Here is a 144,179-nt window from a genome sequence, read left to right on the forward strand (position 1 = left end):
TTTCAATTTTTCGACTACTTCGTTTTAAATTGCTCAATTTTTCGATTTTTCAACTTATGAATTTTTTTATTTTTCGATTTTTTAAATTCCAATTGTTCCTTTTTAAAATTCTTTGTTGCTGCAATTATACGAATATTTAGGTTTTCGGTTTTTTAATTTTTCACTTTTGAAACTTTTTGAATTTTCAATTGTTACATATACCTATTTTAAATTTTGGTTTTATTAATTCTTCGATTTTTGAATTTTTTTTATTTTTAACTTTTAAATATTTTATTTTTCGGTTTTACAATGTTTCGTTTCTTCAGTTTCTCGGCTTGCAATTTTTCGGCTTTTCAGTTCAAAATTTTCCAAAGTTTCGATATTTTAGCTCTGCATTTTTTCAATTTTTCGATATTATTTTGGTATTTTGTAAGTTCTAGATTAGAATTTTGCAATTTTCCAGGTTTTTAATCTAAAAAATTTTGGGATATTATTTTACATTTTTTCGACCATACAATGTTTCCATATTTTAATTTTCCTTTTCTCCAACTTGTGAATTTTTCAATTATTTGATGTTGAAATTTTCAAATTTTAATTTTTCGTTTTTACAATTTTTCTTGTTTTATTTGAAAATTGTTTAGTTTTTCAATTTTAATTTTCTCATTTTTTTTTAATCTTTCGAGTTTTCAATTTTTCGTTTCTTCAGTTTTTCAAGTTCTCGATTTCCAATTTTCAGGTTTCTCAAAATTTTCATTTTATCTTTTTTTTTATTTGTTAAAAAATCGAAAAACTGAAATAACGAAAAATAGTAAAATCGTAAAAGTGTAAAATTGAAAAATTATAAATCAAAGAGCTGAAGAAACGAAAAATCGACACATTGAAAAACTAAAAATCGGAAAATATTAATGAATTGAAAAATTGGAAAGAAGAAAAAAATGGAAAATTGTAAAATTGAAGTGAATAATTTAAAAAATTGTAATTATAATTTGTTACAACATTTAAAATGAAAAATAGACACATTGAAAATCAAAATTTGAAGAAACGAAAAATTGAAAAATCCAAAATTGAAAAAACAAAAATTGAAAAATCTAAAGATGAAAACTCGAAAAATTGAAAACCGAAAAACTGAAAAATCCAAAAATTGAAAAATTTAGAAGTTAAAACAATCAAATTGGGAAATCAGTAAACTGAAAAATTTTAAAATGAAAATTCGAAGGGATGCATATCGTAAAATTTAAAAAACAAAAGAAGTGAAAAACTTCAAATCGAAAATTTGGAGTAACAAACAACTAAAAAAATTAAAATTGAAAAAATAAAATATAATAAGATCGGAACACTAAAAAATCGAAAAATTTAATAAACGAAAGATTAAAGAATCGAAAAATCGAAAAATTGTGAAAACGAAAAAATCAAAATCCTTGTCAATTTACCGTTTGTTCAATTTTTCGGGTTTTCAGTTTTAAATTTCTCTTTTAGATTTTTTGACTTTTGAATTTTTCAATTTTTTGTTTCTTCAATTATTCGATTTTAATTTTTCGATTTTTCAGTTTCTCTATTTATTTTTTTAATTTGAAACTTTTTCGATTTCAATTTCTCGAGTTGTATTTTTTTAATTTTAAAGTTCTTCAATGTTTCGATTTGGCAATTTTTCGAATTATCAATTTCAAATCTTTTGAATTACGTATTCAACTTTTGATTTTTCAGTTTTTCGTTTCTTCAGAATTAGAAATTGAAAAATCAAAAAACCGAATAACTTAAAATCGAAAAAAAGAAGAAACAACTTGGAAAAATAAAATAAAATATTATAAGATCGGAACATTGAAAAATCGAAAAATTGTAATAATGGAGAAAATAAAAACCGAAATGAAACATTGCAAATCGAAAATTTGAATGAACGAAAGATTAAAAAATCGAAAAATTGAAAAAGTTTTAAAATCCAATGATTGAAAAATAGAAAAATCTAAAATTGAAAAAATTTCCAACTGAAAATTGAAAAAAAACAACAAAATTTTAAATTCAAAAACTGAAGAGATGAAAAATTGAAAAATTTAGAAGTTGAAACAATCAAAATTGGGAAATCAGTAAAGTGAAGAATTTTAAATAAAAAAAAAAAATTGAAATTGGAAAAATAAAATACATATAATAAGATTGGAACACTAAAAAGTCGAAAAATTTAATAAACGAAAGATTAAAGACGAAAAATCGAAAAACTGTAAAAACGAAGAAAATCAAAATTCTTGACTTCTCAATTTTTCGTTTGTTCAACTTTTCGGGTTTTCAGTTTTAAATTTCTCTTTTCGATTTTTTGACTTTTCGAATTATTCGATTTTAATTTTTCGATTTTCCAGTTTCTCTATTTTTTATTTGAAACTTATTCGATATCAATTTTTCGGGTTTTCAACTTTTGCATGTTTTAATTTTAAAATTTTTCATTTCTTCTGTTTTGTGATTTGTAATTTTCGAATTTTCTATTTTCGGATTTTTAAATTTTAAAATATGAAAGTTTCGATTTTTCAGTTTATCGTTTTTTAATTTTTTAATTTGTCGCTTTTTGAATTTTTACAAAGTTTGAATTTTTTTTGGATTTTTTTGTTTCTTCAGTCGTTCAAATGGGTTTTGTTTATTTTTAAAAATTGAATTTCTCGGTTTCTCAGTGCTGCAGTTTTACGACTTTGCAATTTACGAATTTTTAATTTTTGTATTGTAAAATTTTGCAATTTCAACTTTTTGATTTTTCATTTTTTCGATTTTTTTTTAATTTTTCAATTTTACACTTGTCTCATTTTTTAATTTTACAGTTTTTCTGTTTCAAATTTTGCAATTTTTCTACATTTGATTTTTCAATTTTTCATTTCTTCAGTTCTGTGAGTTTTCAATTTTCGAATTTTCAGTTTTTGGTTTTAAAAATTTTCAATTTTAAATTTTTATTTTTTTTAAATTTTACATTTCTTCAATTTTTGAATTCAACTTTTGATTTTTCAGTTTTTCGTTTCTTCAGTTTTAAAGAGCTAGAAATTGAAAAATCAAAAACCGAATAACTTAAAATCGAAAAAATAGAAAAAACAATTTGGAAAAATAAAATAAAATATTATAAGATCGAAACATTGAAAAATCGAAAAATCGAATAATTATAAAAGCAAAGGAAATAAAACCACAAGAAAAATTGCAAATCGAAAAACTGAAGAAATGAACAATTGAAAAACCTAAAACTTGAAAAATTCAACATTGAAAATTCGTGAAATTTCAAAATAGAAAAATTACAAAATCTAAAAAATGTATCGAAAAGTTGAATAAACGCAACATTGAAAAAATTGAAATAGGAAAAACAAAAAATTATAAAATCGGAACATTGAAAAATCGAAAAATTGTAAAAATATAGAAAATAAAAATTGGAGAAACGGAAAATTGACAAAAAAAGACAACATTTTATTTTTCCAGTTTTCCCTTTTCCAAATTTGACTGTTTCAACTTTTCGGTTTATTCGATTTTTCATTTCTTCAGTTTTTGGATTTGTAATTCCTGTTTTTTATTTTCTTTGTTTTATCACTCTCTTGGTTTTTCAATGTTCTGATTTAAACACTTTTTTTTTCGGTTTTCAATTTATCGAGTTTTCAACTTTCAGATTTTTCAATTTTTTATTTCTTTAAATTTTGATTTGCAGTGATAATTATGGTTTCTAAAATTTTTCGGTTTTACGAATTTAGAATTTTTCTATTTTTCAATAATTGGATTTTAAAACTTCATTTGTTCGATTTTTCAATTTTTGAATTTTTAATTTTCCAATTTTTCGACTTCACAATTTTGACGGTTCTATAATTTTTCGATTTTAAAGTTTTTGGGTTTTTCGATTTTTCGATTCTTTAATTCAGTTTTCGAAAAATTGAAAAATCAAAAACTTGATACATTCATAAATTTATTTGATTTGTTGGGATGCACTACAGGGGTGGAGGAAGTTTGATTCTGGGGAAATAATAACCTTCGACCAATTTTTTAATGTTACAAGTTTAGTGGGCCACCCGGTATAGTAATAATAATAACAAATAAAAAATGATAAGTCTTACGTTACGTAACTGATGCAAACCATGTGTCGACAACCGAAATCCTCGTCTGAGTTACCCTTACAATGTAAATATAATACAAAAATATTACAATTAGCGTGCTTTCCTAAAATTCCCTAAAAATAAACCTCTAGATTTGTCCTATGTACAATTTTGTTATTGTATTTTATAGCAGTATACCATTTTACATTATACACACTGATAAATGTTTTTATGTAATTTTGATTTTCTGAACACATACTTAGTCTTACACCTAGTACAGCTGCCTGTTTAACCGAAAATTTTCGAAACTGATATGTTTTAAGAGCTTTCAATCCGGAAGGCAAAACAACGCTAAAAGAAGATTAAGGCCAGAATGGACGTGGTCCATTTACAAACCTACCCATAAATGTATGTACAACACGTAGACAACTAACACGCACACGACTTCTTACGATTCGGTCGTAGGTCGCTTCCCCACCCATGCGCTTATACTAGGAATATTGTAGACTTTTATTTTTAGAGCTTTCAGAGCCGGATACTGATCCAGCGCAGCTTTGCCGAAGATGTGCTCGAAGTTCTCGAGAGAGACCGCGAACACGAAGTCGCACCAGGTGATCTGAAAAGAAGAAGTGTGAGATCCGTTCTGCTGAAATATTTAACGGGGGTTCATGTTTGAGCTGAAATTTATATCGATGTCGGCTGAACAAATTCGTTCTTGGGGGGTTTAGTGCGAAAGACAGCTTTCAGAGGAGGCCACCAGTCAATCAATCATTTCTTTTATTCGCTGAGTGCGAAGGGGAATTCGGCGTGTCATTTCTACGACCGCAAATTCCGTTACGGTATGTTTACAATCCGGAAAATGCGGCTGAACTGCTTAGGGGCGAGAGGATACAACAAAAGTGCAATTGGGTTAAATGTGGCGTTTGGGGTAAATGCGGGATTCGTTTCCGAAAGAACATTTCAAACTGGCGCTAATTCGAATATTATTGCTTTTACGGAGTTTATTTATACTGCTGGTCTGAGATTTTTTTTACGTGCGTCGGTTTTCGATTTCGAAAAATATTATATTTATTTATTGTTTTTTCAATATTTCCCTTCTTCAGTTTTTTGAGTTTTGAATTTACGATTTTTCAATTTTTAGTTCCTTCAACTTTTTTTTAACTGATTTCAAGATTTAATTATTCGTTTCCACGATTTTTCATTTTCAACTATGTGTTTTGTAATTAGGTGTTCGTTTTTTAAATTTCCGGTTTTACGAGTTTTTGATTTTATAAAATTTCGAAATTTTTCGGTTTTTGTGTTTTTATTTTTTCACTTCATCGATTTTTCAGTTGTTCGTTTTTTCAATTTAACCACAAGTTTTAAAACCTTAATTTTTTAATTTTAAAGTTTTCGCTTCTCTCAGTTGTGCGATTTCTAGTCACAAAAATAACGATTTGAAATTTTTCACGATCTCAATTGAAAACTTCTGATTCCTTCGGTTATTCAAACCTGAATTAAACATTTTTCGATTATTAAATTTTAGAATTTTTTCATTTTTGAAGTTTCAAGATTTTTTCGATTCTGCAATTTTTCTATTTGCAATTTTAGGGATTTTCAATTTTACAATTTCTCGACTTTACAATAATTGTACATTTTTCGTATTTTCAATTTTTAGAAATTGTAATTTTTCGTTTCTTCAGTATTCCGGATTTTCAATTTTTTATTTTTTTGATTTTTCAAATTTCAGATTTTTCAATTTCTGGATTTAAAATTTTGTTATTTTTCAGTTTCCCCCTTTTTTTTTCAATTTTTCATTTCTTCAATTTTTCGATTTCAATTTTTCGAGTTTTTCGTTTAAATTTCACATATTTGCGTTTTTTAAAACTTTGAATGTTTAATTTTTCTAATTTTTCACATTGAATTTTTTAATTTTTTGTTCCTTCAATTTTTAGATTTTTCAGTTTTCCGCCTTTTATATGTTTTGTCAATTTTTCGTTTCTCGTTTTCAGTTAAAATCTCATTTTTCGATATTTCAATTTCTGAATTTTTCAATTTTTTGATTTTTAGTCTCTTCAATTTTTCGATTTTTCAGATTCCCGATTTTTATTTTTTTTGTTAATTTTTCGTTTCTTCAATTTTTCGGTTTTTCAACTTTAGAATTTTTTTGATTTTTTGTTTCCTCAAATTTAAAACTTTGCAGGTGTTTGAATTTTTAGTTATTCAGTTTTAAAATTTTCAACTTATGGATTATTGAAGCTTTTTATTTTTAGCTTTCAAAGTTTTCATTTTCAAGTTTACAACTTCTCGTTTTTTCACATGTAATTTTTCAGTATTTTAATTTCAATATTTTGAATTTTCCGATTTTACAATTGTTGGACATTTCAATTTTCCGTTTTTTCAACCTATCGTTTTTTCATTTTCTCGATTTTGAAATTTTCAAGTTTTAATTTTTCAATTTTACAACGTGACAATTTTTCAAAAGTTTTACAATTTTTAATTTTTTTGGCAATTTTTCGGTTTTTTCAATTTGTCGATATCAATTTTTTTGAGTTTTCGGTTTTCGATTTCACATTTTTCGTTCTTTCAAATTTTGAATATTTAATTTTTCTAATTTTCCACATTGAATTTTTCAGTTGTTGCTTTAATTTTTCGATTTTTCAGGTTTTCGCTTTTTATATTTTTTGCCAATTTTTCATTTTTCATTTTCGATTTTTCGAGTTTTCAGCTTTAAAATCTCAATTTTTCGATTTTTCAATTTTTGAATTTTTCAATGTTTTGATTTTTGTGTCTTCAAATTTACCGACTTACAAGCTTTCGAATTTTTAATTATGCAATTTTGAAGTTTTTTGATTTTTCAATTTTTGTTGTTTCTTCAATTTTTCGACTTTTTAGTTTTTCGGTTTTTAATTTTCGGATTTAAATTTTTCGAGTTCTCAATTTTAAACTTCCCAAATTTTCGAATTTTTTAATTTTTGAATTTTTGAATTTTTTAGTTATTCAACTTTTGGATTTTTCACTTGTTCAGTTTTTTAATTTTTTGTTTCTGCAATTATACATTTTTTCATAGTAACTATTTTTGGGGTTTTCAATTTAAAATTTTTCATTTTGGTTTTTCAACTTTTGAATGCTTCAATTTTCCGGTTCTTCAGTTCTCTGATTTTACTAGCTATCGATTTTTTAATTTAGAATTTTGTAATTTTTCGGTTTTTTAATTTTTAAAATTTGAATTTCCCAATTTTCCAATATTTAAATTTTTGGATATTTTAATTTTTCGTTTTTTCAAGTTATCAACTTTTCAGTTTCTCGATTCTGAAGTTTTCAAGTTTTCATTTTTCGATTTTACGATTTTTTGACAAATTTTCGCTTTTCTTTCAAATTTTTTAATTTTTCGATTTCTCAAGGTTGAATTTTTCATTTTGTCGACTTAAAATTTTTCGAGCTCTAAGTTTCTCCATTTTTTATTTTTGTCAACTTTTTCTTTCTTCAAAAAAACTGTTATTATTATTTCTATTATTTTCAAATTTTCCGATTTTCCAGCTTTTGAATTTTTCAATTTTTGGATTTTTAAATTTTTTCTTTCTTCAAATGTACGATTTTGCAAGTTTTCTATTTTCCAATTGCTCTGTTTTCAATTTTTTTTAATTTTGAACTTTTGGATATTTTAATTTTTCGTTTTTTCAATTTATCGATTGATGAATATTTATATTAACTTTTATTTTAAAGTGTTAATTTTTTAGTATTACAATTTTTTATTTCTTCAGTTTTTTTTTTATTTTTCAATTCCCCGACTTCGAAATTTTATTTTTCAGTTTTTTGTTATTTAAATTTTTCGAGTTTTCAGTTTTAAATTTCTCAATTTTTGGATTTTTCAAATTTAACGGTTTTTCAAGTTTTCGAATTTTTATTATTCAATTTTGAAGTTTTTTGATTTTCCAATGTTTACATATTTTAAATTTTCGTTTTTCACTTCATCTATTTACAGTTTTCGGGTTTTCGATTTAAATTTTTTGGGTTTTCAGTTTTAAATTTCACACGTTCGTGTTTTCAAATTTTGAATATTTAATTTTTCAAAATTTTTCAGATTCAATTTTTCAATTTTTTGTGGCTTTAATTTTCCGATTGTTATATTTTTTATTAGTTTTTCATTTCTTCAATTTTTCATTTTCTATTTTACGAGCTTTTAGTTGTAAAATCTCAATTTTTCGATTTTTCAACTTTTGGAATTTTTAATTTTTTGATTTTTTGTATCCACAAATTTACGATTTTGCAAGTTTCCGAATTTTTGATTATTCAAATTTAAAACTTTTTGATTTATCGATTATTGTTTTTTTATTTTTAACTTTAAAGTTTTAATTTTCAATTTTACATCTTGTTTCTTCAATTTTTGGATTTTTCAACTTTCAATGCTTCAAATTTTGGGTTCTTCAATCTCCTGATTTTTTAATTTCAGAATTTTGTAATTTTCCGGTTTTTAAGTTTAAAATTTTGCAATTTTTCGATATTTCAAATTTCCAATTTTTGAACTTATCGATTTTTCAGTTTCTCGAATTTGAAGTTTTCAAATTTTAATTTTTCGATTTTACAATTTTTCGGCTTACAACTTTTCGATTTTCGTTTTAAATATTTTAATTTTTCGATTTTCCACTTTTTCAGTTTTTAGTTTCTTCAGTTTTACGATTTCACAATTTTTCAAAATTTCGTATTTTAGATTTTCCAATTTTCCGATTTTTCAACTTTGGGATTTTTCGATTTTTGGATTTAAAATTTTTTTGTTTCTTTAATTTTAAAGTTTGCAAGTTTTCTATTTTCTAATTGCTCAGTTTTGAAACTTTTGGGTTTTGCGCTTTTAGATATTTTAATTTTAACTGTTAAAGTTTTGATTTTTCGGTGTTACAATTTGTTGCTTCTTGAACTTTTTGAGTTTCCATTTTAAATGTTTTAATTTTTTGACTTTCAAGCTTGCATTTCTAAATTTTTTGTTTCTTCAATTTTTCGATTTAAATTTTTTTTCAACTTTGAATTTTTCAATTTTTCGTTTCTTCAGTTTAACGATTTGCTAATATTGGAGTTTTTAATTTTTGTTTCAAAAATTTTCGGTTTTAAATTTTTGATTTCCCAGTTTCTCGATTTTTAATTTTTTGATTTTTCAACTTTGCATTTGTCCAATTTTTTTATTTTACAATTTTTGGGTTTCAATTTTTCGAATTTTCATTTTAAAATCTTTGTTTCATTTTTTTTTAATTTTTTTTTTCAGTTTCAACTTTTTGGTTTTTAAATTTTTCAATAAAAAATTTCAGTTTCTCGACTTTTAATATTTGGGTTTATCAATTTTACGTTTCTTCAATTTTTCGAATTATCAATTTCAAGTTTTTAAATTTTTTAAATCTTTAATGTCATGATTTCGATCTTTTTATTTTATAATTTTGCAATATTTATTTTTCCTTTCTCAATTTATCGATTTTTGAATTTTTTGAATCTTAACTTTTAAAGTTAAGTAATTTTTTGTTTCTTGAATTTTACAATTTGCAAATTTTGGAGTTTTCAATATTCAGATTTTAAAATTTTTCAGTTTCAAATTTTTTTTAAACTTTTGATTTTTCAGTAATTTCTTCAGTTCTACGATTTTGTAATTTTCGAATTTTCAACTTTTAAATTTTTAAATTTTTCAGTTTCAAATTTTTGATATTTCAGTTTTTTGATTTTTGGACTTTTGGTTTTTCAATTTTTCGTTCCTTCAGTTTTCAAGAATTATAAATTGAAAAATAAAAAAACTGACTGATTTAAAATCGAAAAATTGCAAAATTAAATCGAAAAACTGACAAAATCTTAAAATCGAAAAACCAAAGTACATACATATTTCTAAAAATTCAAATTTGCGCCAGTTCAAATTTGTTGTGATAGCGATCCGTGCTATGAGTGCATTATTTGTGCCGCCTCTCAAAAAAACCCACCATACTACCGAAAAATAAAAACAAAACCATATAACCAAGAAAAGCCGAAACGAAAAGAAAGAACTAAAAATTAATTAGAGATCTAGAGGAATACAGAGGCACGCTAACATGCTCAGATGATAAAAGCCCACAATTACTTACGTCTGATCCCACGGAGAAGCCATTATTTTCTGACAGCATTTTCTCAAATTTAGATAAATAAAATGGAATGGTCTCTCTCATTAGCCGAGCTTTTTTCTCCTCTTTTTTAATAGGGTCTTGTTCCATTCGGAACTGAGCAAGGACTGAAAAGAGAAAACTGCGATTTAGGATCGGTTTTGTATGAAAGTATTATAATTAAAATTATTAAATCGTGAAAGTTCAGAAACCGCGTGTTATTGTTGGAGGAAATTGTTTCAGCAGAAACGATATTGCTTTTATTGATTCGTGAGCTTGTATAGAATAGTTTGACAAGCTTTTAATGTAACAATAACAACTAATGAATGGAAATTAAGTCTACCGGAGGAATTTCAAGAGCTGTGTGACGTTAACAAAATGCTGCCGTGTTATTGTAGTTTCGACTAATCATAAAGTGGCTACTTTAAGGTAACGGTATGGTAACAAATTAGATAACTATGTCTTTTTTTTGAAAACAATGATACCTTTCTAGTTAATTCGTTAAAAAAGCAATTTTGAAAATATTGTGGTAAAAAATTCAAAGAAAAATGATTTATAGTTGTTTCGATTTCTTACTATTATTAATGATGATTTGTGATTTGTATACACTGATGACTCACAATGAAATGAATGCCAGTGCCTGTGAAAAATCGTTCTGATTCTTTCTTGGTAATCTTGCTTCTGTATTATTCTTGATAATGTTACTTATCGCGGCAGGAAATTGGAAAAATTCCATCAAGAGTTGGTACAGAGATAACATAAAGGAATGGTTTCTGATGATCTTTGCTTAAAATAGAATTACTTTAAAATGTAAATCAGAAAATGTGTTAATATACCTAGTAAAAGAGGGCGAAAAATAATATAGTGATATTCAGTTTTAAGGTGTACTCTATATCACTATGATATTAACATGAACACAGATTGAATAAAATATCATACGTCTGTACTCGTGGTTTATGAATCTGCCTTGAGGTTTTCCGTTAGATTATTTTTCAATTTTTGGGTATTTACATATTTTCTTTTTTCAGTTTGTCGAATTTTAGTTTTTAAAGCTTGAATTTTTTCATTTGACAACTTTTCGTTTGTTCAATTTTACGATTTTTTAATTTTTAGATCTTCCAGATTCTCGAGTTTGAATTTTTTGACTTTACAATTTTTCGAATTTTCAATTATTTATCGATTTTTGTGTTTCTCGATTTGCAGTTTTTCTGTTTCACCATTTTCAATTTTTGAAAATTTCGTTTCTGGCAATTTTTCGATTTTTCAACTTTATGATTTTGAAATTTTTATACTTTCCAGTTTTTAGATATATTAATTTTTCGGGTTTTTTTTTCAATTTACGATTTTCCTTTTTCTGAATTTTTAATAAGAATTTTTTGAATTTTTCAAAATTTGGTTTCTTAGTTTTTACGATTATGCAATTCGTTTTTTTTTTCAATTTCATATTTTTCAAAATTTTTTGTTTTCCCGTTTTCAATTTTTCATTCCTTTACGATTTCGTAATTTTTTGTTTTTACAGTTTATTTATTTCTCCAATTTTAAGATTTGTCGATTTTTGGAATTCAATTTTTGGAGATTTCAGTTTTAAATTTCTCAATTTTTCGATTTTTTGACTTTTGAGTTTTTCTTTTTTCTGTTTCAATTTTCGATTTTTCAGTTTCTCGGTTTAAATTTTTTAAATTTGTCAATTTATTCAGTTTTCAGTTTTAAATCTCTTAATTTTTCGATGTTTACAACTTTTGAATATTCTAATTATTCGAATTTTCCAATTTTTCGAGTTTTCAGTATTAATTTCTCAATTTTTCTATTTTTTGACTTCTGAATTTTTCAATATTTTGTTTCTTCCATTTTCTGATTTTCAATTTTTTTGATTTTTTAGTTTCTCGAATTTTAATGTTTTAATTTTCCACTTCTTCGGTTTTTCGGGTTTTCAGTTTCAAACTTCTCTTTTCAACTTTTTGACTTTTGAATTTTTCAATTTTTCGATTTTTGAAATTTTATTTTTTTCACAATTTTTTGTTTCTTCAATTCCTCAAGAGTGTTTTTTTTTTTTTCAAATTTGAATTTTTCAGTTTTTCGTTCCTTCAGTTTTACGAGTTTGGAATTTATGAATTATAGAATTTTCAACTTCTCTATTTTAAAATTTTTCAATTTTACGTTTGTTCTATTATTTGATTTTACAGTTTGTTTCAGTTCAAAATTTTTCGATTTTTCAACATTATTTTGTTTTTTCACTTTTTTATTTCTTCAGTTCAGAGAATTTACAATTTTCTAATTTTCAATTTTTGGGGTTTTTAAAATTTTCAATTTAATTTTTTGATTTTTGAAATTTTCAACTTGTACTTTTTGATTTTTCAATTTTTTTCAAGATTTGGTTTCTTGGTTTTTACGATTTTACATTTAAAAAAATTTTTTTGTTTTCGTATTTTCAATTTTTCTTTTTTCAAATTTTTGATTTCGCAATTTTTCTAATTTTCAATTTGCAGTTTTTTTATTTTCTCGAATTTAAATTTTTTGTTTCCACAACTTATTTGTTTTAGATTTAACAGTTGTCGTTATTAAATTTTTTCGAATTAAATTTTTCATGTTTTCAATTTTTATTTCCTCGATTTTACGATTTTACATATTTTTGATTTTCAGTTTTACGATTTTGTGATTTCTTGATTTTCCAATTTTTAGGTCTTTTAATGATTCGTTTTCTTTAGTTTATAATTTTTAAATTTCAAATTTTTCGTTCTTCCATTTTACAATTTTTCATTTCTTCGATCTTACGATTTTTAATTTTTTTTTTTATTTCTCTATTTTACAATCTTTAATTTCTCTAATTTTTCTCGTTTCCAATTGAAAATTTTTCAACTCTTCCTTTTTTGATTTTTGAAGATTTAAATTTTTCGTTTCTTCAGATTTACGATTTCCCAATTTTTCGAAATTTTCGGTTTTTACATCTTACAATGCTTCGATTTAAAATTTTAATTGTCCAATTCTTCGGTTAGCAATTTTTTGATTTTACAATATTTCACATTTTCATTGTAAAATTTTCAATTTGAGCTTTTGGAATTTTTAATTATTGACTTTTCACGTTTTAGTAATTTTAGATTTTTCGATCTGAGAAATTTTAATTTCCTCAGTTTCTTGAATTATTCGAGTTTTGAATTTAGAATTTTAAAATTTCGTTTTTTCAGTATTACGATTTTCCAATTTTTAGACATTTTTCGTTTTTAAATTTATCGATTTTAAAGTTTTAATTTTTCAGTTAAAATTTTTCATTAATTTCTGATTGATTTTAAAGTGAACATTTTCAGTTTTTGGATTTTTCACTTTGTCGATTTTTAATTTTTAGATTGTCCAATTTTGTGTTTTTCCAATTTTACGATTTTTATTTAAATTTTTTTTATTTCTTTATTTTACAATCTTTAATTTCTTTAATTTTTCTCGTTTCCAATTGAAAATTTTTCAACTCTTCCATTTTTGATTTTTGAAGATTTCAATTTTCTGTGTCTTAAGGTTAACGATTTTCCAATTTTTCGAAATTTTCAGTATTTACATCTTACAATGCCTCGGTTTTTCAGGTTTCTCGATTTTCAAAAAATTTTAATTTTCCAATTTTTCGATTAGCAATTTTTTGATTTTACAATGTTTCACATTTTCTTTTTAAAATTTTCAATTTGAGTTTTTGGAATTTTTAATATAAAAATTTAAAAATGCAAAAATCGAAAAATTTAAAATTTAAAAATCCGAAAACTGAAATTTCGAAAACTGCAGAAATGAAAAATCGAACGTTAAAACATTCAAAAACCGAAATCTCGAAAAAATGAAATCCAAAGGTTTTCAATTTAAAAAATTAAAAATTTAGGAACTGAAAAAAGATAAATTAAAATTTCTTAAACTAAAAAATCAATAATTAAAAATTCCAAAAACTCAAATTGAAAAATTTTAAAATGAAAACTTGAAAAATTGCAAAATCAAAAAATTACTAATCGAAACTTTAGAAAATTAAAATTTTTAAAAATCGAGAAACCTGAAAAACCGAAAAATTTTAAGTCGAAAGATTGTAAGATGTAAAAACACAAAATTCTAAAAATTTCAATTTTCAAAAATCGAAGTTTTCAATTAGAAATGAGAAAAATTGTGAATCAAAAAAATTAAAGAAACGAAAAATTGTAAAATAGAAACCTACAAAAATTTAAACTTAAAAATCGTAAAATTGAAGAAATGAAAAATTGAAAAATTTTGAATTGGAAACTCGAATAAAACTCGGGAATTTGAAAAAACGAAAATTAAAAATTCTAAAAATTGGAAAAACGAAAAATTGTACAATTGTAAAATTGAAGAAACGAAAACTTGTAAAATGGAAGAATAAAAAATTTTAAACTTAAAAATCTACAAACTTAAAAAAACAAAATTGTAAAATCGAAAAGTCAAAAATATCTAAAATCGTAAAAGTGAAGTAATCGAAGCATTGAAAAATCGAAAAATTGTTAAACTGAAAACCCGAATAATTGATGAAATTGAAGAAACGAAAAATTTTAATTTTCAAAAATAAAAAATGTAGGAGTTGAAAAATTTTCATTTAGAAACGAAAAAAATGCCGAATAAAAAAAATAAATTAAAGCAATTAAAGATTGTAAAATAAAAAAAATAAAAAAATCGTTAAATTGAAGAAATGAAAAATTGAAAAATTTTAAATTGGAAACTCGAATAAACGTGAAGAAATTGAAGAAACAAAAATTTTTAAATATTGACAAATCAACAAATTGCTTTATTGTAAAATTGAAAAAACGAAAAATTGTAAAATAGAAGCATAAAAAATTTTAAACTTAAAAATTAATAAACCGAAGAAAACGAATTATTAAAAGACCTAAAATTTGGAAAATCGAGAAATTGCAAAATCGTAAAACTGAAAAATCAAAAATATGTAAAATCATAAAATTGAGGAAACAAAGAATTGAAAAAGCGAAAAATTTTAAACTGAAAACTCGAATAATTATTGATGAAATTGAAAAGACGAATAATTAAATTTCTAAATTTTCAAAAATCGAAAAATTGCAAAAGTTGCGACATTGAAGACACGAAAAATTGAAAAATATAAAATTGACCATTCATAAAATGCCAAATTGAGAAATTGAAGACACGAAATGCTGAAAATTCAAAAAATGAACAATTTGAAAAACGTAGAAGTGAAAAATTTTAAACTGAAGGTCCGAAAAATTGAATTAAAAAAAATGTAAAAACGACAAATGTTAAATCTAAAAATTATTTTATATATATTATTTTAAAATATTTAATTTCTTTAATTTCTCTTATTTCCAATTGAAAAATTTTCAACTCTTCCTTTTTTGATTTTTGAAGATTTGAATTTTTGGTTTCCTCAGATTTACGATTTCCCAATTTTTCGAAATTTTCAGTTTTACATCTTACTTCGATTTCAAATTTTTCGGTTTTTCAAATTCCTGGATTTTTAAAAATTTTAATTTTCCAATTTTTCGATTGGCAATTTTTTGATTTAACAATAGTTCACATTTTCATTTTAAAATTATCAATTTGAGTTTTGGAATTTTTAGTTATTGACTTTTTCGATTTTAGAAATTTTAATTTTTTCAGTTTCTTCATTTATTCGAGTTTCGAATTTAGAATTTTAAAATTGTTCCTTTTTTTGAAAATTTCGTTTTTTCGATTTTGCAGTTGTATGAATCTTTAATTTTATATTTTTCAGTTTTTCGTGTCTTCAATTCTACGATTTTGCAATTTCTCGATTTTCAATTTTTAGAAATTTTAATTTTAATTTTTTCCGTTTTTTCTGTTTCTTCAGTTTTATTCAAGTATCCATTTTAAAATTTTTCTATTTTTCAATGTTTCATTTTTTCAATTTTACGATTTTTAAGTTTATATACTTTTTTCTTTATTTTACAATTTTTCGTTTCTTTAATTATTTGCTTCGCAATTTTTCTTATTTCCAACTGAATATTTTTCAACTGTTCTAATTTTGATATTTGAAAATAAAAATTTTTTTTCGATTTAAATTTTTTTGGTTTTTCAGGGTTCTCGATTTTTAAAAATATTCATTTTGCAACTTTTCAAATTAATTTTTTTATTTCTCTATTTGACAATCTTTGATTGCTTTAAATTTTTGATTCGCAATTTTTCTCGTTTCTGATTGAAAATTCTTCAACTCTTGCATTTTTGATTTTTGAAAATTTCAATTTTTCGTTTCTTCAGACTTGCGATTACGCAATTTTATATTTTTCAGTTTTTCGATTTTCCAATTTTTAGATCTTTTAATAATTCGGTTTTTTTTGTTTATAGATTATTAAGTTTTAAATTTTTTATTCTTCCATTTTACAATTTCTCGTTTCTTCAATTTTACAATTCTACAATTTTTCGAATTGCCAATTTAAAATTTTTCCATGTTTCATTTCTCAAATTTTTTTATTTCTCTATTTTACAATTTGTCGTTTCTTTAATTTTTGGTTTCGCAGTCTTTTTCATTTCCAATTGAAAATTTTTCAGCTGTTTCAAATTTCATTTTGGAAAATTTAAATTTTTCGATATTTCAGGTTTTACATCTTACAGTCTTTCGATTTAACATTTTTCCGTTTTTCAGGTTCGATTTAAAAATTTTAATTCATCTTTTTTTTAGTTTCTTCGATAGTTTTGAATTTCGTACAATTTTACAATTTTTCAGTTATAATTTTCAATGATACCATTTTTCAGTTTCAACATTTTCAGTTTAACTTTATAATTTTTCAAAATTTCGATTTTACAATTTTGAAGATTCTTCTTTCACACACAATCTGAATAAAGTGATTTAAACAGAATTTACTTTTTTATTTTGTACATGAATTATTAGTATTTCAGAAGCTATTCTGAAATTATAGGGAAGGGTGTTGTAAAATTTTATGCTGCAATGATTTGGACCATTCAGTGATTTTTATAGCCTATAATAGTCGGGATGAATATCGTTAGTTTTTAATGGATAATTACGTTGACCATTTGCATAGTTAAAACAACCATGTCCTATTTAAAAAACTTGCAATTAATGAAATTCGTAAATCTTGATTTATTAATATAGTTGGAGGAATAATTAACATGTTTTATTTTTAACTGTTTCGCTTTAGGAATTTATTATTTACATGAATTTCTGGAGGAGCCACCACAATACTCCCCACTAAAAAGAAAAAATGTAGCCGTTTTTGTATGACAATAAAATTTTAATAAAGAAAATTAGAATCTGAACAGCAACAGATGCTGAAGCAGAGACAACACGCTGAAGCTTCTCATATAAAATGCATTTTTAATGGGTTTTCTACACAAATTGACGACCACTAGGATATTTATTGTTTAAAGAAATTGTTTACCAGCTCAGTTCAACGGTCTCATTACTCCACTCCTGCCTGCATAGGCAATAAATAATATAATAAAGAATTTCGAACATCATAAAACACATCCGACATTTCCTCCTCTGTGGAATATGAGAACGCCTTTGCCTTTTAATGCCATTACCTGCATTTCATTCCCTAATAACATTTCGCGTTATTCTCCAGTCGTGCCATCCGAATCTGAATTTTCCAAGTTTCATTACGCCCTCCTATTGAACCCATGTTCAATACCCCAGCCTTCCACAATCAACCAATTTAAAAATTCAGCTCAGAAACCCAAATGCCCTCTAAAAACTTTAAATTAACCGAGCCGGAGTGCTGCATTCGAACAGCCATCTGCATTTATGAAGTCGGAAATTTTTACGGTTCTCCGGAGAAGAATCGCGAAACTTGAAATCACCGATTAACTTTTTAGATCTTTCTTTATGACGTTGCGAGTTAGAAGGGCGTGATTAATGCCGGCCTTCGTGATAAATTTGGGTTACCTTGCTTAAGGTCTCCTAGAGTGTCAACTAAAACGTCGCATTGCAAAGCTTCCCATTCATTTCGTCCTGCTAAGCCGTATTGTCTTGCCAGATATCTCGCCACGGCGTTGCTTTGAGCTACGGCTTTTCCGTCTATTTCGAGGACGGGGAGCATGCCGAAAGGCATTCCTGAAACAAATAAAGTGCATTTTAGGCGAATTAATTCCTGGGGCGAATTCTGCGGAGGATCGTCGCGGACCGTCTCGCAGGTATTTCAATAAGGAGTAAATTGCTCCGTGGGGGCTGGGGGAATTACGGCTGTAACAATGGAGAAAAAGGTAGGCCGGAAAGGGAGTTGGAGTGGGTGAATTTGTTTGGGTTGTGGCTAAATTATAGCCGTTGTGAAGAAATAGCACATATTATTTGATATTTACATTTGATATGGTTACGTTTATGGAATTCAGAAATATATATTTCATTTATAGATTTTTAGTTTCAGGCAGACTGCTTAACGATTAGATTTAATTTATTGCTTATTTTTGAATGTAGACTTTCCTTTCGTTGTCTGAATTTAGCTTTTACTTCAAACTCCTAGAATTTTCTTTCCTAAATCTGCCTACATTGTGTCAAACATTGGGACTTCTTATTATGATTAGACATTGAAGAAGTGGTTCGACAAACAAGTATGTTAAAAAATTTCATACACAAATTCAAAAAGTTCTTTCATAGATTTTTATTTTCGGGCAGACCGTTTATGTAGATTTCTTCTTTAAATGATTGAAACCTAAACTGAAATTTAGGCATTGTCCCTGTTCAGTAGACTTCTATTGCTTTAATTTAGACTTTTCATCGCCTGAGAACTTGTTTGATCTACAGACCATTTGACAACTATTTTTTGTTTGGTACTAATAAAAAAAAATTGACAATACTCTTGGAATCGTTATCATGCAATAGCTTTTTTCGGAAAAGTGAAGTTATTTTTATCTTTTAGAAACAAAACAAATTATTCAGTTATATACGTGCATTTTAAAATAAAATATAATATCAATTTTTCGAAATTTTACTTTTGGGATTTTTCAGTTTATTTATTAATCAATTTTTCGATTTTATAATTTCTCAACTTTTCAATTTCTCGATTTCAGTTTCCATTTCTCAAGTCTCCGATGTTTCAGTTTTACGTTTTTTCAATTTTTTTCCTCTTCAATTTTATGCTTTTTCAATTTTTCAATTTTTGACTTTTCTAAATACCTACTCAAGTTTACAATTTTCTAATTTGTCGGTTTTTGGATTTCTCAGTTTTTCTTTCATTTCTCAATTTTTCGAAATTTCAGTCTATTTATTATTCAGTTTTTCGATTTTACAATTTCTCAATTTTTCAATTTCGCGATCTTCAATTTTTCGATTTTTCAATTAATCGATGTTTTGATTTTCCTTTTTCTTGACTTTTGATTTTTCATTTCTTCAATTCTTCAATTTATCGATTTTTCAGGTTTCTGATTTTTCAATTTTTGGATTATTTTCAAGGTTTCGATTTTTCGACTTCAATATTTGATTTTTCGATTTCTCAATTTTTCAATTTTTGATTCTAATTTTTGGGATATTTCAGTTTTGGCATTTTTCAATATTTCGATTCTTCGACTTTTCGATTTTTGATTTCTGGATTTTTCGATGTGTCGATTTCTCAATTTTTCGATTTATAGATTTAAAATTTTTCAATCTTTCGATATTTTATCTTGTATTGTACCGCCCTGTCACTAATAACCCTTCGTGGTTAATGTGACTATAAACATTTACATAAAAAAAATCTTTTGATATTTTAATTTTTCATTTTTCAAAATTTTCAATTTTTCGATTTCTCGATGTTTCATTTCATTTCTTAGATATTTCAATTTTTCATGTTTTTGAATTTCTCAAATGTTTCCACTTTTCAATTAATCGATGTTTAGATTTTCCCTTATCTTAACTTTTGATTTTCCACTTCTTGAATTCTTCAATTTATCGATTTTTCAAGTTTCTGATTTTTTTAAGGTTTCGATTTTTCGACTTAATTTTTTTAATTTTTCTATTTTTCAATTTTTCAATTTTTTAGATTCTCAGTTTTTGGATATTTCAGTTTTTCAATATTTCAGTTTTGGGATTTTTCAATATTTCGATTCTTCGACTTTTCGATTTTTGAGTTCTGGATTTTTCGATGTGTCGATTTTTCAATTTTTCGATTTATAGGTTTTAGATTTTTCAATTTTTTGATATTTTAATTTTTCAATTTTTAAAATTTTCGAATTTTCGATTTCTCGATGTTTCATTTCAGTTCTTAGATATTTCAGTTTTTCGTGTTTTCGAATTTTTCAAATATCTCTATTTCTTAATCTTTCGATTTTTCGATTTCCTAGTTTTAAATTTTCTGTTTCTCAATTTTTTGTTTTTTCAAATTTTTGATTTTTTAGTTTTTATTTTTAAAATTTTTCAATTTTTCAACGTTTTGATTTCTCGATTTATTGTTTCAATATTGTTTTAATATTTCAACATTTTGATTGTTCATTTTCTCGATTTACCAGTTTTTCAATTTATGAACTTCGATTTTTTATTTTGACCTATTTGGTTTCCCAGTTTTTCCATTTTTGCGTTTTTGAATTTTTCCGCTTTTAGATTTTTCGGTGTTTCCATTTTTCAATTATCCGATCTTTCATTCAATTTTGCGATTTTTAAAATTTTGAAGTTTGGATTTTTCGTTTTTTGATTTCTAAATTTTACATTTTTTAAGTTTTCATTTTTTCGGTTTTTCGATTTTTAGTTCTTGCATATTTCTATTTTTCAATTTTTCTCCTCTTCAAGTTTACGCTTTTTAATCGACTTTTCTATTTTTAAATTTTTCTACTTTTCTAAATTCTCAATTTTTTGATTTTTCAATTAATCGATGTTTTGATTTTCCCTTTTCTTGACTTTTGATTTTCCGCTTCTTCAATTTTTCAGATTTCTGATTTTTCAATTTTTTAGATTCTCAGTTTTGGGATTTTTCAGTTTTTCCATTCTTCAGTTTTTCTTTCATTTTTTAGTTTTTCAATATTTCAGTTTTGGGATTTTTCAATATTTCGATGTGTCGATTTTTCAATTTTTCGATTTATAGATTTTAGATTTTTAAATTTTTTGATATTTTAATTTTTCAATTTTTAAAATTTTCGATTTTTCGATTTCTCGATGTTTCATTTCAGTGTTTTGATATTTCATTTTTTCATGTTTTCGGATTTCTCAAATGTTTTTATTTCTTAATCTTTCGATTTTTCGACTTCTTAGTTTTAGATTTTCTGTTTTTCAATTTTTCGTTTTGATTTCCCGATTTACAAGTTTTTCAATTTATAACGTTTCGATTTTTTATTTTGGCCTAAACGGTTTACCAGTTTTTTTTTTATTTTTCCGCTTTTAGATTTTTCGATTTTCCAAATTTTCAACTTTTCGACTTTACGATTTCTCGATCTTTTGATTTTTCGATTTTTCGGTTATTCGATTTTCCAGTTTTTCCAAGTTTCTATTTTTCAATTATCCGATTTTTCAATTTTTTAAATTTTGAAGTTTCGATTTTTCGTTTTTCGGCTTTTAAATTTTATATTTTTTGAGTTTTCATTTTTTCGATATTTTGAAGTTTCGGTTTTTCCATTTTTAGTTCTTCGATATTTCTATTTTTCAATTTTTCGGTTTTACGATTTTTTTGTTTAAATTTCTTGATATCTTGGTCTTTAGATTTTTAAAATTTTTCGATTTTGTGATTTCTCGATTTTTCAGGTTTTTGATTTTTTAATTTTTCTATGTTTGAAGGTTTCGATTTTTCAGTTTTGGGATTTCTCAGTTTTTCTTTCATTTTTCAAATTTTCGAAATTTCAGTTTTGGGATTTTTCAGTTTATTTATTATTCAATTTTCCCATTTTACAATTTCTAAATTCTTGAATTCCACGATTTTCAATTTTCCGATGTTTCAGTTTTACGTTTTTAAAATTTTTCTCCTCTTCAATTTTACGATTTTTGAATATTTCGATTTTTTGGTTTTTCAAGTTTGACTTTTATAAACTCCCAGTTTTTCGATTTTTCACTTCTTCAATTTTTCAATTTTTTAGGTTTTAAATTTTTCAATTTCGTCAGTTTTTCTTTCATTTTTCAATTTTTCGAAATTTCAGTTTTGGAATTTTTCGAAACTTCAGTTTCTGAATTTGTCAGATTATTTACTATTCGATTTTACAACTTCTCCATTTTTCAGTTTCTCGATTTTCAGTTTTTCGATTTCTCAATTTTACGATGTTTCAGTTTTACGTTTTTTCTTATTTTTCTCCCCTTCAATTTTACGCTTTTTAAATATTTGGATTTTTCAATTTTTCAATTTTTGACTTTTCTAAATTCTCAATTTTTCGATTTTGCGATGAATCGATGTTTTGATGTTCTCTTTTCTTGACTTTGGACTGTTTCAATTTTCCAGTTCTTCAATTCTTCAATTTTTCGACTTTTCAGGTTTCTGATTTTTCAATTTTGGATTTTTTAAGGTTTCTATTTTTCGACTTCGCTTTTTTGATTTTTCCATTTCTCAATTTTTCGATTCTTTAATTCTCAGTTTTGGGATTTTTCAGTTTTTCCGTTCTTCACTTTTTCTTTCAGTTTTCAGTTTTTCGATATTTCAATTTTGGGATTTTTCATAATTTCGATTCTTCAACTTTCCGATTTTTGAGTTCTGGATTTTTCATTTCAGTTCTTCGATATTTCAGTTTTTCATGTTTTCGATTTTTCGCCTTCCTAGTTTTAGACTTTCTGTTTTCCAATTTTTCTTTTTTTCAAATTTTCGATTTTTTAATTTGTAATTATTAAAATTTTTCTGTTTTTCAATGTTTTGATTTCCCGATTTATCGAGATTGCACGTTTCGATATTTTGATTGCTCATTTTTTCTATTTAACAGTTTTTCAATTTATATTTTTTCGATTTTTTATTTTGGCCTATTTCGGTTCCTCAGTTTTTACATTTTTCCGTTTTTTCGTTTTTTATTTTTCGGTTTTTAGATTTTTAGATTTTCCAATTTTTTCAACTTTTAACTTTTCGGTTTTTCGATTTCTCGATCTTTTGATCTTTCGATTTCTCAATATTTCAATTTTTTAATTTTTTTAATTTTTAAATTTTTAACTTTTTCGTTTTTCGTTTTTCGGTCTTTAAATTTTAGATGTTCAAATTTTTTGAAGCCGAAAAGTAATCGAAAAATCGAAACATCAAAAAATTGAAAAACTGAAACGTCGAGGAGTCAAAAAATATCGAAAAACAGAAATACCCCAAAATCGAAAAACCGAAAAGTTGAAGGTTGAAAAATTGAAAAACTGAAAAATCAAAATTTCTAAAAAGTAAAAAATCTGACATTTAAAAATTAGAAAAATTGAGACAAATTGAAAACTGAAAATCGAAAAATCAATAAATTGAAATATCAAAAATTCGAAAAAGCAGAAAATCCAGGAATCAAAAAAGTCAAGCAAAAATTGAGAAATCGAAAAATTACAAATTTAAAAAATCGAAAATTTGAAAAATTGGAAAATTGAGGAGTCAAAAAACGAAAAGATGGATAAATTGAAAAGTTCCAAAACTGAAATCTCAAAAAGTTGGGAAATCGAAAAAATGAAGAACTGAAAAATCGAAAAATCTAATAATGAAAAAGCCCAAAAATGTCGAAAAATTGAAAAAGCGAGAAATCAAAAATCAAAAAACTGAAAAATCAAAGATTTTAAAAATCGAAAAATTGAAAAACCGAAAATCAAAAACCGAGAAGAATCGGAAGATGGGGAAATCGAAACATCAAAAGACTGAAAAATCTAACATTTAAAAATTAGTAAAATTGAGACAGAAATATTAAAGAAATCAAAAATCAGAAAATCGAGAAATCTAAAAATCAAAAAACTGAAAATTAAAATATAGAAAATTGAAGCCTTGAAAAATTGAAAAATCGAAAAATTGAAATATTAAAAAAATCGAAAAAGCAGAAAATCCATAAATCGAAAAAGTGAAAAATTGTAAAAACGAGAAAAATTGAAGAACCTAAAATCTGAAAACTCCTAAAACTAAAACATGAACAAATTGAGAAATCTAAAAATTGGAAAATTAAAAACGGGAAACTCGAGCAATTTTAAATTGAAAAATTCCAAAATCTAATAAGTGAAGAAAAAAATATATAAATTGAAAAACTGTAAATCGAAAATTTGGAAAAACGAAAAATTGAATAAATTGAAATTGAGAATACAAAAATTATAAAATCGGAACACTGAAATTTCGAAAAATTGTAAAAATCAAGAAAATAAAAAATCAAAACTAAAAAATACAGATCGAAAATTTGAAGGAATGAAAAATTAAGGAGTCAAAAACTGAGAAATTAAACATTGAAAGCTAGAGAAATATTAAATCGAAAAATTGCAAAATCTAAAAATTGAAGAAACAAAAAAAATAAAAACTAAAAAATTGCACACCGAAAAATTGAAGCAATGAAAAATTGAAAAATTAAAAACTGAAAAGTCGAGAGTCAATTCGAAAACTTTCAGTTCAAAAAAGCTCCTGGAGTGTCTTTGGCGCCACTAATATTTACTCAATAGAGGTTATCAGAAAATAAAAATCGCAAGTTCTGTCAAAATAACCTTCGACCATTTTTTTTTAATCTAGCTAATCTCATTCCCTGTACGCATCAACTGGTAAAACAAGCACAAAACAATTCCAAATCTAAGCTCATCAATTTCCCTTCCTTCCACTATTTCATAAACAAAATAAATTTTCTGCCAATACCCCGAAAGCAAAAGTAATACGAGCCAATTCCACCTCAAAAACTACCAACAAAAAGCTCAGACATGCCAAATGAAAAACAAACACGGCGACCTCCACGATATAAATAATACCTGGAACAACCCAATCTCCTGACAGAAAAAATAAATCGAATGCTTCATATCGCCGCAAGATTGAAATTTATTATTAACTTGTCAAAGCAGGAAATTACAGACGAGGTCATAAGCTCGATATTAAACCGGCCTTTATGAAAATCGCGTTTAAAATAAAATCCAAGTGCAGTTCGCCCTCAGACAAAACGTGAGACTTCATGATAAAAAGCTCAAGAGAGACGCAGTTGGAAATAAAATAAAATATCAGAAGAGTATTCATTTCAATTTCTAGCATGTCAAGAGGGCTTGGCGTGGGCATGTAATTTAATTTTAGTTCCAAAGTGTCACTGGATATATGCATGGCATAGAACAAAGCTAGATAAGGCGGGTTTATAATGAACTTGTGTGGATGCGGGTTAGTAATTCCGCAGAAAAACACACATTTGTGTTGTTGAATTCGGTCCTGATTATGTGGAATTTTCGAGCTTTGTAATCGATTACTTTGTAGGTTGATATTCATTATTAAGTGTTTGAAGCGAAATGCCAAGTGAAAGGGTAACGAATTCTACGTTGCCGACCACTAGATTATTTATAATAAACACGAAGATAGAAGAGGACCAGCATCTGCGCTGACCAGTCTATCTCCGTTTTAAAAAATTAAAACTGCACTTTTCTTGTTATAAATCGATCAAAAACCCGCCAGATATTCAAATTCGTCGTCCCAAACCTTTATTAATCCTACAAAGCTATTGAGATTTAGGCGACACAAACTTCAATTGTCTGAATTGGATCAGCAAACAAATTAGAAAGTTCTATTTGCATAATCTTACCTTTCCTCATTACTAAAATCGATTCTACCTCCGGAAAAGCGAATTAAAAACCTCAGCGTCAACACAAATAAAAATTCCTCGACGGGAATTCGAGATCCATTTTATAAACACGGCGCCGAGTATTATTAAAAAGCGGCTCGTTTATGACGTACGAGTCATAAAAAAAAGGCGATCGGAGATGAGGGAATTTTATATAGATATGAATGAATCGAGAGACAAAAATTGTCGGGGAGGAAACGAATTAATTAGGTTTTAGATGATTGACGGTTTCGAGAGCGGAGAAGACTTTTTTGACAGGCGTTATTTATTTTTTTGCTTGGGACTTGTCTGTTTTCTAAATTAATCATTTTGATGAGAAGGATGATACTCAGGCAGGGAGAATTTTTTTGTTGAAATTAGTTTTTCGTTCATTTTTTTGTTTTTTTAATTTTAATTTTTTCAATTTTGCGTTTTTTTAATTTTTGATTTGCCATTTTCATTTTTTCATTTTTTATTTCTTCAATTTCAGATTTTGCAATTTTTCGGTTTTTTAGTATTCTGATTTTCTGATTTTTCTCTTTTCAATGTGAAATTCTTCAATTTTTGGATTTTTCAAATTTCAGACTTTTTAATATTTCGAATCTTCAATTTTCTAGTTTTCATTTTAAATATGTATCCAATAATAACTATAATTTGTTTCTTCAGTTTTAGATTTTGCAATTTTTCGATTTAAAGTTTTCCGTTTTTAATTTTCCAGTTTTAGATTTTGCAATTTTTCGATTTAAAGTTTTCCGTTTTTAATTTTCCAGTTTTTACATTCTTAACATTTTTTTTCTTCAAATATTCTATTTGCAATTTTTGGTATTGATTTTTTATTTTCTTTATTTTTACAATTTTTCGATATTTCAAATTTTCTTCCGATGATAATGATAATTTTTGGTATTTTCAATTTCCATTTTTTTAATTTTTCGATTTCAATTTTTCAATTTTTCATTTTTTTTCTTCAGTTTTACGATATGGATCTATGCTAGCTTTCATTTCTAAATTTTCAGTTTTCCAATTTTCCAACTTTTGGATCTTTTAATTTTTAGATTTTGATTTCAGTTTTTCGATTTTTCAGTATTCTGATTTTCTAATTTTTCTCTTTTCAATGTGAAATTCTTCAATTATTGGATTTTTCAACATTTAGACTTTTTAATAATTCCATTCTTCAATTTAAGATTTTTCGATTTTTCGCTTTTTCTATTTCTTGGTATTCCAACTTTCGAATTCTCAATTTTTCGAAATTTTAGTTTTGGAATTTTTCAGTTTATTTATTATTCAATTTTTGGATTTTGCCATTTCTCAATTTTTCAATTTATCGATTTTCAATGTTTCGATTTCTCAATTTTCCGATGTTTCAGTTTTACGTTTTTTCAAATTTTCTTTTCTTCAATTTTACGATTTTTCAATATTTCGATTTTTCAATTTTTGAGTTTTATAAACTCTCAATTTTCCGATTTTTCAATTAATCGATATTTTGATTTTCCGATTTCTTGATTTTCGACTGTTTCGATTTTTCAGGTTTTTGATTTTTCGATTTCTCAGTTTTTCAATTTTTTATTTTTTTTTAATTTCCTAATTTTTACATTCCTAACGTTTTTTTTTTCTTGAAATATGCTATATTTCTTTATTTTTTCAATTTTTCAATTTTTCATTTTTTTTGTTTCTTCAGTTTTCCAATTTTCCAACTTTTGGATGTTTTAATTTTTCGATTTTGATTTGAGTTTTTCGAATTTTTATTTTTAATTTTTCAGTTTTTCGATTTTTCAGTATTCTGATTTTCTAATTTTTCTCTTTTCAATTATTGGATTTTTCAACATTTAGACTTTTTAATAATTCCATTCTTCAATTTTCTAGTTTTAATTTTAAATATATATCCAATAATAACTATAGCTTTTAAAATTTTTCATTTTTAAAATTTTTCAATTTTTCAATCTTTTAACGTTACAGTTTTTCAACTTCACAATTTTAACGATTCTATAATTTTTCGTTTTCACAGCTGGGTTTTCAAAATTTTCGATTCATTAATTTTTCTTTCAATAATCGAAGAATGCCAAAATTGAAAAATCAAGAAATGTGGAAGGAAACAAGGCAAATTCGAATAACGAAAAATCGAAAATCCGAAATATAGAAAAAACGAAATATCGAAGGTCGAAAAATCGGAAATTCTAAAATCCAAAAATCGAAATTAAAAAATTGAAAAATCGAAAACCTGAAAACTGGAAAAATTGAAAATTTATAAATTAAAAAAAATGATTAAATTCAAATGCCGTTAAATTGAAACACAAAAATATCGACTAGTCTAAAATAACAAGTCTAATAATGGAAAAATTAAAATTGGAGAAATCGAAAATCGAAAATTCGAAAAATTGAAGTACTGAAAACTTGAAAAATCGAGAAATCGAGTAGGAAACAATCTGAAAAGTCAAATATCGATCAAATTGAAAATTCGATTATTCAAATGTTGGAAAAAACAAAAATAAAAATCGAAAATCGATAAACTGAAAAATCAAAAATTCGAAAAATGAAAAAATTGTAAACTCGAAATCTTCATTTTGCGAACCGAAAAATCGAGTAATCAAAATTAAAAAATCTAAAGTAGAAAAATTGAAAATTTAATGGATCAAAAATTCGCAGAATCAAAAATTGAAAAACAAAATTCGAAAAATCGGAGCTCAAAAAATCCAAAAATCGGAGAACTGGAAAAGCAAAAAGTAAACATCGAAAATTCCAAAAATAGCTAAAGGAAACTCCCGAAATCGAAAATCCAATGATCCAAAATTGAAAAAGTCGAAATATCGAAAATCGAAAAAATCAAGTTAAGTTGTAAAATGTTATACAATTTTGATTTTTTTTCCCAAAAATCTGAACATCTAGGATAAAAACGCAAATTTTATTAACAAATTACTTACGATTCGATTTTTAATAATAATAATAGTAATAATAATAATAAGTAAATTTATTTCCAGCAGACAATTATGTCTCTAGTGGATACAACGACATTACAACACAGCAACTACAATTTTCAGTATCTTATTCCTAATCCCAACGTTACAAAAATTATTAAAGAAAATGTCAATATTTTGATCTCTGCTAATAATATAATTATACAAACGAATACAAGCTATTAGAGGACTATTGAAGTGGTGAAGTGTGTTTGGAATGTTATATGAAAAACTTATCTGGATGCGGCTGCCTAATCTGGGTACATTAAATTTAATTTCATTGAGAAGAGTTTGACTATACATTTGTCCCGTTACAATTTTTTGTAAAAATATCAAACATGACATATTCCTGATTTTTTGATTTTTGATTTTGCAGTTTCAATGTTAAACTAGAAAATATTGTCATACAATTTTGATTTTTCAACACGGATTCATAAACCACAAGAGTTTCTTATATTTTATAAAATTTAAGCAACATTAAGATGTAAATTTTTCAGTATTCTGCTTTTTTCTTTTTTCGATGTGAACTTCTTCAATTTTTGGATTTTTCAATTTTTTTCAGACTTTTTAATATTTCGATTCTTCAATTTTCTGGTTTTCATTTTAAATATATATCCAATAATAATTATAATTTTTAAAATTATTCACTTTTTAAATTTTTCAATTATAATTACGTTTATGGGTTTTCCAAATTTTCGATTTAAATTTTTAAGTTTCTCGATTTTTAAATAATTTTTTAGTGTTCCAATTTTTGGTTTCTTCAGTTCTTCGGTTTGCAATTTTTCAATTTTTCATTCTTTTTTCTTTAATTTTGCATTATCCACGTCTTCGAGTTTTCGTTTTTAAATTTTTAAGTGTTCAGATTTTTCTTTTGGGAACTTTTGGATGTTTCGATTTTCAGATTTGCAGTTTTACGAGTTCTCGATTTTTCAATTTTTCGTTTTACAATTTTTCGTTTCGGTCTTTTATTTTCTTTGTTTTTTTAATTTTCAGTTTTTCACTGTTCTGATTTTTTAATTTTTATTTTTTTCAATGTGAAATCCTTCAGTGCTTGGATTTTTCGATTTGCAATTTTTCAATTTTTGAACTTTCAGATTTTTTAATTTTTCGATTTTTCAATTTTTTATTTCTAGTTTTAATTTTAAATATGTATCTAATAACGATTACAAGTTTTAAATTTTTTGACTTTTTCAATTTTTCGATTTTTATTTTTTCCATTTCTCGATACTTAACTTTACAGTTTTTCAACTTTACAATTTTGACGATTTTTAATTTTCAGTATTCGTTTCTTCAGTTCTTCGATTTAGAATTTTTCGATTTTCTTCTTTCACTTTGGCATTTTGTTTTGTTTCAGTTTTTTGAGTTTTCAATTTTTCGAATCAAAAAAATGCAAAAATTGCAAAATTGTAAAATTGAAAAATCAAAAATGAATAAACGAAAAATCTATAATGAAAAATTTGAAAAATCAAAATTGGACGTCAACAATAATAAGGAAACGAAAAAATGAAATATTAAAAACTGAGAAACTTAAAATTCAAAAAAGTGCAAAACCCAATTGAAAATGAAAGAATTCGGAAAATCGGATAATTGAGGAAGCCAAAAATTGCAATATTACAAAAAAAAAAACGAAAAATTGTAAAATAAAATCGAGAAAATGAAAATAAAAAAATAAAAAATAAAAATGAAGAAGTTGAAAAATTTAGAAAACGAAAAATTGAAAAATCTAAAAAATGAAAAACTGACAAACTTCAAATCGAAAAATTGAAGACACGATAAATCGAGAAATTATGAAACCAATACACTGAAAAATGTAAAAATTGAAAATCTAAAGAAGATAAAAAAAAACGCAAACTTGTAAAAATGTCATAATATGTTACATATTTCAGAAAGGATTTATTCGGTAAAATTTTTGAGATGACGTCATCAATTTGGTGGTGGGAATGATTAACCAATTTTTGGTGGCGTTTCACTATTGACATGCTAGTCCTAATACAAAATTTCACAACAATCGGTCCAGTAGTTTCGAAAATTATCTGTCCGCACAGATTTCAGACAGACAGGCACAGACAGATAGACGAAAAAAGGGGACCTATTTTTTCGTACTCTAGTGGTCATGAAATGTCGAGAAAACGCAAGACTAGGGAGATATTAATGCAAACGGCCATTTAATTGCGCATAATGTGAAATAGTCGCTGTTTGATATTAAAATTTTATTCCATTGTTGATTTAATCCGAGCTAACGCTGCGCAAAGTACACACAAATTTTCTCTCGTTCCATAATTATGAAAGGAAGCTCTATCTATTAGCCGTCCCAAATTAACAACCCATATTTTCTCAATTACATTTACATTTCGACTTTATTTTTCAATCGGACTTTCCAAACCTGAATATTACATTTGTGTGACAAAGCCCACTCAAAATGATCTCCGCATACTAAAAATTGAACAGTCCGCTTAACCCTAATCCCCCGAAAATTGAAAATTGTATCGAACCAGCACACAGGCAAAATACTTAACCGATTCCGTATTTTTATTCCCCGTCCGTTCATTCCTCCTCGACTCTTTTATGGTTTGATGAAACGTAAAACTTCACCTGCAAATTTAATTTGCTCTCCGCATGCCAAATCGATGGCAGACACTAAATTCGTTAGGCAAAAATTTGATTTTTCGGCCGTAGCCAACTGCAAAGCGTGTGAACGTGATTAAACAAGGACTTACTTTTTTTCACTTCGGGCCATTTTTCTCTCGAGATCCTTTCGTCCTCGTATTCCACGCCGGCATAGGCGAATATAAAACGGATATGCTCGGCGCGCCCTCTAGCGTTGAAGTAAATCAGTTTATAGTGTGGCGACATGCCGCTAAACCTGGAAAAAGAAAAGGCGGTTAGGTGGGATTTTGGCGGAATTTAAATGAATTTTGGGAAATTGGGGGCGGCGTCAAAGGGCTGGTGCGCCCTTTGTGGTGCAAAAATCGGGATAAAAGTGACGGCCTCTAGGCGGGTTAGAGTTATATGTAAATTAGCCGAGATTAAAGGGTGGAATGGCATCATTAAAAAATGTATTTTACACAGTTTCAACGGATTGGGTTTTATTTGTAGCCTTTGGGTTTTAAATGGGGTTCGCCCCTTCTTGTATACATAGTGCACTCATGCAAAATTTATTTTCTCTCTCTTATTCACGCATCTAAATCCAAATTTACAACTTCTGAAGATTTGGACGCTCACTTCGTAAAGCGCACGTGATCACTCCATCTGTTCGGTAAACAGACTATAGACCAGATGATTAGCCTAAGAGATTTGAACGCTTCCCTGGGAATAAAAAAATGTTGCCATATTCCTAAGATAATCCACTCTTTGAGACGAAATTCGAGTTAAAAATGTAACTGAAACTTCACTTTTTTCCCTCTCTGCATACTAATTTTTTTTAATAGCACCCATTTTCGAATTTTTAAAAATTATTCAGTTTTTTGGTTTTACGATTTCTCAGTTTTAATTTGTAATTTTTCGACTTTAAAGTTTTCCGATTTTAGGTTTTCTAGTTTTCAATCTTTAATTTTTCAATTTTATAACTTTTGGAATTTTTTATTTTGGATTTTGTAATTTTTCGGTCTCTAAGATTTTTGATTGTCAATTTTTCGTTATTTCAATTTTGCGCTTTATTAAAACTGAAATTTTCACGATTTTGCAATTTGTGGATTTTTCATTTCTTATATTTAAATTTTTCTTAATTAATTAATTTGTAATTGCTTTCACCGTGTTTATTTATATTGTGTTGACTGAGCACCTAGAGTACGAAAAAATAGGTCTCTCGTTTCCGTCTGTCTGTCTATCTGTCTGCGGTCTGTCTAGATTTTTATTAGATAGATAATCGCCAAAACCACTGGACCGATTGTTGTCAATTTTTATATGTATGCTGTGAATCTTCTGTAGATTGTATATTCCGATTTTCCATTTAACAATTTTTCCATTTTGACTTCAATATTACGATTTTTCTGTTTCTCAATTTTTTTAATTTTTTGAATAATCAATTTTTTAATCTTTTGATTTTCCAATTTTCGATTTCTCAGTTATCTATTCGAATTTTCAATTTGTTAAATTTTTCAGTTGACTGATTTTTCAATTTTTAAATATTTTAATTTTTCAATTGTTCTGTTTTACAATAGTCTAATTTCTGATTTTTCAATTTCTCGGTTGTTAATTTTTTGATTTCAGAATTTTTAAATTTGCAATTTTTCCAATTTTCAGGATTAGAATTTTTACATTTTACAGTTTTTCGTTTTTAAATATTTTTTTAGTTTATTCATTTTGGATTTTTCAATTATCCGATTTCACAATTTTTTAATTTTTCAATTATGTGAATTACCAATGTTTCGATTTTTTAATTACTTGCGATATTTCGACTTTTTAATTTTTTCATTTTGATTTTTTAACTTTTCAATATTCTGATTTTTCAATTTCCCGAGTTTTTTAATTTTATCATTAATCAATTCTTGAATTTTTGATTTTCCAATTTTCAATGTTACAGTTTTTACATTTTGCAGTTTTTCGTTTTTTCAGTTTTTTTATTTTTGATTTTTCAATTATCCGATTTCACAATTTCTTAATTTTTTTCAATTACTTAGGTATATGAATGTAATAATGTTTCGATTTTTTAATTACCAGCGACATGAATTTTAATTTTTTGTCTTTTTAATTTTTCCAATTTGATTTTTTAATTCTCCGATTTTCAATTTTTCGAGTTTTTAAATTTTTTGATTACTCAGTTCTTGCATTTTTTGATTTCTCAATTGTGTATTCGAATTTTCAGTTGTTCAATTTTTCAGATGACTGATTTTTCAATTTTAAAATATTTTCATTTTCCGATTTTTCAATTCTTACATTTTTCGATTTTCAATTGTTTCGATTTTTCACTTCTACAATTTTGTAATTTTTTAGTTTCTCGGTTGTTAATTTTTTAATTTCAGGATTTTTAATTTTGTAATTTTTCCAATTTTTAATGTTAGTTTCTCCATTTTACAATTTTTCTTTTATCAATGTTCTGGTTTTTTTTATTTTCAATTTATTGATTTTTGATTTTTCAATTAACCGATTTCACAATTTCTTAATTTTATTTGATTAAATTTGACAGTTTTATTTATATTCATTGGGATTTCAGGTGTTTGAATCTTCAATTTTTGAGTTTTGGAATTTTTCTGTTTTTAAGTTTCTAGATATTTTAATTCTCCAATTTTGATTTTCTCATTATCCGATTTTTCACTTTCTCGTGTTCCTTAATTTTTAGATTTTTCAATTCTTGCATTTCTAGATTTTCCAATGTTTCGATTAAATTCGCTTAGTATTTTCTCTTCCATCTTTTCCCACCTTTTTACTTCAATCCTTGTTTCTACTAAATTTGTCAAATTTTCAATCTATGATTTTTCAATCGCTGAGTTTTCCCATTTTAAAATTGTTCAATTTTGCAATTGTTGATTTTCCGATTTCTTTAATTTTTAATATTTCGATTTTACAATATTTCGATTTTGCAATTTTTCGATTTTTAAGTTCCTCAATTTTTTAATCTTTTGATTTTCCAATTTTCCTTCTTTCTGATTTTTCGATATTTCAGATTCTCAATTTTGAATTTTTCCTTGCCTCAATTTTTCAAGTTCTGGATTTTTATTTTTTATTTTCCCGATTTTTTAATTTTCAGTTTCTCGATTTTTATCACTATTTTTCGTTTTTAATGCCCTTTATTTTTTGAATGTTTCTTTCGATTGTAGCTATAATTTTTCGATTATTCCACTTTTCAAATTTTCAGTCTTTCATTTTCAAGTCCTGGCTTTTTCTATTTTTAAATTTTTCAATTTTGCAGTTTTTGTATTTTTCAATATATCCGATTTTCCGATTTCTTTCATTTTCAATATTTCGTTTTTTCTATTTTTCAAATTTTTGTGTTTTCAATTTTCAGTTCTTGATTTTTAGTTTTTAAAATTTCCAAAGTTTTCACTAGGTATGTACTTTTTCGTTTCTTCATTTTTGATTTTTAAACTTTACAATTTTTTTATTCGATAAGTTGAAAAATCGAAAGCTGAAAAATGTAGGAAATTGAAAAATTGCACATCGAGGTATTGAAGAAACAAAACATTGAAACATTGAAAAACTAAAAATCGAAAAAAAATTGGAAAGAAGAAAAAACGATTAGAAGCAAACAATTGGAAAACCCAAAAATTGGAACACTAAAAATCGAAAAAATATGTATTTAATCATATAATTGAAAAAAATTAAAAAATTGAAAAATATCACATTGAAAAAAGAAACATTTCAAAATCAGATTGGTCAAAAACCAAAACACTGAAAAAAGTAAGAAAATCTAAAACAGAAACGAAAAATTGAAGACATGAAAAATGAAAAATTGGAACATCCAAAAGTTGGAAAATTGAAAAACTGAAAATTAAAAAAAAACTCGAAAGATTGCGTGTCGTAGGTATAAAATTGAAGGAGCAAAAAGAAAAGAAAAATCGAAAATAATTGAAATTGGAAAACAAAAAATTATATTCTTCTTCTGCTGTTGTTCAGTCTGGCTACTTTCCATGTTTGCTCGACATTTCAAGGTCCCTAGAGTACGAAAACTTAGGTCTCCCGTTTCCGTCTGTCTGTCTGTCCTCCGTCTGTCTGGATTTTTATTAGACAGATAATGTTTTTTTGATTAATCAATTCTTGAATTCTTTGATTGTCTAATGTTCGATCTTTTAGTTTTACAATTTTCGATTTCTCAATCGTGTATTCGAATTTTCAGTTTGTTCAATTTTTCATTTGACTGATTTTTCAGTTTTTAAATTCTTAATTTTTTCGACCTTCTATTGTTTCGATTTTTCAGTTCTACAATTTTGTAATTTCTGATTTTTCAGTTTTTCGGTTGTTCATTTTTTAATTTCAGGATTTTTAAATTTCTAATTTTTCCAATTCTTAATGTTATAGTTTCTCCATTTTACAATTTTTCGTTTTTCAACATTCTGATTTTTTATTTTTAGATACTTATTTCAATTTTGCGTTTTTTTCAGTTTATTGATTTGTGATTTTTCAATTATCCGATTTTACAATTTCTTAATTTTTTTCAATTATATGATTAAATTTGACAGTTTTATATTTGTTACGATTTGAGGTGTTTGAATCTTCAATTTTTGATTTTTCAATTTCTCGATTGGATTTTTCCATTTTACAGTTTTGGAATTTTTCGATTTTACAGTTTCTAGATATTTTAATTCTCCAATTTCGATTTTCCGATTATCCGATTTTTCAATTCTTGCATTTCTAGATTTTCCAATGTTTCGATTTGTCGATTTCCCCTTGACATGTCCAATTAAATTCGCTTAGTATTTTCTATATTACAATTTTTTGTTTTTGATATTTCAGATTTTTAAATTTTAATTTTCCTTGCCTCAATTTTTCAAGTCCTGGATTTTTATTTTTTATTTTCCCGATTTTGTAATTTTCAGTTTCCCAATTTTTAATTTTCATTTTCCCAATTTTTTATTTTCAGTTCCTCGATTTTATATCACAATTTTTCGTTTTCAATGCCCTTTATTTTTTCAATGTTTGTTTCAATTGTATCTATAATTTTTCAAATTTTCAGTATTTCACTTTCAAGTCTTGGCTTTTCCTATTTTTAAATTTTTCAATTTTGCAATTTTTGGATTTTTCAAAATATCCGATTTTTCGATTTCTTTCATTTTCAATATTTCAACTTCACGTTTTGTTGATTCGATTTTACAATTTTTCGATTTTTTTTTTGCTTTTTCAATTTTTCAAGTTCTTGATTTCCAGTTTTTAGAATTTCCAAAGTTTTCACTAATACTTTTTCGTTTTTTCATTTTTTTTCTTCAACTTTACAATATTGCAGTTTTTCTATTTTTTTTTTATTCGATAAGTTGAAAAATCGAAAACTGATAAAAGTCGGAAATCGAAAAATTGCACATGGAAGTATTGAAGAAACAAAAGATTGAAACATTGAAAAACTAAAAATCGAAAAAAATTTTCGGTTTTTCCATTTTTTCGTTTTTCACTTTTCCGAATTTTAAATTTCTAGCTATTTTAATTTTTAAAATTTTCTAATTTTGACTCTTGAATTGTCGGATTTTTCATTGTCTCTAAGTTTTTTTTATTTTTTGATCTTTCAATTCTTACATTTTTCGACCAACCAATGTTCCATTTTTCAATGTTACAATTTTGCATTTTTCAAATTCTTAATTCGAGATTTCAGGTGTTTGAATCTTAAATTTTTCAATTTCTCGATTGGATTTTTCAATTTTGCAATTTTGTAAATTTTCGATTTTTCAATTTCTAGATATTTTCATTTTCCAATTTTGATTTTTAAATTATCTGATTACCTTATAATTTCTAGCGTGCTTAATTTTTAGATTTTTCAATTCTTGGATTTCTAGATTTCCCAATGTTTCGATTTGTCGATTTTCCCTTGACATATCCAACTAAACTTCCTTAGTATTTTCGTCTTAATTTTTTACCACTCTTTTACTTCTATCCATGTTTCTGCTAGACCTACGATATCAAAATTACTAACTCTAACTCCTTCTTTATTCTTCAGTTTGGCAACATTCTAAAAAAAGATTTTCATTTTCTGTCCTTGAAGCCGTTTAGTCTGGCTAATTTCCATGTTTTCTCGACATTTCAAGATCCCCAGAGTATGTAAAACTAGGTCTTCCGTTTCCGTCTTTCTGTCTGTCTGCCGTCTGTCTGGATTTTTATTAGACAGATAATCTCCAAAACTACTTGACCGATTGTTGTCAATTTTTATACCTATGTTGTGAATATTCGGTATTTTGTAGATAATTTCACGATTATCAATATTTTCCATATTTCAATGTTGGAATTTTTCGTCTTTACAGTTCTTCGTTTTTTCAAAATTCCGATTTTTTAATGATTTCTTGAATTTTTTGATTTTTCACGGTTCCATCTTTCAATTTTACAATTTTCGATTTCTCAATCATGTATTCGAATTTTCAGTTTGTTCAATTTTTCATTTAACTGATTCTTAAATTTTTCAATTTTTCAGTTCTACAATTTTGATATTTCTAATTTTTCAGGATGTTGATTGTTAATTTTTTAATTTCAGCATTTCTAAATTTACAGTGTTTACACGGATTTTTCAATGTCTCGAAGTTCTTTATATTTTTCGATTTTTCAATTGTTACATTTTTCGACTATCCAATGTTCCATTTTTCAATGTTACAATTTTGCAATTTTTTGATTTCTTAATTCAACATTTCAGGTGTTTGAATCTTGAATTTTTGATTTTTCAATTTCTCTATTGGATTTTTCGATTTTACAATTTTGCAATTTTTCGATTTTTCAATTCTTGCATTTCTAAATTTTCCAATGTCATCAAAATTGAATGGCAACATTTTATCGATTAATTTTGAAATTACAAAACCCAATTCTTTGGAATCTAGCAAACGTTCTAAGGTTTAAGAAACATTTATTCTCCTCCATTTGTGATTCATGAATCCGTGTTGAGTTTTCATTCTATACATCCATATTTTTTGAAAAAAATCGAAATTATATAACAACATTTTACAATTTAGTTTTTGGAAGAGGAAAAGGAATGTTTTTTTTCAAAATCATGCAGCAAACTGCCAGATTTCAGTTATTGACGATTCTGGAAAAACTGGGAGTCGAATTCATAAATTATGTGGTGTTTGTCTACTCTTATTTCCATTAGTTTCTTTAATTCCTCACATTTAGTAGATACTTTGCTGCAGTTGTGAGTTTTTCTTTCTTGTAATTTAGTTCATTCTAGACTTTAGTTTTTCAATTAAATTAAAGAACGTTGCTGCGTTTTACAACTTATAATGACCCACCCAAGCGCCGTAACAAAAGTCCCTGTAATTATTTCCCTGGAACTTCCTTCATCAAAACTGAGATAACTAATGGCAAGCTCAAGGGGTTTTATCTAAACTGATCAACCGAATTACGTTAACAAATGGCGTGCTGGTTGAAAACATCGACGTGATCGCCATGACAAAACCAATATAATAAATCTGGCGCTTTCAGATAAAATCGGCAAAAATAAATGTTGCTTTTTTGTGTAAAAAGAATATAACCGCTGCATCATCCCACTGTTACCTATAAAAATACAAAAGCGGAAAAATCGCCCGCAATTTGTTATAGACCTGCAGCAATTCCGTTCCACTGATGTCACATAAATTTTGTGCTGCCCCTAATAGTCGGCTCTTTATCAGCGCCTATTTCTTACTTTCATCAAATATAATTGGATGGACCCTACAGGCTCGAGTTTCTGATTTTGTGATTTTAAAGCCACGAATATGGAGATGAGTTAAATCAATTACGAACTTACGAACATGTGAGACAATAAGTTTATTAACCGGAATTGGACTAGGCTTTTGGGAGTGTCGGATTTAATGGAGACGGAATAGATGAGTTCTTAACCGAATTAGATCCTCGGCAACTGTGTCTTTTTCAAAGTTGGAAAAATTAATGACGAATTAACGATCCTCGTTTCCCCCACGAATCACAATATTGGAAATGTTTCCGCCGTTACTCCATGAATCATGATAGGCAACACCGATACATTATTCATCTCGAGCGAAAAATCGGAAAAAGAAATTGCAGGATGAGCCGAATCCTTCAGATCTAACAACGAAATAATTGCGCTCCGACCTAAAAGGATAAAAGTATCCTTACGAACTCAAACATGAACAAAAAATCGAAAGTATTAAAACGTGGAAGAAATACATCAAGTTGTTGACCACGTCCCCTTTTCCGATAAAAAGAAAATAACTTGGTCGGACGCGAGTTGATGAAAGACTTTCTGTTTCGTGTTTGCCGACGAGAAAACGAATAATTATTTACAGGGAGCACAATGAGTGTCGTCTATGTGTAGGCTTCACAAGAAACTCATTAAAATGTTACAAAACAGATCGATGGCTGCGAGTTGGGTGTGTTGATTTCAGCGTTGCTGATAGTCTAAATGCGAAGTTTTGTTCGGGATGAATGGAGTCGTTTGGAAGTTCAGCTATACTTCCGGTGATGATGCTTTAAGCGGAAATAAAGGTGGTATTTAAGTCGGGGAACAAGGGAGGGTTTAAAGGACAACCGGTGGCATGTAATTCTTTTTTTTGATATTTTTACATTTTTTTTCCATTTTCTGTATTATCTGTGCGAATATAGGTTGTACGGTTTTCTTGAATTTTGATTTTAAAATGTTTTCATTTTTGATTTTTCAACTACCCAATCTTTCAATTTCTCAACTTAATTTTTCAATTTGAGGAATTTGTATTTTTCAGTTTATTCATGTTTAATATTATTTTTTGTTTTCCCAATATTCCCATTTTTTCATTTTTAGATATATGAGTTTTTCTATTTATCAGTTTTTACCTTTTTCAATATTCCGATTTTTCAGTTTCCTGAGTTTCCAATGTTCCATCTTTCAATTTTACAATTTTCGATTTCTCAACTATGTGCTCGAATTTTCAATTTTTAATTTTTCATTTGACTGGTTTTTCAATTTTTAAATATTTTAATTTTTCTATTTTTCAATTCTTAAATTTTTCAATTTTCCAATATTCCGATCTTTTCAATTTTTAGATATATTCGTTTTTCCATTTAAAAATTTTCCCATTTTTGACTTTTCAATATTCCAATTTTTCAATTTCGCGATTTCTTTTAAATTTTCCTCGAATTTTTTGATTTTCCATTGTTCCATCTTTCAGTTTTTCAATTTTGCAATTTTTCGATTTTACAGCTGACCGGTCTTTCAACTTTTGAATTTTTTAATTTTCCAATCCGATTTTACATTTTTTCGTGTCTAGATATGAGTTTTTCCGTTTAAAATTTTTTCATTTTTGACTTTTCAGTATTCCAATTTTTCAATTTCTCGATTTTTTATTAATTTTTCAATTATTAATCAAAGCTTAAATTCTTCTTTTTTCCAATGTTCCTTTTTTCAATTTTGCAATTTTTCGGTTTTTATATTATGGTATCGGAATTTTCAGTTTTTAAATATTTTAATATTCCGATTTTTCAATTCTTAAAATTTTCAATTTTCCAGTTTTACAATTTTGTAACTTCTGATTTTCAGTTTCTCGGTTGCTAATTTTTTAATTTCCGGATTTTTAATTATGCAATTTTTTCATGTTACAAAGTTAGAATTTTCCGATTTTTCAATTTCTCGATTTTTTTTTATTTTTCGATTAATCATTCGTTGAATTCTTCGATTTTCCAATGTTCTATTTTTCAATTTTTCGATTTCTCCGTTATAGTATATTCGAATTTTAAATTATTGTTTTTGCTATTGACTGATTTTTCAATTTTTGAATATTCTAATTTTTCGATTTTAAAATATTCTCATTTTTGATTCTTCAATTTCATGGTTTATTGAATTCTTCGATTTTTCAGTTTTACAATTTTGTAATTTCTGATTTTTCAGTTTCTGGGATATTAAATTTGTGATCTCGGGATATTTAAGTTTTCAATTTTTCCATTTTTAATGTTACAGTATTTCCACTTTAAAATTTTTCGTTTTTCAATATTCCAATTTGTTCATTTCTAGACACATTAATTTTTCAATTTTAGAATTTCTAATATTTCAATTTTTTTGAATTATTCAATTTTTCAATGCTTCGATTTTTTATTACTTAGATATTTTAATTTTTGATTTTTCTCTACACATTCCCATTTTTCAATTTCTCAATTTTTTTAAATTTTCCGATTAACTGTATTCCAATTTCCAATTTTTAATTTTTCAGTTGACCGATTTTCCAATTTTTAATTATTCAAATTTTTCGATTTTTTAATTCTTAATTTCTCGATTTTCCAATGTTGCGATTTTTCAGTTTTACAATTTTGTAATTTCTCTTTTTTCAATTTCTCGGTTGTTAGTTTTTTAATTTCAGGATTTTTAATTTTGCTATTTTTCCATTTTTCGTGTGTTACAGTTTTTCAATATTCTGATTTTTGAATTTTTAGATACTTGTTTTAAATTTTCGATTTTTCCGTTTTTGGATTTTCAGTTTTCCGAATTTTTAATGTTCAGATATTTTATTTTTCGATCTTTTGTAATTTTGACCTTTCAATTACCGGATTTTTTATTTACTCGAGTTTTTATTTATTTATCGATTTTTCATTTCTTAAATTTTTCGATTATCCAATGTTCCATTTTTCGATGTTACAATTCTGCAATTTTTCGATTTCTTAATTATTCGATTTTTAAATTTTACCACTGTTTGAGTCATCGATTTTTGATTTTTCAATTTCTCGATTGGATTTTTCGATTTTACAATTTTGCAATTTTTCGATTTTGCAATTTCTAGATATTTTTTCATTTTTCAATTTTGATTTTTCCATTGTCGGAGTTTTCTATTTCTCGGGTTTTCTAATTTTTGTATTTTCACTTCTTGAATTTCTAGATTTTCCAGTTGGACTATTTTTAATTTTTCGTTTATTAATTTTTCGAAATTTCAATTCCTTCATTTTTGAATATTCAGTTGTCTGATTTTTCAAGTTAGTTTTTTTTTTGTTTTTAGATTTTTCTATTCTCAGTTTTTTTCAATTTTCCAATCTTCCAATTTTGAATTTTATAATTTTTCAATTTTTTAATCTCAATTATTCCAATTTTCGATTTTTGACTTTTCAATCTCACGATCTTTCGTTTTGTTTTAATTTTACAGCCCTGTAATTGCAATTTCTAGATATTTTAATTTTTCCATTTTTGAATTTTCATTTTTCTAAATGTTTTTATTTTTCGATTTTTCAATTTTTCGAATTTTGACTTTTTACTACATATTCAGATTTTTCAGTTTCACAATGTTGTTTTATTTTTCGGTTAATTAGTTCCTAAAATTTTCGATTTTCCAATATTGCATGTTTCAGTTTTACAATTTTCGATTTCTCAATTGTGTATTCCAATTTTTAATTTTTCAGTTGACCGATTTTCCAGTTTTTAATTATTTTAATTTTTCGATTTTTCAGTTCTTAAATTTCTCGATTTTCCATTGGTGTGATTTTTCAGTTTTACAATTTTGTATTTTCTGTTTTTTCAATTTCTCGGTTGTTAGTTTTTTTATTTGAGAATTTTTATTTTTTAATTTTAGGTACTTATTTTAAATTTTCGATTTTTTCATGTTTGGATTTTCAATTTTCCGAATTTTTAATGTCTAGATATTTTATTTTTCGATTGTTTGTAATTTTGACTTTTCAATTCCCCGATTTTTCATTACTCGAGTTTTTTTTATTCATCGATTTTTCAGTTCTTAAATTTTTCGATTACTCAATGTTTCATTTTTCAATGTTACAATTTAGAAATTTTTCGATTACTTAATTATTCGATTTTTAAATTTTACAACTGTGTGAGTCTTCGATTTTTGATTTTTCAATTTCTCGATTGGATTTTTCGATTTTACAATTTCTAGATGTTTTCATTTTTCAATTTTGATTTTTCCATTATCGGAGTTTTCAATTTCTCGGGTTTTTTAATTTTTGTATTGTCACTTCTTGAATTTCTAGATTTTCCAATGTGTGTCGATTTCTCGGCTGTGAATTTTCCAGTTGAACTATTTTTAATTTTTCGTTTATTAATTTTTCGAAATTTCAATTCTTTTATTTTTGATTTTTCAGTTGTCTGATTTTTCAAGTTATTTTTTTTTGTTTTTCGATTTTTCCATTTTCAATTTTTTTTAAATTTTCCAGTATTCCAATTTTGAATTTTATGATTTTTCAATTTTTTAATCTCGATTATTGGAATTTTCGATTTTTGACTTTTTAATCTCACGATCTTTTGTTTTGTTTTAATTTTACAGCTCTGTAATTGCAATTTCTAGATATTTTAATCTTTCCATTTTTGAATTTTCATTTTTCTGAATTTTGACTTTTTACTACATATTCAAATTTTTCAGTTTCACCATTTTTTTTAATTTTTCGGTTAATTAATTCTTAAAATTTTCGATTTTCCAATGTTTCAACATTCTATTTTACAGTCTTTGCTTTTTCAGTTATGTGTTTGAATTTTCACATTTTCAATTTTTAAATATTTTAATTTTTAGATTTTTCAATTCTTAAATCTTTCGAATTTTTCGATGTTTCGATTTTCCAGTTTTACAGTTTTGTAATTTCTGGTTTTTCAGTTTCTCGGTTGTTAATTTTTTAATATAGGGTTTTTAATTTTTTCGCTTTTCCGATATTCCTATTTTTTTAAATTTCTATATATATTATTATTTATCCATTAAGAAATTTTTCGATTTCTTCATTATTCGTTTTTAAATTCTATAGTCTTGCGTTTTTTCGAGTTCTCAGTTGTTTCAATAATCGATTTTTGATTTTGCAATTTCTCGATTGGATTTTTCGATTTTACAATTTTGCAATTTTTCGATTTTGCAATTTCTAGATTTTCATTTTTCCATTACCCGATTTTTCAATTTCCCAGATTTTTCATTTCTATATTTTTCACTTCTTAAATGTCTAGATTTTCCAATGTGTGTCGATTTTTTGATTGTGAATTTTTCAACTGGAACATTTTTAATTATTCATTTTTTAATTTTTCGAAATCTCAATTCCTTCATTTTTGATTTTTCAGTAGTCTGAAAGCTAGTTTTTTTTTTGTTTTTCGATTTTTCTACTCTTACAGTTTTGTACATCCTGATTCTTCAATTTCGCTTTCTTCATTTTTTCAATTTTCCTGTTTTAGAATTTTCGAGATTTCTGTTCGAATAAATCTGTTCTTGTTGAAAAATTTACCAATTAAAAATGGAGAAGTTAAAAAATAAAAAGTAAAAAAATTGCAAATTCGAAAAATAGTAAAATTGAAAAATTCCCAAATTGTAAAACTAAAAAATCGAAATTTACAGATTTAGTACAAAAATTAACATGGTATTGTTACCAATATTGCTCTTATTGTGTTACTCATAAAAAGTGGCATCAAAATGGCACCAATGTGAGAATTGCCACACTACGTACTTACTGAAGCGTCGGGAACTGAAGTCCATCAAAGACCTGTTTTCGGTACTGCTTATACTTTTAAAAAAAATTTATTTGCATTCGCAGAAACAAATACTAATAGTGGAATAGGTCTAGTGAAGTGATGAGAATCTAAATCTTGTCAGTTTTTTGTATTGATTCATATATAAAATGACAGATTAATAAACAATATTGGAATAATTGTTTGAAACAAAATATTTTAGAACAATGTATAAAATATTAAAACGGATCCTTTGTAAATAGGGTTGCCTAGTTTCACGTTATTTTCATGATTCAATATTTTTTTAAAAAGCAAATATTTTGATAACTATAAATTTTAAACAAAAATGATCGGTTCTTCCCCACAGAGCTCAATATTGTCTTTGTACTGATATAAAAGTTGAAGCGAAACATGCTCTCTCCTCGTCTCAGTGAACTTCGCTCATTTTCGGTCTGCTACTGGGCACCCTTAAGGGAAGAAGACAGTGGTGCCAAATGTCAATGGCAATATCTTTGACATATCCTAAATCTCGATCAGATTTTATGTTCAGTTTTTAAAAGTCCAAGTCAATCCATTACAAGCAGGTATGCAACCAACTTAACATTAATTATCCTATGTTCAAAGAAAAAAAACCTCACGGTATATATATATATATATATGTGGATATCTACATGTTTGATGATGACTCAAATTTTTCTAGTGAAATAATCGAAATGTAATAAAATACTCCTACTACATTTGTTATGATGATCTGGACGGTCCATTCAGCAGCGTTCAGCAAACTCAGTCGTCATTGAATGCACCTTCAGAAGATAATTGAACAAAAAAATAAAACTAACTCTCTTTAAGGCAATAACATTTTCTACGTCAGCTGCGTTTGACGGCAAAATGTACGCTTTGGTGCTTTATATGATTTATCTCAGAAAAGTAGACCTGTTGAACTGATTGTGCCCACGAGCCAGAGAATTTCTGCCTAAATAACTGTACCTTTTTTGTTTTTTTTTTCTTACAAACCCAGAGTATTTCCCACGACGCCCGCTTTTCCCCGAAAAAATCCCCAATCAATCATCCCTGCATTAAGTGTGCAAATAACGTCGGTAACAATGTTTGATGAATTGCGGTACATCCCGTGTTATTTAAGTTTCCCGACAGGTGCTCTCATGAAAAATGAACGCCAAAGCTCCATGTAATACACAGCCCCCTCTTTGTTTCCATTTTCGTGTCGTCGATGGACGTCATATTTCAGCGAGCGGTCATTGCTGCGCCCTAATAAAAATTCAATAAGGTTCGGCTCTGTATAGGCCGTGCAATATCCGTTGACAGATTCGATATGAACCTATATAAATTCTACCCGTACATACATAAATGATAAATGCAAGAGCGCCTAATGCGACACGTTTTCTCTTCCATAATCGCAAAGTTCATCTCGCATGACCTCCGTCAGGGGATGTTAAAATCAATGATTTGCCCACGTGTCGCACTAAAAATAGATCGAGGAAGGATTTAACTTTTGGATTTGACAAATAGGCTTTGCTGTTTGCCATGAGACGCTACAGAATTCGGCGCTGAAAATTTTATTTGGCGAGTTAAAGTGGTTCGAGTTAGTTAGGGAGAGCACTTGGGAGAAAATTATGTTTTTCGGAGAAAAATGGGCTCGAAGTGACATGGCGTGCGTTACTTAATGGTCCTAATGATTTTCCAGGATCGCTGCTGCCGAATTTCGGGCTTTAAACTTTGATTAGGCACAATGGACGGTCTCGGCTGCAATATTTGTACAAGAAACAGATGGGGTTATAATTATCTCGAATAGAAACAGCATTGGTTTTGCAGTGACGTAAGTTTAATTAAAATGGGGAAGCTGCTTTTATATACTTGGAAGTGCACACGAGATTTTTAGGTTTTGTTGAAGATAATATTCATCGTTTCATCGTGTTAAGTCGGCATTAATGATCAAAATGCCATTTTTGTATTTTCATGCAATAAAGCTATAATAACAGGTTATGGGCCCAGGTTGAATGGAAGAGGGCATCTATTTTAGTTCTCTGTTTTTGTCTATCAAATTTTCAGTGCAATGAAAATGGTTGGGTATAAGAAAATTAAGAGTTAGACAATTTTTTAGAAAAATTGCTTGTAGACAATTAACACAACGTACTTCAAAAATAAAACACAAAACATCCCAGGGATTCTTTCAAATCACTTCAAAAATAAAATACAGAAATATCCTCGAGACTCTGAAATTTGTTTGAAAATGCCTCAAAATCAAGATACATTGAGCCCTCAAGATTCTTTTAAATAACTTGAAATACCAGATACAAGGGATCCCTGAGATTCCTCCAATTTCTTTCTAAAACAATACACAGAAAGATCCCCCGGGATTTTTTTCAAATTCCTTCAAAAAGAAGACGTTATTGATCATGGGACACCGAGATTTGTTTCAAGTCACTTTAAAAATCAAGATACGTGGAGCTTTCAAAATTCTTTCAAATTACTTCAAAAGCAATGCAAGGACTCCTCGAGAGTTTTGCAAATTACTTCAAAGGCACGATGCCATTGATCACGGAACTCTGAGATTTGTTTCAAATTACTTCAAAACCAAGACAAGAGATCCCAATGATCCTTGGAAATTACTTAAAAAAAACACAAAGGGTTCCCGAGATTCTTTCAAAATACTTCAAAAACAAGACACAATGAGCCTTCAAGATGCTTTCAAACTAGGTACTTTAAAAGCAAGACAAGGAATACCCGAGATTCTTTTAAACAAGATACTTCAAAAATAAAACACAGAGCATCCCGTGGATTTTTTCAATGTACTTCAAAAACAAAACAGAAATATTCCCGAAATTCTTTCAAATTACTTTAAAAGCGAGATGTTATTGATTGCGGAACTCTGAGATTTGTTTCAAATCACTCCAAAATCAAGAGATATAGAGCCTTTAAGATACTTTCAAATTACTTCAAAAACTATACAGAGAATTCCCGAGATTCTTTTAAATTATTTCAAAAACAAAACACAAGGAGTCCCTGAGATTCTTTCAAATTACTTCAAAAACAAGATAAGATCCCCAAAGATCCTTGCAAATTACTTAAAAAAAAACACAAAGGGTTCCCGAGATTCTTGCAAGTTCCTTCAAAAACAATACACAGAAAGATCCCTGAGATTCTTTCAAAATACTTCAAAAACAAGATAAGATCTCGAAGATTCTTTCAAATTACTTTAAAAAAACACAAGGGGTTTCCGAGATTCTTTAAAATTCGTTCAAAAACACTACGCGAAAAGATCCCTGCGATTTTTTCAAATTAGTTCAAAAACAAGACATCGTAAATCACGGGACTCCGAAATTTGTTTCGAAACACTTCAAAATCAAGACACGGTGAGCCTTCAAGATTCGTTCAAATTACTTCAAAAACAATACAACGAATGCCTGAGATTCTTTTAAACAAGATACTTCAAACATAAAACACAGAGCATCCCGGGGATTTTTTCAATCTACTTCAAAAACAAAACATAGAAATATTCCTGGAATTCTTGCAAATTACTTTAAAAGCGAGATGTCATTGATTGCGGAACTCTGAGATTTGTTTCAAGTCACTCCAAAAACAAGATAAGTGATCCCCAAGATTCTTTCAAATTACTTTAAAAAAACACAAGGGATTTCCGAGATTCTTTCAAATTCTTTCAAAAACAGTACTCAAAAAGATCCCTCAGATTTTTTCAAATTAGTTTAAAAACAAGACGTCATAAATCACGGGACTCCGAGATTTGTTTCAAATCACTTTAAAATCAAGACTCAATGAACCTTCAAGATTATTTCAAATTACTTCAAAAACAATACAATTACTTCAAAAACAATACAACGAATTGCCGAGATTTTTTTAAACAAGATACTTCAAAAACAAAACACAGATCATCCCGGTGATTCTTTCAAGCTACTTCAAAAGCAAAATATAGAAATATTCCCGAAATTCTTTTAAATTACTTCAAAGGCAAGATATCATTAATGACGGATCTCTGAGATTTGTGTCAAATCACTCCAAAATCAAGAGATATAGATCCTTTCAAATTACTTCAAAAACTATACAGAGAATTACCGAGATTCTTTTAAATTATTTCAAAAACAAAACACAAGGGGTCCCTGAGATTCTTTCAAAATACTTCAAAAACAAGACACAATGAGCCTTCAAGATGCTTTCAAACTACGTACTTTAAAAAAAGACAAGGAATCCCCGAGATTCTTTTAAACAAGATACTTCAAATAATAAAACACAGAGCATCCGGGGGATTTTTTCAATCTACTTCAAAAACAAAACATAGAAATATTCCAGGAATTCTTTCAAATTACTTTAAAAGCGAGATGTCATTGATTGCGGAACTCTGAGATTTGTTTCAAGTCATTCCAAATTCAAGAGATATAGAGCCTTTAAGATATTTTCAAATTACTTCAAAAACTATACAGAGAATTCTCGAGATTCTTTTAAATTATTTCAAAAACAAAACACAAGGGGTCCCTGAGATTCTTTCAAAATACTTCAAAAACAAGACATTTAAGAGCCTTCAAGATGCTTTCAAATTACTTCAAAAACAAGACAAGCGATCCCAATGATCCTTGGAAATTACTTAAAAAAAACACAAAGAGTTCCCGAGATTCTTTCAAAATACTTCAAAAACAAGACACTTAGACCCTTCAAGATGCTTTCAAATTACTTTAGAAAAACACAAGAGACTTATGAAATTCTTTCAAATTCCTTCAAAAACAGTACGCAAAAAGATCCCTCAAATTTTTTCAAATTAGTTCAAAAACAAGACGTCATAAATCACGGGACTCCGACATTTGTTTCAAATCACTTTAAAATCAAGATACAATGAGCCTTCAAGATTATTTCAAATTACTTCAAAAACAATACAACGAATTGCCGAGATTTTTTTAAACAGGATACTTCAAAAATAAAACACAGAGCATCCCGGGGATTTTTTCAATCTACTTCAAAAACAAAACATAGAAATATTCTAGGAATTCTTTCAAATTACTTTAAAAGCGAGATGTCATTGATTGCGGAACTCTGAGATTTGTTTCAAGTCACTCCAAATTCAAAAGATATAGAGTCTTTATGATACTTTCAAATTACTTCAAAAACTATACAGTGAATTCCCGAGATTCTTTTAAACTGTTTCAAAAACAAAACGCAATGGGGTCCCTGAGATTCTTTCAAATTCCTTCAAAAACAGTACGCAAATAGGTCCCTCAGATTTTTTCAAATTAGTTCAAAAACAAGACGTCATAAATCACGACACTCCGAGATTTGTTTCAAATCACTTTAAAATCAAGAGTCAATGAGCCTTCAAAAATTATTTCAAATTACTTCAAAAACAATACAACGAATTGCCGAGTTTTTTTAAACAAGATACTCCAAAAACAAAACACAGATCATCTCGGTGATTCTTTCAAGCTACTTCAAAAACAAAATATAGAAATATTCCCGAAATTCTTTTAAATTACTTCAAAGGCAAGATATCATTGATGACGGATCTCTGAGATTTGTGTCAAATCACTCCAAAATCAAGAGATATAGAGCCTTTAAGATACTTTCAAATTACTTCAAAAACTATACAGAGAATTCCCGAGATTCTTTCAAAATACTTCAAAAACAAGACAAGAGATCCCAATGATCCTTGGAAATTACTTAAAAAAAACACAAAGGGTTCCCGAGATTCTTTCAAATTCATTCAAAAACAATACGCAAAAAGATCCCTGAGATACTTTCAAAATACTTCAAAAACAAGACACTTAGAGCCTTCAAGATGCTTTCAAATTACTTCAAAAACAAGATAAGAGATCCCCAAGATTCTTCCAAATTACTGTAAAAAAAACACAAGAGACTTCCGAGATTCTTTCAAATTCCTTCAAAAACAGTACGCAAATAGATCCTTCAGATTTTTTCAAATTAGTTCAAAAACAAGACGTCATAAATCACGGGACTCCGAAATTTGTTTCAAATCACTTCAAAAACAAGACACTTAGAGCATTCAAGTTGCTTTCAAATTACTTCAAAAACAAGACAAGAGATCTCCAAGATTCTTTCAAATTATATAAAAAAACACAAACGGCTAACGGGATTCTTTCAAGTTCCTTCAAAAACAATACACAGAAAGATCCCTGAGATTTTTTCAAAATAAATACTTCGAAAATAAGACACTTAGACCCTTCAAGGTGCTTTCAACTTACTTTAAGAAAACACAAGGGGTTTCCGAGATTCTTTCAAATTCCTTCAAAAATAATACGCAAAAAGATCCCTGAGCTTTTTTCAAATTACTTCAAAAACAAGACGTCATAAATCACGGGACTCCGAAATTTGTTTCAAATCACTTCAAAAACAAGACACTTAGAGCATTCAAGTTGCTTTCAAATTACTTCAAAAACAAGACAAGAGATCTCCAAGATTCTTTCAAATTATATAAAAAAACACAAACGGCTAACGGGATTCTTTCAAGTTCCTTCAAAAACAATACACAGAAAGATCCCTGAGATTTTTTCAAAATAAATACTTCGAAAATAAGACACTTAGAGCCTTCAAGGTGCTTTCAACTTACTTTAAGAAAACACAAGGGGTTTCCGAGATTCTTTCAAATTCCTTCAAAAATAATACGCAAAAAGATCCCTGAGCTTTTTTCAAATTACTTCAAAAACAAGACGTCATAAATCACGGGACTCCGAAATTTGTTTCAAATCACTTCAAAAATAAGATACTTAGGGCATTCAAGCTGCTTTCAAATTACTTCAAAAACAAGACAAGAGGTCTCCAAGATTCTTTCAAATTACATAAAAAACACAAACGGTTAACGGGATTCTTTGAAGTTCCTTCAAAAACAATACGCAAAAAGATCCCTGAGATTTTTTCAAAATACTTCAAAAACAAGACACTTAGAGCCATCAAGATGCTTTCAAATTACTTTAAAAAAACACAAGGGGTTGCCGAGATTCTTTCAAATTCCTTCAAAAATAATACGTAAAAAGATCCCTGAGCTTTCTTCAAATTACTTCAAAAACAAGACGTCATAAATCACGGGACTCCGAAGTTTCTTTCAAATCACTTCAAAAACAAGATACTTAGAGCATTCAAGCTGCTTTCAAATTACTTCAAAAACAAGACAAGAGATCTCCAAGATTCTTTCAAATTACATAAAAAACACAAACGGTTAACGGGATTCTTTCAAGTTCCTTCAAAAACAATACGCAAAAAGATCCCTGAGATTTTTTTCAAAATATTTCAAAAACAAGACACTTAGAGTCTTCAAGGTGCTTTCAACTTACTTTAAAATACACAAGGGGTTTCCGAGATTCTTTCAAATTTCTTCAAAAATAATATGCAAAAGGATCCCTGAGCTTTTTTCAAATTACTTCAAAAACAAGACGTCATAAATCACGGGACTCCGAAATTTGTTTCAAATCACTTCAAAAACAAGACACCTAGAGCATTCAAGTTGCTTTCACATTACTTCAAAAACAAGACAAAAAATCTCCAAGATTCTTTCAAATTACATAAAAAAACACAAACGGTTAACGGGATTCTTTCAAGTTCCTTCAAAAACAATACACAGAAAGATCCCTGCGCTTTTTTCAAATTACTTCAAAAACAATACAACGAATCCCCGAGATTCTGTTCAAGCTACTTCAAAAACAAAACACAGACATATTCCCGAAATTCTTTCAAATTACTTGAAAGGCAAGATATCATTGATGGCAGACGTCTGAGATTTATGTCAAATCTGTTCAAAATCAAGAGATACAGAACCTTCAAAGCGCTTTCAAATTACTTCAAAAATTATATAAAAAACTCCCGAAATTCTTTCAAAATAAATACTTCAAAAACAAGACACTTAGAGCGTTCAAGACGACTTCAAATTACTTCAAAAACAAGACAAGGGACCGCCAAGATTCTTTCAAATTACTTCAAAAACAATACAACGAATCTCCGAGATTCTTTTAAACTACTTCAAAAACAAAATACTAGTGTTCCTCGAGATTCTTTCAATTTACTTTAAAAACAAAACAAGGGATCCCCGAGATTAATATTAGTGAGCCAACCTATTTTATTGATCAAATCAAGCAAGCCCTTCCGATTTTCTTGAAAATTTGATAATGTTAGACTAATTTGTTAATAGAACCTGAACGTGCTCGCTCCGCTCGCATTCTGAGCGTAAGCCAAGTCCATCGGACGACTTGCCACTTTCACGTTTTCTCCACGTTTCATGACCACTAGATTACGAAAAAAGTGGTCTCCCGTTTCCGTCTGTCTGTCTGTCTGTATCAATTTTTATTAGACAGATAATTTCCGAAACCACTGGACGGATTACTGCCAAAAGTGTCTACATTAAAATAAACAAAATCGTTCTTAATAATTTAGCTTCTCAGGGACATCAATAAATATTTTTTTAAATTACACCTGAACGTGCTCGTTGCGCTCGCATTTTAAACTTTCTTTTCGAAAAATCCACAAAAAATTCTGAGATGTAGATCTCAACGTGCTAAGGTTTTCAAAATATTCGGTTTGAACGTCGAATTTTTTGAAAATCGTAAAATTTCCACATTTCAGTTGGCAATTCTGGAAAGTGGTAGGATTTTTCGAAACGGGAGAACTACTTTTTCATGTTCTAAAAAGCGTTATTCGTTAAATATGAGATTATTTTCAAGGTATGAGTTTGTTTGCTAGTTCTCAGTATAGTTTTAGAAGTAATCGATCAATAACTTCAGCAATAAATCACTTGGGTAAAAAAATTACAGGGGGATTTGACAGAAATGAAATATTAGATGCACACTTTTATGACTTGACAAATAGGTAAAACATTAGTCATGGAGTCGCTCAGGGATCAGTGCTATTTCCTATCTCATTTGTGGTATATATCAAAGAACTTCCAAACCTTAAATTTAAAAATGTCTCTAAAATTCTTAGACAGAACTTCCCTCGGCGTCGAAACACACAGCTCCTTGAAACCGTCAGGTCGCAGGAACGCTGGTTCCATATTTCGAAGCGAAAAGCAACAACTACGCAGTACTACTATGTGTAAATTTCATACCGACACCTCCATTCGACACTTTACGTGATCGATGGGAAACCAGTTTCAATTAACAATCGTTTATTAAACCCTCCCCGAGCCCTAATTCAATATTAGCATCTGCAAACATTTCATCGATTTCCGGCAAAGACAAGCAATTTAATTCAGTTCTAAATTAGTGGCATGAGTGGAAAGTTTCATTGTAGTATGGTCAATAACAGGTCGAGAGGAAGTGAGGAGATTTAATCGACGTGGTAATGGCCGACCGGTCTGGAAACTTTCTACTTGCCAAAGTACGTTTCTAAAACATTGCACGATAAACGCCGCTAAAAACAAAACTTCGGCCACTCGGAAAATCCCGCTAAGCTTTCTTAGAAACACTTTTCCAATCTGGGGGGAGCGAACAACGAGCTTGATATTTATTTTAAACGAAGGCAGTTCGAGACAAGTTTCGTGCGAAGTGACTGCAGATCGTCGGCTAACGACTGGGTTCTTTCTAGTTTTTCGGGCTAACGAGCGAGAAATGGATATTTTGTAAATAACTTTTAGCAGTTCTCTTCATTATCTGGGCATCGTTAAAATGTTTGCCTCGTAACTCAAATTTAAACTTGATTTTAAAGTACAATAAAGTTTTAATTTTATGGAAGCGTTGATCCTCGGAGAAAATTAATCCGCCAGGTTAGGGGAATTTGCATTTTCAGTCAAATTTCTAAAGAAATATGACAACATTGTGTGGATTAATTGCGTGATTGGGTTTCGGCTTCAATCAACTTAAATTATTATATATTTACGTAGTGTGGCAATCCTCACATTCGTGCCATTTTGATGCCGCTTTTTACCTGTGACACAATAACTTATCAATTTTTTTTATAAATCTGTAAATGAATACTTCGATTTTTTAGTTTTTCAGTTTGGGAACTTTTCTATTTCACTCTTTTTCGAATTTGCAATTTTTTTCATTTTTAATTGGTCAATTTTTCAACAAAAATAGATTTATTCTTACTGAAATCTTGAAAAATTCTAAAACAGGAAAATTGAATAAAAAAATAAAGCGAAATTGACGAATCAGGAAGTACAAAACTGTAAAAATGAAAAATCTAAAAATTAAAATGTATAGAAATCGCAAATGCAAAGCTGTAAAATAAAAAAAACGAAAAATCGAGAGACTGAAAAGTCAAAAATCGAAAATTCGAATAATTGAGATTGAAAAATTGAAAAATTGTAAAATTCAAAACTAGACATTGGAAAATTGAAAACAATTAAGAATAGAAAAACAGACAACTGAAAAATCAAAAATGAATAAATCAAAATATTCTAGTTGAAAAATTCGCAGTCGAGAAATCGACACACATTCGAAAATCTAGAAATTCAAGAAATGAAAAATATAAAAATTTAAAAATCCGGGAAATTGAAAATTCGAATAATGAAAAAATTAAAATTTGAAAAATGAAAATATCTAGAAATCGCAAAATCGAAAAACTGCAAAATTGTAAAATCTAAAACTTTGAGCAATTGGAAAATCCTGCAAAATCCAAAATTCGAATAAGTGAGAAATTAGAAAATAGCAAAATTGTGAAATTGGACAGTTGAAAAACTTAAGAATCAAAAAATGGAAAAACAAAAAACCGAACTTCGAAATATCAAAATGGAAAAATTGAAAAACAAAATTAAAAAATCGAAATGTTAAAAAAATGAAAATTTTTAAAATATAAAAATTCCATCACTGAAACATGGAAAAATTAAAAAGTTAAAAATTGCGAAATTGAAGAATTAAAAATAGTAAAATCGAAAAATTTCAAAGTTGTAAAATCGAAATATTCAATCGGGGAATTGAAAAAACAAAAATCGATGATTGAACAATTGAGAACTCGAAAAAATGCAAGGCTGTAAAATTTAATAATCAAATAATTAAGAAATTGTAACACTGAAAAATGATAAATGATAATCGAAAAATTTAAGACCTGAAAAGTCAAAATTACAAAAATTGAAAAATCGAAAAATGAAAAAAACTAGAAATTGCAATTGCAAAACTGTAAAACTTAAAAAAAAAAATGGAAGATCGAGAGATTGAAAAGTTAAAAATCGAAAATTCGGATAATTGAGATAAAAAATTAAAAAAAAAAATGGAAAATTGAAAAAACTTGAGAATCGACAAATTGAAGAACAAAAAAAAATTGCTTGAAAAATCAGATAACTGAAAAGTCAAAAATGAAGTAATTGAAAAGTCGAAAAATTAAAACTAGTTCCACTGGAAAATTCACAATCGAGAAAATCGACACACGCTGGAAAATCTAGAAATTGAAGAAGTGAAAAATATAAAAATTAAAAAAGTCGAGAAATTGCAAAATCCGATAATGGAAAAGTTAAAACTGAAAAATTAAAATATCTAGAAATTGCAAAACTGAAAAATTGGAAAACTGTAAAATCCAAAACCCGAAAAAATGCAAAACTATAAAATTTAAAAATTAATAATTAAGAAATCGAAAAATTTAAGAATTGAAAAATCGAAAAAAAAAAAAATGAGTAATTGGAGAATCCCGCAAAATCCAAAATTCGAATAAATGAGAAATTAGGAAATTGCAAAACTGTGAAATTCAAAATTGCAACATTGGACAGTTGAAAAATTTAATAATCAAAAATGTAAAAACAAAAAATCGAACTTGAAATATCAAAGTGGAACAAGTGAAAAATAGAAAATTAAAATATCTAGAAATGAAAAAAATCGGAATGTTGAAAAACGAAAAATTGTAAAATATAAAAATTCCATCAATGAAACCTGGAAAAATTGAAAAATTAAAAATTGCGAAATTGAAAAATTAAAAATAGTCCAATTGAAAAATTTGGATGATTGAGAAGTCTAAATTGGAAAATTTTACTGTCTATAAATTGAAAAATCGAAAAATTGCAAAGTCGTAAAATCGAAATATTCAATCGGGAAATTGAAAAATCAAAAATCGTTGATTGAAACAATTGAGAACTCGAAGAAATGCAAGGTTGTAAAATTTAAAAAACAAATAATTAAGAAATCGAAAAATTGTAAAATTGTAACATTGAAAAATAGTAACATTGGATAATTGGTAAATAAGATAATCGAAAAATGTAAGAACTGAAATATCGAAAAATAAATAGAATTCGAGTAATTGAAAAATCCGTCAATTGAATAGGCAAAATTAGAAAAATGGAAAAATAAAAATATATTTAGAAATTTAAAATAAAAAAAAATCGAGAGATTGAAAAATCAATCGAAAATTCTATTTATTGAGATGATAAAATTAAAAAATGAATAATTAAAAATATTCCAGTTGAAAAACTTCGGCATATTGAAAACTCGGATAATGGAGAAATTAAAATTTGAAAAATGAAATATCTAGAAATTGCAAACTCGAACAACTGCAAAATTGTAAAATTCAAAACTTTGAGTAATTAGAAAATCCCGCAAAATCCAAAATTCGAATAAGTGAGAAATTAGAAAATTGCAATTTTGTAATTTTTTTATTTTTTTTTTAATAATAATTTATTTTATAAAATTCAAAATTGGAACATTGGACAGTTGAAAAAATTAAAAATCAAAAAATGGAAAAATAAGAAAAAACCGAACTTGAAAAATTGCAAAATCAAAATGGAAAAATTGAAAAATATAATATTAAAATATCTAGAAATTAAAAAAATGTTGAAAAAATGAAAAATTGTAAAATATAAAAATTCCATCTATCACCAAAATTGAAAAACTAAAAATAGTCCAATTGAAAAATTCAGAAACAAGAAATCGACAAATCCTAGCATTGGAGAAAATGTAACAATTAAAGAAAACAAAAAATTGAAAAATTAGACGATCGAAAAATCTAAATCGAAAAATTATACTGCCTAGAAATTCAAAAATCGAAAAATCCAATCGAGAACTTGAAAAATCAAAAATCAATGATTCAAGGGAGAACTCCAAAAAATGCAAGACTGTAAAAATTAAAAATCGAATAATTGAGAAATCGAAAAATTGCAAAATTGTAACACTGAAAAATGAAACATTGGAAATTTCAAGAACTGAAAAATCGAAACATCAAAAAAATCCAGTACCTAATTGAAAAATCCGGCAATTGAAAAGTCAAAATTAGAAAAATTTAAAATTCGGAAAATAAAAGTATCTGCAAATTAAAAAATTGAAAAATGAAAGTATCTAGAAATTAAAAATTTGGGAAACTGAAAATTCAAAAATGAAAAAATCGAAAATTTAAAATATCTAGAAATTGAAAAATCGGAATATTGGAAAATGGAATAATTAAAAAAATTAACGAATTATGAAATCGGATAACTGAAAAATCGTAAAATTAAATTAAGTACTTATCTAAAAATTCAAAAATCGGAATATTGAAAAACTGTAAAATTGTAAAATCGGAAAATTCTAACAATGAAACATGGAAAAATTGCAAAATTAAAAATCCTAAAATTAAAAAATTAACAACCGAGAAACTAAAAAATCAGAAATTACAAAATTGTAAAGCTGGAAAATTGAAAAATTTAAGACTTGAAAAATCGGAAAAAACCGGTCAAAAGCAAAGTTAAAAATTGAAAATGTGAAGAGATACATAATTGAGAAATAGAAAATTGTAAAATAGAAAGCTAGAATGTTGGAAAATCGAAAATTTTAAGAATTAATTAAACGAAAAATTACAAAAAATGCAGACATTGAAACATCGAAAAATTAAAGTAATACGAAAATTCGTCAAAAAATATGTACTTATACTGAGAAATTGAGAATGTTTATATTTTTCCGTTAGTTATCTGCTTCAAATTATATTTCATATTTAAAGACGCAGTTGCGGGGATGTTAATTACGCCATTTTATAGAGGTTAACAGTTATCACAAATCAAAAATCGCAAAATCCAATTTTATATTTTTTTAAAGAAGCGGGATAAAACCTAATTTTTCCAAAACGCCAATGGTGCCGGCAAAACTGAAAATAATAGTAGTAATAATACCCAATTAATAGCACAAAATCAACAATTATTTCAATTTAAATCACCTACACAGCTAATTTTAATTTTTCTTGCAGCACTTCGTCGACGACCTTCTCACCACTTTAGTGTTGTTACCTTAGTCTTGTTGAAAGTTGTGCATGTTCAGGCCGCACCATCCTCCAACTTGTTAAAATTTGCACGTGTTTGCAGTGCGATAACGGTTTCATTAATTAGTGTCAGGTTTCGAGCTAACGCCCAAACTTGGGGTGTTTTACACGAGCTTGAAAAGTTCGCAATAAATACAAACCATATTCGTCTTAGAAAGTTCGTCGTCTCAAGTTTTCTTGTTAACCCGCAAACGTGGACCATTTATTATTTCGCTAGGCAAAAATAAGCGAATGCAAATCGAGCGTAATTAAGAAAACAATTCCGTCTTTGTTTGAAGTCAGTTTTAGCAAGAATCGATGGGGAATACGATACCATCAATATTTACGACGACGGGATTCTAAGGTGCGACAACGAAGCTAATCGACCGATTTCGCTGAGAACGAAGCAAGCTGTCGTCACAAATGTGATAGCAATAAATTCAGAGAAACACGCATTTCGCATCAAGCTTAAATCATGCTTTCGTTGTTTGGAAATTTTAAATTAATGTGTTCGAGAGGGCTGCGTTTATTTTTGGTGCGCAATAACCGGTGGATTTGACAAGATCGGGGTATTGATTCAACCGCGAAACAACTGCTTGGTTGCATCACGTCAGAGATCTTCAAATGCGGTTACGCTAAATAGAACGGGTGATTAGTTCGCTAATGTTGAATTCTTGGCACGATTTTGGCAAAAAAGGGATTAAGTGGTGCGGTGTGTTCTTGTGATTTTATTGGGGCTGCGGTGGCCTTAGTGATTCTTAAATTCAGGGATGGCTCACGAAATATTCAGTCCTTTGTAGTGAAGAGGATTTAATTCTCGGGAAAAAGATCCACTTCCCTCACACTCAGAGCAGTGACCTGATGCTTGTCAGGTCGTGGCGGGTCAGGTCAGGTTCGGTCAAGTCATCTTACAATTTTGTGGAATAAATATTATTTAAATTTTAAAAAGTAACACAGCTGTGAATTTGTTGTTTCTGAATCCGTGTTGAAATTTGTCCCAGACACCGCAATTTTTGGAAAAAAAATTAAAATGAAATAACAGTTTTTCAATTTTTGGCTTTTCCAATCTCACAATTTCTCGATTATCGACTTTTTGATTTTCCGAATTTTCAACTTCTTGATTTTTCGACTACTCGGTTTTTCGTGATTGCACAATTTCCCGTTTTCTGATGTTTCAATCTTGGAATTTTTCAATATTATGATTTTTCAATTTTTCGACTTTTCCATTTTCTGATGTTTATTTCTCGATTTTTAAAATATTCTACATTTATTTTTCTTTTTTTTAAATTTTAGATATTATTTTTGTTTCACGATTTTTCGAATTTGCGTAGCTTCAATTTTTCTATTTTTAAATTTTTCGAATTTTTAATTTTAGATTTGCGTTTTTTCAAATTTAGATTTTTCAGTTTTTTGGTTCTTCAGTTCTTCAATATTTTATATTTTAGGTTTTTCGATTTCTATATTTCTAGTTTTCTAATATTTAAATTTTTCAAATTTTTCAAATTTTTCAAATTTTACATTTTCGATTTTACTATTTTGTGATATTTCGATTTCCAGATTTTAATTTTTTTAATATGTATTTTAATTTTTCAATTTTTCGTATTTTTGATATCTCGACATCCCGTTTTTTCCATTTTAAAATTTTTCGGCTTTTCGTTTCTCAATTTCTCGAATTTTCAAAATTTCGATTTCTCAATTTTTCAACATTTTAATTTTGGGGGTTTTTTGATCATTTAATATTTCGATTTCTCGATGTTTCAGTTTTCAATTTCGATTTCTGAATTCCTCGGTCTTCCGATTTTTGGACTTTTCGATTTTCCAGTTTTTCGATTTTTCAATTTTCCGATTTTTTAAAATTCAGATTTTTCGATTTGTCGATTCCAGTTTTTTAGTCTTTTAGTTTCTCGATTTTTTTAATTTTTAAATTTTCCGGTTCTTCAATATTTTTCGATATTTTATATTTTAAATTTTTCTAGTTTTTTTGGTGTCTTGATTTTTCAATTTTTCGGTTCTTCAATTTTTCTATCTTTTAAATTTTAAACATTTCAATTTCTCAATTTTTGGGTTTGCAACTCTTTGATTTTTCTTTTTTTTTAATTTTTCGAATTTTTAAAATTTAAATTTTTTTCACTTTGTTCAATATCTGATCTTTCGATTTTTGGACTTCTCGCTATTAGATTCTTTCTTCGGTTTCTCAACTCTCCGATTTTTAAAATTTATAGCTGTTTGATTTTAAAGTTTTTCTATTCTTCATATCCTCGATTTTCCAATTTTTAGCTTTTTTAAAATTTTAGGTTTTTCGATTTCTCAAAATCTAGATTTTCGATTTTTAGACTTCAATTTTTTTATTTTTATTTTTTCGCCATTTCAGGTTTGGGAATTTTCAATTTTTCTGATTTTTCAATTTTTCCATTTTTTAAATTTTAGATGTTTGGATTTTTCATTTTTTAGTGTTCTTGATTTTTCATTTTTCGATTTTTTAAAATTCAGATTTTTCGATTTCTTGATTCCTAGTTTTTTCAGTCTTTTAGTTTTTCGATCTTTTCGATTTTTAACTTTTCCGGTTCTTCAATATTTTTCGATTTTTTATATTTTAAATTTTTCGATTTGTTGGTGTCTTGATTTTTCAATTTTTCAATATTTTAATTTTTCTATCGTTTAAATTTTAGACATTTCGATTTCTCTCGGTTCTTTGATTTTTCTCTTTTTTAGTTTTTCGAATTTTTAAAATTTAGATTTTTCATTTTGTTTGATTTTTCGACTTCTCGCTTTCAGATTTTTCCTTCGGTTTCTTAATTTTCTGATTTCTAAAATTTTTAAATGTTTGCTTTCTAAATTTTTAGTTTTTCAATTCTTCAATTCAATTCAATTTTTCATCTAAATCTTTCTTTTTTTTTATTTTTGAGTTTTTCGATTTTTCGACTTCAATTTTTTGATTTTTTGCTTTTTCGCCATTTCAGTTTTGAGAATTTTTCAATTTCTCGATTTTTCAGTTATTCGATTTTTTCAATTTTTCCATTTTTTAAATTTTAGATGTTTCGATTTCTCGTTTTCTAGTATTTTTGCTTTTTTAATTTCTCTATTTTTTAAATTATCCACTTTTAAATTTTCCATTTTTCGATATTATTTGATGCTTCGTATTCTCGATTTTAAAGTTTTTTAGATGTATTTCAATGTTTCTATTTTTAAATTTTTTGATAGCTCCACATCTCGGTTTTTCGACTTTTAAAATTTTACGACTTTTCGTTTTTTCGATTGCTCAGTTTTTCAAGTTTTCAATTTCTCAAATTTTCAACATTTCAATTTTGGGAATTTTTCGATTTCTGCATCTTTTTCAATTTTTCGATTTATCAATTTTTCGATTTCTAGATTTATCGGTTTTTTAAGTTTAGGTGTTTCAGCTTTGAGTTTTTTATCTTGGGTTATTTCGATTTAGTAATTTTTCGATTTTTCGACTTCCCGATTATCCGATCTTTTGATGACGTTTCGATTTATCAATGATTCAATTTTTCAATTTCGATTTTTGGGTTTTACGATTTTTCGATTTTTCGATTTTACGATTTCTCAATTTCTCGTTTTCTAATGTTTCAGATTTTTTAATTTTTCGAATTTTAAATTTTATATTTTCGATTTTTCAATTTTTCGAAATTAGTAGTTTTCGATGTTTGGATTTTAAATTTTTTAAAATGTGTTTTAGTTATTCTATTTTTCGATTCCTCCACGTTCTGCATTTTTGATTTATTAAAATTTTTAAACGTTTTCGTTTTTTCAGTTTCTCAATTTTTCCACATTTAAATTTTGGATTTTTTTCAATTACAGGCTTTTTTCATTTTTTAATATTTCGATTGCCCGATTTTTCGACTTTTATTACATATTTCGATTTCTGGGTTTTGCGATTTTTCGACTTTTCGATTTTTAGATTTTTAGATATTTCAGTTTTTTGATTCTTCAGTTCTTCGATTTTTCAATTTTTTTGATTTTTAAAATTTTATGACTTCGTTTTTCGGTTTCTCAATTTTTCCACATTTCAGTTTTGGAAATTTTTCGATTACAAGCTTTTTTGATTTTTTAATTTTTCGGTTTTGCAATTTATCGATTTATCAATTTTTTGATTTCTCGATTTATTGTCGTTTTTTTTTAAGTTTAAATGTATGAATTTTGAATTCTACAATTTTGGACTATTTCGATTTCCCAATTTTTGATTTTTCGACTTCCCGATTTCTGGGTCTTCTAATCATTCGATTCTTCTTTTTTTAAAGTATAATAGATATTATTGTTATTCGAATTTTCGACAGTTCTGATTTTTTAGTTTTTTGATTTTTTGATATTTCTGATTTTCGTTTTTCGATTTGTCAATTTTTCGATTTTTAAATTTCAGGATTTTTGTTTTCTATATTTTAATATGTACTTATTTCAATTATTCTATTTTTCGGTTCCTCCTCGTTGGTTTTTTCATTTTTAAAATTTTATGACTTTTAGTTTTTTCGGCTTCTCAATTTTTCCACTTTCGGTTTTGAAAAATTTTCAGTTGTAGGCTTTTTTGTTTTTTTGATAGTTCGATTGTTCGATTTTTCGACTTTTCGGATTTCGATTTTTCAGTTTTGCAATTTATCGATTTATCAGTTTTTCGATTTCTCGATTATTGGTTTTTGGAAGTTTAAATGTTTCAATTTTGAATTTTTCAATTTTGGACTATTTCGATTTCCCAATTTTTGATTTTTCGACTTTTCGATTTCTCGGTCTTCTAATTTCTCGATTTTTCGACTTTTAGATTTTTTGATTTATCAATTTTTCAAATACTCATTTTTCGACTGTTTTGATTTTTTAATTTTTCGATTTTTTAAATTTTACATTTTCGATTTCTTAAATTTTTAATTTTTACGATTTTTTGATGTTTCGATTTCCCGATTTTAAATTATTTTTTATGTATTTTAATTTTTCCATTTTTCGTTTCTTCGATTGCTCCATTTTTCGTTTTTTGATTTGTCAATTTTTTCATTTTTAAATTTTAGGTTTTTCGTTTTCTATATTTTAATATGTATTTCAATTATTCTATTTTTCGATTCCTCCGCGTTTGGTTTTTGATTTTTTAAATTTATTACTTCGTTTTCTCGGTTTCTCAATTGTTCTACATTTAAATTTTGGAAAATTTTCAATTACAGGCTTTTTAGATTTGTTGATCTTTCGATTGCTCGATTTTTCGACTTTTCGGATTTCGATTTTCCAATTTTTGATTTTTTGAGTTTTCGATTTCTTGGTCTTCTAATTTCTGGATTTTTCGACTTTTCGATTTTTTGATTTTTCAATTTCTTTCTTGGATCTCATTTTTGATTTGTCAATTTTTCGGTTTCTCGATTTATGGAGATTTCGATTTTTCAATTTTTCGATTTATCGTTTTTCTTAAGTTTAAATATTTCAATTTTGAATTTTTAGATTTTGGGCTACTTCGATTCCTCAGTTTTGCGATTTTTCGACTTCTCGATTTTTCAATCTTTTGACGTTTCGAGTTCTGGGTTTAGCCATTTTTCCACTTTTCGATGTTTCACTTTTTCAATTTCTCAAATAAATGACATTCCAGTTTTGGGATTTTTCAATTTCTCGATTTTTAAATTTTACGTCTTTTCGTTTTTCTCAGTTTTTCCACATTTCGATTTCAGGAATTTTTCAGTTCTACATTTTTTGATAATAAATAAATAAATAAATAAATAAATAAAGTTTATTGCCCAACAGAACTACACATTCCAGTTACAGGACAATTATAAAGAATATAAAAACAATGACAACAATTCAGAATCAAAGAAAATAACAAATTAATAAATTAAATGCATAAATAATCAAAGATCTCAATATAATGAAACATAAGAACAGTAACTTAACTTAAATAAAATTAAAATAGAAATAAATGAATGAATGAATAAATTAAAGCCGAAAATAAATACCTACATTTATCTGCAATATCAAAAATCAAACACACAATCTGTAAATCTAGGCATATACATCAAGAAGTAAATAACTTAAATTAAAATACAACAGTATGAAAACCATATCTGAAAGTAAAGTGTAAACTACATAAGCTTAATTCTAACAGTGTCTTTTATAGACTTAAGGCTAGTGTTAAAAATGTCAAAATCGGAATTCATTTCTATTTCTTTTAAAAAATAACTTATTACATATATCGGTGCTTTTCTCCCAAAATTAGTTCTAGCAATGCTAGTGTATAATGTTACAGAATGCCTGCTGCTAGTTCTAGGTACCAGAAAGGATAAATAACACTGGCCTACACACATTTTGGTGCCTAGAATTTTAGACCTGATTTTAAATATGTCTTATCAAATGATATCAAAATTGCTACTTATTTTTCTGTATCAGCTCTTGTTTACGAGATAGAAAAAAAAATGCATTTTTACAGAACTACCGGTTTATTTTCAATTTATACTTCGAGAAATTGTCTTTTAAGTGATTTTGTCGGACAGTCAAACCGGATATTTGTAAAATGTTCCCTTGGAACTTTGAACACGCTATATTTCTGGAATAAGCACACCCAGATCTAAATCCCAAAATTTTTTGTAGATTTTTAGATTTTTTCAAAATGACGATTTTCCAATATGAAATTTTTGATCAATTCTGAAAATAATCGAAACCGATTTTATAATTTTTGAAACATTCTAATTTGAGGCCGAATATTTTTGAATTCGGACTTCAAATGAACCAAAAAAAATAATAATTTTCGCAAATTTTCATTTCGTTTAAAACATCTACAATACTTTATTGAAAGAATTTTTGTAAAAACAAAAACAATATGTACAAGCTAGCTTTTCAAAAAAGTTTTAGTTCGTTAATAAGATCAAAGGTTAGTTGTTTAGTAGTTAATAGTTCCGTTGGTTCTCGTTGTTCGTTTTCATATTGTAAACACTTATTCTTTTATATTTCCTGTCATTGGGTTAAGTATCTAAAGCAAAGAAATTATTATTATTATTATCATTTTCTGAATGGGTTAAATAGGTCTTTCTGCTGAAGATACATTGGGATATTTCCATTAGTGTCAATTGTTTTTGTTGATGCCCACTATATTGGTCATACAAAAATAACAGTCGTCATGATGATTTTTTTGTTCTTGCCAAATCATAGGTACTCCAAACTTCATACACTTATGTGTTCCTTTCACCCATTGTCGCAAATGTTCAATGCACATTTCACATGCACTATGAGGCACCCACGGTTTATCTTGGTTCCGTATTTAGATACCGTAGTTAGGAAAATACAAGCGGATCACAGAGTCCGTAATCGATTTTCGCTGATTATTGAATATGTATTCACCACAAACGTAACAAAACATATCAGGGTTGTTCATACAACGTCTAAACTTACTACCCATAATGAAATAAGTAGATACATTTTATCTGTGCTCTTGTAAGATTGACTGTTTCGAACAAAACCGGGAAAAAAATGAAAATGAGGATGGTAGGCACACAAGAGCTGATGGGTTGAAATGACAAATGTCAATATACTGTACTGTACCTATCTTATGGATGACAAATACAAAAAACGCTGCACCAAAATTTTTTTTGTTTTTTGTAGGCCTGTGTAATTAGTTAAGGGCCTGCAATCAATTTGATTATTTAATAATTTATATAAAAAGACGATAACGCCAGTAACACGTCTACAAAATAATGAACTCATATCAAATTTTTCTAGTAGAGCTGTTTGCGGATAATTTCTCGTTGGCCATGTTTTCTGTTCCTTAAAATAGAGGTACTTTAAAAATCTGCGCTGTATGTTCTCAAGGCATACTACTTGATAGTTGTAATAAGGAAACCAAGCTAACGCACAGTATTCTAATTTAGAGCGCACCAAAGCATAGAACAAAGTTTTCAAAGCTTGAATGCTAGTGAAATCTTTGCAGTTTCTAATAAGGAACCCTAGTGATCTTTTAGCTTGTGAAGTAATGCTCTCCACATGTTCTGCAAAACTGAACTTATTATCATACAAAACACCTAAATCCAAAATGGAAGAGCATTTCTGTAAGCTGTGATGATTGATTTTGTAATCAAACTCGCATACATTAAGCTTGTGTGTGAACGAAATAATAAAGGATTTATTCTCATTTAAAGGTAAAAAATTGAGCAATGACCAAGAAACCAAATTATTTATGTCTTTTTGAAAAAGCAAGGAGTCACTAATACCACTAATTTCACGGTATATTTTAATGTCATCTGCGAAAATGAGAACTTTTGAGTAGCGAATACAATCTAGCACATCGTTAATAAATAATGTGAATAGCAAAGGACCAAGAGTGGAGCCCTGCGGCACTCCAGCAGCTGTGATGTAACTGTTGGACTTAAATCCATTTACTACCACAAAATTGTTGCGCTTAGTCAAATAAGATTCAAAAAGATTTGTGAGAGAATTAGAGAAACCAATATTCGACAGCTTTCTTAATAAGAGCTGGTGGTTGACTCTGTCAAAGGCCTTTGAAAAATCACCATACATCACGTCCAATTGACCTCTGTTATCCAAAGCCTGAGATATATCTTGGGAATAGCAAGTTAAATTCGTTAAAGTGGATCTGCCCATGGTAAACCCATGTTGGCCCTCATTTACTAACAACTTAGTTTGGAAGGAGATCTGATTAAAAAGAATACGTTCAAATATTTTTGAAAAATTGCACAGCAACGAAATAGGTCTATAATTGCTCACTGCTGAAACATCACCACTCTTGAAAATGGGCACAATCTTGGCGGTTTTCCACTTATCCGGAAAGCATGAAGTTTTTAAAATTATATTAAAGATATGCATTAGGGGCTTAACGAAAACATTAGAACAGTCTTTAACCAGAAAACTGGGAACTTGATCATCTCCAGCAACTTGACTATCCTTAAGTAATTTTATTGCCCTGCTTACATCATCTTCAGAAATAACCACATTAATGCAACTATTACTAATACCTGTAAGCTGACTTGAATGAGCAAAACTATTCAATGAAGGATTATGAAAAGACGAAGAAAAGAATTTAGCAAAGCAATTAACAATATCAGCTGGGTTATCATGAAAATTATGGTTAAGGTGAACTTTATTGGGAATATTGGAGCGCCCCTGTTTTTCTTTGATATACGACCAGAAGTATTTAGGATCACGCAGTAAAGCATGCTGAACATTTTTAATGTAGTTATTAAAATCCCGACGCAAGAGTTGTTTAACAATACGACGTAAAGAACTGAAGTGATTTCGAAGATGACAGGAAGGCTTTCGTTTGATTTCTCTAAACACTTTATGCTTCAGAATGATTTGTTGTCTAAGTTCAGTAGTATACCAACTCGGGAAACTGAATTTGGAACATTTAAACAATGGTACATGTTTATCAAACAATGAGTACAATATTCTGTATAACGTCTCACAGGCACTATTCACATTAGTGGACTCATACAGGACATCCCAGTTAGTGGTTAATAGACCATTATATAAAGAAACATAGTCCGCCTTTTTAAAGTTATAAGTTTTTACATCTGTACACATAGACAAATTTTCGTAGGTACCAGTTTTTAAAACCAAATTAATATTAAGCGCAGGATGGTGTCGATCTTCTGGCACAATAGGACAGGTGTCCTGTTCAACCAAACATTTGCCGTAATTGGTAAAAACTAAGTCCAGTAATACCTTATTACAGTTACGAATATTGTTATACTGTTTTGATGTTGCGATCGCTCAATTTTTCGACTTTTCCGGTTTCGACTTTTCAGTTTTTCAATTTTTCGAATTTTAAAATATTTGAATTTTTAATTTAATGAATCAGTTAAAATAATTTTTAATAAAAATTCTCACCAAAGGAATCTGACCTAACTTGACCTGACTTGACCCACCATGACCTGACAAACATTAGGACTGTCAGAAAGTTTAAGATTTTTTAGACCAATTTTTTATTATTGTTGCTGCACTGTGTTATATTATGTGAAATTTGTACAAAATTAAATTCTGACGAAACAGTGTGCTTTAAGCTTTAATCAAGGATGACTTGATTACAAATTGTGCAAAATAACGCCCCTGTTCTACGTTTGGCGACCGCTAGACTTCGACCCATCCCCTATACATAACCCCTATGTTATACAACTGTGTATCGACGCCGCCACCTGCCAAACCCCCTGATGCAGTGGCCCGGCAGCCTGAAACCCGCCTCCAGCGCATTTTAATTCCAGTTCGCTAGCGACACCCAACTCACAACAAAACCCAGAAATTTCCTTCCGAATTAAGGAAACCGTCTTGCCATTCCAGCCATAAATTTGCATGTGCAGCCACATTAGCAATAATTTACGAGTACGAACCGGCGGCATTAACCCGCCACCGGTTCAGGTGTAGTAATAAACCAGACCTTGGTATTATCGAGCAGTTTGCCAATACTTTCGCGTTTCGGGCTAAGCAGCCCATGGAAGTATTCCCCGGCACCATCCCGCAACCTTTCCGACACCTTATTTGCCTCGCTACATCCGGTCGTGCTCACTTCCCTACGATAAGGTCAACAGAAATATCATTTGGCGATTTTATCTCGACCGATTCTTGCAGTTTCGTGGGTTGGTAACGTAATGGATTATTGTCGGAAATGGGCAGTGTGTGAATGAGGAGTGATTAGGTCGGGGTTGTTCGTGGAAGGTATTAAAGGGGGAATTTCGGGTACGTGGACGGTGATAAAAAATTAACTGATAGTAATTTTCACGGTTATGATCAGATAAACAGACGCAAAGGGAAAACCTGCATTTTCTTGTCATTTAGTTTCGAAATTTGAGCGCAGGTAAAACCGATTATTATAGCGTTATGATTAAAATTGAAGCTGTCATTCTAAAAAATTACACAATACTGCGGGAAAATGTAATCAACGTTTACATAAACACAAGATTTTTTGCCGTCGCTACTAATAAATTTTCATTCGCTGCACAACAAACTTGTTTATAAAATCTCCGCCTGCCATCACCTTGTTAGAGAACAAAGAATCAAAATGTGAAAGCAGAGAATGTTTGACGACCTAATAATAACATAACAGCATAAATTAGGTAATTCAGTCTTGAAATTAGATTATTACGTGACTACAATGTGATGTCGGGGCAACATTGTTCTTTTTTTTTAACAAGCTTCAGCGCTTCATCACGTTGTGTGAAGCTAAATTTATTTATCTACATTGTTCACGCCGTAATTGCTGTTGACATAATGATTAATGCTATATAATTATTATTACGTTGGCACATCGATTAGGAAAACAAATTCGTTTTCAATTAATTTAAGACGGGGTTTGAGATTGGAGGGAGAATTTCCTGAGGATGCGTTCTTTCCGAAACGACTACACGCTTTTCAACAAAATATGACCGCAACAAGTTGTGAAGGTTCAACAATATCAGAAAAAGCTTTTAAAATGTCCATTATACGGATGAGAAACCGGTTACGTCATCTAACCCTTTACTCCCTAAAGCAATTAAGGGATGAAACTCCACCTCCGCATTAATAAAAGATGAATTGTCCTAGGCGAATACGTAAGGATTTTTGTGTTGATTTGTTTAAAGGAGGGCTGAATTGTGAAAATGGTATTGTTTTTTAATTAAAGGGATTCTGGAATGAGCTAGTGGCAATTTAAACTCGGGCTTGGGTAAAGCAGGTTTTCGGGAAATGGCGAATCTGCACATTTAGGGTAATGTGGGCTCAGTTGGAACGGAAAATACCTGTTATCTTGTTAAATTTATAATGTGGAGTGATTCGGGAAGCTCGTTCGGGGTATCGTACGAATAAAAACAACGTCTTCCGCTGTTAAAGTAGTCTAAAGTTTCAGGGGATTTATTGGAAAAAGCATCCGATGATGTTTGATATATAATGCAAACATTCATATTTATAGCGCTTTTTCAGGATTGTTTTTCAAATGTACGGGGGATGCTCGGAAAAATCGGGACTGACGACTAAAACTGACGTATTTTATCTGAAATTATAACCAAATCGCGGTTTTTGAAAGAATTTCGAGCAACCTTACGTGTGTTATTTTTGAAAAATCTTGAGAATCACGTCTGTATTATTTTTGAAATAGTTTGAATGTAACCGTTCCAAAAAAATTTCGCTTATGTTATAATTTTGAAAGAATTCGAAAGAATCTTGGGGTCTCTGCTCCCTCATTTCTGAAAGAATCTTGTGGACTTCTATTTTATTCTTGATAGAGTTAGAATGAATCTCAGGAAAATTGATATTTTAATTTGGAATTTGAAAGAATCTCTGGAATCCCTTGTGTTTTATTTTTAAAGAGTTTGAAAGAGTGTCAGGAATAATTTCTGTTTTATTACTGAAAAAATCCGAAAGAATCACGTCGATTCCCATTGTTTAATTTTTGGAAGTTTGAAAAAATCTCGGTTTTTGAAAGAGTTTGGAAGAGTCTCGGAGAAGTCTTCTGTATTATTTTTAAAGAATCTGAAAGAATCTCAGGAGCTTTCTCTATTTTGTTTTTAAAAGGTTTTGAAAGAATTTCGAGGAAAGTTAACGTGTTATTTTTGACAGAATCTTGAGAACCACGTTTGTATTATTTTTCAGAGATTGAATGAAACAGCTCAAAAAAATTTTCGCTCCTCTTATAATTTTGAAAGACTTCGTAAGAATCTCGGGATTTTTGCTCCCTCATTCTTGAAACAATCTCGTGGAATTCTTCTCTTTTATTCCCGATAGAGTTAGAATGAATCTCAGGAAAATCGATATTTTATTTTGGAATTTGAAAGAATCTCTGGAATTCTTTGTGTTTTATTTTTCAAAACTTTGAAAGAATCTCAGGAATGATTTCTGTTTTATTACTGAAAGAATTCGAAAGAATCGCGTCGATTCCTATTATTTACTTTTTGAAAGTTTGAAAAATCTCGGTTTTTGAAAGAAATTCGAGTAACCTTACGTGTTATTTTTGAAAAATCTTGAGAACCACGTCTGTTTTATTTTTGAAAAAGTTTGAATGAAACAGTTCCAAAAAAATATCGCTTCTGTTATAATTTTGAAAGAATTCGAAAGAATCTTGGGGTCTTTGCTCCCTCATTTTTGAAAGAATCTTGTGGACTTCTATTTTATTCTTGATAGAGTTAGAATGAATCTCAGGAAAATCGATATTTTATTTTGGAATTTGAAGGAATCTGCGGAATCCCTTGTGTTTTATTTTTGAAGAGTTTGAAAGAATCTCAGGAATAATTTCTGTTTAATTACTCAAAGAATCCAAAAGAATCACGTCGATTCCAATTGTTTAATTTTTGAAAGTTTGAAAAATCTCGGTTTTTGAAAGAATTTCGAGGAACCTTACGTTTTATTTTTGAAAAATCTTGAGAACCACGTCTGTATTATTTTTGAAAGAGTTTGAATGAAACAGTTCCAAAAAAATTGCGCTTCTGTTATAATTTTGAAAGAATTCGAAAGAATCTTGGGGTCTTTGCTCCCTCATTTTTGAAAGAATCTTGTGGACTTCTATTTTATTCTTGATAGAGTTAGAATGAATCTCAGGAAAATCGATATTTTATTTTGTAATTTGAAGGAATCTCTGGAATCCGTTGTGTTCTATTTTTGAAGAGTTTGAAAGAATCTCAGGAATAATTTCTGTTGTATTACTGGAAGAATTCGAAAGAATCGCGTCGATTCCTATTATTTACTTTTTGAAAGTTTGAAAAAATCTCGGTTTTTGAAAGATTTTCGTTGAACCTTACGTGTTATTTTTGAAAAATCTTGAGAACCACGTCTGTATTATTTTTGAAAGGGTTTGAATGAAACAGTTCCAAAAAAATGTCGCTTCAGTTATAATTTTGAAACAATTCGAAAAAATCTTGGGGTTTTTGCTCCCTCATTTCTGAAAGAACCTTATGGACTTCTATTTTATTCTTGATAGAGTTAGAATGAATCTCAGGAAAATCGATATTTTATTTTGGAATTTGAAGGAATCTCTGGAATCCCTTGTGTTTTATTTTTGAAGAGTTTGAAAGAATCTCACGAATAATTTCTGTTTAATTACTGAAAGAATCCAAAAGAATCACGTCGATTCCAATTGTTTAATTTTTGAAAGTTCGAAAAATCTCGGTTTTTGAAAGAATTTCGAGGAACCTTACGTGTGTTATTTTTGAAAAATCTTGAGAACCACGTCTGTATTATTTTTGAAAGAATTTGAATGAAACAATTCCAAAAAAATATCGCTTCTGTTATAATTTTGGAAGAATTCGGAAGAATCTTGGGGTCTCTGCTCCCTCATTTCTGAAAGAATCTTGTGGACTTCTATTTTACTCTTGATAAAGTTAGAAGGAAAATCGATATTTTATTTTGGAATTTGAAGGAATCTGCGGAATCCCTTGTGTTTTATTTTTGAAGAGTTTGAAAGAATCTCGGGAATAATTTCTGTTTTATTACTGAAAGAATTCGAAAGAATCGCGTCGATTCCTATTATTTACTTTTTGGAAGTTTGAAAAAATCTCGGTTTTTGAAAGAATTTCGAGGAACCTTACGTGTGTTATTTTTGAAAAATCTTGAGAACCACGTCTGTATTATTTTTGAAAGAGTTTGAATGAAACAGTTCCAAAAAAAAATCGGTTCTGTTATAATTTTGAAAACATTCGAAAGAACCTTGGTGTTCTGCTCCCTCATTTTTGAAAGAATCCTGTGGACTTCTATTTTATTTTTGATAGAGTTAGAATGAATCTCAGGAAAATCTATATTTTATTTTGGAATTTGAAGGAATCTCTGGAATCCCTTGTGTTTTATTTTTGAAGAGTTTGAAAGAATCTCAGGAATAATTTCTGTTTTATTACTGAAAAAATCCGAAAGAATCGCGTCGATTCCCATTGTTTAATTTTTGAAAGTTTGAAAAAATCTCGGTGTTTGAAAGAGTTTGGGAGAGTCTCGGAGAGATCTTCTGTATTATTTTTAAAGAATCTGAAAGAATCTCAGGAGCTTTCTCCATTTTATTTTTAAAAGGTTTTGAAAGAATTTCGAGGAAAGTTTGTTATTTTTGAGAAAATCTTGGGAACCACGTTTGTATTATTTTTCAGAGTTTGAATGAAACAGTTCAAAAAAAATTTCGCTCCTGTTATAATTTTGAAAAAATTCGTAAGAATCTCGGGATTTCTGCTCCCTCATTTTTGAAAGAGTCTCGTGGAATTCTTTTCTTTTATTCCCGATAGAGTTAGAATGAATCTCAGGAAAATGGAGTTATTAGATCTAAAATCAATTTTGACGTAGACAAAGGTAACAGTAAGACCAATTAGTAGCTTAATAGTCTTGAAAAGGAGTGTTTTTGAACTGAAGAACCCACACACAAATGAAAACACAAGTCAGTAGGTAAACGCTAAAATAATCAATAAAGCCCATTTACAGCAATTGTACTGTGACATAAAGTAGATTTAGCCCGAAAACACTATTTTCATTCATTCTAAACGAACATTTAGTTCCTGTTTATTCCCCAACATAGCCACTATATAAACTGACAATCCAACCTAGATGTATCACCGTTGTGCACTCAACCATTGTAACCAAACCGATATTCAGCTCGTTAACAACTCGAACAAACCCATCTAAAAAATCCTGAAATTTTTCGTCAAACTCATCCCAACCCCGACCCACTCCTAATTAGAACAAGAAAACACACTTCGTACTCTTATTCTCAATTCACAGCATCGCAAAAAACCAACACTCCCTGTGTTACCTAATTATCTTTTTTCATTCTAATTACATTTTGTTTTCATTGTTACTCTCCAAACACAATTAAAACGTGCACACTGATGGAAAGTTAGGGCGAAAGCTTTCGCAGGAAGCGGATTCGCGCAAACAGGTTTGAATTATAACCGACTCTATTTTGGTTTGAAGCGAACGCGAAAAGTTGGACGCAATAGAGCTTCGGAAAGCGCTCGCTGAACAGGTGGATGTTGGGGGTTTCGGTTTTGCTTGTAAAACGGATAAATTAAGATTAATTACAAGCAAATTAGTTCCCGAGGGCGAAGCTCGAACTTTGGACGATATAGACGTATGTGTAAAGCCGATTAAGACACTAAGAGGATTTCGGCGGAAAAAAGTTCATCAAAGCGTTACAAGGACCGATACTTGGGAGATGAAAGGGAGCGGAGGCGAAATAAAATTAGTATGGTTGGGCTATTTCTGCTTTATAGTTTTCTTTATGGAAATCTGGGGTAAAAATAGAAAAAAGAAACGACACGTGGTGGAAATGTCGATTAGAATGCGGTCGTGCTAATAATAATCGTGTCAAAGTTCGCGAACAGTCTGATCATGTTCACAGTACTCCGAATATTATAAAACTAATGATTTTTATTGGAATTTAGAATTTCTTCACAAAAGCTTCCATGTGGGTGTACAGCACTCAGATAAATTGGTACGAGGGGCGCCTGCACCTCGACACACGTAACTGGCACACCTGGCTTCATCCACAAAAGATCTCAATTGCCTTTATAATATTTCATCGTTTTTATATCTTTTTTTTTATGATATCATAAAGTGAAATAAGCTATTTTATGCAAGAACAAACTCCACATTCGAGCCTCATTGTCTGAAGTCTTCATTTCGTGAGTGTAGTCGAAGCCATGTGCTCTGGTTGTGTTTATTTTGTTTAAGTACCGGTGTGAAAAAATCATTCACTTTTTGTGCAAGTATTACATATTTTTTTATTTTTTTTAATGCAATATTTGGGTCCTGGAAAGCTTTAGAAAATGATAAAAAAATTCCATGCTTGTTCATAAAAAATAAATAACTTCCGGAAATTATTGCTGGCACAGAAGACCATTTGAAATGCTGAAATTTGTGTTGTTTAGGAAAATAAAATGCTGAATTGCTCAAACATTAAAACGTTTAAAGCACATAAAAACTTGATATAAAAAAGACTTAATCTCCAGGTCTATTAATTTAATTTATTTAGACGTATATACAGAGTTTCAGCTTTTGGAATAACTACACTTTTATATTAAAAATGTCCAGTTTCACCGTGACGCAGAAAATTCATTAAATATTAAAACGAAAAATTTATTCGTATATTTATTTGTCCATTTCATGCCGATTTTTGCGAACATGTTGTTCCGTGACCACTTACATGGTATACATATTTTTGAAATCAGCATGACGAGATCTACGTCCCTGAATTTTTTCTCAATTTTTTGACGACTTTTTTTAAAAGTGAAATTTTTCCAATGGTCCCCCCTTCTTCAAATTTCGGCCAATTTTTGACATTTTCGAAACTCAACTAAATACATTTTCTTGTAGATTTTGAACTCTAGAATTCACTTCCGGCCTCGTTTCTTTGATAACTGCAACCGTTTTTCCGGAATCGACCGTTGAAATATCGCGATTTTTAGAAATCTTCAAAAATTCGCATTTTGTACCGATTCTTTCGAAAATGTGGCTCCGAGACCATCAACACACCATATTTTTGGAATCAGCTTGTCAAGATCTACGTCCCTGAATTTTTCCCAATTTTTTGACCACTTTTTTTAAAAGTGAAATTTTTCCAAGGGTCCCCCCTTTTTCAAATTTCGGCCAATTTTTGACATTTTCGAAAGTCAACTAAATACATTTTCTTGTAGATTTCGAACTCTAGAACTCACTTCTGGCCTCGTTTCTTTGATAACTGCAACCGTTTTTCCGGAATTGACCGTTGAAATATCGCGATTTTCGAAAATTTCAAAAATTCGCATTTCCTATCGATTCTTTCGAAAATGTTGCTCCGAGACCATCAACACACTATATTTTTGGAATCAGCTTGTCGAGGTCTACGTCCCTGAATTTTTTCGCAATTTTTTAACGACTTTTTTAAACTGAAATTTTTCCACTGATTCCCCTTCTTCAAATTTCGGCCAATTTTTGACGTTTTCGAAACTCATCTAAATACATTTTCTTGTAGATTTTGAACTCTAGAATTCACTTCCGGCCTCGTTTTTTGATAAATGCAACCGTTTTTCCGGAATCGACCGTTGAAATATCGCGATTTTTAGAAATCTTCAAAAATTCGCATTTCGTACCGATTCTTTCGAAAATGTGGCTCCGAGACCATCAACACACCATATTTTTGGAATCAGCTTGTCAAGATCTACGTCCCTGAATTTTTCCCAATTTTTTGACCACTTTTTTTAAAAGTGAAATTTTTCCAAGGGTCCCCCCTTTTTCAAATTTCGGCCAATTTTTGACATTTTCGAAAGTCAACTAAATACATTTTCTTGTAGATTTCGAACTCTAGAACTCACTTCCGGCCTCGTTTCTTTGATAACTGCAACCGTTTTTCCGGAATCGACCGTTGGAATATCGCGATTTTTAGAAATCTTCAAAAATTCGCATTTCCTACCGATTTTTTCGAAAATGTCGCTCCCAGACCATCAACACACTATATTTTTGGAATCAGCTTGTCGAGATCTACGTCCCTGAATTTTTTCGCAATTTTTTGACGACTTTTTTTAAAATGAAATTTTTCCAAGGGTCCCCCCTTCTTCAAATTTCGGCCACTTTTTGACATTTTCGAAACTCAACTAAATACATTTTCTTGTAGATTTTGAACTCTGGAATTCACTTCCGGTCTCATTTCTTTGATAACTGCAACCGTTTTTCCGGAATCGACCGTTGGAATATCGCGATTTTTAGAAATCTTCAAAAATTCGCATTTCCTACCGATTCTTTCGAAAATGTCGCTCCGAGACCATCAACACACTATATTTTTGGAATCAGCTTGTCGAGATCTACGTCCCTGAATTTTTTCGCAATTTTTTGACGACTTTTTTTAAAATGAAATTTTTCCAATGGTCTCCCCTTCTTCAAATTTCGGCCAATTTTTGACATTTTCGAAACTCATCTAAATACATTTTCTTGTAGATTTCGAACTCTAGAACTCACTTCCGGCCTCGTTTCTTTGATAACTGCAACCGTTTTTCTGGAATCGATCGTTGAAATATCGCGATTTTTAGAAATCTTCAAAAATTTGCATTTCTTACCGATTCTTTCGAAAATGTCGCTCCGAGACCATCAACACACTATATTTTTGGGATCAGCTTGTCGAGATCTACGTCCCTGAATTTTTTCGCAATTTTTTGACGACTTTTTTTAAAAGTGAAATTTTTCCAAGGGTCCCCCTTCTTCAAATTTCGGCCAATTTTTGACATTTTCGAAACTCAACTAAATACATTTTCTTGTAGATTTTGAAATTTAGAATTCGCTTCCGGTCTCGTTTCTTTGATAACTGCAACCCTTTTTCCGGAATCGACCGTTGAAATATCGAGATTATTAGAAATCTTCAAAAATTCGCATTTCCTACCGATTCTTTCGAAAATGTCGCTCCGAGACCATCAAGACACTATAATTTTGGAATCAGCTTGTCGAAATCTACGTCGCTGAATTTTTTCGTAATTTTTTGACGACTTTTTTTTAAATGAAATTTTTCCAATGGTCTCCCCTTCTTCAAATTTCGGCCAATTTTTGACATTTTCGAAACTCATCTAAATACATTTTCTTGTAGATTTCGAACTCTAGAACTCACTTCCGGCCTCGTTTCTTTGATAACTGCAACCGTTTTTCTGGAATCGACCGTTGGAATATCGCGATTGTTAGAAATCTTCAAAAATTCGCATTTCCTACCGATTCTTTCGAAAATGTCGCTCCAAGACCATCAACACACTATATTTTTGGAATCAGCTTGCCGAGATCTACGTCCCTGAATTTTTTCGCAATTTTTTGACGACTTTTTTTAAAATGAAATTTTTCCAATGGTCCCCCCTTCCTCAAATTTCGGCCAATTTTTGACATTTTCGAAACTCATCTAAATACATTTTCTTGTAGATTTCGAACTCTAGAACTCACTTCCGGCCTCGTTTCTTTGATAACTGCAACCGTTTTTCCGGAATCGACCGTTGAAATATCGCGATTATTAGAAATCTTCAAAAATTCGCATTTCCTACCGATTCTTTCGAAAATGTAGCTCCGAGACCATCAAGACACTATAATTTTGGAATCAGCTTGTCGAAATCTACGTCCCTGAATTTTTTCGCAATTTTTTGACGACTTTTTTTAAAATGAAATTTTTCCAATGGTCTCCCCTTCTTCAAATTTCGGCCAATTTTTGACATTTTCGAAACTCATCTAAATACATTTTCTTGTAGATTTCGAACTCTAGAACTCACTTCCGGCCTCGTTTCTTTGATAACTGCAACCGTTTTTCTGGAATTTACCTTTGGAATATCGCGATTTTTAGAAATCTTCAAAAATTCGCATTTCCTACCGATTCTTTCGAAAATGTCGCTCCGAGACCATCAACACACCATATTTTTGGAATAAGCTTGTCGAGATCTACGTCCCTGAATTTTTTCGCAATTTTTTGACGACTTTTTTTAAAAGTGAAATTTTTCCAATGGTCCCCCCTTCTTCAAATTTCGGCCAATTTTTGACAGTTTCGAAAAGCTCTAGAACTCACTTCCGGGCTTGGTTCTTTGATAGCTGCAACCGTTCTTTCGTAATCGACCGTCGAAATATCGAAATTTTAGAAATTTTCAAAAATTCACATTTCATGCCGATTTTTTCGAAAAATTGCTCGCTGATCATTGACTAAAGACAATTAATTATAAAAATGTGACAAAAAATTGCAAATAAAATTAGTCCGAATACCGAAACTTTGTAAACAGTAATTTAATTGACCAAAATGGCAATTAAATTCATCTGCATTGCAATTTCCGACCGCACAAACTATAATTAAATCCCAATCAATTAAACCAAATTAATTACAAACCCGAATCTGTTTGTTAATACGTCACAAGGAAAACAAAAAACCGCCACTACAATCAATACTTCAAACCACAAAGTCGCCCCAGAAAAAAATTCTAAATTTACCCCGCCGACGCTATTTTTACCCTCATAGAAAAATGCCCGCAAAATTCGTTTCGAAATAGCTCCACTAACGTCTGCACGTTGCAAAAAGGTCACGTTGACTTTTCGCCACAATGAAATTGCGGGCTTCGGTTATTCGCTCTGAAATAGAATTTATATAAGCTGCAGACATCATAAAATAGAAATTTGCCTTAATCGAACCGGGTTACGAGGATTCCTCGTAACTTAAACAACAATGCTTAATAAAGGTTGCAATTACCGATGTGACAAGAGAATTGTGCTCAATTCCCTTTATTCTCGGTTTTATTCTCTTGATGTCGTCCTCCACCTATCATTTCCATGTCGGGCTAAAAATAGAGCAGGGCAGGGACGAACAGGGGCTTAATCGGAATCCAGAAAGTGCATATTTTAGTTGCGTTTCATTCCACTTTATAGATTTTTCCATTAGATTAAGTATTTTGTGTTGTTTTTCATCGATTTTTATTCAACAGCAGGTGCAGTGCTGAAAAATGGAAAAAACAAAATGATCCCCGGGGTTTTCTCAAACTTTTTTGGAAATAAAACGCCGGAGTCCTCGAAATTCTTTCAACTTTTTCAAAATCGAGATTGTTTCGAATTCTTTCAATAATGAAACAACACGACATTGATACTCTATTAAACTCTTAAAAAAATAGGTTTTCCCGAAATTCTATCGTATTCTTTCAACAATAAAACACGTTATCCCAGAGATTCTTTCAAATTTCTTGAAAAACAAATAAAATCGATCCTCTATGTTCTTTCGGTTTCTTTTCAAAGTAGGATTTCCCGAGATTCCTTCAAGATTCTCAGAAATAAAACATTAGGATTGCCCGAGATTCTTTGAAACTCTTTTAAAAATAAAATGGACTGGACACTGAGATTCTATTAGATTCTTAAAAACAAATAAGGATCCCCGAGATTCTTTCAAACTCTATTAAAAATAAAACAGAAGGGACACTGAGACTTTTTCAAACTCTTTCATTCACGAAATTCTTTCAAATTCTTTCAAAAACAAAACAGACGTTCTAGAGATTCTTTCAAACTTTATCAAAAACTAAACAACAGTCTCCTCTAGATTCGTTCGAATTCTTTTCAAAATAAAACAGTGTTTCTGAGATTTTTCAAACTCTTGCAAACATGAAACGTCAGGGACTTCAAGTTTCTTTCAACTTTTTCAAGGACTACAAGGATCCTTTAAAAAATAAGACAACAGGGGCCCTGAGGTTCTTTCAAACTCTTTTAAAACTAGAACGGAAGGGACATTGGGACTCTTTCACGCTTTAAAAAAAACAGGACTTCCCGAAGTTATTTCGAGTTCTTTCAAAAATAAAACAGGAGGGACACTGAGACTCTTTTAAACTCTTTAAAAAATTAAATAGGTGACCCGAGATTCTTTCAAACTTTTTCAAAAACAAAACAATAGCGATCCCCAAATTGTTTAAAGTTCTTTTCAAGGATCCCCGAGATCCTTTTGATTCCTTTTAAAGATAAAACAATAAAAGTCCTCGAAGAGTTTCTTTCAAACTCTTTCAAGATAATAATAATTAAAAATAAAACAAAAGATTGCTGAGATCCTGTCAAACACTTAGAATAAAACACAAAAAACTTCCGATATTCCATCAAATTCTTTAAAAAATAAAACAGAAAGGACCCCAAGATTCTTACGAATTCTTTCAAAAATAAAACAAGAGTCCCCGAGATTCCTTCAGAAATGGAACAGAAAAGGTCTCTGAAATTCTTTCAAATAAAGAACAACCAAATTCTTTCAAACTCTTAAAAAAGGCTTCTTTAAAATTCTCTCGAAAGTAAAAGATATGGAGTCCCCGAGATTCTTTCAAAGTCTTTCGAAAATTAAACAGCAGGATTCCCGCTAGTCTATCGAATTCTTTTCAAATTTTAACAGAAACATTGTTTCTGAAATTTTTTCAAAATTTAAACTAAAAGAGTCCCCGATATTCTTTCAAAAAGGAATCAGAAGGGATCCTGAGATTTTTTCAAATTCGTTTAAAAATAAAACTGAAGGGGTACCAGGACTCTTTCAAACTCCTAAAGAAAGTAGTGTTTCCAGAAATTCTTTTAATTATTTCAAAAATAAGACAACCAGGATCTCCAAGATTCTTTTGATTCAATGATAAAACAACAGGAATCCCCGAGATTTTTTCGAATTCTCTTAAAAATAAAAGGAAATATTGCTGAGATCCTTTCAAACACTTAGAAAAAATAACAGTAATCTCCGAGATTCCTTAAAATTCTTTTAAAACTAGAGCAGAAGGGACTCCAAAATTCTTACGATACTTTAAAAATTAAAACAACAAGAGTTCCGAGATTCTTTCAAAAATAAAACACAAGGGACAACCAAATTGTTTCAAACTCTTCAAAAAAAAACAGTTTTCTTAAATTCTTTCAAACTCTTTCATACATAAAACAACAGGTATCCCAAAATTCTTTCGAATTCTGTGAAATTCTTTTAAAAATGAAACAACAGAAGTCTCCGACGTTCTTTTAAAAATGAGACAAGAGGATTCCCAGAGATTCTTTCAAATTCTTCAAAAATAAAACATTTTCAAACTCTTAAAACAACTGGGTTTCCAGAAATCTTTTTCAATTCTTTCAGAAATAAGACACAGGAGGTCCTGAGTTTTTTTCAAAATTTTTTAAAAATAAAACAGAGGGGACAACCAAATTTTTCTCTTTAAAAAACAGCATTTCCTAAAATTTTTCAGAATTCTTTCAAAAATTAAAGATAAGGAGTCCTCTAGATTCTTTCAAAGTCCTTCCAAAAAAATTAAACAGTGGGATCACCACTACTCTTTCCAATTCTTTTAAAGTTAAAACACAAAATAATTATTTCCTGAGACTTTTTCAAGCTCTTTCAAACAATGGGGATTCTTGAGATTCTTCCGAATTCTTCCAAAAACTAAACAACAAGTTCCTTTAAAATTAAAACGGACAGTATTCCTGGTATTCTTTCAAACTCTTTAGAACATAGAACAATAGGGATCAACAAGATTCTTTGGAATTCCTTCAAATTCCTTCAAAAATAGAACAACAGAAGTCCCCAACATTCTTTAAAAAATAAAACAGACAGAGTCCCTGAGATTCTTTCAAATTCTTAAAAAATATCTCTTTTTCAAACTATTAAAACAACGGGATTTCCAGAAATTCTTGTCAATTCTTTCAGAAATAAGACAGAAGAGGGCGTTGAGTTTTTTCAAAATTTTTTAAAAATAAAACAGAGGGGACAACCAAATTTTTCTCTTAAAAAGACAGCATTTCCTGAAATTTTTCAGAATTCTTTCAAAAATAAAAGATAAGGAGTCCTCTAGATTGTTTCAAAATTCTTCCAAAAAAATTAAATAGCGGGATTCCCACTACTCTTTCGAATTCTTTTAAAGTTAAAACAGAATAATTTTTTCCTGAGACTTTTTCAAGCTCTTTCAAACAATGGAAATTCTTGATATTCTTTCGAATTCTTCCAAAAACTAAACAACAAGTTTCTTTCAAATTAAAACGGACAGTATTCCTGGGATTCTTTCAAACTCTTTAGAACATAGAACAATAGGGACCACCAAGATTCTTTGGAATTCTTTCAAATTCCTTCAAAAATAGAACAACAGAAGTTCCCAACATTCTTTCAAAAATAAAACAGAAAGAGTCGCTGAGATTCTTTCAAATTCTTAAAAAATATCTCTTTCTCAAACTCTTAAAACAACGGGATTTCCAGAAATTCTTGTCATTTCTTTCAGAAATAAGACAGAAGAGGTCGTTGAGTTTTTTTCAAAATTTTTTAAAAATAAAACAGAGGGGACAACCAAATTTTTCTCTTTAAAAAACAGCATCTCCTGAAATTTTTCAGAATTCTTTCAAAAATAAAAGATAAGGAGTCCTCTAGATTCTTTCAAAGTCCTTCCAAAAAAATTAAACAGTGGGATCACCACTACTCTTTCCAATTCTTTTAAAGTTAAAATACAAAATAATTATTTCCTGAGACTTTTTCAAGCTCTTTCAAACAATGGGGATTCTTGAGATTCTTTCGAATTCTTCCAAAAACTAAACAATAAGTTCCTTTAAAATTAAAACGGACAGTATTCCTGGGATTCTTTCAAACTCTTTAGAACATAGAACAATAGGGATCAACAAGATTCTTTGGAATTCTTTCAAATTCCTTCAAAAATAGAACAACAGAAGTCCCCAACATTCTTTCAAAAATAAAACAGACAGAGTCCCTGAGATTCTTTCAAATTCTTAAAAAATATCTCTTTTTCAAACTCTTAAAACAACGGGATTTCCAGAAATTCTTGTCAATTCTTTCAGAAATAAGACAGAAGAGGTCGTTGAGTTTTTTTCAAATTTTTTTAAAAATGAAACAGAGGGGACAACTAAAATCTTTCAAACTCTTTCAAAAAACAGCAGTTCCTGAAATTCTTCAGAATTCTTTGAAAAATAAAAAATAACGAGTCCCCGAGATTCTTTCAAATTGTTTCAAAAATTAAACAGCGGAATCCCTTCTACTCTTTCGAATTCTTTTAAAATTAAAACAAATTTTTTTCCTGAGATTTTTTTCAAACTCTTTCAAACAACGGGGATCCTTGAGATTCTTTCGAATTCTTTCAAAAATAAAATAACAAGAGTCCCAGATATTTTTCTAAAAATAAAGCAGAAAGTCCGTGAGATTCTTTCAAACTCTTTCAAAAATAAAACAGAGAGGACAATCAAACTCTTAAAAAAACCGGATTTCCTAAAATTCTTTCGAATTCTATCAATAATAAAAGAGAAGTGGTCCGCTAAATTCTTTCACAGTTTTTCAAAAATTAAACAACAGAATCCCCGATTCTCTTTTGAATTCTTTTAAATTTAAAACAGAATTTTTTTCTGAGATTCTTTGAAACACTTTCAAACACCAGGAATGCCTGAGATGATTCCTTTTTCTTCTCGGACATTTTTTCAAAAATAAAACAGATGAGGTCCGTAAGATTCTTTCAAAAATAAAACAGAAGGGACAACCAAACTCTTTCAAACTTTTAAAAAGGGTGTTTGCAGAAATTCTTTCAAACCCTTTAAAAAATTAAACAACATTCTTGCAAACTTTTTCAAAATAAAACAGAAGGGACAACCAAACTCTTTCAAACTCTTTAAAAAACCGATTTCCAGAATTTCTTTCATTCTTTCAAAAATTATACAGCAGGTTGCCCTCTACTCTTCCGAATTCTTTTAAAGTTAAAACAGACAGTGTTCCTTAGATTCTTTCAAACTCTTTTAAACATAAAACAACAGGGATGCCAAGATTCTTTCGAACTATTTCAATTTTTTTTTAAAGTTAAACAAAAGGCGTCCTAGAGACTCTTTCCAACTCTTTCAAAGATAAAACAGAAGGAACAATTAAACTCTTTCAAACTCTTAAAAAAACGGGTTTCATGAAATTCTTTCAAAGTTTTTCAAAAATTAAACAATAAGTTCCTTTAAAATTAAAACGGACAGTGTTCATGAGATTCTTTCAAACCCTTTAGAATATAAAACAACAGGAATCAACAAGATTCTTTGGAATTCTTTCAAATTCCTTCAAAAACAAAACAACAGGAGTCCTGAATATTCTTTCAAAAATAAATTAGGAGTCTCTGAGGTTCTTTCAAATTATTCAAAAATAAAACTTTTCAAACTCTTAAAAGAACGGGGTTTCCAGAAATTCTTTCGAATTCTTTCAGAAGTAAAACAGAGGGGACAACTAAACTCTTTCAAACTTTTTAAAAAACAGAATTTCCTGAAATTATTTTGAATTATTTCCAAAATAAAAAATAAGGTATCCCCGAGATTCTTTCAGTCTTTCAAAAATTAAACACCAGAATCCCGGTACTCTTTCGAATTTTTTTTAAATTAAAACAGAAATTTTCCCTGAGAATCTTTCAAACTCAAACGAAAAGTTTTCCTTTCTAATAAAATAAAAGGAGTCCCAAGATTCCTTCGAATGGATTGTTTTAAAGATAAAAGAGATTCTTTCAGACTCCCTTGAAAATAAAACAGAGTTTCCTGATATTCTTTTGAATTCTTCAAAAATGAAAAAACAGGAATACTGGAATTCTTGCAAATTCTTTTAAAAATAAAACAAGAGAGGTTGCTGACAATCCTTCATTTTTTTTTTTAATAAAACAGAGGGTTTCCGAGATTTTTGAATTTTTTTTTAAATTAATTTATTATTAAAAAACAAATAGGCGAAAATTCCTGTGTTTTATTTAAATGAAAGGACTTAAAAAATTACAAAAAAAATCCAGGATACCTTATTTTTGTCTATATACATGTTAATTTTCCTCGATATACGCCCATAGTGCTATCCGATAAATTATTTATATCAGCCATTTTACACTCTTCTCTGTACATTTATGCACATATGTATTTATGTAAAATCTTCATCTTCATTCATTCGACTAGTTCCGCTCGAAAATCCAGTGCCAATTTGAAACATTTAAATTTTCCCGGCGCATCCACCAAAATTGATTTTCCAAATTCATACACTTTATTTTCTTTTGAATTTAATCGCACGAAAACTCACCAACTTTTCGCTACATTTAAAACGTTAGAAGTTACCCGTAAACACGACAACTAACAGACAGACGAAAACGTAATACCGACTGAAATTTAAAAGTGTCCTCTGCTTACACGTATAAAAATTACAAAAAGGACGACTATGGGACCCAGGAGGGTTTATTCCTGCTTATATACATGCTAATGTACTCGATATAGGCACTTAAGCCCGGTAGTGCTATTTTGATAAATTATTTATTATTTCAACCAAATTACGCTCTCCTGTGTACATTCATTTGCATATTTACGTAAAATCTTAACTTTCTTTCACGTGACTAGTGAAAATCGGGTGAAACGATTTAAATTTTCCCGGCGCATCCACCAAAATTGATTTTCTCAGTCCGTGTTTGTGCATTTCATTTTCTTTTAAATTTAATCAGACGAAAGCTCGCTACGTTTTGAAACACTAAAAATCACCATAAACAGAACAACTAACAGACAGACGGACGGAATCCATGTTAATGTTGCTCGATGTAGGCACTTAGTCTCGGTCGTGCTACTTCTATAAATTATTTATAATTTCGACCATATTCAACTATCCGCTGTAAATTTATGTACATATTTATGTAAAATCTGCAATTTTCATTCATACTACTAGCGAAAGATTTAAAACGGATTTTTCCAATTCGCGTTTTTATTTTCTTTCGGAGTTAATTAAACGAAAACCCGCCGACTTTTCGCTACATTTAAAACACACAAAAACGAAAGATTGCTAATCTCAAACAAATTTGTACAAGTTTTACTACCCCGTAACCCTATTCATAAACTTTACGACCTTATCTACCGTGCGTCTAGAAACGACATTAAAAAGTATCTCTAAACCTGAAATTTACATTTAGAAAGATTACTTTCCTTTCAGACGAATTTATTTCACGCGGAGACAAGATTACAAAAAATCCCGCCTCGGAGCCGCTTTTTAATTAGAAAAGTTAGAAATTTTCCGCAAAAATGTGAATCGGTTCCTAATAACCCTCAATATTAATCCCATTCCAATAAAACAGGAGAAACCGCGCTACGAAAATCGAGCTTGATGCAAAAATGATTGAAACGAAGCCCCGCGCTAACCCAGAGAACGCTTTCTTTTATTTCCTCGCGTCTTTCATTCCCACTTTGTCGATACAAGCGAAAAAAGTGTAAACAAAGGAGCTTTCATTAGAGCTTTCGCTGGGAGATTAAACAAAATTCGCGCGCTATTATAAATTCGATTTTAAATCTCCAGCGGAATAATTCACACGTGTGGCGACTCCGGCGGAATCACAAAAGCGCAATCTAATCGGGTTCGGCTCCGGCGCCCGGAACCTTCACCTGCATTTCGGCCCTAATGGAATGTAAACATCGGCCTGAATATTTCACGAGCCCTCGGACGTTACTCACCCAATTCCAGCGAGCTCCGGGTCGACGTGGGAAAGCGATTTTCGTACGTTTCACGGAACCTGATCGGAAAGCTGCGCGCCGATCCGCTGAAAATTTTCGACTGCTGCGAAAGCGCTCCGAAAGTAAGAGCTTTCGCGCAGATTCGGCACACACGCGTAACTAATCGCGAAGAAAAATACAATTAAAGACGCCGGGAGGAGTGTTGTTTATTTGAAATTAATTTTGCGTTTCGGGTGTGCTGTGGGGGTTGGAATTATTTTATTGATTGATCGAGCCGGCTGACCGAGGTGCTTTTTTATTTATGGCGGGCGAAGGTCGGCGAATTGTGGACTTAAGAGGCCCGGTTATCAATTATTTTAGAAATGGGGGTAAGACGGGCGCGGGAGGGGCCGTTGGGACGAAATTCAGTGGTTTTTTCCAGTCCACTAAAGCCACAACAACCTGTAATAATAATTTTTTTAATGGACATGAAGTATATTTTGTATTAAGAAAATTGAACATTATTCTGATGCTTTCTTTAACTGTAATTTTTAATATTCTTGTTAAGTCTGAGGTGTATTTTTCTACATGGAAACAATCAAATGTCATAATTCATTCATTCATTCTTAAATAGAGTCACAAGTAATTTTCGGCACCAGTATTTTTTTAATTTAATGTCAAAGGGGTGATAACAAGACACTTGATGTCAGAATACTAATAACCAAATTAAGGACACATACATAAGATTCTTTCAAAAATCTTAGTATCAAATACCAAATACCAGTGGCCTCAGAGATCCTTTCACATCCTTTAAAAAAAGATAAAAATGGACTCCTAAGATTCTTTCACATTCTTGGAAACAAGACACTAGGAGCCCCCGAAATTCATTCACATCCTTTAAAAAAAGGCAATAGAAAACTCTTGAATTTGTTTCACATTTTTACAAACGACTAGGAGCTTCCAAGATTTTTTTGCATTCTTAAAAAACTACTCGGAGCCCGCGAAATTATTTCATTTCTTTAAAAAAGCATTATAAGCCCCCGAGATTCTTTCACATTCTTAAAAAAACACCTCGACATTTTTACACATTCTTAAAAAATATTAGAATTATCCGAGATTCTTTCACATTCTTAAAAAACACTGGAAGCTCTCGAGATTTTTTCACATTCTTAAAAAAACACAAGGAGCCCTCGAATTTTTTCACATTCTTTAAAAAAAACTCTAGAAGTCCTCGAATTCTTTGACGTTCTTTAAGAAAACACATTAGGACTTCTCGAGATATTTTCACATTTTTAAAAAAAACTCTAAGAGCCCTCGAGATTCTTACACGTAATTATAAAAATATTAAAAGAATCTGAAATTCTTTCACATTCTTAAAAAGCACTAGGAGCCCTCGAGATATTTTTACATTAAAAAAAAAACTAGGACCCTGCGAAATTCATTCATATTTAAAAAACATTAGGGGCTTCGAGATTCTTCCACATTCTTAAAAAAAAACACTAGGAGCGCGAGAGAATTTTTCATATTTTTAAAAAAACACCTGGAGCCCTCGAATTCTTTCACATTCTTTAAAAACAACTCTAGCAGTCCTCGAGATTCTTTCAGATTCTTAAAAAAAATACACCAGGAGCCCTCGAGATTCTTTAAAATTCTTAAACAAAAACATTAGGGATCTTCGAAATTCTTTAAAAAAACACTAAGAGCCCTCGAATTCTTTCACATTCTTTAAAAAAACATTAGGAGCCCTCGAATTCTTTCAAATTCTTTAAGAAAGCACGTTGGGACGTCTCAAAATATTTTCACATTTTTAAATAAACTCTAGTAGCTCTCGAGATGCTTACCCATTCTTATAAAAATATTAAAAGACTCTGAGATTCTTTCACATTCTTAAAAATCACTAGGAGTCCTCGAGATTCTTTCAGATTCCTAAAAAAAAGATTAGGAACCCACGAGAATTTTTCATATTTTTGAAAAACCACCAAGAGCCCTCGAAATTCTTTGACATTAAAAAAAAAACACTAGAAGCTCTGGAGATTCTTTCAAATTCGTAAACAAAAACATTAGGGATCTTCCCAGATTCTTTTAAAAAACACTAAGAGCCCTCGAATTCTTTCACATTCTTTAAAAAAACACTAGGAGCCCTCGAATTCTTTCAAATTTTTTAAGAAAACACATTAGGACCTCTCAAGATATTTTCACACTTTTGAATAAACTCTAGGAGCTCTCGAGATGCTTACCCATTCTTATAAAAATGTTAAAAGATTCTAAGATTCTTTCACATTCTTAAAAAGCACTAGGAGTCCTCGAGATTCTTTCAGATTCTTAAAAAAAGATTAGGAACCCACGAGAATTTTTCATAATTTTAAAAAACCACTAAGAGTCCTCGAAATTCTTTCACATTAAAAAAAAACACTAGAAGCTCTGGAGATTATTTCAAATTCGTATACAAAAACATTAGAGATCTTCCCAGATTCTTAAAAAAAATCGAATATTCTTTCACATCCTTCAAAAAGTACAGTAGGAACCCTTGAGTTTCACATTCTTTAAAAACCACAAAGAGCGTCTGGGATTTTTAAACGTCCTTAAAAAAATACTAAGAGCTCTAGAAACTCTTTCACGTTATTAAAAAAAAAAATGAAAAAATGTAAAATTTAAAAAATTGAAAAATTAAAATATCGGAAAATCCAGAAATTGAAATGTTGTAAAATTAAGAAATCGAAATCTTGAAAAATCGAGAAATCCAAAAATCGAAAAATTTTTAAATTTCCCAAAATTGAGGTGCTGTAAAATTAAGAATTCAAAGACTTAAAAAATTGAAAAATCAAAAAATCAAAAAATTTTGAAAATCAAAAAACTGAGATGTCCAGGAATCGAAAAACTGAACTGAAATTTCGAAAAATTGTGAAATCGAAAAATTGGAAAGTGGATAGATCGAAAAATTCAAAAAGTGATCCAGAAGTCGAAAAACCGAAAAATTGAGAAATCTAAATAACATAAAATCGAAAAATTTAAAATATGTAGAAAAATTAGACAAATTAAAATTTAAAAAAACGACAAATTGAAAAATTGAAAAAACGGGAAATCAAAAAATTTAAAATTTAAGAAATCGAGAAATTAATATATCCAAAAATCGAAAAGTCCAGAAATTGAAAAATTTCCAAAATTTCAACATGAAATTCAGAATTCGAACACTTGAAAAATTGAGAAATCGAAAAATCGAAGAATTTTGAAAGTCGAAAAACCGTAATCTCTAGGAATCGAAAAACTGGAGTACCAAAAATCTAAAAATCGCCAAATCGAAACATCAAAAAATCGAAAAATGGAAGAATGGAAATATCGAAAAACTGAACTGAAATTTCGAAAAATTGTGAAATCAAAAATCTGGAAAGTCGAAACATCGAGAAGTCGAAAAACCGAAAAGTTGAGAAATCTAAATAGCATAAAATCGAAAGATTTAAAATATGTAGAAAAATTGCAAAAATTAAAATTGAAAAGAAAAACGAAAAACTGAAAAATTGAAAAAACCGGAAATTGAACAATCGAAAAATCGAAAACTTAAAAAACCAAAAAAATGTAAAACCGAGAAGTCGAAAAACAAAAGATCGGGAACTCGAAACATAAAAAAAATCGAAAAATTTTAATTTTCGAAGAATTGAACAGCTGAAAAATAGAGAAATCAAAAAATTTAAAATTTAAAAAATCGAAATCGCATATCGAAAAATCGAAAAGTCTAGAAATTAAAAAATTTCCAAAATTGAAATATAAAATTAAGACATCGAACACTTGAAAAATTCAGAAATCGAGAAAATGAAAAAATTTTAAAATCGAAAAACCGAAATGTAGAGGAATCGAAAAATCGAGAAGTCGAAAAATGTTAAATAGAAAAATCGGAAGAATTAAAATAAAAAAAAGAAACATTCAAAAATTAAAAACACGAAAAATTAAACTATCGAAAATTTAAAAACCGAAGAATTGAAAAACCAAAAAATCTAAATCCGAGAAGTTGAAAAACGAAAGATCGGGGAATCGAAACATCAAAAAAATAAAAAATCTAAAAGTTAAAATTTCGAAAAAATCAAAAACTGAAAAAACAAAAAATTTTAAAAATGGGTAAATTAAAATATTGAAAAATCGAAAAATCCAAAAATTGAAATCTTGAAAAATGGAGAAATCGAAAAATCGAAAAATATTTAAAAATCGAGAAATTGAAATGTCGAGGAACCGAAAAAGTGAAGCAATAAAAATAAAAAAATTGCTAAATCTAAACATCAAAAAATTGGAATGTGTGATAATTTAAGAAATCGAAAAATCGAAGAATGGAGAAGATTGAAAAACTGAAAAATCGAGAAACTGAAAACTCCGAAAACTCGAAATTTCGAAAAATTGGGAAATCGAAAAATTGGAAGATCGAAACATCGAAAAATTCGAAAAGCCATAAATCGAAAAGCCGGAAATTGGAAAAATCTAGAAACCTAGAAATTGGAAAACCGAAATATCGAAAAATCGAATAGTCGAGAAGCTGAAAAATCGAAAATTGAAAAGTCTAAAGTTCAAAATTTCGAAAAATTGGAAAACTGAAAAATCAAACAATCAAAAATTTAAAAAAAAATCGAAAAATCCCGAAATTGAAAAATTTCCAAAATTGAAATATAAAATTAAGAAATCGAACACTTGAAAAAATGAGAAATCGAAAAATCGAAGAATTTTGAAAATCGAAAAACCGTAATCTCTAGGAATCGAAAAACTGGAGGACTAAAAATCAAAAAATCGCCAAATCGAAACATAAAATCGAAAAATTGAAAAATGGAATAAGTGGAAGATCGAAACACTGAACTGAAATTTCGAAAAATTGTGAAATCAAAAATCTGGAAAGTAGAAACATCGAGAAATCGAAACATCAAGATCGCGAAATCGAAAAATCGAATAGTCGAGAAGTCGAAAAACCGAAAAATTGGGAAATATAAATAGCATAAAATAGAAAGATTTAAAACATGTAGAAAAATCGGAAAAATTAAAATTGAAAAGAAAAACCAAAAATTGAAAAATTGAAAAAACCGGAAATTAAACAATCGAAAAATCTAAAAATCGAAAACTTAAAAAACCAAAAAATCTAAAAAAGTCGAAACACAAAAGATCGGGAACTGGAAACATAAAAAAAATGAAAAATTTAAATTTTCGAAAAACTGAACAGCTGAAAAATCGAAAAGTCAAAAAATTTAAAATTTACAAAATCGAAATCGTATATCGTAAATCCAGAAATTGAAAAATTTCCAAAATTGAAATATAAAATTAAGACATCGAACACTTGAAAAATTCAGAAATCGAAAAAATGAAAAATTTTTAAAATCGAAAAACCGAAATGTAGAGGAATCGAAAAACTCAAGTACACTACAAATCAAAGAAACATCAAAAAATCTAAAAACTGAGAAATCGAAAAATGAAGAGATTGAAAAACTAAAAAATCGAGAAATTGGGAAAATTGGAAAGTCGAAACATCGAAAAATGCAAAAACCGATAAATCGAAAAACTGAAAAGTCTAAAAATCGAAAAACCTAGAAATAGGAAAACCGAAATATTGAAAAATTGAAACATCGATAAATCGAAACATCAAAAGATCACGAAACTCAAAAATCGAATAGTTGAAAAATCGAAAAATCGAGAAGTGGAAAAATCGAAATATTAAAAAATTGAAATAAGGTAAAATTGAAAAATTTAAAATAGAAAAATCCGAAGATTTAAATTTAAGAAAAAAAAACGAAAATGCGAAAAATTGAAAAAACGGAAAATTAAAGAATGGAAAAATTTAAAAGCCGATAAATTAAAAAGCAAAAAATCTAAGACCGAGATGTCGAAAACGAAATATCGTGGAATCAAAACATCAAAAAATTGAAAAATCTAAAATTTAAAAATTGGAAAACTGAAAAATCGAAAAATAAAAAAAAATTAAAATTAAAAAATCCAAATCTAAAATGTCAAAAAAATTGAAGAATGGAAAAATTGGAAAATCGAGATTTCGAAACGTCAACAAATCGAAAAGGCATTTTTTCTTTAATTTAAGAGTCGAAAAATGCCAAAACTCAAATATCGAAAAATTGATAAATCGACAATCCGAAAAATCGAAAAACTGAAAAATCTAAGAAAAATTAAAGAATCGAAAAATTGAAAGATTAATAATTCAAAAAGTCGAAAAATGGAAGATAGGGAAATCAAAAATTCAGAAACACTAAAATGGAAAAAAACGAAAAATTGAAAAATCGTAAAACGAAAATATATATCGGGAAATTGAGAAATTGAAAAATAAAAACCGAAATGTGGAATTTTTTTTAAAAATCCGGAAAATGAAGAATCGAAAAATTGAAAAATCCCAAAATTGAAGTAACGAAAAATTGAAAAATCAAATACATATTGAAAAATTCTGAAACTGAAATGTCGAAAAATTCAGGAATCGAAAAACTGACAAATTGAGGAACTGCCAAAACTGAAGTCTCAAAAATTTGAAACTCGAAAAACTAAAAGTCGAAACATTGAAAAACCTAGAAAAACCAAAAACCGAAACATCTAGAAATTCAGAAATCAAAAGATAGAGAAGTCGGATAAACGAAAATTCGAGCAGTCAAAAAACTGAAAACTAGAGAAATCCATATAGTAAAAAGTTGAAAAATTAAAAATGGAAATTTTGGAAAGTTTAATTTAAAAAATCGGTATTTTACAAATCGAAAAGTCGAAAATTAAAGAAAAAAATTGAAACATCGAAAAATTAAAAAACAAGAAAGTTGAAAAATTGAAAGATCGGGAAATCGAAAACTTAAAAAATGAAGAATTTTAAAAATCGAAAATTTTAAAAATCGAGAAATCGGAAATCTAAAAAACCGAGAAATTAAAAATCGGAAAATTGAAAAATTAAAAAATCGAAAAATTAGAGAATCGAAAAATGTACAAATCGGAAGCTGAAAAACCGAGAAATTAATTTCTATTGTAAAATTCTCTCGGGAAGTAAAATAGACAATAGTGAGGTCTTGCAGATTCTATCATACTCTTTATTTATTTTGTTAAAAACTGTGGTTTAGTACCATAATGAAAAAAAACTTGGCAGAAAATTCGCGAAAACGAGTCACCGTTGCGAAAAGCAGAAATTGTTGCTTCGTCAGTTATTTTCGAAATTAGATCGAGATTCCTTGTGGTGGGGAAGGGGGTGATTGATTGTCCTTTGTGGAAACGGATGAGGAAAAACGGGGTGTTAATTCGGGCTGGGATTAATTTTGTGCTGATTTTGTTAAATGAATTATTTTTAGAACTGATGGGAGTAGAGTTGGACGGACGTGGGCAGGAGCTCGTTATTCATGAAAAAAGTTGGTAGAAATATGTATCCATTAATTCGAGTTGTGCTGCAACAAATGAATCTGAAGTGGTACTGCAAAAAATAATTAATTAAGTAGTTATTGTGTCTTGTTTTCGCTGCAACGTGTTTGTGATATTTTCATACAAACATGTTTACATTCACGTTTAAGAAACCTTAATTGTGTATAGAAGATGTGTTTACGTTGTTTGATGTTGACTTCTTCGTTAGTGTACTTTTTATTACATATTTTTCAGCTACATAAAGCTGTCCTTTTAGTTAATATTACATTACACATGAAGAGGCACAAATTATCACAAACCCCAATTCATGAGTTACATGTAGTTTCCACAGTTCGCTTCAACTTCAACTTCAGTGATTCCTCGGAGGAGTTTTCCTAACAAGACTATCACTAATCAAAATCGCACTCGTTTTTGCGTCACAAACTACTAAAATAACCAAATGAACCCCGATTCTGTTTAACGAGTTATCGAACACTCAATTTTGCGTAGTTTGTGTACCCACCGCAAATACTTTAATTATCTGCTAAAATGTGGCATCCGAATGATTAATATCGAGTGTCTGTCACCGTTTGAATAGACTGTTAAATCGTTCATACAAGTTTATCGAAGCGTTACAGGGAGTATTATTCAGTTAAATTCAATGCGTCAATCTGGATTTATATGGAAATACAGTCGTATGCAAATTGTTTCGCTATATTGTCTTGGTCTGGCTTGGTTCTTTGGTAATCAACTTAATTTTAGCAAGGCTTTGCGTGCTGGCAGAGCGTGCCAATGTGGGGAATTTTATTTTGGTCAAATCAAGATTTCGGGTGATTAAGGTGCTCTTCAACCTAAATAGATTTGCGGCTTAAAGGAGAACTGGCACTTTTTATTTAATTTCGAATTCGGGGTGGTTTTTTCTGTTTGATGTATTCCTTCCCGGAAAATGTGCTGGTTCGACCTAAATGCGAAGTCTCAAGTTATTTATTGGACAGAGCGTTCTCGGTCCATGACGCACGCTAATCCGATTAAAATTAGGCTTAATTTCGTTCATGCTGAAAAGAAATTAGACAAACACAGATGGATAAACGTTGTAGAGTTGTCGACAGATAATTTTAGTGGTTGATGAAAGTCCGGACTAAAGGTCCGGTAATGCTGGCCCCTGGTGGTGAGGTACTGAAAATATCGGTAAACGCCGAACTGTTCTACAGATTTCTATTTTTTTTCTTGTTTTCTGTTGATTATTACTCTTTATATAAAATTTTCAGACTTATTACACTGTGTATCGTTTTTTAGTATATGCTATTTGAAAAACTATACACCTCTAATCTTTGATTTTTTCTTAGTATTTTACTAGAACTAGTACTAGAATTAATGAAATATCGAGGAACGTGCACTTAGTGACACTAATCCACGCGAAATATTAACATTATTGATCATAATATTTATTTATTCGAATATTTAATACCCGTGATATATACAAAATTTTATGTTATTTTTACACATTTTTTTATTGATTGCATTTACTCTAAAGTAACTAATAAGTTAATTTCTTGGATTTAAAGAAGAAATTAACCATAAAAAAAATTTTGTACTGATAAGCCATAAATGTCGTTCCACAGTATTTTATACATTTTAAATACGATTTTTTGGATTTTTTGATTGGTTCGAATTTTTTAATTTCGAGGTTTTTTGTAGTTTTTGTTTTCTGAATTTTTCTGATTTTTAGATCTTGGGAATTATTGAATATTTCGAGTTTTATTAGTTTTTTGGGTTTCTTGTATTTTTTAGAATTTTTGGATTTCTTGGATTGTTCGGATATTTTTGGATTTTTTGTTTTTTTTTATTTTTTATATCTCACATTTTTTTATCCTTTTCCGGATTTTTTAGACTTTTCATATTTCAAACGTTTAGCATTCCACAGATTTTTTTTGTAATTTTCTGGATTATAGGATTTCCTGGGTTTTCTTGAATTTTTTTAATTGTTTGGATTTCTTGGATTTTTCGCATTGTTCGGATTTATTTGAAGTTTTCTTTTTTTGTTTTGTTTCTTGGAAGTATTCAACTTTTTGGATTGTTTTTTCTAATTTTTGGATGTTTGGAATTATTTAATTTTCTGAATTTAATTAGTTCCTTGTGTTTCTTGGATTGTTTGTTTTTTTTTTTTAGTTTCTTGAACGCTTTATTTTTTTTTTAATAATGGATTGCACGAGATTCTTGAATTTTTTGGGAATTTTTCAGATTGTTTGGATATTTTGGAATTTTTGTTGTTTTTTTTTTGGATCTTTTAGATTATTTGATGCTTCTGATCTTCTGCATCTTTTGAAATTATTTGAATTTTTCGTATTTTTCAAATGTTTTGGATTTTTTGAATTTCTTCAATATATTGCAATTTTTTGTTTTTTTTATGTTTTGGATTATTCGGTTTCGTGAGTATTCTTGATTTCTTTGAATTGCTTGGATTTTTGGATTTTTCCGATTGATTGGATTTATTTGAATTTTTCTCTTTTTGTTTTCTTTTTTGGATACGCGTATTCAATTTTTGAATAATTTAAATTTTTTTTCCTTTTTTGTGATTTTTGAAGCTTTGGAATTATTCGATTTTATGAGTTTAATTAGTTTTTTGGGTTTCTTGGATTTTTTATATTTTTGGATTTCTTTGGTTGTTTTTTTTTTATTCCCTGAATGTTTTTTTTTTTTGGAATACAGAATTTCATGGGATTCTTGGACTTTTTGTTCTTTTTTTGATTTTTTGGATCGTTTGGATTGTTTGGAATTTTAAGGAATTTTTTCGATTTAAGGATTTTTCGATTTTTTGGATTTTAAGGATTTTTTGAATTCTAAAGATTTTTGGGATTAAAGGATTTTTTGGATTTTTCGTTTTTTTTTGATTTTTCGGTTTTTTTGGATTTTACGGATTTTTTGGATTTTAAGGATTTTTTGGATTTTTTTTAGATCTTTTGGATTTTTCGGATTTTTTGGATTATCAGGATTGTTTGGATTGTTTGGATTTATGGGATTTTTTCGATTTTAAGGAATTTTGGATTTTTTTTTAATTTTAAGGAGTTTTTTAATTTTTTCAATTTTTTTAATTTTCTGGATTTTTTTAATTTTTTGGGTTTTAAGGATTTTTCAGATTTTTTGGATTTTAAGGTTTTTTGGATTTTTTGGATTTTCTAGATATTTTGGATTTTTTAAATTTTAAGCATTTTTTGAAAATTAAGGATTTTTTGGGAATAAAGGATTTTTTGGATTTTACGGATTTTTGGATTTTAAGGATATTTTCGATCTTTTGGATTTTTTTTTAATCTTAGAGTTTTCTAATTTTTTTTATTTTTTGAATTTTCTGGCTTTTTTGCGTTTGTTGGATTTTTTAAATTTTTTGGATTTTAAGGATTTTTCAATTTTTTTTTTATTTTAAGTTTTTTTTGAATTTTTTGGATTTTCTAGAATTTTTGGATTTTTTGAATTATAAGCATTTTTTGAATATTGAGGACTTTTTGAGATTAAAGGATTTTTTGGATTTTACGGATTTTTGGATTTTAAGAATTTTTTGGATTTTTTTGGTTCGTTTTGATTTTTCGCATTTTTCTGATTATAAGGATTTTTTGAATTTTTTGAATTTAAAGGATTTTTTTGGATTAAGAGATTTTTTGGGTTTTTCGAATTTTTTGGATTTTACGAACTTTTTGGATTTTTTTGGATCTTTTTGATTTTTCGGATTTTTTGGACTATTAGGATTTTTTGGATTTTTGGATTTTAGGGAGTTTTTTAATTTTTTGGAATTTTAGGAGTTTTTGTAATTTCTAGATTTTTGCATTTTTTGGATTTTTTGGATTTAAAGGATGGAAAGGATTTTTTCGATTTGAAGGATTTTTTCGATTTTTTGGATTTTTTAGATTTTAAGGATTTTTTGTTTTTTTTCGATTTTAACGATTTTTTGATTTTTTGGATTTTAAGGATATTTTGGATTTTTCTTTTTTTTGCGTTTTACGGTTTTTTTGGATTTTAAGGATTTTTTGGATTTTTTTGGTCCTTTTTGATTTTTCGGATTTTTTGGATTATAAGAATTTTTTGGGGTTTTGGATTTTAAGGATTTTTTGGATTTCAAGAATTTTTTTCCATTTTTTGGAGTTTTGGATTTTAAGGATTTGTTTGATTTTTTGGATATTTTGGATTTTAAGAAGTTTTTTAATTTTTTGGAATTTCAGGATTTTTTGTATTTTCTAAATTTTTTGCATTTTTTTGATTTCTTGGATTTAAAGAATTTTTTCGATTTCAAGGATTTTTTTCGATTTTTTCGATTTTTGGATTTTAAGGATTTTTTTGATTTTTTCGATATTTTGGATTTTAAGAAGTTTTTTTAATTTTTTGGAATTTCAGGATTTTTTGTATTTTTTAGATTTTAAGTATTTTTTGAACTTTTTGAGTTCAAAGGATTTTAAGAATCTTTTCGATTTTAACGATTTTTTGGGGATTTTTGGATTTTAAGGATTTTTTTTATTTTTTGGATATTTTGGATTTTTAGTTTTTAAATTTTTTGATTTTCTGGATTTTTTGCATTTTTTGGGTTTTTTTTTTTGGTTTTTTTATTTTAAGGATTTTTTCAATTTTTTGAATTTTTTAGATTTTAAGGATTTTTTGAGTTTATTGGGATTTTTGAATTTTAAGGATTTTTTCGATTTTGAGGATTTAAAGGAATTTTTGGATTTTAAGGATTTTTTTGATTTTTTGGATATTTTGGATTTTAAGAAGTTTTTTAATTTTTGGAATTTGAGGATTTTTTGTATTTTCTAAATTTTTTGCATTTTTTGGATTTTTTAGATTTTAAGGCTTTTTGAACTTTTTGAGTTCTAAGGGTTTTAAGGATTTTTGCGATTTTAACGATTTTTTTGGAATTTTTAGGTTTGAAGGATATTTTAGATTTTTTGGATTTTTTGGATTCTACGGATTTTTTGGACTTAAAGAATTTTTTGGATTTTCTGGATTTTTGGATTTTGAGAATTTTTTGGATTTTGAGGATTTTTTGGATTTTAAGGATTTTTTTTATTTTTTGGACATTTTGGATTTTTAGTTTTTAATTTTTTTGATTTTCTGGATTTTTTGCATTTTTTGGGTATTTTGTTTTTTTTATGTTAAGGAGTTTTTCGATTTTTTGAATTTTTTTTATTTTAAGGATTTTTTGAATTTATTGGAATTTTTGAATTTTAAGGATTTTTTCGATTTTAAGGATTTTTTGGAATTTTTGGATTTTAAGGATATTTTAGATCTTTTAGATGTTTTGGATTTTACGGATTTTTTGGAATTTTTTTAATTTTTTGGACTTTTTGGATATTTTGGATTTTTTTGGTTTTAAGGAGTTTTTTAATTTTTTAAATTTTTTGGGTTTTTTGGATTTTCTGGATGGATTTTTGCATTTTTGGATTTTTTGAATTTTAAGGATTTTTTCGATTTTAAGGATTTTTTGGAATTTTTGGATTTTAAGGATATTTTAGATCTTTTAGATGTTTTGGATTTTACGGATTTTTTGGAATTTTTTTAATTTTTTGGACTTTTTGGATATTTTGGATTTTTTTGATTTTAAGGAGTTTTTTAATTTTTTTAATTTTTTGGGTTTTTTGGATTTTCTGGATGGATTTTTGCATTTTTTTGGATTTTTTGGATTTTTTGGATTTGTCCGATTGTTTTGGTTTTATATTAATATTCTACGATTTTTTGTTCATTTGGACTTCTTGGGATTTGTTGGGTTATTCCCTTTTTCGTTATTTTTATTTTCCGATTTTTGGATTTTTAAAATTATTGAATTTCCAAGGTTTTTGAGTTTCTTGGGGTTCATGCTTTTCTTAGAATATTTTGCTTTGTAAATTTTTTGGATTTTTAGATTTTTTGGACTTTTTGAATCTTTGGATTTTTGAACTCTTTGCACTCAGTACAGAGGTAGGACTGTTCCGGTGGAACTATACTGTTTTGTTCATTTTTTTCAGTCATGGTTTCAATTATTTTTTTGGATTATTCGGATTTTGTTGTTTTTGTTTTGTTTTGTTATTTGGATTTATTCAATTTTCTCGATTTTTTAACATTTTTGATCTTTTTTTCTGATTATTGGATCTTTTGATGGACTTTTTGATCCTTTCGATGTTTCGGATTTTTTGGATTGTTTTTATAATCTACAATTTTTTCTTTTTTTTGGATTATGGGATATCATAAGTATTCTTGAATTTTTTAAATTATTTGGAGTTTTTACGTTTCTTAGATTTCTTGCACTTATCGGAATTTTTTGCTTTGTAGATTTTTTGGACTTTTGGACTTTTGAACTTTTAGGACTTTTATGACTTTTGCACTCCCAAATACAGACCTCTGACTTTTCCAGTGGAACTGTGTTGTTTTGCTAATTTTTTCAGTCATGGTTTGTTATTTTTTCGAATTTTTCAGATTTTTTGGATTTCCAGTGTTTTTTTTTTTTAGATTTAGATTTTGTTCGAGCCACCTGCACGGCGGCTCTCTCACCCGACTGCAGCGAATTTCTTAATCACCCAATGTGAGGGTGCGGCACCCTTTTGTGGGGCCAAGTCTTTATAATTAGGTATAGTTTGTAAAAATAGGAGAGTAAGAATTTGGACTTGAGACTGTTAACATCGTACAAATATACATATTCAAGCGCCACCGTATTTTTATTGTATTTATTACAATTGGTCCTTCGAGTTATCGCAACATATTTTTGGTCCGATCGAGTCGGATAGTGAATCAGCGATTGTGTTTTGGGTGAAACAATCCCGTACTTCAACAATTTTGTGTCTTGGGTGAAACAATCCCGTACTTCAACAATTTTGTGTTTTGGGTGAAACAATCCCGTATTTGCAATTGTGTTTTGGGGCGAAACAAACCCGCAGCAAGAATAACAGTGTTAGTGGCGAATTCAGAATCAACAGCAAGATTTCCACAACGAAACAGGTGGAAAAACCACGAGAAAAATCGTGGATAACAGCAGCACATCAGGTTAGTGGTCATTGCTTCCCTCAAGTCCTACTCCAATTTTTACCGTATACATTTCTTCGTGCGATAGTTTATACATCAGTAATTCAAATTTTATACGTACATAATTCGTTTTGTGGTGCTTAAACGATTTAGAAATCGCACATTTCAGTTCAGCAGACTTGCAGTTCATTCCGTTACTCAGATCGAATTTTTATATCAAAATGCCAACAGTAGAAGAATTAAAGGAAACTCGTAAACAAACGAAATCGGCAGTAACGCGTTTTGAATCATTTTTAGACAAATTTGAGGCAAATAACATCAATTATCTACTGTTGGAAGAACGATTAATAAATTATAAGCCATTATTAAAACAGTTTGAGGAAGTACAATCAAAAATTGAAATTTTACGTCAATCTGATGAAGAAACAAATGTTCGTGAAGCATTTGAAGATAGGTATTATGAATTATTAGTTAGAGCACGAAAAATTATTGAACTAAAAACAAAACCCGGTGCACAAACTCCGGAGACCGAAGCTCCTCATCAAACGCAAAATTCTAGTAATATCGCCGTACAGTTACCGATAATTAATCTGCCTAAATTCAGCGGCGAATATACAGAGTGGACGACATTTTACGACAGTTTCATTTCTCTTATTCACGAAAATAGTAGTCTTTCTAATATTCAAAAATTCCACTATCTAAAGGGTTGCCTGTTAGGAGATGCAAAACGTACCATAGATTTATTACCAATTTCGGCCGAAAGTTACGAATCCGCATGGAACCTTTTAACTGACCGTTACAAAAATAAAAGACTTATTGTACAAAACCATATTCACGCGATTTTTAATCTACAACCAATGAACAAGTCACCCAGTTCCTTAAGGGAATTATTAGACGGTATAAGTACGCACTTAGCGGCTTTAACAACACAAAATGTCGACGTAACGTCATGGGATGCCCTATTAATATATCTAACAACAACAAAATTTGATTTTTTAACTAAACGCGAATGGGAGTCACGTTTAAAGGCCAATGAATTGCCAACGTGGAAACAAATGGTCGAATTTTTAAAACAACGATGTTTAACACTAGAATCAATGGAATTCAATTTAAGTAACCATAACGTGAACTCTGCACCTATAAAGAAAACACAGAATGCAGAAGTTCCTGTAAGGAAAAACTATCAATTTGTTAATAATCAAAATACAATCGCGTGCGTTATGTGTAAAGGCCATCACAATTTATTTCACTGTCCCAAATTCCTCGAACTCAGCATAAACGAGCGCATTGAGCACGTTAAAAGATGGAAAATATGCTTCAATTGTTTAAAAGGTGGTCATGATTCAAGAACTTGCCGTTCTATGACGTGCAAGATATGTTCAAACCGACACAATTCGTTACTACATCAATCAAGAGGTCCAAATTATAATAATCAGAGTCAGACTGCAAACCTTAGCATAAACAATTATCAATTAAATTCTAATGTTCAAGTAATTTTGTCAACAGCATTGGTTCAGTGTTCAGATTCAAATGGAAAGGTTTACACCTGTAGAGCGTTGCTTGATCAAGGATCACAACAACATTTAATTACGGAAGAAATGTGTAAAAGATTACACTTAACTACAAAATCTGTGCATGCAGGCATAAGTTCGGTCTGTGGTAGTTACAATGAAATTAAACATGCTACTACGCTTCACTTTAAATCATTGCACGATAATTATACCGGAAAAATTGCATGTTTGGTAGTCCCCAATATAAATCGAAATTATCCCATAGATACGTTCGACAAATCCGAGATTCCGGTTCCCCAAAATTTAAATTTAGCAGATCCTAATTACAACATTTCAAGTCCTATTGACATTTTAATTGGCGCGGCTTTGTTTTGGGAACTGCTTCGAGACGGACGGATGAAACTGTCGAACGAACAGACTTTTCTTCATAACACATGTTTGGGGTGGATATTGGGTGGACCATTTACAGCGGCAGCAATCCAGATTAATAGTATATTTTGCGGTAATTTAAACACCTGTGCATTAGAACATTTAGACAAACAAGTAACAAAATTTTGGGAGGTCGAAAATTATGACAACCGTATCGAAAACTTAAGTTCTGAGGATCAGTTGTGCGAAAATTTATTCGTAAAACAACACAGCAGAGATCCCAATGGGAAATTTATTGTGCGCTTACCATTTAAGGCAAATCCTCCCAATTTAGGTTCTACAAAGGAAATAGCCTACAAGCGATTTAGGTCTCTCGAAAAGAAATTTGAAAACAATTATGAATTTAGGAATCAATATTGCACTTTCATGGCCGATTACATTGCACTTAATCATATGCAACTGGCAACAGATCACAATATTCACGAAGGTTGTTTCCTGCCGCATCACGGTGTGATTAAGGATTCGAGCCTAACGACAAAAGTACGAGCCGTTTTTGATGCCAGCACAAAGTCGTCATCCGGATTTAGTCTCAATGATTATCTACTACCGGGACAAAATCTTCAAACCGATATATTTTCATTATTGGTGAGGTCCAGACAATACCAGTTTGTGCTATCTGCTGATATTGTAAAAATGTTTCGGCAAATTTGGGTGGCACCAGACGACTGGAAATATAAAAAAGTTTTATGGCGTTCAAATCCAGACGAACCCATACGGATATATTGCTTGAAAACAGTGTCATATGGCATGGCTTGTGCGCCTTATTTAGCCATGCGATGTTTGCGACAATTAGCAGTAGAAACCGCGGACTCTTATCCACACGCCAGTAGGGTCATTTTGGAAGACTTTTACATGGATGATCTTCTAACGGGTACAAATGACGAAACCGAAGCAATCACACTTCGCGATAATTTAATAAATATTTTAGGTAGTGGCGGTTTCGAAATCACAAAGTGGGCTTCTAATAATGACGCTCTTCTGCCACAGTGTCACAGTGACAACACTGCACTCGTGCGTTTAGATGAAAATATGCAAACAAAAACGTTAGGCCTAAGTTGGGATTGTGCGAATGATAATTTAAAATATGACTTCAAACTACAACATCCAATTAAAATTACTAAACGATCCGTTTTAAGCACAATAGCCACGGTGTATGACCCCATAGGCATCTTAGGTCCTGTCCTAGTGTCAGCAAAATTAATATTACAAAAATTATGGCAATTACAATCCGACTGGGATGACGAATTGCCACCTGAACTAAATAAACAATTTGAGCACTTTCTCGCTGAACTACAGCATGTAAATGAAATCCAAATTCCTCGGAAGGTAGTTGCAGATTATCCGTATCAAAAAATACAAATTCACGGATTTAGCGACGCGAGTACAAAGGCCTACGGGGCGGCAGTTTATATAAGAACGACTGATATATCAAATTCGCATACTGTGAAACTTCTTTGTTCGAAGACACGAGTTGCTCCAATTAAACAAATTACCCTACCTAGATTAGAATTATGCGCCGCTACTTTACTTGCCAAATTAATGTCTAAAGTCAAAAATGCGATGAAAATTAATTTTGACGACTGTTACTTATGGAGCGATTCAACAATTGCATTATCTTGGATAGCGGCATCACCAAATCGTTGGCAAACATTTGTTGCTAACCGTGTGTCAGAAATTCAAACTCTTACTAATAATTGTAAATGGCGTCATGTAATCAGCAACGAAAATCCCGCAGATATAATTTCAAGAGGAATGGACCCAAGTGAGCTAAAATCATGTGACTTATGGTGGCACGGTCCGTCTTTTTTAACTAAAGATTTAAACGAATGGCCAGTACCAAAAAGCGTTTTAAATAATAATTTACCTGAAGAGCGCAAAATTTCACTAGTTTCACATTGCACTTCAGACGAATCTTCGCTTTCTTCATTGTTTACGAGAGTTAGTACATATAAAAGACTAAAACGCATTGTAGCATACTGTTACAGATTTATTAATAAATTGCAGAAAAAACAGTGTAATTATTCAGGTGAATTATCGGTGGAAGAATTAGACGCAGCGCATATTAATACCATAAAGTTAGTTCAAAAAGATCAATTTTCATCCGAAATAAAAGAGCTGCAAAGCAACGGGTTCATAAACAACAATAGCCATTTGAAATCGCTAAATATATTTATGGATGACAACGGCATTTTGAGAGTGGGAGGGCGCTTGCAAAACGCAAAAATAAATTACGATATGAAACATCAAATCCTCCTTCCAAAAAATCATTATGTGACAAAAATTATCATACGTGACGCACACACGGACACACTACACGCAGGAACGCAGGCAACTCTGGCGGCAGTAAGAAGGCAATTTTGGCCCGTATGTGGAAAAACAACTATCAAAAAGATAATACACAATTGCGTAAAATGTCGTCGAGTGAAACCCATTACCTATGAACAATTGATGGGTAATTTACCTTTTGATCGAGTCAATCCATCTAGACCATTTTCAAATTGTGGCGTAGATTACGCGGGTCCTATCATGATAAAAGAAGGACGTGGTCGCGGAAAAAGAAGCATCAAGTGTTATGTCGTAGTTTTTGTTTGCCTCGTCACAAAAGCTATTCATTTAGATTTAGTACTCGATTATACGTCACAATCTTTTCTTAATTGTCTGAAACGTATGATATCCAGACGCGGTAAGATTTTACATATGTACTCGGATAACGGTACTAATTTTGTAGGCGCGAATCGAGAACTAAAATATTTAAAGAAATTGTTCGATAGTGACGAATTTCAAAGATCAGTAATTGATAATATCACAGAGCAGGGAATTAAATGGCAATTTATTCCACCAAATTCGCCACATATGGGTGGTATTTGGGAAGCAGGGGTCAAATCTTTTAAGCACCATTACAAACGAATAGCGGGAACCTCTTTGCTTACGGCAGAAGAGATGTATACACTTCTTACCCAAATTGAATCAATTCTGAATTCTCGCCCCTTAACACCTTTGAGCAATGACCCCAATGACTTGGAACCACTAACGCCGGGTCACTTCCTCATCGGATCTGCATTAACCGATCTACCTGAACCATGCCTACTTGCGATAAAAGAAAACCGATTGACGAGATGGCAGCGAGTCGAGCAGCTGCGTCAAACGTTCTGGAGAAGGTGGACTGCAGAATATCTGACCCAACTACAGCCACGGAACCGTTGGAGTCAACGAAACGCGAATTCCATAAGCAAAGGATCCATGGTGGTTTTACGTGACGAGAACACCCCGCCGCTGATGTGGAGACTAGGCCGTGTCGTAGAGCTGCACCCAGGAAAAGACAACGTAGTGAGAGTAGTGTCGCTGAAGACGAGCAGCGGTGTAGTGAAACGTGCGGTTAATCGGATTTGTGTGCTCCCAGTGGACGAAGTTGTTGATTAAAATAAAAAGACAGTGAAACGTAAAATACCGTGAATTCAAACAAATAGTGAAAATAAAAAATTGTGTTTAATGTTCGCATCAAAAAATTCTATAAAAATTATATTATGTTTCATTACCAAACAATTGTCATTGCGTTATTCTCGCTGTATACTGTATATATCTTATTTTTCATTAATATAATGTTTGGAGTTGTATTTTATGCTCTTTGGTCATATTGGTGATGTCTTCATTGTGTGTTTGTAAAAATTGTGTTTTGTACCTTTTGTCATTTATGCTATTTTTAATTATGTCCTTATAATTTAGTGTTATTTGTTTTAACTATGTGAATTTCTAATTTAAGGGCACATTTTAATATGATTTATAACTTTTGAATACTTCAACGGGGGGAGTATGTTCGAGCCACCTGCACGGCGGCTCTCTCACCCGACTGCAGCGAATTTCTTAATCACCCAATGTGAGGGTGCGGCACCCTTTTGTGGGGCCAAGTCTTTATAATTAGGTATAGTTTGTAAAAATAGGAGAGTAAGAATTTGGACTTGAGACTGTTAACATCGTACAAATATACATATTCAAGCGCCACCGTATTTTTATTGTATTTATTACAATTGGTCCTTCGAGTTATCGCAACAGATTTCCTTGGAGTTATTTCCTTTTCACGATAATTTGGATAAGTTAATAATTGTTTCGTTTTTTTATTTCCTGATATTTTGAATTTCTCGAGTTTTTAAGCTTCTCATATTTCTTGCATTTCTTGGAAATTTTTGAAATCTGCTTATTGGTGTTTTGAATTTAAATTCAAAATGTCGTCATTCTTGTCACCTTTTTAATCGGATTTCATACGTATTTTGGCGTCGGTTGATTACAAAACGTTAACATAACTTTACTTCTTTGATCACCAAAAATTCAATGACAACTTTTCAGTAATTATTAAATAGTTCAAAAAAAGTGAGGTTCTGTCTAATTTAACAATGACATTTATCTCAAAATGGCGTTAGTCATATTAAAAACACCAACATCAGCGCCATCTTGTGGTCGATGTGTTATAAGCCGACAGTTAGATACCTTTTAATTCTCCGATGTTGTTATCTAATCAGTTTTTAAATTTAATAATAATAACAAAGGAATACAAACAATAGCCTCAACACACCACTTAATTTTAACACATTGTTTTATCAAGTCATTGTAACCACAACAAAATAAAAAACAACCATATTTTTGAATCATTTTATTACAAACTAGTTAATTTGTAGTAAAATATAACTTTAATCAAAGAGTCAAATCGAATCTCTTCGCACAACCCTCCCAACCGACGTTTCGTGTCAACCCTATATTAATAAAATCACAATACAAATACCCTAACTTAACCAAAAATAGCTGAAGTATTAAAAATATAATCTCCATCACAAAAATTACATAGGAAGTCACAATAAATAATAAATTGAATGAGCAAATTTGGTATATAAACATAACCCTCATTAACGCACAAATTGAGAAATACTAAAATCAGGTCTCAAGATACAAAACTTATCCTAAAAAAAATCAGCTCTTTAACATTTGACGCATTTGTTCTTAAACGATAAACATAGATATGTCAACATGGTTTCAACAACGACATTGTGATAAGTCCTAAAACGTAAGCAGTGATAATTTTAACAGCAACACTGACGTGCAAATAAGAGGGAATGCTGGTTGCTTCCGGTTCATCACACTTCGTAGGCATAATCAATACTAATATAAATAACACAGACAACATCATAAAGTAGTATTTAACAGAGGAGTCCGGCCTGAAACATAACCACACTAATTAAAAAGACATGCAAAAGCTAAGTTTACGTACTCATAGTTTCTGCCTCTCTCTCTAATAGGACTAGATTCACACGCTGTGTAGGAATGAGAGCTGTCATCGCCAACGCTGCTGGTGTCTTTCTCCCCTGGTAAAAGCGTAGACGGGACACACCGTCTCCCTAGTAACTTTAACCACAATTATCACCCAATTCCGGGATTAACAACCCTACTCACTTGATTCGTCGTCGCATCTTGCATAGTAATCATAAACCTATCCTTATTGTGGCAATTGGATGGAAACGGGGCATTGTGTCGCACCAGCAGATCGATGTACGAATGAGGGGCAATCGTTCCTTTGGGGTCCACGACCCCGTACCTGTCCGCCGTGTTGGCATACACTGAAAACACGCTTTGTTTACCACAATACGACAAACACACTCGTTTTACCTTGGTATTTTACGGGAAACTCGTACGGATTATACAGTGTCAGCAGCTGCTTGTGCGTGATTTGGCTTCCTACGAAGAAGGTTAACTCACTCGGATAAATAAATACGGGAATCGAACGGTCTTTAAGGCTCATTCTATAAATAACACAGTTTCCAGTTCACCTTCACCGAGTTTCCTTGTTTTTGCGCTTTTATTGTTTTATTTGACTTTGACGTAAGTATCTGGGGGAGAAAGTAAATTCCCTGGTGGAGCAGCGTGGCGAATAATGTGGTTAAAGCTCCAATAAATGTGAAAACGGGACTATTTAATCCCGGTCACACATTATACTGGTCTTTTTTGGATGTACTTACCTGAGCTAAACGTTCAGAGGTTAACTGCAGACTGGAAACTAGTAACCAAAAGGGACTTGTAGGAGTAGACTTATACCTGGACCCTTTGTCCACCCCTCTACTAAAGCCGAATGCGCGTCCCAGGTAAAGTTTTCCTGGCTACATGACCTTGAAGTATTATATTGTAATTGAAATACAGTTTCCGACAAAAAATTTCAAATATCACTTTTCTGTCATGTCAAATAGTTTAATGTGTCTATGCTTTATTGTCATTATTTCAGACAGCTGGAATGTCAAGCTTACAAAATTCCAGCTTACGTTACATTCGCGTAAGTGTCAAATGTAAAAGTTAAAAATGACCGTCAAATATTTAGGTTAGAAACATCTAAAGGTTGCTTTTTTTTTGTACTATGTGACGACTGAATGACATTGACGATTTTTAAATATTTCGATTTTTCAATTTTTGACTTTTATACACTCTTTATTTCTCGATTTTTCAATTAATTGATTTTTCAGTTTTTTGGTTTTTCAATTTTTCTATTTTTTCAACTTCACTTTTTCGATTTTTCGATTTCTCAATTTTTCAATTTGTTAATTTCTCAGTTTTTGGACATTTCAGTTTTGGGATTTTTCAGCTTACTTATTATTCAATTTTTCGATATTAGGATTTTGCAGGTTTTTGATTTTTCACTCTTTCGATTTTTTTAAGGTTTCGATATTTCGACTTCACTTTTTTGATTTTTCGATTCTTTAGATTATCAGTTTTTGGATATTTCAGTTTTGGGATTTTTCAGTTTTTCGATTCGTCAGTTTTTCTTTCATTTTTCGGTTTTTGGATATTTCGGTTTTGAGATTTTTCAATATTTCTGCCTCTCGACTTTTCCATTTTTGACTTCTGCCTGTCGACTTTTTACTTTTTCGATTTTTAAATTTTAGAATTCTCAATTTTTGGTATTTTAATTTTTCAATATTTAAAATTTTAGATTTTTTGATTTCTCCATTTTTCATTTCAGTTCTTCGATATTTGAGTTTTTCAAGTTTTCGAATTTTTCAAATGTTTTGATTTCTTAATCAATCGATTTTTCGACTATCACATTTATTTCTTATTTCTGAAGAAAAAATGAGAGAACGGGTTTGTGGGCGGGGCTAAATTTAACTTTTTCCTACAGAATATTATAAGCAAGCAATAGCCCCGCCCACCCACCCGCTCTTCATTCCAGAGATTACTCTTAATATTGTTCAGTCTTATCTTAGAAAAAATGAGACAACGGGTGGGTGGGCGGGGCTAAATTTAACTTTTTCCTACAGAATATTATAAGCAAGCAATAGCCCCGCCCACCCACCCGCTCTTCATTCCAGTGATTACTCTTAATATTGTTCAGTCCTACCTTAGAAAAAATGAAATAACGGGTGGGTGGGCGGGGCTAAATTTAACTTTTTCCAACAGAATCTTTTATAAGCTAGCAATAGCCCCGCCCACCCACCCCCTCTTCATTCCAGTGATTACTCTTAATATTGTTCAGTTTTAAATTAGCAAGTTTTAGCCCCGCCCACCCACCCTTTTTTTCTTAGAGGATATGTCATTTGCCAAAGTCGATCTTATCTTAATAAATACTAGTTTTTTTTCGGTTTTAGATTTTTTCAATTGTCGTTTTTTCAAATTTTCGATTTTTTAATTTTTCAAGTTTGGCTTTTATAAACTCTCAATTTATCGATTTTTCAATTAATCGATGTTTTGATTTTCCCATTTCTTGACCTTCGAGTGTTTCGATTTTCCTGTTCTTCAATTCTTTAATTTTTTGATTTTTTAATTTTACGATTTTTTTAAGGTTTCGATATTTCGACTTCACTTTTTTGATTTTTTGATTTCTCAATTTTTCGATTCCTCAGATTCTCAGTTTTTGGATATTTCAGTTTTTGGATATTTCAGTTTTTCGATTCGTCAATTTTTCTTTCATTTTTCGGTTTTTCGATATTTCAGTTTTGGGATTTTTCAATATTTCTGTTCTACACTTTTCCATTTTCGACTTCTGGATTTTTCGATGTGTCGACTTTTTACTTTTTCCATTTTTAAATTGTAGATTTCTCAATTTTTTGGTATTTTATTTCGATTTCTCGATTTTTCATTTCAGCTCTTCCATATTTCAATTTTTCAAACATTTCGATTTCTTAATCAATCGATTTTTCGACTTTCCGGTTTTGGATTTTCTGTTTTTCAATTGTCGTTTTTTCAATTTTTTTAGATTTTTCAGTTTTTTGATATTTTCATTTTTCAATACATATTTAAAATTCTAGATTTTTCTATTTCTTCATTTTTCATTTCAGTTATTCGATATTTGAGTTTTTCAAGTTTTCGAATTTTTCAAATGTTTTGATGTCTTAATCAATCGATTTTTCGACTATCACATTTATTTCTTATTTCTGAAGAAAAAATGAGAGAACGGGTGGGTGGGCGGGGCTAAATTTAACTTTTTCCTACAGAATATTATAAGCAAGCAATAGCCCCGCCCACCCACCCGCTCTTCATTCCAGTGATTACTCTTAATATTGTTCAGTCCTATCTTAGAAAAAATGAAACAACGGGTGGGTGGGCAGGGCTAAATTTAACTTTTTCCAACAGAATCTTTTATAATCTAGCAATAGCCCCACCCACCCACCCCCTCTTCATTCCAGTGATTACTCTTAATATCGTTCAGTTTTATCTTAGCAAGTTTTAGCCCCGCCCACCCCCCCTTTTTTCTTAGAGGATATGTTTGTCTTTTGCCAAAGTCGATCTTATCTTAATAAATACTTGTTTTTTTTTTCGGTTTCAGATTTTCTGTTTTTCAATTGTCGTTTTTTCAAATTTTCGATTTTTCAATTTTTCAAATTTGACATTTATAAACTGTCAATTTTTCGATTTTTCAATTAATCCATGTTTTGATTTTCCCACTTCTTGACTTTCCAGATTTTCGATATTCCTGTTCTTCAATTCTTTAATTTTTCGATTTTTCAGGTTTTTGACTTTTTATTTTTTTATTTTTTTAAGGTTTCAATTATTCGACTTCACTTTTTCGATTTTTTTATTGCTCAATTTTTCGACTTTTTAGGTTCTCAGTTTTTGAATATTTCAGGTATCGGACTTTTCAGGTTTTCCATTTTTCAGTTTTTCGATATTTCAGTTTTGGGATTTTTCAATATTTTGATTTTTCGACTTTTCGATTTTTGGCTGCTGGAGTTTTCGATGTGTCGCTTTTTTACTTCTTGGATTTTTCAATTTTTCCATTTTTAAATTTTAGATTTTTTATTTTTTTAAATTTTAGATTTTTCGATTTCTCGATTTTTCATTTCAGTTCTTCAATATTTCAGTTTTTCAAGTTTTCGAATTTTTCAAATGTTTCGATTTCTTAATCTTTTGATTTTTCGACTTCCCGGTTTTAGATTTTCTATTTTTCAATTGTCATTTTGTCAAATTTTAGATTTTTTAATTTTTCAAATTTGACTTTTATGAACTCTCAATTTTTCGATTTTTCAATTAATCGATGTTTAGATTTTCCCATTTCTTGACCTTCGAGTGTTTCGATTTTCCTGTTCTTCAATTCTTTAATTTTTTGATTTTCCAGGTTTTTGATTTTTCAATTTTTCGATTTCACTTTTTTGATTTTGAAAAATCGAATATGTTAAAAATCAAAAAACAAAATCGACAAATCTAAAAATTTAAAAATCGATATACATATTGAAAAATCCCAAAACTGAAACGTTGAAAAATTGGAAAATCGGGAAAATCGAAAAGAAAAATTATTAAAAACCCGAGAATTCGAGAAATCGAAATCGAAAAAAATCGAAATATCGAAAAACTGAAAAATTAATTCCGAAAAATCTAAAAATGAGAAGGCAAAAAATCGAAAGAGGGAGAAATTGAAACAACAAAAAAATTAAACATCTAAAATTTAAAAATTCGAAAAATTGAAAATTTAAAAAATTGAAAAATTAAAACGTCAATGAATCGAAAAATCTAAAAATTTAAAAATCGAAATACATATTGAAAAATCCCAAAACTTCAACACTGAAAATTTGAGAAATCGAAAATTGGAAAATCGAGAAATGGGAAAGACGAAACATCGAAAAATGAGAAAATTCAAAATTGAAAAATTTGAAATTAAAAAAACGATAAACCGAAAACGTGAAAATCGAAACATCGAAAAACTGAAAAATTAATTCCGAAAAATCGAAAAACTAAAAACGGGAAGGTAAAAAATCTAAAGACTGAGAAATCGAAACAACAAAAAAATGAAAAATCCAAAAATGTAAGATCTAAAAAGACGCAAAATTCTGAAAAATCGAATATGTAGAAAATCAAAAAAACGAAGTCGAAAGATCCAAAAATTTTAAAATCGAAATACATATTGAAAAATCCCAAAACTTCAACATTGAAAATTTGAGAAATCGAAAAATTGAGAGCTCGAGAAATGGGAAAGACAAAAAATCGAAAAATCGGAAAATTAAAAAAACGATTGATTAATCGAGAAAATGAGAAATCGAAGAATTCAAAAATCTATGAACGCCAACAATTGAAAAAATAAAATATCGAAAAATTTAAATACACAAATCCCAAAATTGAAACGTTGACAAATTGGAAAATCGGGAAAATCGAAAAATCGAAAAGATGAATTATCAAAAAACCGAGAAATCGAGGAAAGGAAATTGAAAAATTGTAAAATCGCGAAATCAAAAAATTAATTCCGAAAAATCGAAAAAGCTAAAAACGAGAAGGTAAAAGATCAAAGAACTGAGAAATCGAAACAACAAAAAATTGAAGAATCTAAAATGTAAAAATTCGAAAAATTGTAAATTTACAAAATTGAAATATCAAAACATCAACGAATCTAAAAATCAAAAAATTTAAAAATCGAAAAATGTAAGATTGACAATGTCGCAAAATTTTGAAAAATCAAATAAGTTAAAAATCAAAAAAACAGAAAGTCGAAATCTTTAAAAATTTAAAATTTGAGAAATAGAAAAATTAAGAAATCGGAAAATCGGATAGACAAAATATCGAAAAATTTAGAAACGCCAAAAATTGAATAATTAAAAAATCGAAAAATTTAAATACTCAAAGCTTGGCGGTTCGAAACATCAAAAAATTTAAAAATCTAAAATTTAAAATTTCAAAAAATTGAAAAACTGAAAAATCGAGAAATCAATAAATTTAAAATTAAAATATCGAAACATTAAAATATCTAAAAATCCAGAAGTTGAATAAATTTCAAAAACTGAAATTTAAAATTAAGAAATCGAAATCTTGAAAAATCGAAAAATCTAAAACACGAAATCGAGAAATCCAAATCGAAAAATTAGAAAAGTCGCGAAATCGAAATATCAAAATATTGAGAAGTCTAAAAATCGAAAAATAGCGAAATGGAAGTGGCTAAACATCGAAAAATGGGTAAATTCAAAATTGAAAAATTTGAACTTAAAAAACACCAATAAACCGAAAAAGTGAAAAATCGAAATATCGGAAAACTGAAAAATTAATTCCGAAAAATTGAAAAACGGAAAAATCTAAAAACGAGGAGGCGAAAAAATCGAAAATTGAAAAATCGAAATATCGAAAAACTGAAAAATTAATTCGGAAAAATGAAAAATCGAAAAAGCCAAAAACGGGAAGTCAAAAAATCGAAAGATTGAGAGATAGAAACAACAAAAAAATGTTTTTTCATTTCAGTCAACAATTCGAAAAATTGAAAATTTACAAAATCGAAAAATCAAAGCATCAACGAATCGGAAAATCAAAAAAACAAAGTCGAAAAATTTAACAATCGAAATGCAGATTGAAAAATTCAAATTTAACATACCGAAAAATTGAGAAATCGAGAAATGGGAAAGACGAAAAATCGAAAAGTCGGAAAATTAAAAAATCGATTAGTTGAGAAATTGAGAAATCGAAAATTCCAAAAATCTACAAACCCCAAAAATTGAAAAATTGAAAAATCGTAAAATTTAAATACACAAATCCCAAGACTTAAACGTTGTAAAAATTGGAAAATCGAAAAATCGAAAAGATGAATTATTATCAAACAACCGAGAAATCCAGAAATCGAAATCGAAAAATTGAAAAATTGAAACATCAAAAGATCGAGAAGTCGAAGAATCGAAAAATGGGAAAATTGAAAATTAAAAAATTGGAAGTTAAAAACGCCCGATAAATCGAAAAAGTGACAAATCGAAATATCGAAAAAGTGAATAATTCCGAAAAATTGAAAAACCGGAAAATAGGCAAAAATTCGAAAGATTGAAAAAATGAGGAATATAAATTTAAAAATTCGAAAATTGAAAATTTACAAAAATGAAAAAACAAGATATCAATGAATCGAAAAATCAAAAAACAAAGTCGAAAAATCGAAATACAGATTGAAAAATCCCAAAACTTAAACACTGAAAATTTAAGATGCTGAAAAATTGAGAAATCGAGAAATGGGAAAGACGAAAGGTCGAAAGCTCGGAAAATTAAAAAATCGATTAGTCGAGAAATTGAGAAATCGAAAAATCCAAAAATCTAGAAACGCCAAAAATTGAAAAATTGAAAAATCGTAAAATTGAAATACACAAATCCCAAGACTGAAATGTTGAAAAATTGTAAAATCGGGAAAATCGAAAAATCGAGAAATCGAAATCGGAAAACAAAAGATCGGCGATTCGAAACACGAAAAAATTTAAAAATCTAAAATTTAAAATTTGGAAAAATTGAAAAACTGAAAAATCGAGAAACGTGAAAATAAAAAAATCGAAGAACTGAAAAATCGGGATATTGACAACTCCTAAAACTGAAATCTCCAAAAATTGGAAATTCGAAACATTGAAAAGCCGCAACTAAATCGAAAAGTCGAGAAATCGAGAAACTTAGAACAAGGAAAATCGAAACATTGTAAAATTAAAACATCGAGAAATCGAAATATCAAAAGAATGAAGAAATCTAAAAGTCGAGAAGTCGAAAAAGCTAAAAAAAAAATCAAAAATTTAAAATGGAAAATTGGAAAAATCGTGAAATCAAAAAATTTTAAAATTAAAAAATCGAAATCTATCAAAAAATAGAGGAACGGAAAAATTGGAAAATCTAAATCTCGAAACATCAAGAAATCGATAAATTAAATTGAAAAATTGGAAAATCGGGAAAATCGAAAAATCGAAAAGATGAATTATCAAAAACCGAAAAATCGGGAAGCCGAAATCGAAAAATTGGAAAATTGCGAAGTCGAAAAATCAAAATATCGAGAAGTTGAAAAATCGAAAAATTGAGAAAGGGAAGTGGCTACACATCGAAAAATGGTAAAATTAGAAATTGGAAGATTTGAAATTTAAAAAAAACCGATGAACCGAAAAAGTGAAAAATTGAAACATCGAAAAACTGAAAAATTAATTTCGAAAAATTGAAAAACGGAAAAATCGCAAGAACACCGTTAAATCGAAAATTGAAAAATCGAAATATCGAAAAATTAATTCTGAAATATCGTAAAGTCGAAAAAGCTAAAAACGAAAAGGTTAAAAATTGAAACAACAAAAAAATGAAGAATCTAAAATTTAAAAATTCGAAAAATTGAAAAATGTAAGATTCAAAAACTCGCAATATTTTGAAAAATCGAATGTGTAAAAAATCAAAAAATCAAAATTTAAAAATCGAAATAGACATTGAAAAATCCCAAAACTTAAACATTGAAAATTTGAGAACTCGAAAAATTGGGAAATCGAGTAATCGGAAGACGAAAAATTTAGAAACTCCAAAAATTGAAAAATCTAAATACGCAAATCCCAAAACTGAAACCTTGAAAATTTGGGAAATTGAAAAATCGAAAAGTTAATAATAAATGAAGTCAAAAAAATTAGTTTGATAAGAATTTATTTGTCAAATTTCAAACATTAATTTTCACAATACAAACCACATTAAGAAACTATTAACCAAGACTTACACCGTTTTGAAGACGTTGCAAAAACCAGAAACACGCAAAATTTGAAATGAGATTATTAGAAATGATTCTTCGTTTTTTCTTACAACATACGCTGCACATAAAATGTCGTCAGTACGCCTACCAAAAAACAACCTCCGTACTTTATTATACCTCTAAAAAAAATCAAGTTAAAAAAGAACATTTTTCACAGAGTAAATACCTCTTCAAATCCGAATCAGTCCTAATCACTTTTAAAATTCGAGGGCCAATACTATCTAGATTGGCCCTGTCTTTAAGCATCGTCATCTCATTCAGAATTTTTCCCGGTTTACAGATTCGATCTTCCTTACATATGTCTTCGCCGTTCCAAATATCGCTTTTTGTAAATTCCTCATCGTGTTCCTCCAGTTCTAGTTTTGTTTTTTTTATCTCAAACCGAGACAAAAGAGTGGCAACGAAGAATTTCTTACCAATAGGCTGAAAAATTAATTTTGTAAAAATGAAAGGACTGTGTTAATTAAATACCTCTTTTGTGTGGACGTCTGATAAACAAACGACAAACAAATGTTCTAGGTTACAGTCAGCGGCTACTGGATTTGGATATCTGATGGACACGCGTGCTAACGAGTGCGGTTTGACTATAGGCACACCGTGGGGCACCACTATAAATTTTTTCCCAGATTGTACTTTAACTGTAACACACAAAAACATTAAGTTATATGTATAAATGGCTAAATTTTGCACTTACCCTGATATTGTACAGGGTAATTCCACGGATTGTGTATGATTAGTTGCTGCACATATGTCATCGGGTCTTCTAGATAAAATTTCATTTCCATTGGGTGGACTTTAAACGTCGTTGCTAGTCCCAACTGATCCATTTTTTTGTTTTTTTATTTGTGAATTGTAGGACACTACACGTTTACTGGTGAAACACTGTTTTCGCTGCTGTGTCACAAACACTTTGCTGTACTTCAGGTAAATTCGTTACTTTATGGCAAGAACTTTTGTCTGTCTTGGCGGCTAGACAAGCGTCCGGGGGTACACGTGCCTCGAAAAAGAGCTAAAATTATCAGGTTGGCGTTTTTAACAGTTTTTAGAGTGTTTTTGTACAGTTGGTTTTTGCTTCGGTTGGCGATTGCCAACTTAATAACATAATTTAAAGAATCCGATTTTTGCAGTTCTTCAAAGAATTCAGACGTTTTGATTTCAGAAATTGTATATACGCAAAATTTTAATGACGTCACCAGAAAGGGTGGTTCTGCGGCTCAGAATTCTGGGTATGGTAAATCCGGTACTTGTTGTTGGGCGGTTAAAGACCCTTGACAGTCACCGCAGATACCGTAGTACCCAGAACCAGGTAAAAGATTAGAATTCAACTTTCCTTGAAAGTTTTCTTCCAACAGTGAACAATTTGAACACGATGGGGAAATTTAGACAACGTAACAAAACATGACCTTTTTTTTTTTAATTTATTACTACACTATTTATACAAATTATTTAAAACAATCTAAAAAAAATAAATTCATGGTGAGTGTCCTTGGGGAATACGTGACAGTTGAGGCATGGTGACCAACTGAAAAAAAATGCAAATTGAATACTTTAAATTTTAAAAAGTAACATAGTCCTGAACTTGTGGTTTATGAAGCCGTGTTGAATTTCAACTCTCCATTTCTCAGTTTTTAATTTTCGATTACTCAATTTTCGATATTCAGTACTTGACTTTTTCGATTTCTGAATTTTCCGATGTTTCAATTTTACGATTTTTCAGTTTTTCTCCTCTTCGGTTTTATGATTTTTTAAATCTTTCGATTTCTCAATTAATCGATGTTTCGATTTTCGCATGTCTTGAGTTTCAACTGTTTCGATTTTTGATTGTTCGATTTCTCAATTTTTCAATTTCACGATGTTTCAGTTTCACGTTCTTCGAATTTTTCTTCTCTTCAATTTTCAAGTTTGTTAGGTTTATGATTTTTCAATTTTTTAAGGTTTTGATTTTTTGAATTCACTTTTTTGACTTTTTGATTTGTCAATTTCTCAATTTTTAAATTTCCCTGTTTTTGGATATCTCAATTTTGAGATTGTTCATTATTTCCCTTCAGTTTTTCTTTCATTTTCAAATTTTCGAAATTTCAGTTTTGGGATTTTTCAGATTTATTATTCAATTTTTCGATTTCTCAATTTTTCGATGTTTCAGTTTTACGGTTTTTCAATTTTTCTCTTCAATTTTACAATTTTTAAATACTTACTTATAACAATTTTTGACTTTTCTAAATTCTCAATTTTTTTGATTTTCCCATTACCTGATTTTCGACCGTTTCGATTTTGCAGTTATTTAATTCTTCAATTTTTCAGGTTTTTGATTTTTTCAATTTTTCGATTTTTTTTAAGGTTTCAATTTTTCGACTTCACTTTTTAGTTTTTGGATATTTCAGTTCTTCCATTCTTCAGTTTTTCTTTCATTTTACAGTTTTTCGATATTTTAGTTTTAGAATTTTTCAATATTTCGATTCTATGACTTTTCGATTTTTGACCTCTGGATTTTTCGATGTATCGATTTTTTAATTTTAAATTACAGATTTTTCAATTTTTTGATATTTTGATTTTCCAATTTTTGAAGTAGGAATTAGATTTTTCAATTTCTCGATTTTTCATTTTAGTTCTTCGATATTTCAATTTTTCAAGTTTTCAAATTTTTCAAATGTTTCGGTTTCTTAATCTTTCGATTTTTCGACTTCCCAGTGTTAGATTTTCGCGTTTGTAATTCTTCGTTTTTTCAAATTTTTGATTTTTCAAGTTTTAAATTTGACTTTTACAAACTCCCAATTTTTGGATTTTTCAATTAACCGATGTTTTGATTTTCCCATTTTTTGAGTTTCGAGTGCTTCGATTCTCCTGTTCTCAATTCGACAATTTTTCGAGTTTTTGATTTTTCAATTTTTCGATTTTTTGAAGTATAGATTTTACGACTTAATTTTGTATTTTTCGATTTCTCAATTTTCCGATGTTTCAATCTTACGGTGTTTCAATTTTTCTGTTCAATTTTTCTGTTCAATTTTACAATTTTTAAATACACATTTATAACAATTTTTGACTTTTCTAAATTCTCAAATTTTTTGATTTTCCCATTACTTGACTTTCGACTGTTTCGATTTTGCAGTTATTCAATTCTTCAATTTTTCAGGTTTTCGATTCTTCAATTTTTCGATTTTTTTAAGGTTTCAATTTTTCGACTTCACTTTTTAGATTTTTTAGTTTTTGGATATTTCAGTTTTGAGATTTTCCAGTTCTTCCATTCTTTAGTTTTTCTTTCATTTTACAGTTTTTCGATATTTCAGTTTTAGAATTTTTCAATATTGCGTTTTTTCTACTTTTCTATGTTTGACCTCTAGATTTTTCGATGTGTCAATTTGTTTACTTCTTTGATTTTTCAATTTTTCGATTTTTAAATTCAGAGTTTTTAATTTTTTGATTATTTTAATTTTTCAATTTTTAAAATAGGTAATAGATTTTTCGTTTTCTCGATTTTTCATTTCAATTTTTAAAATTTTTCAAATGTTTCGATTTCTTAATCTTTCGATCTTTCGACTTCCCGGTTTTAGAGATTTTCTTTTTCAGTTGTTCGTTTTTTCAAATTTTCGATTTTTCAATTGTTCAAATTTGACTTTTACGAACTCCCAATTATTGGATTTTTCCATTAATCGATGTTTTGATTTTCCTATTTCTTAATTTCCGAGTGTTTCGATTTCCCTGTTCTTCAATTCTTCAATTTTTCGAGTTTCTGTTTTTTGAATTACTCGACTTTTTTAAGGTTTCGACTTTTGATTATCACTTTCCCCATTTTTTTGGATTCTCAGTTTTTCTTTCATTCTTCAGTTTTTCGATATTTCAGTTTTGGGATTTTTGGGTATTTCGGTTCTTCAATTTTTCAATTTTTGACTTCTGGATTTTCCATTTCAATTTTTAGAATTTTTAAATTTTTTAATTTCTCGATTTACTGAGATTTGTACGTGTCGATGTTTTGATTGAATTTGAGTTTCTCGATTTATCAATTTTTCAATTTTTAACTTTTCGATTTTTGGATCTTGGCCTATTTCGTTTTCTCAATTTTTCGACTTTTCGACTTCTCAATTTCTCTTTCTTTTGATGTTTCGATTTTTCCCTTTTCAATTCTTCGATATTTCTATTTTTCAATTTTTCCATTTTTTAAATTTTACATTTTTCGGTTTTACGATTTTCTTTATGTTTGATTTCTTGATATCTTGGTTTTTTTATTTTAAAATTTTTTCGATTTTTCATGTTTTCGATTTTTTAAATTTTCGATTATTTTAATTTTTCATTTTTTTCTCAGTGTTAATATCATAGAATGTATCGAAAATAACCACAAAATATTTCCAAAACATTAAAATAACGATATTTTCCCGAAAAAAATCCAGTGGATTATTACGATTTCAACAATATTGTTAATTTAAGACGTTTTGCTGGTATAAAACACAATTAAAGAATTAATTCTTAGTTAAAAAAAAAAAACAGTTTTTTTTTGACTTCTCGATTTTTTCGACTGTTTTATACTTCGATTTTTTAATTTTTCAACTTTTCGATGTTATAATTTTTCAAGTTTTAAAATTCTAAGTTTCTTGATTTTTCGAGTTTTCAGTTCTTCTATATTTCAATTTTTCAATTTTCCGAATATTTAAATTTTCGATTTTCCAATTTTTTCTTTTAATTTTTCGTTTTTTCAATTTTTTGATTTCTCGACGCTTTGATTATTAAATTTCTCGATTTATCAATTTTTCAATTTTTAACTTTTTTCTCGGCTTTCGACTCCTCGATTTCTCGATTCTCTGATTTTTCGAATTCTGGATGTCTCAGTTTTTGAATTGTTCGTTGTTTCGATTTTTGGATTTCTCGGTTTTTCGATTTTTTACTTTTGGACTTTTCAATTTTTCGATTTTCTAAGTTTTCGATGCTTCGATTTTTTAATTTTTCGATTTTTTCAAATTCCGGAGTTTCGATTTCTCGATTTGTCGATTTTTCAGTTTCGCGATTTTTAATTTTAGATTTTTCAATTTTTATTTCTTGATTTTTTGATATTTGGATTTCCGGATTCTTCAATTTTGCGATATTTTAATTGTTCAATGTTTTAAATTTTAGAATTTTCGATTCCTCGATTTTTTTATTTTTCAGTTCTTCAGTAAGTATTTCTATTTTTATATTTTTCAAATTTTGACGTTGCTAAATTTTCAGTTTTCCAACTTCCCAAAATTTCGATTTTTCGATTTTGCTTTATTGGTTTTTCGATTTCTCAATTTTCCAATTCTTTAATTTCTCAATTTTTGGATATTTCTTTCAGTCTTGGGATTTTTCAATATTTCGATTCGTCGCCTTTTCGATACTTCGACTTCTGGATTTTTGAACTTTTCATTTTTTGGATTTTCAGTTTTTCGTTTTTCAAACTTTAGGTTTTTCAATTTTTCGACTGTTTTATATTTCGATTTCTTAATTTTTCAACATTTCTATATTTTAATTTTTCATTTTTAAAATTCAAAATTTTTGGATTTCTCGAGTTTTCCAATTCTATATTTTAATTTTTCGATTTTCCGGATTTTTAAATTTTCGATTTTTCGACTTTTCCATTTCTCGATGTTTCGATCTTTCAAGTTGTCGATTTTTCGATTTTTTACTTTTCGGTTTCTCGCTTTTTAGATTTTTGAATTGTTCAATTTTTCAATTTTCCAATTTTTTCAATTTTCGAGTTTTATTTTTATTTTTTTTATTTTTTGATGTTTGGATTTATCCATTTTCAATTTTACCATATTTTAATTTTTCATTGCTTAAATTTTAAATTTTTCTATTTTTTATTTTTCAGTTCTTCAATATTTTTTAGTGTTTTAAATTTTGACGTTTCCGAAATTTTAGGTTTTTCGATTTCTGGAGTTTTCAGTTTTTCGATATTTCAATTTTTCAATTTTCGGAATATATGATCACTCTATACTTAATTTAGGATTATACTAATATTTTTTAGATTTTCTTATACAGGTGGTTCAAAAAATTAAACCTTTTTTTTTAAAGGATATGTCATTTACCAAAGTCAATCTTATGTTAACAAGTAAAATTTTCTATTTTCTTAGGGAGTATGTAATTTGCCAAAATCAGTCTTATCTTAGCAAATAGTTCACTGTACTTTCGAAGATAATCTGTCTAATTAAAATCGGGACGGCAGACGGACAGACACACGGAAACGGGAGACCAATTTCTTCGTACTGTAGGGGTCATGAAAGGTCGAGAAAACGTAAAAGTAAAGAGTTGGCTGATGGACTCGATCTCAATACTTTCGTCGTTTACGCTCAGGAAGTAAAAACTCTATGAATTAGGAACTGTAAATTCAAAATTAGTAGTTTCAGAGAGTTTACAAGTGTAAAAGAATTATTTGGCCTTTTTCCCCTTTTCATTTCAACGATTCGTTCGATATAGTTTTTAAAATCATCCAAAGAAATTTATTTTCCTTACACAAAAAATTATCTACAGCTTTTGTCGCAAAAAGTACTGAACACTGATAGTCTGTGCACGGTGGAACAGCGAAAACGTGACGATGTGTTTGCTTAACAATCAAGAAACCCGTGTAAAGTTTAAATTTCCGGTGAGTTATTTTCTATTATATAAATTGTAAGTTAAAAATTTTTGCTTCACGAGAGTTTCAAGGAACTAATAAATCGCTGATGATAATTTACAGCACCGTTTGCTTGCTTGAAACGAACACAAGTCTACGAATCAGACGTGCATCAATGCATTTTTCCCATTCGCAAAACTATTGATCTTTTCGGGGGAGCAATCCCAAAAGGAGGGTTGTAAATCATTATTATAATCCCAAGCAGTTTACTGGGGTCCAACGAGCACTTTTGGAACGAGGGAGTCAATATTGTTCACTATTAACAGAAAGATATTTATTTAATTCCGTCAAATATTAAGCTAAATTAAGCTAAGAGACCATCGGACGAAGTGCCACTTTTATGTTTTCTCGACGTTTCATCACCCCTACAGTACGGAAAAAGTCTGTCTCTCTGTCTGACTGTCCGATTGTTATTGGATAATTTCATTTAAATGATATATCATTGTGTGATAAGTACTAAGTATTCATTTAGCTGTTACCATCTGCACTTTACATTTTTTATCAAAACATTGATTCATTTTTTATGAAGGGGTTGTTTTTTAGAAATTTACATTTATGTTTTTTTATACGCATATTTTTACATAAGCAGTGCTAACAGCGGCATTAAATATAATATTTTTATTAAACGAAAATAAATCGTTCGAAATTATTAATTAATCTATTATAAATACAAAAAAAAATTAGAAAGAGTACATAGTACATGAATATCCTTCCTCTTACTTCTTAATTTTTTGGACCGAATCTTCATTTCGAGACCGTACTTTTCCGAGAATATAGTTCTCGCCAACACTCTAAAAAAATAATAATCGCATCAAATTTGTCACATTTTGGAATATAGGTGGAATTGTAGGAGTGCTCCTATCTTTGAAATGTGTACCAATTACATTTTATGTTGGGACCATTTTAATTAATTTGTTTAATTTATTTTGAAAGAGTCTTAACATACTTTTTATATTAAAGCTGCAGTAATTTATAGCTGCTGTTTGTTAGCTCAGTTTCAACACTGTTGGTCTATAATTGGGTCTTAACCAGTTGGCCAACGTCTCTAATAATAATAATAATAAATAGTACAGCGTGAAAATTATATCTTGATCAGATTTTTCTTCATTTATGAATTTATTAACATATAAACTAAATTCTTCATATCAACAGTCCAAAAATTAAATTAAAATTGTGTGTTTTTGGCAACTTAAAGTATTTGAAATACTATATACATTAATTCTATAAAAATATTGGGATTTGTACATCTACCTATGTATATATACAGTTATAACAAAAACATAAAAACTTATTTAACTACATACTTAACTAAATACACTTTTTTAGATTCTTCAACAATCTTGAAGTTGTTGGCGTTTTTGACAATTTTGAATATTTTAATTTTTGACATTCTTGAGTTTGTTGACATATTTTAACTCATTGGACATTTTTACGTTTTCCTTGTCACGTTCTCAATATTTTTCACTTATTTGACAATTAAAAATTAAAATTTTCAACATTTTGAAACTTTTTCGAATTATTTGGTGTTTAATCTTTGATATTTTTATTTATATAGTTTCCACATCTTTGACATTGTTGACTTTGTTGGCATATTTTTGACTCATTGGACACTGGATTATTTGCTTTGTTGACAGTCTCATGTTTTTCTTTATGTATTTTCAGCGCCTGCCACGTTTTGACTTTTCTCGCGTTATTTTGTGTTTAACATTCTTTTGACAATTTGCCGTTTTGTCATCTCCACATTTATCAGATTTTGACGTTCTCCACGTGCTCAATGTTTTTAGTGTGTAGGACAATTTGGCTTTGCCATATTTGTAACGTTTGGTTTGACGTGTGTGTCAAATATATGAGGTGTTTGACAATGTGAGCGAAGCGAGCGTGATTTGCTCCAGTCAATAAAAATGATCACTTTTTGATTTTTTAGATTCTTCATCAAGCTTAAAGCTGCTGTCGTTTTTGACATTTTTGATCTTTTTCATTTTTGACTTTGTTGACGTATTTTGTACTCATTGGACATTTCTACGTTTTCTATTTTTACCCAACTTTGATATTGTTAGGGGCCTACATTTTTTAACGTTTTCCTTGTTACCTTCTCAATATTTTTGAAACTCGTTCCGAATTATTTGCTGTTGATTTTTAATATTTTTCTATATTTTCCACATCTTTGATATTTTTGACTTCGTTGAGATATTTTTGACGCATTGGACACTGGATTATTTGCTTTTTTGACGGTCTTTCGTGTTTTTATTTATATATTTTCAACATCTGCCACTTTTTTACTTTTTCGCGTTATTTTATGTTAGACATTTTTGATAATTTGCCTTTTTATCACATTTTACAGATTTTGTCATTCTCCATGTGTTCAATATTTTTATTGTGTTTGACAATTTGGCTTTGCCATATTTTTGACATTTGGTTTGACGTATGTGTCAAATATTTGACGTGTTTGACAATATGAATGATATGCTTTTACTAAAAATGATCACTTTTTGATTTTTTAGATTTTTCAATATTCGTTACTTTTTTTAGTTCTGTTTTCCACACCTGTCACTTTTGGATTCTTCTCACGTTATTTTTTATTTGACAGTCTTGACATTTTGTCTTTTTTCCATATTTTCAAATTTTCAAATTATCCACTTGTTTAATGCGTCTGATATGTTTGATAATCTTGACGTTATTAGCGTTCTTGACATTTTTGTTTTTTTTTATATCTGACATTCTTGACTTTGTTTACATACTTTTTACTCACTGGACACTGGATTGTTTGCTTTTTTTGACAGTCTTCACGTTTTTACCTATGTATTTGCAACACCCGCCAGTTTTTGACTTCTCTCGCGTTATTTCATGTTTGACATTCATGATAATTTGCCTTTTTGACGTCACCACATTTTTCAAATTTTGACGTTCTCCACATCTTCCGTATTTTTAGTGTGTTTGATAATTTGATTTTCCTATATTTTTGACATTTGATTTAACGTATGTGTCAAATATTTGACGTGTTTTACCACATGAGTGAAGCGAGCGTGATATGTTCCCATCACTTTTTGATTTTTTAGATTCTTCAACAATCTTGAAGTTGTTGGCGTTTTTGACAATTTTGATCTTTTTAATTTTTGACATTCTTGACATTGTTGACATATTTTTTACTCATTGGACATTTGTAGGTTTTCCTTGTCACCTTCTCAATAGTTTTCACATGTTTGACAATTAAAAAGTAAAATTTTCAACATTTTGAAACTTTTTCGAATTATTTGTTGACAGTCTCATGTTTTTATTTATGTATTTTCAAGGCCTGCCACTTTTTGATTTTTCTCGCGTTATTTTGTGTTTGACATTCTTTTGACAATTTGCCGTTTTGTCGTCTCCACATGTAACAGATTTTGACGTTCTCCACGTGCTCAATGTTTTTAGTGTGTATGACAATTTGGCTTTGCCATATTTTTGACATTTGGTTTGACGTGTGTGTCAAATATTTGAGGTGTTTGATAACGTGAGTGAAGCGAGCGTGATTTGCTCCAATTAACAAAAATGATCACTTTTTGTTTTTTAGATTCTTAAAGTTGTTGGCCTTTTTGACATTTTTGATCTTTTTCATTTTTGACATTTTTGACTTTGTTGACGTATTTTGTACTCATTGGACATTTCTACGTTTTCTATTTTTACCCAACTTTGATATTGTTAGGGACCTACATTTTTTAACGTTTTCCTTGTTACCTTCTCAATATTTTTGAAACTACTTCCGAATTATTTGCTGCTGGCAATTATTCAGCAAAATCTTGAGATGACGTCATCAAGTTTTTGGGCTTGATAAACAGATATATTTTGATTAAAAACCGACCATGTAAAACAGTAACTTCAAAAAGTTTGCAATATTTCAAAATTCAGTTTTGCAATTCTTGATTCGATCAATAAAATAAATTGACTCAGTGATTAATTTTTTTGAGAAACCCCCTATAAGCATTTTAGACAGGATTCATGGGACAAAATTTTGGGCTGACGTCATCAATTTTTTGGGGGGATAAGTAAATATATTTTGAATAAAAATTTATTATGCTTATCATTATATATAAATATATAATATATAAAATATAAATTGTCTGTTCTTTGGCAACTAAAAGCATACCCAAAGAATACAACAGCAACAACCATTGATACCAAACCATACATCACAACCATGATGACCAGAATATTCCACCATAATTCAGCATCTGAAAAATAATGCTAATTAATATGGTCCACATGACCATTTACCATGTGGTGTGATTCGTACGATCATGTGAAGAAATTTTTAGATACAATTAATCCGAAGCAGTGTTTCACAGATTTAAAAATTTAGTACATAACTGATTTTGACCCTTTTTTAACTAAGTTATTTAACTGCTCCACGCGTTTCGAATTTTGGTTCTCTTCATTCTCTGGTTCACGATCTTCTCTTCGGGCTGTTCTTCATCTTTTGTCTCATTTAGAGCTTCCTGGTGCAGTCTTCTTCCTCTCGGACATTTTTTTCAACGCTTCCGATAACATAATCTTAGTAAAAACCTGAAAAAATCAATTTTTCTCAAAAACGCTCCTTATTGACATAAGGAAATTTAAATATGCTGCATACAATATCGTTCATCAATGTCAGCTAACGTACAAATTTTGAAAAAAAAACCTAAATTATCTAACACAATAAGTTATGAATTTTTAGTACGACCAACCCTACTACTGAGACTTTTTCTTAGTCTACTTTTGTCACCGTCTTTCTAGTTTTTTCCCCAGACAAAATCGTTCCAATGACAAATTTCTTACCATAGATCTAAAAAAATTAATTCCGCTATCAAATAAATTCAATGGCAATGAAATCGTATTAATTACACTCTTTGTCGGGATATTCGATAGCTCGATCCTAAAAGGCAACTTCTGACTTGCCATCCCTAGCGATGGGTTTTTCGAACTTGATGGAAACATCTGCACTTGAGTGCGCTCTAATGACGGGAAAACCATGTGCCACTATTTTAAACTTTTCCTTAAGACTTGTATAAACTGTAGGAAAAAATGGGTGAATATACAACCTTTATTTCCGGGGGATTAACCTGGAAAGCAGTGGTAGTATTTGTGGTGCTATACATTTCTACAGTTTTTGCATGTGATAGTGAAAGACATTTTCTCATATTGTTGGCGCATTCACGCCTTCTTAAATTTTCTTAAAAAAATTTTTAGTTTCCAAATTGACTGTCCTCAGTTTTTGAGCCAGTTAAACATTCATTTTCTTTATCATCCATATACGTTCTCACAACTTTTTTACTTGGAAACCCTTAGGATTAATGTTGATTAACACTCTCCATCTTTGGAATGTGTACCAATTACATTTCATATTCGGACAATTTTGCTCAATTTTTTTAATTTATTTTGAAAGAGCCTAACATACTTTTTATATTAAAGCTGCAGTAATTTATAGCTGCTGTTTGTTAGCTCAGTTTCCACACTGTTGGTCTATATTTGGGTCTTAACCAGTTGGCCAACATCTCTAATAATAATAATAATAAATAGTACAGTGTGAATATGACATCTTGATCAGATTTTTCTTCATTTATGAATTTATTAACATTAAACTAAATTTTTCATATCAAAAGTCCAAAAATTAAATTAAAATTGTGTGTTTTTGGCAACTTAAAGCATTCGAAATACGCTCTACATTAATTCTATAAAAATACTGGGATTTGTACATCTACCTATGTATATATACAGTTATAACAAAAACATAAAAACTTATTTAACTACATACTTAACTAAATACCCTTTTTTAGATTCTTCAACAATCTTGAAGTTGTTGGCGTTTTTGACAATTTTGATGTTTTTAATTTTTGACATTCTTGACTTTGTTGACATATTTTAATTCATTGGACATTTTTACGTTGTCCTTGTCACGTTCTCAATATTTTTCACATATTTGACAATTAAAAATTAAAATTTTCAACATTTTGAAACTTTTTCGAATTATTTGGTGTTTAATCTTTGATATTTTTATTTATATAATTTCCACATCTTTGACATTCTTGACTTTGTTGCCATATTTTTGACTCATGGGACACTGGATTATTTACTTTGTTGACAGTCTCACATTTTTCTTTATGTATTTTTTTTAACGCCTGCCACGTTTTCACTTTTCTCGCGTTATTTTGTGTTTAACATTCTTTTGACAATTCGCCGTTTTGTCGTCTCCACATGTATCAGATTTTGACGTTCCCCACGTGCTCAATGTTTTTAGTGTGTATGACAATTTGGTTTGCCATTTTTTGACATTTGGTTTGACGTGTGTGTCAAATATTTGAAGTGTTTGACAACGTGAGTGAAGCGAGCGTGATTTTCTCCAATTAATAAAAATGATCACTTTTTGATTTTTTAGATTCTTCATCAAGCTTAAAGCTGCTGGCGTTTTTGACTTTTTTTATCTTTTTCATTTTTGACATTTTTGACTTTGTTGACGTATTTTGTACTCATTGGACATTTCTACGTTTTCTATTCTATTTTTACCCAACTTTGATATTGTTAGGGACCTACATTTTTTAACGTTTTCCTTACCTTCTCAATATTTTTTAAACTACTTCCGAATTATTTGCTGTTGATTTTTGACATTTTTTTATATTTTTCACATCGTTGATATCTTTGACTTCGTTGAGATATTTTTTACGCATTGGACACTGGATTATTTGCTTTTTTGACGGTCTTTCGTGTTTTTATTTATGTATTTTCAACATCTGCCACTTTTTGACTTTTTCGCTTTATTTTATATTTGACATTTTTGATTATTTGCCTTTTTATCACATTTTACACATTTTGACATTCTCCATGTGTTCCATTATTTTATTGTGTTTGACAATTTGGCTTTGCCATATTTTTGACATTTGGTTTGACGTATGTGTCAAATATTTGACGTGTTTGACAATATGAATGATATGCTTTTACTAAAAATAATCATTTTTTGATTTTTTTAGATTTTTCAATAATCGTGACTTTTTTTAGTTCTGTTTTCCACACCTGCCACTTTTGGATTCTTCTCACGTTATTTTTTATCTGACAGTGTTGACATTTTGACTTTTTTCCATATTTTCAAATTTTCAAATTATCCACTTGTTTAATGCGTCTGATATGTTTGACAATCTTGACGTTATTAGCGTTCTTGACATTTTTGATTTTTTTTATATCTGACATTCTTGACTTTGTTTACATACTTTTTACTCACTGGACACTGGATTATTTGCTTTTTTGACAGTCTTCATGTTTTTACTTATGTATTTGCAACACCCGCCACTTTTTGACTTCTCTCGCGTTATTTCATATTTGACATTCATGATAATTTGCCTTTTTGACGTCACCACATTTTTCAAATTTTGACGTCCTCACATTTTCAAATTTTGACGTTCTCTACATCTTCCGTATTTTTAGTGTGTTTGATAATTTGATTTTCCTATATTTTTGACATTTCGTTTGACGTATGTGTCAAATATTTGACGTGTTTTACCACATGAGTGAAGCGAGCGTGATATGTTCCCATCACTTTTTGATTTTTTAGACTTTTTAATTTTTGACATTCTTGACATTGTTGACATATTTTTTACTCATTGGACATTTGTAGGTTTTCCTTGTCACCTTCTCAATATTTTTCACATATTTGACAATTAAAAATTAAAATTTTCAACATTTTGAAACTTTTTCGAATTATTTGTTGACAGTCTCATGTTTTTATTTATGTATTTTCAACGCCTGCCACTTTTTGATTTTTCTCGCGTTATTTTGTGTTTGACATTCTTTTAACAATTTGCCGTTTTGTCGTCTCCACATGTATCAGATTTTGACGTTCTCCATGTGCTTAATGTTTTTAGTGTGTATGACAATTTGGCTTTGCCATATTTTTGACATTTGGTTTGACGTGTGTGTCAAATATTTGAGGTGTTTGACAACGTAAGTGAAGCGAACGTGATTTGCTCCAATTAACAAAAATGATCACTTTTTGATTTTTTAGATTCTTAAAGTTGTTGGCGTTTTTGACAATTTTGATCTTTTTCATTTTTGACTTTTTTGACTTTGTTGACGTATTTTATACTCATTGGAGATTTATACGTTTTCTATTTTTACCCAACTTTGATGTTGTTACGGACCTACATTTTTTAACGTTTTCCTTGTTACCTTCTCAATATTTTTGAGACTACTTCCGGATTATCTGCTGTTGATTTTTGATATTTTTCTATATTTTCCAGATCTTTGATATTTTTGACTTCGTTGAGATATTTTTGACGCATTGGATACTGGATTATTTGCTTTTTTAACGGTCTTTCGTGTTTTTATTTATATATTTTCAACATCTGCCACTTTTTGACTTTTTCGCGTTATTTTATGTTTGATATTATTGATAATTTCCCTTTTCATCACATTTTACAGATTTTGACATTCTCAATGTGTTCTATTATTTTATTGTGTTTGACAATTAGGCTTTGCCATATTTTTGACATTTGGTTTTACGTATGTGTCAAATATTTGACGTGTTTGACAATATGAATGATATGCTTTTACTAAAAATGATCACTTTTTGATTTTTTTAGATTTTTCAATAATCGTGACTTTTTTTAGTTCTGTTTTCCACACCTGCCATTTTTGGATTCTTCTCACGTTATTTTTTATCTGACAGTCTTGACATTTTGACTTTTTTCCATATTTTCAAATTTTCAAATAATCCACTTGTTTAATGCGTCTGATATGTTTGACAATCTTGACGTTATTAGCGTTCTTGACATTTTTGATTTTTTTTATATCTGACATTCTTGACTTTGTTTATATACTTTTTACTCACTGGACACTGGATTATTTGCTTTTTTGACAGTCTTCATGTTTTTACTTATGTATTTGCAACACCCGCCACTTTTTGACTTCTCTCGCGTTATTTCATATTTGACATTCATGATAATTTGCCTTTTTGACGTCACCACATTTTTCAAATTTTGACGTCCTCACATTTTCAAATTTTGACGTTCTCTACATCTTCCGTATTTTTAGTGTGTTTGATAATTTGATTTTCCTATATTTTTGACATTTCGTTTGACGTATGTGTCAAATATTTGACGTGTTTTACCACATGAGTGAAGCGAACGTGATATGTTCCCATCACTTTTTGATTTTTTAGATTCTTCAACAATCTTGAAGTTGTTGGCGTTTTTGACAATTTTGATCTTTTTAATTTTTGACATTCTTGACATTGTTGACATATTTTTTACTCATTGGACATTTGTAGGTTTTCCTTGTCACCTTCTCAATAGTTTTCACATGTTTGACAATTAAAAAGTAAAATTTTCAACATTTTGAAACTTTTTCGAATTATTTGTTGACAGTCTCATGTTTTTATTTATGTATTTTCAACGCCTGCCACTTTTTGATTTTTCTCGCGTTATTTTGTGTTTGACATTCTTTTGACAATTTGCCGTTTTGTCGTCTCCACATGTATCAGATTTTGACGTTCTCCACGTGCTCTATGTTTTTAGTGTGTATGACAATTTGGCTTTGCCATATTTTTGACATTTGGTTTAACGTGTGTGTTAAATATTTGAGGTGTTTGATAACGTGAGTGAAGCGAGCGTGATTTGCTCCAATTAACAAAAATGATCACTTTTTGATTTTTTAGATTCTTAAAGTTGTTGGCGTTTTTGACATTTTTAATCTTTTTCATTTTTGACATTTTTGACTTTGTTGACGTATTTTGTACTCATTGGACATTTCTACGTTTTCTATTTTAACTCAACTTTGATATTGTTAGGGACCTACATTTTTTAACATTTTCCATGTTACCTTTTAAATATTTTTGAAACTACTTCCGAATTATTTGCTGCTGGCAATTATTCGGCAAAATCTTGAGATGACGTCATCAAGTTGTTGGGCTTGATAAACAGATATATTTTGATTAAAAACCTACCATGTAAAATAGTAACTTCAAAACGTCTGCAATATTTCAAAATTCGGTTTTGCAATTTTTGATTCACTCAATAAAATAAATTGACTCAGTGATTAATTTTTTTGAGAAACCCCCTATAAGCATTTTAGACAGGATTCATTTGGCAAAATTTTGGGCTGACGTCATCAATTTTTTGGGGGGATAAGTAAATATATTTTGAACAAAAATTTATTATGCTTACCATTATATACAAATATATAATATATAAATTGTCTGTTCTTTGGCAACTAAAAGCATACCCAAAGAATACAACAGCAACAACCATTGATACCAAATCATACATCACAACACATACATACATACATTTTAATATTTCGTATTTGTTCTTTATTTCATTTCTTTGTTCTTTTAATTGGATTAGAGTCTACTTTTGTCCCCGGCTTTCTGGTTTTTTGCCACAGTCCCCAGACAAAATCGTTCCAATGACAAATTTCTTACCAAAGATTAACTTGGAAAGCAGTGGTAGTATTTGTGGTGCGATACATTTCTATAGTTTTTGCATATGATATTGAAAAACATTTTCTTATATTGTTGGCGCATCCGCGCCTTCTTAAATTTTCTTAAAAAAAAAATTATTTTCCAAATTGACTGTCCTCAGCTTTTGAACCAGTGAACTTTCATTTTCTTTATCATCCTTATACATTACTCACAACTTTTTTACTTGAAAACCCTTAGGATTAATGTTGATTAACACTCTCCACCTTTGGAATGTGTACCATTTCATATTAGAACAATTTGTTTAATTTATTTTGAAAGAGTCTAACATACTTTTTATATTGAAGCTGCAGTAATTTATAGCTGCTGTTTGTTAGCTCAGTTTCAACACTGTTGGTCTATAATTGGGTCATAACCTGTTGACTAACATCTCTAATTATTATAATAACAAAAAATAGTATAGCGTGGAAATGACATTTTGATCAGATTTTTATTCATTTCTGAATTTAATAATATATAAACTAAATCCTTCATATCAAATATGGAGTGGCGTGGCGAATAATGTGGTTAAAGCTCCGATAAATGTGAAAACGGGACTATTTAATCCCGGTCACACACAACACGGTCTTTTTTGGATGTAGATGTTTTACACGGTTTGAATTTATATTAAATACTGCGCTAAACGTTCAGAGGTTAAGTACAGACTGGAAATTAGCAAAAGCACAGAACACTCAGAGCAAAAGGGACTTGTAGGAGTAACTTATACCTTTAAATTTCTCCTGGCTACATGACCTTGAAGTATTATATTATAATTAAAATATATAATTTTTACACATTAATATTTTATTTCTATCCACAACACTTATAACTTCGATAATACCTACATATTTGGACTTAAAACTACTTACACATTTACAAATTAAAACTAACTATGTCGGTGTATTCTATTACTCTATGGACACCGACTAAAGTTTCCTTGCTTTATTACAGAAATTGGTTACACAGTACCTTCTTCAGGTAGAAACTGTGCTGTAGTATCACTCAATAAAATATGTTCAACTCAGAAAGTACTTCTTTTTTAGCCGTCTCGTTTTTAGATCAATACATTTTATACTAACGTTCTGTCAGAGAACATAGGGAAGCGTCATAGTTTAAATTAAATGACGGTTGAGGACTCCTCGACTTATGATGGCAACAGTGTTTGTTTCTAACTAGGAATAAAATTAACTAGCAAAAATATCATAATATTTTTAACGACGCGTTTTATACACATTCTAACCGGTTTCGATCATAATTTCTGCTGTTTCAGCTTTCGAATTCTCAGTTTTTCGAAATTTTAGTTTGGGGACTTTTCAGTTTACTCCAATTTTTCAATTTCTTGGTTTTCAGTTTTTCTCTTTAATTTTACGATTTTTAAATATTTCGATTTTTCAATTTTGGACTTTTACAAACTTTTTATTTGCCGATTTTTCAATTAATTGATTTTTCAGGATTTTTAGTTTTCAAATTTTTCTATTTTTTCAGGTTTCGATTTTTCTACTTCACTTTTTTGATTTTTCGATTTCTCAATTTTTCGATTCTTTAGATTATCAACTTTTCGATATTTCAGTTTTGAGATTTTTCAATATTTCTGTTCTTCGACTTTTCCATTTTTGACTTCTGGATTTTTCGATGTGTCGACTTTTTACTTTTTCGATTTTTAAATTTTAGTTTCCCAATTTTTTGGTATTTTAATTTTTCAATATTTAAAATTTTAGATTTTTCGATTTCTCGATTTTTCATTTCAGCTCTTCCATATTTCAATTTTTCAAACGTTTCGATTTCTTAATCAATCAGTTTTTCGACGTTCCGGTTTTGGATTTTCTGTTTTTCAAATGTCGTTTTTTCAATTTTTTTAGATTTTTCAGTTTTTTGATATTTTAATTTTTCAATATTTAAAATTTTAGATTTTTCGATTTCTCCATTTTTCATTTCAGTTCTTCGATATTTGAGTTTTTCAAGTTTTCGAATTTTTCAAATGTTTTGATTTCTTAATCAATCGATTTTTCGACTATCACATTTATTTCTTATTTCTGAAGAAAAAATGAGAGAAGGGGTGGGTGGGCGGGGCTAAATTTAAGTTTTTCCTACAGAATATTATAAGCAAGCAATAGCTCCGCCCACCCACCCGCTCTTCATTCCAGTGATTACTCTTAATATTGTTCAGTCCTATCTTAGAAAAAATGAAACAACGGGTGGGTGGGCGGGGCTAAATTTAACTTTTTCCAACAGAATCTTTTATACGCTAGCAAAAGCCCCGCCCACCCACCCCCTCTTCATTCCAGTGATTACTCTTAATATTGTTCAGTTTTATCTTAGCAAGTTTTAGCCCCGCCCACTCACCCTTTTTTTCTTAGAGGATATATCATTTGCCAAAGTCGATTTTATCTTAATAAATACTATCTTTTTTTTTCGGTTTTAGATTTTCTGTTTTTCAATTGTCGTTTTTTCAAATTTTCAATTTTTCAATTTTTGAAGTTTGACATTTATAAACTGTCAATTTTTCGATTTTTCAATTAATCGATGTTTTGATTTTCCCATTTCTTGACTTTCGAGGGTTTCAATATTCCTGTTCTTCAATTCTTTAATTTTTCGATTTTTCAGGTTTTTGATTTTTCATTTTTTATCTCAGAGCTAGTATTTACTAAGATAAGACTGGCTCTGGAAAATTACGTACCCTATAAGAAAATACAGGGAGGGTGGGTGGGGGGCTAGTATTTCTTAAGATAAGGCTGATTTTGGTGAATGATTGAACAATTTTAAGAGTGATCACTAGAATGAAGAGGGGGTGGGTGGGTCTATTGCTTGCTTATAAACTATAGAAACCATAACTATAGAAAATATATTTTCAAAACAAAACCAAAACCGAAATAAAACAGATTTAGGTGATCGAAACTAAAATCAACTTGCCCCTAACCTTAAAAATACACTTTGAATTAAGTATTACTAAACTTAAAAATATACTGAATTAAAACTAAAAATTAGCCGCAATTACATTTTTTTCTCTGCTATGTTACCAGACACGAATTGCTCTTTCGCAAAATAGATTAATGATTTCTTCACCCATAGTATCAACAGCTATCTCAATGCGATTTTCTAGCGGTGCCTCTGGCGCAATGTTGAGATCATCTAGAACAGCCCTAATATCCTCCTTTCGGAGGCACATCACAGATGCTTTCTTTTCAGAATCTACATGTATTCCCATAATAAGAGAAAGAGAAGGACCTGTAGGACGATCATTAAAATATTTCGCCATTGTGAAGACATTGAAGTAGTGATTTTTAAAAACTTGTTTTACTGCATCTTTTACAGTATGTAGACCACATTTTATTTCGATTATAGTCCCAGATTTATCATTATACACTATTGTATCAATTCTGGTTCTATAATTTGGGATGATTATTTCATTTCCAAAGAGAAATCCGTTGTGAGTACATGTCAATGTAATTATACTCTGTAATGTTGCCTCATTTAGTGGATCGATAATTTTTTACTGTTGAAGTAGTCGGGTTACAGAACTTTGAAAATTTGCTAATTCTTGAGTGAACTCTGTTAATGAGTCTTCTTTTTCACTGAGACTGACAAGTTTAGAAAATGATTTTGAACAATCCTTGGACAAATTTGCGTTAATACCATATTTAATAAAAAAATAGTTTCGTAGCCTCTCTGTAAATTCCTCAATTAACTCGCCGTTAGGTATTTTGAGTTTTGAATCAGCATATGTTAAGTATCCAAGAGATATAAAAAACCTAACAATAATGTCTTGGTCACAACCCAAATTCGCATCATCTAATATCCCATGCAACGATTGCAGATCACTTAATTCTAACGGTCCCAGTTCCAAATCTTGCATATCTATCGCACTTTGTAGTAGGCTAGTCAACAAGTTAGGCACGACATCCTCTTGAAATAGGTTATACATCTTGTGGATGTAACCAGATTGTTGCCAATAATTTTGCAAAGCACGTTCTCCCAGATTTAAATTTACCAGAAAACACACACAACCGATTGAGGATTATATAGTCGTTGCTTGTCCCCATTCCAGTATCCATTATATTTGGCTTTCGCTTTTGTCCTCAACCCCTCCTCTACCTCAAACCGATCAAACAGCATATCGACTTCATCTTCAGAAAACCCATAGAAATCCTGGCACAGATTGGAGGTTCCGAATTGTTGTCGTACCACGTTACCCAATACCCTGGAAATCGTTATACCAGCAATATCTAAAATTCCTGTCATAAACGCTCCTTGAAAGAGTTCAGAAACTCGTTTTAAAGCACCTCCAATAGATCCAATGGCGAATGAAGCAACTTCCGTTAAAAGACCCTATAAGAAAAAGTTAAACTTAGCCCCGCCCACCCACCAGTATATTTATTTTTTTCTTAAATTAGAAATAAATCTTATAGCAATTATTACAACAAAAAATTACAATTAGCGCTTTTTTTTAACAGCCTACATTTTATTAATTCAAATTCTCACTCTACAAAAGACCATATAATTGACATCGCCCACCCACCCCGCCTTCATTTCAGTAATTCATTTTATCTAGTTCCAATGAAAAATGGATCTCATACTAAACAAAAAAAAAGCTAGAATGAAAACAACGCGGGTGGGCGGGGCCAGTACCTGACAAGATTCAACTGACTTTAATATGACTTAATCCCTAAGAAAATAAAGGGTGGGTGGGCGGGCAGAACTAGTATTTGCTAAGAAAAGACTGACTCTGGAAAACTACGTACCCTCTAAGAAAATGTTGGGTGGGTGGGCGGGGCCAGTATTTCTTAAGATACGGCTGATGTTGGTAAATGACTGAACAATGTTAAGTTTTTCAATCAACCGATGTTTCGATTTTCCTGTTCTTCAGTTCTTTAATCTTTTGATTTTTTGAGGTTTCTATTTTTCGACTTCACTTTTTTGATTTTTCGATTTTTCAGTTTTAGGATTTTTCAATATTTCTTAATTTTTCGATTTCTCGACTTCCTGGTTTTAGATGTTCTGTTTTTCAATTTTTGGATTTTTAAATTTTTCATTCCCGATTTATCGAGATTTGATTTCTCTATTTTTCGATTTTTCGGATTCATCACTTTTCGATTTCTCCTTCTTTTGATCTTTCAATCTCTCAAGTTTTCAATTTTTCGAAATTTTAAGTGTTTTAATTTCTCGATTTATCGAGATTTGGATTTTTCGATAGTTTGATTGTCAATTTCACAATTTATAAATTGTTCAATTTTTAACTTTTCGATTTTGAGCTATTTCGATTTTTCAATTGTTCGACTTTTCGACTCCACGATTTCTTGATCTTTTGATTTTTCGATTTCTCAGTTTTTCTATTTTCCAGTTTTTCGATGTTTCGATTTTTCAGTTATCCGATTTTTTAAATCTGGGAGTTTAAATTTAAATATACTGCATACATTATGGTTCATCAATGATAGCTAACATACAATTTTTGAAAAAAAAAAAAACCTAAATTAACTGTGGCACTATTTTAAACTTTTCCTTAAGAGCTGTATAAACTGTAGGAAAAAATGGGTGAATATACAACCTTTATTTCCGGGGGATTGACCTGGAAAGCAGTCGTAGTATTTGTGGTGCCATACATTTCTACAGTTTTTGCATATGATATTGAAAGACATTTTCTTATATTGTTGGCGCATCAACGCCTTTTTAAATGTTCTTAAAAAAAAATCCAAATTGACTGTCCTCAGTTTTTGAGCCAGTTAAACTTTCATTTTCTTTATCATCCCTATACGTTACTCACAACTTTTTTTAGTTGGAAACCCTTGGGATTAATGTTGATTAACACTCTCCATCTTTGGAATGTGTACCAATTACATTTCATATTAGGACAATTTTGCTTAATTTTTTTAATTTATTTTGAAAGAGGCTAACATACTTTTTATATTAAAGCTGCAGTAATTTATAGCTGCTGTTTGTTAGCTCAGTTTCCACACTGTTGGTCTATATTTGGATCTTAACCAGTTGGCCAACGTCTCTAATAATAATAATAATAAATAGTACAGTGTGAAAATGACATCTTGACTACATTTTTCTTCATTTATGAATTTATTAACATACAAACTAAATTCTTCATATCAACAGTCCAAAAATTAAATTAAAATTGTATGTTTTTGGCAACTTAAAGCATTTGACATACTATAGACATTAATTCTATAAAAATACTGGGAAAAACTTATTTAACTACATACTTAACTAAATAAATTTATTAACCATTCTTTCATGGTTAAAGCTGTGTGCTTCAACAAATAGGCGACGAAAAAACCCATGCAGCCCGCCAGTCTCACTTCCCAAATGGCATTGGCATGGACCCAATCTGGAAGACCCGTTTCTTCCGCCAACTGATGACCCAGGAAGTAGCTTATCCCTAGCAGAAACATCACATATAAAATAAATCCTTCATATCAAAAGTCCAAAAATTAAATTAAAATTGTTTGTTCTTTGGCAACAAAAAGCATACCCAAAGAATACAACAGCACTTCATGCTCCATAATTCAGCATCTAAAAAAAAATGCTAATTAATATGGTTCACATGACCATGTACCATGTAGTGTGGTTCGTACCATCATGAGAAGAAATTTTCTTAAATGTTCTTAAAAATTTAATTTCCAAATTGACTGTCTTCAGATTTTGAGCCAGTTAAACTATCATTCCCTTTATCATCCATATACGTTACTCACGACTTTTTTACTTGGAAACACCGAGGATTAATATTTACAAACACTCTCCATCTTTGGAATGTGTACCATTTATATTTTATCTTAGGACAATTTTGATTAATTTGTTTAATTCATCCGGTATCTTCTTCTTGTTGCGGCTCATCCACAAATTCTTTTGGAGAAGTATTGTTACGAAATAAACCAACCCATGCGCCTGTAAGCGGAAGTCGCGGTGGTTGCTCCAGACAAGTCTAGAAGCGGTGATGGAGGCATTTCGAGAAGAACGGCGTGGCTGTTTAAATGGAAACCATCGTCGGAAGCGGGCAGATGAATTGTGTAATTAGTCGTGTAAATTTGAGTTACTAAGAAATAAATTGTTGAATTTTACCCACGCCGATTTTATTCACCTATCAACGTAACGGTATCTTCTTCTACAGTCTCATCTAGAGTTTCTTATTCCTCCGTTTCAGACAAGCAGTCGGGGGGAAGTCAGGGTTGTAAATTATCATTTCCATAATCCTAACGGACTTATTGGTGACTTCTAAGAACGACCAAGTCAATGTTCAAAGTAGGTAAAATGCGTAAAAATTTAAAATCAAATCTAATTTTGCTTTCAGAAATTATATAGAAGGAAAATTTTGATAACGTCATCAAATTACTGAATGGAATAAATCGGCGGATTTTACTTGAAATCAAAAATTGTATTCTTATTTATTTTATGACTTTTCATAAGAACCATTGAACGCCTCAGAATTCTGGGTATGGTAAATCCGGTAATTGTTGTTGGGATTATTCTGCAGGTGGTTAAAGACCCTTCAGAGTCACCACAAATATCGCAGTACAGAATCAGGTAAAAATTGAAACTCGGCTTTCTTTGAAAATATTACAGCGATGTATAGTGGACCAAAAGCTATAAGGTTATATGGCCATCATAAAATCATTCCATTGTGTCGAAGTTAAGTTGTTTACAATAAAAAAGGTTTTAGGGTCGTAAATAACGTGTCCACTGCAGCTCGACCGGCTGTTGTGGGTTCGTTCAGGGGCGGCTATCACTAAATATGAAAATCCACCACTCCACTATTTCTTTACTACCTGCAGCCGCTGAGGGTTCCGAAATAACCACTCGCTTTGAAAGCCGGCCCTGTTAAATGTGAGCAAGAAATGTTTAAAAGACGATCTATTGCCAACCGGTATGCTTAGTGCGAACCACACAAAGGGTGTATTTATTTGCGGTCAACTACTTTTATGATGGTCATATAACCTTATACCTTTTGGACAAGTATAACAAATTGAACACGATGGGGAATTTTTGACGACATAACAAATGGCCGTTTTTTTTTTTTAATTTATTAGCACACATAAAATAGCTAAGAGCTAAGAACCAAGACAAAAAAATTAAAAAATTGTATAATAATGTAAAAAAGTGAAAATTTAAAATAATCGAAAATTCGAAAAATCGAAAATATGAAAAACCGAAAAATCTAAAAATCGAAACATCAAAAAATCCAAGCTTTGAAAAATTTGTAAATCTAAAAGCTTTTCCACTTTTCGGCTTTTTAATTATTACATGTTTTGAATTTTTAGTTCTTCAGTTTTTCGTTTCCCAGTTTTTCGCCATTTCAGTTTTGGAAGTTTTTCAAGTTTTGCGTTTTCTCGATTTTTTGATTTTCCACTTTTTAGATCCTTTAGTTGTTTTAGTTTTGGAATTTTTCACTTTTTAGATTATTTATTCAATTTTTCTCGATATTCCGACTTTTCGATTTTTCGATTTCTCAGTGTTTCTGGATTTTCTGATTTTTTTGATATTTCAATTTCTCGATTTTTCAGTTTTTCAAGTCTTCAATTTTTCTATACTTACTTTCATTTTTCAATTTTTTAAATTTTAAACTTTTCGATTTCTCAATTTTCTTTTCAGTTCTTCAGTTTTTCGATTTCACATTTTGTCGTTTCGGTTTTGGAATTTTTCAGTTTATCCATTTTGTAGTTTTTGGACTGCCCAATTTTCCAATTTTTCAAATTTTCGAATTTTTAAAATTTGAACTTTTCGATTTCTCGATTTTTTGATTTTCCAATTTTTAGGTTTCTCAATTTTTCGATATTATAGTTTTGGTATTTTTCAGTTTTTAAATTCTTCAATTTTTCCCGATATTTCAATTTTTCCCTTTTTCGATTTCTGGATTTTCTGTTTTTTCGATTTTTTTGATATTTCAATTTCTCGATTTTTCAATTTTTCTATACTTATTTTAATTTTTCAATTTTTTAAATTTTAAATTTTTCGATTGTTCGAGTTTTTTATTTCTCAGTTCTTTAATATTTCGTCTTAATTTTTCTAATTTTTAAATGTTACATTTTTCAGTTTTTCGACTTCTCAGTTTTTGATTTTTCGGTTTTTAAAATTTTTTATTTTTCATTTTTCGATTTTTGGAAGTTTCGATTTTTCAGTTCAGTTTTTCCAGTTCCCAATTTTTGGTCATTTCGGTTTTGGAGTTTTTCAATTAATGCATTTTTTAGTTTTTCGACTCCTCAGTCTTCCAATCTCTCAAATTTTCGATTTTTTAAATTTCGAACTTTTCGATTTCTCGATTTTTCGATTTTTTGATTTTCCAAGTTTTAGGTTTCTCAATTTTCTGATGTTTTGGTTTTGGGATTTTTCAGTTTTTAGATTCTTAATCTTTTCTCGATTTTCTAATTTTTCAATATTTCGAATTTTCGATT

The 144,179-nt window shown here is 29.2% G+C and overlaps 3 protein-coding genes across 3 annotated transcripts; 1 reads left to right on the forward strand and 2 right to left on the reverse strand.

Annotated features, from left to right (window-relative positions):
• Positions 1-3,264: 3,264 nt before the first annotated feature.
• Positions 3,265-87,655, reverse strand: LOC135127695 (glutathione S-transferase-like). Its single transcript, XM_064054252.1, has 5 exons — positions 87,530-87,655; positions 31,338-31,483; positions 17,970-18,137; positions 10,094-10,236; positions 3,265-4,635 (listed from the first exon to the last, which is right to left on the reverse strand). Exons 2-5 carry the CDS (start codon positions 31,471-31,473, stop codon positions 4,468-4,470), a joined length of 615 nt encoding a protein of 204 aa, XP_063910322.1. The 5' UTR covers positions 31,474-31,483; positions 87,530-87,655; the 3' UTR covers positions 3,265-4,467.
• LOC135128161 (uncharacterized) lies at positions 68,823-107,181 on the forward strand. Its single transcript, XM_064055055.1, has 5 exons — positions 68,823-68,918; positions 68,955-69,235; positions 74,564-74,839; positions 87,540-87,651; positions 103,339-107,181. The coding sequence occupies exons 1-5, from the start codon at positions 68,823-68,825 to the stop codon at positions 107,179-107,181; spliced, it is 4,608 nt and encodes a 1,535-aa protein (XP_063911125.1).
• A 1,210-nt stretch (positions 107,182-108,391) lies between these two features.
• LOC135128301 (motile sperm domain-containing protein 1-like) lies at positions 108,392-109,634 on the reverse strand. The gene is made up of 4 exons (XM_064055211.1): positions 109,414-109,634; positions 109,201-109,364; positions 109,019-109,152; positions 108,392-108,965 (listed from the first exon to the last, which is right to left on the reverse strand). The coding sequence occupies exons 1-4, from the start codon at positions 109,544-109,546 to the stop codon at positions 108,773-108,775; spliced, it is 624 nt and encodes a 207-aa protein (XP_063911281.1). The 5' UTR covers positions 109,547-109,634; the 3' UTR covers positions 108,392-108,772.
• Between the last annotated feature and the right edge of the window lie 34,545 nt (positions 109,635-144,179).

The sequence above is a fragment of the Zophobas morio genome, unplaced genomic scaffold, assembly GCF_036711695.1.
Source record: "Zophobas morio isolate AGI-343-1 ecotype UQ-CSIRO unplaced genomic scaffold, CSIRO_AGI_Zmor_V1 ptg000012l, whole genome shotgun sequence".
Lineage (NCBI taxonomy): Eukaryota > Metazoa > Arthropoda > Insecta > Coleoptera > Tenebrionidae > Zophobas > Zophobas morio.

Bases quoted from the DNA above. Each gene is read 5' to 3' on its own strand.
- LOC135127695 (XM_064054252.1), bottom strand. From the start codon at position 31,473: ATGTCGCCACACTATAAACTGATTTACTTCAACGCTAGAGGGCGCGCC. The intron at 18,138-31,337 runs GTAAGTCCTTGT...TATTTGTTTCAG, and splicing joins ATGGCCCGAAGTGAAAAAAA to GAATGCCTTTCGGCATGCTC. The intron at 10,237-17,969 runs GTAACCCAAATT...TTCTCTTTTCAG, and splicing joins TCTAGGAGACCTTAAGCAAG to TCCTTGCTCAGTTCCGAATG.
- LOC135128161 (XM_064055055.1), top strand. From the start codon at position 68,823: ATGTTATACAACTGTGTATCGACGCCGCCACCTGCCAAACCCCCTGAT. The intron at 69,236-74,563 runs GTCAACAGAAAT...TTTGGTTTGAAG, and splicing joins GCTCACTTCCCTACGATAAG to CGAACGCGAAAAGTTGGACG. The intron at 74,840-87,539 runs GTTGGGCTATTT...ACCCAATTCCAG, and splicing joins GGCGAAATAAAATTAGTATG to CGAGCTCCGGGTCGACGTGG.
- LOC135128301 (XM_064055211.1), bottom strand. From the start codon at position 109,546: ATGAGCCTTAAAGACCGTTCGATTCCCGTATTTATTTATCCGAGTGAG. The intron at 109,153-109,200 runs GTGAGTAGGGTT...TTGTGGTTAAAG, and splicing joins AAGATGCGACGACGAATCAA to TTACTAGGGAGACGGTGTGT. The intron at 108,966-109,018 runs GTACGTAAACTT...GTTATGTTTCAG, and splicing joins GAGAGAGGCAGAAACTATGA to GCCGGACTCCTCTGTTAAAT.